Source organism: Drosophila miranda (genome assembly GCF_003369915.1).
Source record: "Drosophila miranda strain MSH22 chromosome Y unlocalized genomic scaffold, D.miranda_PacBio2.1 Contig_Y2_pilon, whole genome shotgun sequence".
In the NCBI taxonomy this organism is placed as follows: Eukaryota; Metazoa; Arthropoda; class Insecta; order Diptera; family Drosophilidae; genus Drosophila; species Drosophila miranda.
In genome coordinates this window covers 31,180,931-31,311,818 of record NW_022881614.1, presented here as the reverse complement: position 1 = coordinate 31,311,818, position 130,888 = coordinate 31,180,931, and the positions used below count along the sequence as shown (strand labels likewise).

General features: G+C 45.8%; 3 protein-coding genes and 8 long non-coding RNA genes across 22 annotated transcripts; 10 read left to right on the top strand and 1 right to left on the bottom strand.

Annotated features, from left to right (window-relative positions):
• The first annotated feature begins 54,852 nt into the window (after positions 1–54,852).
• Positions 54,853–55,673, top strand: LOC117192249 (fas apoptotic inhibitory molecule 1-like). The gene is made up of 3 exons (XM_033396913.1): positions 54,853–55,008; positions 55,073–55,134; positions 55,310–55,673. The coding sequence occupies exons 1-3, from the start codon at positions 54,871–54,873 to the stop codon at positions 55,635–55,637; spliced, it is 528 nt and encodes a 175-aa protein (XP_033252804.1). The 5' UTR covers positions 54,853–54,870; the 3' UTR covers positions 55,638–55,673.
• Positions 55,674–56,933: 1,260 nt separating this feature from the next.
• LOC108159893 (atypical protein kinase C) lies at positions 56,934–78,262 on the bottom strand. Of its 7 annotated transcripts, none has more exons than XM_017293513.2 (11): positions 78,152–78,258; positions 77,082–77,409; positions 76,894–77,014; positions 61,338–61,388; positions 61,193–61,278; positions 60,169–61,125; positions 59,907–60,101; positions 58,835–58,950; positions 58,588–58,714; positions 58,237–58,521; positions 57,390–58,177 (listed from the first exon to the last, which is right to left on the bottom strand). In XM_017293513.2, the coding sequence occupies exons 2-9, from the start codon at positions 77,289–77,291 to the stop codon at positions 58,627–58,629; spliced, it is 1,824 nt and encodes a 607-aa protein (XP_017149002.2). In that variant the 5' UTR covers positions 77,292–77,409; positions 78,152–78,258; the 3' UTR covers positions 57,390–58,177; positions 58,237–58,521; positions 58,588–58,626. The 7 variants fall into 7 exon arrangements, with proteins under 7 accessions (XP_017149000.2, XP_017149003.2, XP_017149002.2 ...); XM_017293512.2 differs by having other exon boundaries at positions 78,011–78,257; XM_017293511.2 differs by lacking the exons at positions 76,894–77,014; positions 77,082–77,409; positions 78,152–78,258 and adding exons at positions 67,628–68,621; positions 68,917–69,474 and having other exon boundaries at positions 56,934–58,177.
• A 7,065-nt stretch (positions 78,263–85,327) lies between these two features.
• Positions 85,328–87,018, top strand: LOC117193786. The gene is made up of 3 exons (XR_004474692.1): positions 85,328–85,372; positions 86,570–86,920; positions 86,992–87,018. It is a non-coding gene; the product is annotated as an uncharacterized LOC117193786 (long non-coding RNA).
• A 6,143-nt stretch (positions 87,019–93,161) lies between these two features.
• LOC117193787 lies at positions 93,162–94,680 on the top strand. The gene is made up of 3 exons (XR_004474693.1): positions 93,162–93,564; positions 93,622–93,768; positions 94,639–94,680. It is a non-coding gene; the product is annotated as an uncharacterized LOC117193787 (long non-coding RNA).
• A 460-nt stretch (positions 94,681–95,140) lies between these two features.
• On the top strand, positions 95,141–96,661 carry LOC117193789. Its single transcript, XR_004474695.1, has 3 exons — positions 95,141–95,543; positions 95,602–95,748; positions 96,620–96,661. It is a non-coding gene; the product is annotated as an uncharacterized LOC117193789 (long non-coding RNA).
• Positions 96,662–97,121: 460 nt separating this feature from the next.
• On the top strand, positions 97,122–98,642 carry LOC117193791. Its single transcript, XR_004474697.1, has 3 exons — positions 97,122–97,524; positions 97,583–97,729; positions 98,601–98,642. It is a non-coding gene; the product is annotated as an uncharacterized LOC117193791 (long non-coding RNA).
• Positions 98,643–99,102: 460 nt separating this feature from the next.
• On the top strand, positions 99,103–100,623 carry LOC117193790. The gene is made up of 3 exons (XR_004474696.1): positions 99,103–99,505; positions 99,564–99,710; positions 100,582–100,623. It is a non-coding gene; the product is annotated as an uncharacterized LOC117193790 (long non-coding RNA).
• Positions 100,624–101,078: 455 nt separating this feature from the next.
• Positions 101,079–102,604, top strand: LOC117193795. Of its 2 annotated transcripts, none has more exons than XR_004474700.1 (3): positions 101,079–101,486; positions 101,545–101,691; positions 102,563–102,604. It is a non-coding gene; the product is annotated as an uncharacterized LOC117193795 (long non-coding RNA). The 2 variants fall into 2 exon arrangements; XR_004474699.1 differs by having other exon boundaries at positions 101,081–101,354; positions 101,463–101,691.
• Positions 102,605–103,064: 460 nt separating this feature from the next.
• Positions 103,065–104,585, top strand: LOC117193793. Its single transcript, XR_004474698.1, has 3 exons — positions 103,065–103,467; positions 103,526–103,672; positions 104,544–104,585. It is a non-coding gene; the product is annotated as an uncharacterized LOC117193793 (long non-coding RNA).
• A 472-nt stretch (positions 104,586–105,057) lies between these two features.
• Positions 105,058–106,566, top strand: LOC117192794. Its single transcript, XR_004474446.1, has 3 exons — positions 105,058–105,448; positions 105,507–105,653; positions 106,525–106,566. It is a non-coding gene; the product is annotated as an uncharacterized LOC117192794 (long non-coding RNA).
• A 489-nt stretch (positions 106,567–107,055) lies between these two features.
• LOC108159982 (caskin-2) lies at positions 107,056–121,144 on the top strand. Of its 5 annotated transcripts, none has more exons than XM_033397553.1 (7): positions 107,056–107,212; positions 107,488–107,634; positions 113,036–114,038; positions 118,674–118,907; positions 119,231–119,491; positions 119,598–120,071; positions 120,142–121,144. In XM_033397553.1, exons 3-7 carry the CDS (start codon positions 113,079–113,081, stop codon positions 120,994–120,996), a joined length of 2,784 nt encoding a protein of 927 aa, XP_033253444.1. In that variant the 5' UTR covers positions 107,056–107,212; positions 107,488–107,634; positions 113,036–113,078; the 3' UTR covers positions 120,997–121,144. The 5 variants fall into 5 exon arrangements, 4 of the variants coding, with proteins under 4 accessions (XP_033253444.1, XP_017149168.2, XP_033253443.1 ...); XM_017293679.2 differs by having other exon boundaries at positions 107,056–107,297; XM_033397552.1 differs by having other exon boundaries at positions 107,056–107,429.
• The last annotated feature ends 9,744 nt before the right edge of the window (positions 121,145–130,888 follow it).

Sequence of the window (130,888 nt, the reverse complement as noted above, 5' to 3'; positions counted from 1 at the left end):
CTTATAGTCTTTGAGCACTAGGCGCTGAAGGGGACGGACGGACGGACGGACGGACGGACGGACGGACGGACGGACGGAGACAGACGGACAGACCAGACAGGGCTCAATCGACTCGGCTATTGATGCTGATCAAGAATATATATACCTTTATGGGGTCGGGAAAACGATTCCTTCTGGACGTTACACACATCCACTTTTACCACAAATCTAATATACCCAATACTCATTTTGAGTATCGGGTATAAAAACGAGGGGGAACGTTGTGAGTTGCTGCGGAGACCGCAACTCTACAGTTATACCCGATACTAAGTCCAGTATGGCTCTCCTCCGGCAGACGCCGCTAATATTAAACGACACGACAAGGAGTGCGTGCGAGAGAGACAGAAAATCAGTCTGAGCGTGACGTCGGGGCTGCGTAGCCAGTGCAAATTGATTTGTTCCTTTTGGCTATAAAAATGATCTGATCTGATCCAGATTCAGCAATCTGATAGATATGGTCATTATCTATGATTCTGCGTTTTTAGTTTTCTCGAATGTGCAATATTGTGGATGCAACAGATTTTCGTCCTTTGTGGGGGCGGAAAAGGGTGGGCGCAATTCTGAGATAAACGTTTTATAGCGAGATCTAACTGAAGTGCGGATACCAAATTTGGTTACTCTAGCCTTAATAGTCTCTGAGATTTGTGGATGCCCCAGATTTTCGTCCTTTGCGGGGGCGGAAGGGGGTGGGCGAATTTTGGACACGAAACGGTCAAGGTCCGATATCACAGGAGTGTGGATACCAAATTTGGTTGCTCTGGCTCTTTTAGGTTCTGAGATCCTTGAACTCATATTTTGCAATTGACAAAACCGACCATGAAACCTGTGTGTTAGAGAGAGACAGAGCGAGAAGAATGAAATTGTTTTCTTGATTCTGGCTATAATCATTATTCGATCTGGTTCAGATTTTGCACTGTAGAAGATATGGTCATCCTCACCGATTCTGCGTTTTTGGTTTTATCGTATCTTTAAAAATGTGGATGCCACAGATTTTCGTCCTTTGTGGGGGCGGAAGTGGGCGGGGCGAAGTTTTGAAATATTTTTGTAGCAGTGACATATCACAGAAGTCTGGATCCAAAACATCGTTGCTCTAGCTCTTATAGTCTTTGAGCACTAGGCGCTGAAGGGGTCGGATGGACGGACGGACGGACGGACGGACGGACGGACAGACGGACAGACAGACAGGGCTCAATCGACTCGGCTATTGATGCTGATCAAGAATATATATACTTTATGGGTCGGAAACGATTCCTTCTGGAAGTTACACACATCCACTTTTACCACAAATCTAATATACCCCAATACTCATTTTGAGTATCGGGTATAAAAACGAGGGGGAACGTTGTGAGTTGCTGCGGAGACCGCAACTCTACAGTTATACCCGATACTAAGTCAGTATGGCTCTCCTCCGCAGACGCCGCTAATATTAAACGACACGACAAGGAGTGCGTGCGAGAGAGACAGAAAATCAGTCTGAGCGTGACGTCGGGGGCTGCGTAGCCAGTGCAAATTGATTTGTTCCTTTTGGCTATAAAAATGATCTGATCTGATCCAGATTCAGCAATCTGATAGATATGGTCATTATCTATGATTCTGCGTTTTTTAGTTTTCTCGAATGTGCAATATTGTGGATGCAACAGATTTTCGTCCTTTGTGGGGCGGAAAAGGGTGGGGCGAAATTCTGAGATATACGTTTTATAGTGAGATCTAACAGAAGTGCGGATACCAAATTTGGTTACTCTAGCCTTAATAGTCTCTGAGATTTGTGGATGCCCCAGATTTTCGTCCTTTGCGGGGGCGGAAGGGGGTGTGGCGAAATTTGGACACGAAACGGTCAAGGTCCGATATCACAGGAGTGTGGATACCAAATTTGGTTGCTCTGGCTCTTTTAGGTTCTGAGATCCTTGAACTCATATTTTGCAATTGACAAAACCGACCATGAAACCTGTGTGTTAGAGAGAGACAGAGCGAGAAAGAATGAAATTGTTTTCTTGATTCTGGCTATAATCATTATTCGATCTGGTTCAGATTTTGCACTCGTAGAAGATATGGTCATCCTCACCGTTTTTTGGTTTTATCGTATCTTTAAAAATGTGGATGCCACAGATTTTCGTCCTTTGTGGGGGCGGAAGTGGGCGGGCAAAGTTTTGAAATATTTTTGTAGCAGTGACATATCACAGAAGTCTGGATCCAAAACATCGTTGCTCTAGCTCTTATAGTCTTTGAGCACTAGGCGCTGAAGGGTCGGATGGACGGACGGACGGACGGACGAGACGGACGGACGACGGAACGGACGGACGGACAGGACGGACGGACGGACGGACGGACAGACGGACAGCGACAGACAGACAGGGCTCAATCGACTCGGCTATTGATGCTGATCAAGAATATATATACTTTATGGGGTCGGAAACGATTCCTTCTGGACGTTACACACATCCACTTTTACCACAAATCTAATATACCCCAATACTCATTTTGAGTATCGGGTATAAAACGAGGGGGAACGTTGTGAGTTGCTGCGGAACCGCAACTCTACAGTTATACCCGATACTAAGTCAGTATGGCTCTCCTCCGGCAGACGCCGCTAATATTAAACGACACGACAAGAGTGCGTGCGAGAGAGACAGAAAATTAGTCTGAGCGTGACGTCGGGCGCTGCGTAGCCACGTGCAAATTGATTTGTTCCTTATTGGCTATAAAAATGATCTGATCTGATCCAGATTCAGCAATTCTTTGTAGTTTAACCCTTAGAAAAGTCAATCTATGATTCTGCGTTTTTAGTTTTCTCGAATGTGCAATATTGTGGATGCAACAGATTTTCGTCCTTTGTGGGGGCGGAAAAGGGTGGGGCGAAATTCTGAGATATACGTTTTATAGTGAGATCTAACAGAAGTGCGGATACCAAATTTGGTTACTCTAGCCTTAATAGTCTCTGAGATTTGTGGATGCCCCAGATTTTCGTCCTTTGCGGGGGCGGAAGGGGGTGTGGCGAAATTTGGACACGAAACGGTCAAGGTCCGATATCACAGGAGTGTGGATACCAAATTTGGTTGCTCTGGCTCTTTTAGGTTCTGAGATCCTTGAACTCATATTTTGCAATTGACAAAACCGACCATGAAACCTGTGTGTTAGAGAGAGACAGAGCGAGAAAGAATGAAATTGTTTTCTTGATTCTGGCTATAATCATTATTCGATCTGGTTCAGATTTTGCACCGTAGAAGATATGGTCATCCTCACCGTTTTTGGTTTTATCGTATCTTTAAAAATGTGGATGCCACAGATTTTCGTCCTTTGTGGGGGCGGAAGTGGGCGGGGCGAAGTTTTGAAATATTTTTGTAGCAGTGACATATCACAGAAGTCTGGATCCAAAACATCGTTGCTCTAGCTATTATAGTCTTTGAGCACTAGGCGCTGAAGGGGTCGGATGGACGACGGACGGACGGACGGACGACGGACGGACGGACGGACGGACGGACGGACGGACGGACGGACGACGGACGGACAGACGGACAGACGGACAGACAGACAGGGCTCAATCGACTCGGCTATTGATGCTGATCAAGAATATATATACTTTATGGGGTCGGAAACGATTCCTTCTGGACGTTACACACATCCACTTTTACCACAAATCTAATATACCCCAATACTCATTTTGAGTATCGGGTATAACGAGGGGGAACGTTGTGAGTTGCTGCGGACACCGCAACTCTACGGTTATACCCGATACTAAGTCAGTATGGCTCTCCTCCGGCAGACGCCGCTAATATTAAACGACACGACAAAGAGTGCGTGCGAGAGAGACAGAAAATTAGTCTGAGCGTGACGTCGGGCGCTGCGTAGCCACGGCAAATTGATTTGTTCCTATTGGCTATAAAAATGATCTGATCTGATCCAGATTCAGCAGATTCTTTGTAGTTTAACCCTTAGAAAACAGTCCAATCTATGATTCTGCGTTTTTAGTTTTCTCGAATGTGCAATATTGTGGATGCAACAGATTTTCGTCCTTTGTGGGGCGGAAAAGGGTGGGGCGAAATTCTGAGATATACGTTTTATAGTGAGATCTAACAGAAGTGCGGATACCAAATTTGGTTACTCTAGCCTTAATAGTCTCTGAGATTTGTGGATGCCCCAGATTTTCGTCCTTTGCGGGGGCGGAAGGGGGTGTGGCGAAATTTGGACACGAAACGGTCAAGGTCCGATATCACAGGAGTGTGGATACCAAATTTGGTTGCTCTGGCTCTTTTAGGTTCTGAGATCCTTGAACTCATATTTTGCAATTGACAAAACCGACCATGAAACCTGTGTGTTAGAGAGAGACAGAGCGAGAAAGAATGAAATTGTTTTCTTGATTCTGGCTATAATCATTATTCGATCTGGTTCAGATTTTGCACCGTAGAAGATATGGTCATCCTCACCGTTTTTGGTTATATCGTATCTTTAAAAATGTGGATGCCACAGATTTTCGTCCTTTGTGGGGGCGGAAGTGGGCGGGGCGAAGTTTTGAAATATTTTTGTAGCTGTGACATATCACAGAAGTCTGGATCCAAAACATCGTTGCTCTAGCTCTTATAGTCTTTGAGCACTAGGCGCTGAAGGGGTCGGATGGACGGACGGACGGACGGACGGACGGACGGACGGACGGACGGACGGACAGACGGACGGACGAACGGACGGACGGACAGACGGACAGACAGACAGGGCTTAATCGACTCGGCTATTGATGCTGATCAAGAATATATATACTTTATGGGGTCGGAAACGATTCCTTCTGGACGTTACACACATCCACTTTTACCACAAATCTAATATACCCCAATACTCATTTTGAGTATCGGGTATAACGAGGGGAACGTTGTGAGTTGCTGCGGACACCGCAACTCTACGGTTATACCCGATACTAAGTCAGTATGGCTCTCCTCCGGCAGACGCCGCTAATATTAAACGACACGACAAAGAGTGCGTGCGAGAGAGACAGAAAATTAGTCTGAGCGTGACGTCGGGCGCTGCGTAGCCACGGCAAATTGATTTGTTCCTATTGGCTATAAAAATGATCTGATCTGATCCAGATTCAGCAGATTCTTTGTAGTTTAACCCTTAGAAAACCGTCCAATCTATGATTCTGCGTTTTTAGTTTTCTCGAATGTGCAATATTGTGGATGCAACAGATTTTCGTCCTTTGTGGGGGCGGAAAAGGGTGGGGCGAAATTTTGAGATACACGTTTTATAGTAAGATCTAACAGGAGTGCGGATACCAAATTTGGTTACTCTAGCCTTAACAGTCTCTGAGATTTTTGAATATCCCCAGATTTTCATCCTTTGCGGGGGCGGAAGGGGGTGTGGCGAAATTTTGAAACAAACTCGTCTCGGTCCGATATATTAGGAGTGTGGATACCAAATTTGGTTGCTCTAGCTTTTGTAGTCTCTGAGATCTAGGCGCTAATGTTTTACTCTAAGCAAAGCCGCCTATGCTACGTGTGTGTTAGAGAGAGACAGGTCGAGAAAAAATGAAATTGTTTTCTTAATGCTGGCTATAATAATGATACGATCCAATTCAGATTCCGCAGTTTTGAAATATTTTTGTAGCAGTGACATATCACAGAAGTCTGGATCCAAAACATCGTTGCTCTAGCTCTTATAGTCTTTGAGCACTAGGCGCTGAAGGGGACGGACGGACGGACGGACGGACGGACAGACGGACAGACAGACAGGGCTCAACCGACTCGGCTATTGATGCTGATCAAGAATATATATACTTTATGGGGTCGGAAACGATTCCTTCTGGACGTTACACACATCCACTTTTACCACAAATCTAATATACCCCAATACTCATTTTGAGTATCGGGTATAAAAACGAGGGGGAACGTTGTGAGTTGCTGCGGAGACCGCAACTCTACAGTTATACCCGATACTAAGTCAGTATGGCTCTCCTCCGGCAGACGCCGCTAATATTAAACGACACGACAAAGAGTGCGTGCGAGAGAGACAGAAAATTAGTCTGAGCGTGACGTCGGGCGCTGCGTAGCCACGGCAAATTGATTTGTTCCTATTGGCTATAAAAATGATCTGATCTGATCCAGATTCAGCAGATTCTTTGTAGTTTAACCCTTAGAAAACCGTCCAATCTATGATTCTGCGTTTTTAGTTTTCTCGAATGTGCAATATTGTGGATGCAACAGATTTTCGTCCTTTGTGTGGGCGGAAGGGGGTGGGGCGAAATTTTGAGATACACGTTTTATAGTAAGATCTAACAGGAGTGCGGATACCAAATTTGGTTACTCTAGCCTTAACAGTCTCTGAGATTTTTGAATATCCCCAGATTTTCATCCTTTGCGGGGGCGGAAGGGGGTGTGGCGAAATTTTGAAACAAACTCGTCTCGGTCCGATATATTAGGAGTGTGGATACCAAATTTGGTTGCTCTAGCTTTTGTAGTCTCTGAGATCTAGGCGCTAATGTTTTACTCTAAGCAAAGCCGCCTATGCTACGTGTGTGTTAGAAAGAGACAGGTCGAGAAAAAATGAAATTGTTTTCTTGATGCTGGCTATAATAATGATACGATCCAATTCAGATTCCGCAGTTTTGAAATATTTTTGTAGCAGTGACATATCACAGAAGTCTGGATCCAAAACATCGTTGCTCTAGCTCTTATAGTCTTTGAGCACTAGGCGCTGAAGGGGACGGACAGACGGACAGACGGACGGACGGACAGACGGACAGACGGACGGACAGACAGACAGACAGGGCTCAATCGACTCGGCTATTGATGCTGATTAAGAATATATATACTTTATGGGGTCGGAAACGATTCCTTCTGGACGTTACACACATCCACTTTTACCACAAATCTAATATACCCCAATACTCATTTTGAGTATCGGGTATAACGAGGGGAACGTTGTGAGTTGCTGCGGACACCGCAACTCTACGGTTATACCCGATACTAAGTCAGTATGGCTCTCCTCCGGCAGACGCCGCTAATATTAAACGACACGACAAAGAGTGCGTGCGAGAGAGACAGAAAATTAGTCTGAGCGTGACGTCGCGCGCTGCGTAGCCACGGCAAATCGATTTGTTCCTATTGGCTATAAAAATGATCTGATCTGATCCAGATTCAGCAGATTCTTTGTAGTTTAACCCTTAGAAAACCGTCCAATCTATGATTCTGCGTTTTTAGTTTTCTCGAATGTGCAATATTGTGGATGCAACAGATTTTCGTCCTTTGTGTGGGCGGAAGGGGGTGGGGCGAAATTTTGAGATACACGTTTTATAGTAAGATCTAACAGGAGTGCGGATACCAAATTTGGTTACTCTAGCCTTAACAGTCTCTGAGATTTTTTAATATCCCCAGATTTTCATCCTTTGCGGGGGCGGAAGGGGGTGTGGCGAAATTTTGAAACAAACTCGTCTCGGTCCGATATATTAGGAGTGTGGATACCAAATTTGGTTGCTCTAGCTTTTGTAGTCTCTGAGATCTAGGCGCTAATGTTTTACTCTAAGCAAAGCCGCCTATGCTACGTGTGTGTTAGAGAGAGACAGGTCGAGAAAAAATGAAATTGTTTTCTTGATGCTGGCTATAATAATGATACGATCCAATTCAGATTCCGCAGTTTTGAAATATTTTTGTAGCAGTGACATATCACAGAAGTCTGGATCCAAAACATCGTTGCTCTAGCTCTTATAGTCTTTGAGCACTAGGCGCTGAAGGGGACGTACGGACGGACGGACGGACGGACGGACGGACGGACGGACGGACAGACGGACAGACAGACAGGGCTCAATCGACTCGGCTATTGATGCTGATCAAGAATATATATACTTTATGGGGTCGGAAACGATTCCTTCTGGACGTTACACACATCCACTTTTACCACAAATCTAATATACCCCAATACTCATTTTGAGTATCGGGTATAAAAACGAGGGGGAACGTTGTGAGTTGCTGCGGAGACCGCAACTCTACAGTTATACCCGATACTAAGTCAGTAGGGCTCTCCTCCGGCAGCCGCCGCTAATATTAAACGACCCGACAAGGAGTGCGTGCGAGAGAGACAGAAAATCAGTCTGAGCGTGACGTCGGGGGCTGCGTAGCCAGTGCAAATTGATTTGTTCCTTTTGGCTATAAAAATGATCTGATCTGATCCAGATTCAGCAATCTGATAGATATGGTCATTATCTATGATTCTGCGTTTTTAGTTTTCTCGAATGTGCAAAATTGTGGATGCAACAGATTTTCGTCCTTTGTGGGGGCGGAAGGGGGTGGGGCGAAATTCTGAGATATACGTTTTATAGTGAGATCTAACAGAAGTGCGGATACCAAATTTGGTTACTCTAGCCTTAATAGTCTCTGAGATTTGTGGATGCCCCAGATTTTCGTCCTTTGCGGGGGCGGAAGGGGGTGTGGCGAAATTTAGACACGAAACGGTCAAGGTCCGATATCACAGGAGTGTGGATACCAAATTTGGTTGCTCTGGCTCTTTTAGGTTCTGAGATCCTTGAACTCATATTTTGCAATTGACAAAACCGACCATGAAACCTGTGTGTTAGAGAGAGACAGAGTGAGAAAGAATGAAATTGTTTTCTTGATTCTGGCTATAATCATTATTCGATCTGGTTCAGATTTTGCACTGTAGAAGATATGGTCATCCTCACCGATTCTGCGTTTTTGGTTTTATCGTATCTTTAAAAATGTGGATGCCACAGATTTTCGTTCTTTGTGGGGGCGGAAGTGGGCGGGGCGAAGTTTTGAAATATTTTTGTAGCAGTGACATATCACAGAAGTCTGTATCCAAAACATCGTTGCTCTAGCTCTTATAGTCTTTGAGCACTAGGCGCTGAAGGGGACGGACGGACGGACGGACGGACGGACGGACGGACGGACGGACGGACGGACGGACGGACGGACGGACAGACGGACAGACAGACAGGGCTCAATCGACTCGGCTATTGATTCTGATCAAGAATATATATACTTTATGGGGTCGGAAACGATTCCTTCTGGACGTTACACACATCCACTTTTACCACAAATCTTATATACCCCAATACTCATTTTGAGTATCGGGTATAACGAGGGGGAACGTTGTGAGTTGCTGCGGACACCGCAACTCTACGGTTATACCCGATACTAAGTCAGTATGGCTCTCCTCCGGCAGACGCCGCTAATATTAAACGACACGACAAAGAGTGCGTGCGAGAGAGACAGAAAATTAGTCTGAGCGTGACGTCGGGCGCTGCGTAGCCACGGCAAATTGATTTGTTCCTATTGGCTATAAAAATGATCTGATCTGATCCAGATTCAGCAGATTCTTTGTAGTTTAACCCTTAGAAAACCGTCCAATCTATGATTCTGCGTTTTTAGTTTTCTCGAATGTGCAATATTGTGGATGCAACAGATTTTCGTCCTTTGTGTGGGCGGAAGGGGGGGGGGCGAAATTTTGAGATACACGTTTTATAGTAAGATCTAACAGGAGTGCGGATACCAAATTTGGTTACTCTAGCCTTAACAGTCTCTGAGATTTTTGAATATCCCCAGATTTTCATCCTTTGCGGGGGCGGAAGGCGGTGTGGCGAAATTTTGAAACAAACTCGTCTCGGTCCGATATATTAGGAGTGTGGATACCAAATTTGGTTGCTCTAGCTTTTGTAGTCTCTGAGATCTAGGCGCTAATGTTTTACTCTAAGCAAAGCCGCCTATGCTACGTGTGTGTTAGAGAGAGACAGGTCGAGAAAAAATGAAATTGTTTTCTTGATGCTGGCTATAATAATGATACGATCCAATTCAGATTCCGCAGTTTTGAAATATTTTTGTAGCAGTGACATATCACAGAAGTCTGGATCCAAAACATCGTTGCTCTAGCTCTTATAGTCTTTGAGCACTAGGCGCTGAAGGGGACGGACAGACGGACAGACGGACGGACGGACAGACGGACAGACGGACGGACAGACAGACAGACAGGACTCAATCGACTCGGCTATTAATGCTGATCAAGAATATATATACTTTATGGGGTCGGAAACGATTCCTTCTGGACGTTACACACATCCACTTTTACCACAAATCCAATATACCCCAATACTCTTTTTGAGTATCGGGTATAAAAAAAAAACGAGGGGGAACGTTGTGCAATATTATGGATGCAACAGATTTTCGTTCTTTGTGTGGGCGGAAGGGGGTGGGCGAAATTTTTAGATACACGTTTTATAGTAAGATCTAACAGGAGTGCGGATACCAAATTTGGTTACTCTAGCCTTAATAGTCTCTGAGATTTTTGAATATCCCCAGATTTTCGTCCTTTGCGGGGGCGGAAGGGGGTGTGGCGAAATTTTGAAACAAACTCGTCTCGGTCCGATATATTAGGAGTGTGGATACCAAATTTGGTTGCTCTAGCTTTTGTAGTCTCTGAGATCTAGGCGCTAATATTTTACTCTAAGCAAAGCCGCCTATGCTACGTGTGTGTTAGAGAGAGACAGGGCGAGAGAAAACGAGGGGGAACGTTGTGAGTTGCTGCGGACACCGCAACTCTACGGTTATAACCGGTAAAAAGTCAGTATGGCTCTCCTCCGGCAGACGCCGCTAATATTAAACGACACGACAAAGAGTGCGTGCGAGAGAGACAGAAAATCAGTCTGAGCGTGACGTCGGGCGCTGCGTAGCCACTGCAAATTGATTTGTTCCTATTGGCTATAAAAATGATCTGATCTGATCCAGATTCAGCAATCTGATAGATATCAGATCATTATCTATGATTCTGCGTTTTTAGTTTTCTCGAATGTGCAATATGGTGGATGCAACAGATTTTCGTCCTTTGTGTGGGCGGAAGGGGATGGGGCGAAATTTTGAGATACACGTTTTATAGTAAGATCTTACAGAAGTGCGGATACCAAATTTGGTTACTCTAGCCTTAATAGTCTCTGAGATTTTTGAATATCCCCAGATTTTCGTCCTTAGCGGGGGCGGAAGGGGGTGTGGCGCAATTTTGAAACAAACTCGTCTCGGTCCGATATATTAGGAGTGTGGATACCAAATTTGGTTGCTCTGGCTCTTATAGGTTCTGAGATCCTTGAACTCATATTTTGCAACTGGCAAAGCCGACCATGAAACCTGTGTGTTAGAGAGAGACAGAGCGAGAAAAAATGAAATTGTTTTCTTGATTCTGGCTATAATAATTATACGATCTGGTTGAGATTTTACACTCTAGAACATATAGTCATCCTCTACGATTCTGCGTTTTTGGTTTTATCGTATCTTTAAAAATGTGGATGCCACAGATTTTCGTCCTTTGTGGGGGCGGAAGTGGACGGGGCGAAGTTTTGAAATATTTTTGTAGCAGTGACATATCACAGAAGTCTGGATCCAAAACATCGTTGCTCTAGATCTTATAGTCTTTGAGCACTAGGCGCTGAAGGGGACGGACGGACGGACGGACGGACGGACGGACGGACGGACAGACGGACAGACAGACAGGGCTCAATCGACTCGGCTATTGATGCTGATCAAGAATATATATACTTTATGGGGTCGGAAACGATTCCTTCTGGACGTTACACACATCCACTTTTACCACAAATCTAATATACCCCAATACTCATTTTGAGTATCGGGTATAATTAAGACGTTGATGCAAACAATTTTTATACCCGATACTCAAAATGAGTATTGGGGTCCGTCTGTCCGTCCCCTTCAGCGCCTAGTGCTCAAAGACGATAAGAGCTAGAGCAACGATGTTTTGGATCCAGACTTCTGTGATATGTCACTGCTACAAAAATATTTCAAAACTTCGCCCCGCCCACTTCCGCCCCCACAAAGGACGAAAATCTGTGGCATTCACAATTTTAAAGATATGAGAAAACCAAAAACGTGGAATTGTAGAGAATGACCATATCTTTAAGACTGCGGAATCTGAATTGGATCGTATTATTATTATAGCCAGCATCAAGAAAACAATTTCATTATACCCGATACTCAAAATGAGTATTGGGGTATATTAGATTTGTGGTAAAAGTGGATGTGTGTAACGTCCAGAAGGAATCGTTTCCGACCCCATAAAGTATATATATTCTTGATCAGCATCAATAGCCGAGTCGATTGGGCCCTGTCTGTCTGTCTGTCTGTCCGTCTGTCCGTCTGTCCGTCTGTCCGTCCGTCCGTCTGTCCGTCCCCTTCAGCGCCTAGTGCTCAAAGACTATAAGAGCTAGAGCAACGATGTTTTGGATCCAGACTTCTGTGATATGTCACTGCTACAAAAATATTTCAAAACTTCGCCCCGCCCACTTCCGCCCCCACAAAGAACGAAAATCTGTGGCATCCACAATTTTAAAGATATGAGAAAACCAAAAACGTAGAATTGTAGAGAATTACCATATCTTTAAGACTGCGGAATCTGAATTGGATCGTATTATTATTATAGCCAGCATCAAGAAAACAATTTCATTTTTTCTCGCCCTGTCTGTCTCTAACACACACGTAGCATAGGCGGCTTTGCTTAGAGTAAAACATTAGCGCCTAGATCTCAGAGACTACAAAAGCTAGAGCAACCAAATTTGGTATCCACACTCCTAATATATCGGACCGAGACGAGTTTGTTTCAAAATTTCGCCACACCCCCTTCCGCCCCGCAAAGGACGAAAATCTGGGGATATTCAAAAATCTCAGAGACTATTAAGGCTAGAGTAACCAAATTTTGTATCCGCACTCCTGTTAGATCTTACTATAAAACGTGTATCTAAAAATTTCGCCCCACCCCCTTCCGCCCACACAAAGAACGAAAATCTGTTGCATCCATAATATTGCACATTCGGGAAAACTAAAAACGCAGAATCATAGATAATGACGATATCTATCAGATTGCTGAATCTGGATCAGATCAGATCATTTTTATAGCCAATAGGAACAAATCAATTTGCAGTTGCTACGCATCGCCCGACGTCACGCTCAGACTGATTTTCTGTCTCTCTCGCACGCACTCTTTGTCGTGTCGTTTAATATTAGCGGCGTCTGCCGGAGGAGAGCCATACTGACTTCATATCGGGTATAACCGTAGAGTTGCGGTGTCCGCAGCAACTCACAACGTTCCCCCTAGTTTTTTCTCGCCCTGTCTCTCTCTAACACACACGTAGCATAGGCGGCTTTGCTTAGAGTAAAACATTAGCGCCTAGATCTCAGAGACTATAAAAGCTAGAGCAACCAAATTTGGTATCCACACTCCTAATATATCGGACCGAGACGAGTTTGTTTCAAAATTTCGCCACACCCCCTTCCGCCCCCGCAAAGGACGAAAATCTGGGGATATTCAAAAATCTCAGAGACTATTAAGGCTAGAGTAACCAAATTTGGTATCCGCACTTCTGTTAGATCTTACTATAAAACGTGTATCTCAAAATTTCGCCCCATCCCCTTCCGCCCACACAAAGGACGAAAATCTGTTGCATCCACAATATTGCACATTCGAGAAAACTAAAAACGCAGAATCATAGATAATGATCTGATATCTATCAGATTGCTGAATCTGGATCAGATCAGATCATTTTTATAGCCAATAGGAACAAATCAATTTGCAGTGGCTACGCAGCGCACTCTCTCGCACGCACTCTTTGTCGTGTCGTTTAATATTAGCGGCGTCTGCCGGAGGAGAGCCATACTGACTTAGTATCGGGTATAACCGTAGAGTTGCGGTGTCCGCAGCAACTCACAACGTTCCCCCTCGCTTCTTTTCGATTTGTCAAAATGACAGTGGGAGGAAGAGGCCGATTAAAACGTCAGCCAAACAAAATAATATGGGCAGCCCACGGTGACGAAGCGCACCCAGTAGATGGCGTGTTAAAAGCTTAGCTTTCTTGGACCCAACAGAAGACTTAGCCTATTCGCGTAGCATAATTTTAGGGAAAACGAGGGAGAACGTTGTGAGTTGCTGCGGAGACCGCAACTCTACAGTTATACCCGATACTAAGTCAGTATGGCTCTCCTCCGGCAGACGCCGCTAATATTAAACGACACGACAAAGAGTGCGTGCGCGAGAGACAGAAAATCAGTCTGAGCGTGACGTCGGGCGCTGCGTAGCCACTGCAAATTGATTTGTTCCTATTGGCTATAAAAATGATCTGATCTGATCCAGATTCAGCAATCTGATAGATATGGTCATTATCTATGATTCTGCGTTTTTAGTTTTCTCGAATGTGCAATATTGTGGATGCAACAGATTTTCGTCCTTTGTGTGGGCGGAAGGGGGTGGGGTGAAATTTTGAGATACACGTTTTATAGTAAGATCTAACAGGAGTGCGGATACCAAATTTGGTTACTCTAGTCATTATTTTCTGTGAGATTTTTGAATATCCCCAGATTTTCGTCCTTTGCGGGGGCGGAAGGGGGTGTGGCGAAATTTTGAAACAAACTCGTCTCGGTCCGATATATAAGGAGTGTGGATACCAAATTTGGTTGCTCTAGCTTTTGTAGTCTCTGAGATCTAGGCGCTAATGTTTTCCTCTAAGAAAAGCCGCCTATGGTACGTGTGTGTTAGAGAGAGACAGGGCGAAAAAAAATGAAATTGTTTTCTTGATGCTGGCTATAATAATAATACGATCCAATTCAGATTCCGCAGTCTTAAAGATATGGTCATTCTCTACAATCCTACGTTTTTGGTTTTCTCATATCTTTAAAATTGTGAATGCCACAGTTTTTCGTCATTTGTGGGGGCGGAAGTGGGCGGGGCGAAGTTTTGAAATATTTTTGTAGCAGTGACATATCACAGAAGTCTGGATCCAAAACATCGTTGCTCCAGCTCTTATAGTCTTTGAGCACTAGGCGCTGAAGGGGACGGACAGACGGACGGAAGGACAGACGGACAGACAGACAGACGGACAGGGCCCAATCGACTCGGCTATTGATGCTGATCAAGAATATATATACTTTATGGGGTCGGAAACGATTCCTTCTGGACGTTACACACATCCACTTTTACCACAAATCTAATATACCCCAATACTCATTTTGAGTATCGGGTATAAAAATTGTTTGCATCGCATCTTAATTTTCCCTAAAATTATGCTACGCGAATAGGCTGTCTTCTGTTGGGTCCAAGAAAGCTAAGCTTTTAACACGCCATCTACTGGGTGCGCTTCGTCACCGTGGGCTGCCCATATTATTTTGTTTGGCTGACGTTTTAATCGGCCTCTTCCTCCCACTGTCATTTTGACAAATCGAAAAGAAACGAGGGGGAACGTTGTGAGTTGCTGCGGACACCGCAACTCTACGGTTATACCCGATACTAAGTCAGTATGGCTCTCCTCCGGCAGACGCCGCTAATATTAAACGACACGACAAAGAGTGCGTGCGAGAGAGACAGAAAATCAGTCTGAGCGTGACGTCGGGCGCTGCGTAGCCTCTGCAAATTGATTTGTTCCTATTGGCTATAAAAATGATCTGATCTGATCCAGATTCAGCAATCCGATAGATATGGTCATAATCTATCATTCTGCGTTTTTAGTTTTCTCGAATGTGCAATATTGTGGATGCAACAGATTTTCGTCCTTTGTGTGGGCGGAAGGTGGTGTGGCGAAATTTTGAGATACACGTTTTATAGTAAAATCTAACAGAAGTGCGGATACCAAATTTGGTTACTCTAGCCTTAATAGTCTCTGAGATTTTTGAATATTCCCAGATTTTCGTCCTTTGCGGAGGCGGAAGGGGGTGTGGCGAAATTTTGAAACAAACTTGTCTCGGTCAGATATATTAGGAGTGTGGATACCAAATTTGGTTGCTCTAGCTTTTATAGTCTCTGAGATCTAGGCGCTAATGTTTTACTCTAAGAAAAGCCGCCTATGCTACATGTGTGTTAGAGAGAGACAGGGCGAGAAAAAATGAAATTGTTTTTTTGATGCTGGCTATAATAATAATACGATCCAATTCAGATTCCGCAGTCTTAAAGATATGGTCATTCTCTACAATTCTACGTTTTTGGTTTTCTCATATCTTTAAAATTGTGAATGCCACAGATTTTCGTCCTTTGTGGGGGCGGAAGTGGGCGGGGCGAAGTTTGGAAATATTTTTGTAGCAGTGACATATCACAGAAGTCTGGATCCAAAACATCGTTGCTCTTATAGTCTTTGAGCACTAGGCGCTGAAGGGGACGGACAGACGGACGGACGGACAGACGGACAGACGGACAGACAGACAGACAGACAGGGCCCAATCGACTCGGCTATTGATGCTGATCAAGAATATATATACTTTATGGGGTCGGAAACGATTCCTTCTGGACGTTACACACATCCACTTTTACCACAAATCTAATATACCCCAATACTCATTTTGAGTATCGGTTTCGATTTGTCAAAATGACAGTGGGAGGAAGAGGCCGATTAAAACGTCAGCCAAACAAAATAATATGGACAGCCCACGGTGACGAAGCGCACCCAGTAGATGGCGTGTTAAAAGCTTAGCTTTCTTGGACCCAACAGAAGACTTAGCCTATTCGCGTAGCATAATTTTAGGGAAAACGAGGGAGAACGTTGTGAGTTGCTGCGGAGACCGCAACTCTACAGTTATACCCGATACTAAGTCAGTATGGCTCTCCTCCGGCAGACGCCGCTAATATTAACCGACACGACAAGGAGTGCGTGCGAGAGAGACAGAAAATCAGTCTGAGCGTGACGTCGGGGGCTGCGTAGCCAGTGCAAATTGATTTGTTCCTTTTGGCTATAAAAATGATCTGATCTGATCCAGATTCAGCAATCTGATAGATATGGTCATTATCTATGATTCTGCGTTTTTAGTTTTCTCGAATGTGCAATATTGTGGATGCAACAGATTTTCGTTTTTTGTGGGGTCGGAAAAGGGTGGGGCGAAATTCTGAGATATACGTTTTATAGTGAGTTCTAACAGAAGTGCGGATACCAAATTTGGTTACTCTAGCCTTAATAGTCTCTGAGATTTGTGGATGCCCCAGATTTTCGTCCTTTGCGGGGGCGGAAGGGGCTGTGGCGAAATTTGGACACGAAACGGTCAAGATCCGATATCACAGGAGTGTGGATACCAAATTTGGTTGCTCTGGCTCTTATAGGTTCTGAGATCCTTGAACTCATATTTTGCAATTGGCAAAGCCGACCATGAAACCTGTGTGTTAGAGAGAGACAGAGCGAGAAAAAATGAAATTGTTTTCTTGATTCTGGCTATAATAATTATACGATCTGGTTGAGATTTTACACTCTAGAACATATGGTCATCTTCTACGATTCTGCGTTTTTGGTTTTATCGTATCTTTAAAAATGTGGATGCCACAGATTTTCGTCCTTTGTGGGGGCGGAAGTGGACGGGGCGAAGTTTTGAAATATTTTTGTAACAGTGACATATCACAGAAGTCTGGATCCAAAACATCGTTGCTCTAGATCTTATAGTCTTTGAGCACTAGGCGCTGAAGGGGACGGACGGACGGACGGACGGACGGACAGACGGACAGACAGACAGGGCTCAATCGACTCGGCTATTGATGCTGATCAAGAATATATATACTTTATGGGGTCGGAAACGATTCCTTCTGGACGTTACACACATCCACTTTTACCACAAATCTAATATACCCCAATACTCATTTTGAGTATCGGGTATAATTAAGACGTCGATGCAAACAATTTTTATACCCGATATTCAAAATGAGTATTGGGGTATATTAGATTTGTGGTAAAAGTGGATGTGTGTAACGTCCAGAAGGAATCGTTTCCGACCCATAAAGTATATATATTCTTGATCAGCATCAATAGCCGAGTCGATTGGGCCCTGTCTGTCTATCTGTCTGTCCGTCTGTCCGTCTGTCCGTCTGTCCGTCCGTCCGTCTGTCCGTCCCTTCAGCGCCTAGTGTTCAAAGACTATAAGAGCTAGATCAACGATGTTTTGGATCCAGACTTCTGTGATATGTCACTGCTACAAAAATATTTCAAAACTTCGCCTCGCCCACTTCCGCCCCCACAAAGGACGAAAATCTGTGGCATTCACAATTTTAAAGATATGAGAAAACCAAAAACGTAGAATTGTAGAGAATGACCATATCTTTAAGACTGCGGAATCTGAATTGGATCGTGTTATTATTATAGCCAGCACCAGGAAAACAATTTCATTTTTCTCGCCCTGTCTCTCTCTAACACACACGTAGCATAGGCGGCTTTGCTTAGAGTAAAACATTAGCGCCTAGATCTCAGAGACTATAAAAGCTAGAGCAACCAAATTTGGTATCCGCACTTCTGTTAGATCTTACTATAAAACGTGTATCTCAAAATTTCGCCCCATCCCCTTCCGCCTACACAAAGGACGAAAATCTGTTGCATCCACAATATTGCACATTCGAGAAAACTAAAAACGCAGAATCATAGATAATGATCTGATATCTATCAGATTGCCGAATCTGGATCAGATCAGATCATTTTTATAGCCAATAGGAACAAATCAATTTGCAGTGGCTACGCAGCGCCCGACGTCACGCTCAGACTGATTTTCTGTCTCTCTCGCACGCCCTCTTTGTCGTGTCGTTTAATATTAGCGGCGTCTGCCGGAGGAGAGCCATACTGACTTAGTATCGGGTATAACCGTAGAGTTGCGGTGTCCGCAGCAACTCACAACGTTCCCCCTCGTTTCTTTTCGATTTGTCAAAATGACAGTGGGAGGAAGAGGCCGATTAAAACGTCAGCCAAACAAAATAATATGGGCAGCCCACGGTGACGAAGCGCACCCAGTAGATGGCGTGTTAAAAGCTTAGCTTTCTTGGACCCAACAGAAGACTTAGCCTATTTGCGTAGCATAATTTTAGGGAAAATTAAGACGTCGATGCAAACAATTTTTATACCCGATACTCAAAATGGGTATATTAGATTTGTGGTAAAAGTGGATGTGTGTAACTTCCAGAAGGAATCGTTTCCGACCCCATAAAGTATATATATTCTTGATCAGCATCAATAGCCGAGTCGATTGGGCCCTGTCTGTCTGTCTGTCTGTCCGTCTGTCCGTCTGTCCGTCTGTCCGTCTGTCCGTCCGTCCGTCTGTCCGTCCCCTTCAGCGCCTAGTGCTCAAAGACTATAAGAGCTAGAGCAACGATGTTTTGGATCCAGACTTCTGTGATGTCACTGCTACAAAAATATTTCAAAACTTCGCCCCGCCCACTTCCGCCCCCACAAAGGACGAAAATCTGTGGCATTCACAATTTTAAAGATATGAAAAAACCAAAAACGTAGAATTGTAGAGAATGACCATATCTTTAAGACTGCGGAATCTGAATTGGATCGTATTATTATTATAGCCAGCATCAAGAAAACAATTTCATTTTTTCTCGCCCTGTCTCTCTCTAACACACACGTAGCATAGGCGGCTTTGCTTAGAGTAAAACATGAGCAGTTCTTTCCATACATTCGTCGAAGACGGACGTGTCGCGCATTGATGTTTCTAAATAATCGCAAAGTGCATTCTGTGTGCTTATCTCGCACGAGAATCTATTTTTAGACACTGCGTAGCGGTGTCGGTAACACGAGAACAACAAAGAACAGTAAGCGAAGTAAGCTGTCGTACAGCGGGCAAGCTTTTGCCCTCGCCCTGCGCGCAGCCGCAAACGAAGGGCAACAAAAGCTCAACTTTTCTTAGCAGCAAGAATTCTTGATGCTAGGCAATCACAAATTTGTAACAAGCAAATTTCGTGAAGTGCCAAAAAATGGACGTAGACTCACCTGATCATTCCCAGCTTAGTGATAAGCTTTCAGCGACTGATAAGATGAGGAAAATAGCTGGTGCACCTGCAGAATTGCGTGCCAGCTTGGCTAAAGACCTATATAAGGCAATTGGAACGCCTAACTACAATAGTAGCGTGATCGCAACGACTACAAGCACTATTACCACGAGCACACTATCTTTTTCAACAGGGAAATGTCCAGCGAATTACTCAATGGCAAATACCGTAACTGGCAGCATATGTTCAGTACCGAGCACCTCGAGAGCTGAGGCGTCTACTTCAAGCTTAGCCAAAAATTATCCCAAGGAAAAGATTGTACCTTTCAGATGCCGATGGTCTCTATTAGTAAAAAGCAAAAAAGAGCTGATAAAGTCTCAAAAACAATTCAAAAAAATACACACCCAGCTATTCCAAAAAATCACTCATTCAAGGGCCGCCAAAATTTTACACCTGTTACTACCCCTTCAGTAGCACTTCTAAATAATCGCTATGCAGCGCTATCTGAAGAAGCTGAATCTGTCATGGAACTGGACGAAGAAGAGCAACATGGGCTAGTAGCAAACGAAGCTAGCAATGAGCAGCAGCCAAGAATAGTGCCTAAGCCTCCAGCTATTTGCGTGCCGCAAGTGAATAAAATGGACAAACTCGAAGACGCCCGTTAATTCTGTAATTCCAGCTGATGAGTATGACATTCGCACATCCAGATTTGGAGTTTCGCGTATATATGCAAAAAATTCCCAAGCTTTTCGAACAGTTATTGATATGCTGACGAAGCAAAACTGTGAATTCTGGCACCATCAGTTGAGAGAGGATACGCCGTACAGATTGATTATTCGAGATATCCATCCAAATGTACCAAAACACTTAATTGAGCACACGTTCACCGACAAGGGTTTCACAGTCATGAACATCTACTGCCCCAGGAAGCCAAACTGGCGTAATATTGAAATAAATGAAGAGGATGATCATGAAATAAATAACTTAAAAACAAGACAGAGTATGTTCTACGTGAACCTAAAGAAAACACCAAATATTGCAGAGGCACTTAAGATTACTCAAATTGGAAGGCACAGAGTAACAGTAATTAAGGCAAAGCACAGTAAAGAATTGGTGCAGTGCTTTAGATGGCAAGATTTTGGACATACGCGAAACTACTGCCTTAAAAAGCCAGTCTGTGGAAAATGCTCTGGCGACCACTATACTGGATCAAAATCGTGCGAACTAAGTCTTAGTAACAAATCCATTCGTGCAAACTGCGGCGAAGATCACCTATCTAGTTATAAAAGTTGTTCAGTCCGAATTGAACTCAGCAAGAAGCTTAAGCCGACAGCCAGACTACCAGAAGATGGAATGCCTGCCAGTAGCAAAAATAAAAATCACCCAGTCGGATCGCAAGTCCTCTCAAATGCCAATGTGAGGAGTGGGTTCTCCTATGCAGACATAACAAGACCGCGTGCAGAGAAAAATATTAACGTGAACACATTACATGACAGCTCCCGGTTGTTTAATGGTGCTGAAGATCAACATTTTAGTAGCAAATTCAAAATATTAGAAAAAGCTATAAACGACCTTAATAGTAGAATGGATCAAATGTTCAAACTAATACAGGATACGATGGAGGCAAACAAAGCCTTCCGCGACCTGGTACAGAAGCTTATTTCAAAATGAACAAGCTTCAATTAAAAATCGGATTATGGAATGCACGAGGGCTAGTCAAGAACATTGAAGAACTTAGACTTTTCCTTAATGCTAATAAAATCGATGTAATGTTGATAACAGAGACACATATGCGCCCTGGTCGGAGAGCATTCGTACCAGGATACGATCAATATTACGCTGATCATCCCAGTGGAACATCGAAAGGTGTCTCTGCTCTGTTCATACGATCGTCCATTCCCCACACTCAGAACGAACCTACGTCCAGGATAAACATACAAGTTGCCAGCGTGAGTGTGCCGACTAATGTTGGATGCATCAAGATCTCCTCAATATACCTGCCACCCAACCAACCTTGGAGGACAACTGATTTTGAGCAACTTTTTCTTAGCCTGGGGAACATATTCATCGCAGGCGGTGACTTTAACGCAAAGCACCCATGGTGGGGTAACGTCAGATCATGCTGTCGAGGGAAGCGATTGCAAGAGGCCATCGTCAGTAGCACATGCGAAATCCTTGCCACTGGCGAGGCAACTTTCTTCTCATACAACACTCGCCTTACACCTTCTGCTATCGACTTTTTCATTGTCAACGGGATTGCGCAAAACAAGCTGTCAGTCGAAACTAAATATGAACTCTCCTCGGATCACCTGCCAATTGTAGCATCAGTGCATCATTCTCCTCAAATCAAAACTATGAAGCAACAAATTCTCCCTCGAGGCTCTTGCGTTGAAGTATTTCAAGCCGAACTAGATAGTAGAATCAACCTCAACACGGAAATAAAAAGTCCCGATGATATAGAAGATGCAATCTCGATATTTATGAGAAACGTAATATTGGCTGCATCTTCTGCTGCGCCTGTAAACCAATGTTCACCAAGCCAACGACGACAAGATACTCTTCCCCAAGTGCCGTAGCACTCCTGCGCCTGAAAAGAAGAGTAAGAAGAGAGTATGCGAGAACGGGTGATACTCGAGTTCATCAAATCTACTTGAGACTATCAAACCGTTTGCAAAAGGTTCTTGCAAAAGTCAAGCAGACGAGCATTGATAACATTTTAGAAAAAGCTGGCCCCGATGCATCTTTCAACTATACTCTCTGGAAGATTACAAGCCAATTTAAAAGAGTAGTCATGCCTAAATCGCCAATTAAAAATCCAGCAGGCGGTTGGTGCTACTCCAGTCAGCAAAAGGCTGATATCTTCGCAGACAGTTTAGAGCAAAGATTTAAGCCATTTAATCTTAAGTCTGCTGTTACACGAAGGGCCGTCGAGCTACAATTGGAAATGCCATTTCAAATGTCCTTGCCAGCAAGCCCAGTCACATTTCAAGAGGTGGTGCAGCAAATTAAGAAGCTGAAGGCCAAAAAATCCCCTTGTGAGGACCTGCTGGACAACAGGACTTTAAAACTACTGCCTAAAAAAGCCCTGCTATTTTTAGTGCTGCTCCTGAACAGCATTCTTAGGATAGGACACTTTCCTACCTGCTGGAAGATGGCGCTAATCTCCATGGTACCTAAGCCAGAAAAACAACACACAGAAGTCGATGGCTACAGACCAATTAGCCTGCTCTCAGCGCTAGGGAAGATGGCGGAAAGAATGATACTGAACCGCATCATGCAGCTTGAACCTGTAAAGCAAAGAATTCCAAAGTGGCAGTTTGGATTTAGACAAGGTCACGGCACGCCAGAACAACTTCATCGAGTGGTCAACTTCGTGCTTGATGCAATGGAGCAAAAAATGTATTCGCTAGCTGTGTTTATGGACATTCAACAAGCGTTTGACAGGGTGTGGCATGATGGCCTCCTCTTTAAGCTGAGAAACATATTGCCGCCGCAGCTATTCCAGCTGGTGAGTAGCTTTCTAATGTTCAGAAGTTTTAGAGTTGTTGTAAATGGAGCAAAATCATCGAAGCGCCCAATCTGTGCAGGCGTCCCACAAGGCAGCGTTCTTGGACCAACGTTATATACCCTATATACAGCCGATATTCCTTCCTCAAGGGTAATAACTGGGTTGGACGAGGACGATGTGTTGATAGCAACCTACGCGGATGACACTGCAGTGCTGACCAGAAGTCCAAGCATAAGTCTAGCTACGGAAGCTCTGCAACAATATGTGAGCAGCTTGGAGGTCTGGGCTCAGAAATGGAACATAGGCATCAACAGCAGCAAATGTGCTAATGTTACTTTTGCTACGAGAACACTTTCTTGCGGAGGCATTAATATGCTGGGCTCCACACTTACGCACAAGAGCTCGTACAAATACCTGGGTGTTGTACTCGACAGGTCACTAAATTTCAAAACCCATACTACCATGGTTCGACAGTCTGTGATGGCGAAAGCGGGAAAGATGGCGTGGCTACTTGCACCAAGAAATAAGCTATCGCTGTACAGCAAAGTCACGATATACAAGTCCATCCTCAGCCCCATATGGAAATACGCACTTCAAGTTAACGGCATCGCGTCAAAAACCAACTTAAATAAAATTAGAGTTGCTCAGTCAAAAATTCTACGACGAATATGCAATGCTCCATGGTACATACGAAACAGCGACATCGAGAGGGACCTAAAGGTTCCCAAAGTGGGCGATGTTATACAATTACATGCAGCAAGGTACTTGCAACGACTTGGTGGTCACCCTAATGCGCTAGCCAGACGTCTAATTAACCCGCCAAGGAAAAGAAGACTCAAAAGGAGTCATCCACTGGATCTCCCTACTAGATCCCTCCTATAACATCTCATTAACTTTTTGTAAATATTCTAAATAATGTATGTACCTACTCCATATATGTAACATTAAGTTTAAGTATGTATCTCCTGTGATCAATTGTTTTTCCCCTTAAATGTAAAACTAGATTAAGTTGCCACGAAAGGTAGCAGTAAACTTGTTTACAATAAAATACAAATTTTCCACATGAAAAAAAAAAAGACATGTGGTATCACCAAAAAAAACATTAGCGCCTAGATCTCAGAGACTACAAAAGCTAGAGCAACCAAAATTGGTATCCACACTCCTAATATATCGGACCGAGACGAGTTTGTTTCAAAATTTCGCCACACCCCCTTCCGCCCCCGCAAAGGACGAAAATCTGGGGATATTCAAAAATCTCAGAGACTATTAAGGCTAGAGTAACCAAATTTGGTATCCGCACTCCTGTTAGATCTTTCTATAAAACGTGTATCTCAAAATTTCGCCACACCACCTTCCGCCCACACAAAGAACGAAAATCTGTTGCATCCACAATATTGCACATTCGAGAAAACTAAAAACGCAGAATCATAGATAATGATCTGATATCTATCAGATTGCTGAATCTGGATCAGATCAGATCATTTTTATAGCCAATAGGAACAAATCAATTTGCAGTGGCTACGCAGCGCCCGACGTCACGCTCAGACTGATTTTCTGTCTCTCTCGCACGCACTCTTTGTCGTGTCGTTTAATATTAGCGGCGTCTGCCGGAGGAGGGCCATACTGACTTAGTATCGGGTATAACCGTAGAGTTGCGGTGTCCGCAGCAACTCACAACGTTCCCCCTCGTTTTTTTTTTTTTTATACCCGATACTCAAAATGAGTATTGGGGTATATTAGATTTGTGGTAAAAGTGGATGTGTGTAACGTCCAGAAGGAATCGTTTCCGACCCCATAAAGTATATATATTCTTGATCAGCATCAATAGCCGAGTCGATTGAGCCATGTCTGTCTGTCCGTCTGTCCGTCCGTCCGTCCGTCCGTCCGTTCGTCCGTCCGTCCGTTCCAGACTTCTGTGATATGTCACTGCTACAAAAATATTTCAAAACTTCGCCCCGCCCTCTTCCGCCCCCACAAAGGACGAAAATCTGTGGCATCCACATTTTTAAAGATACGATAAAACCAAAAATGCAGAATCGGTGAGGATGACCATATCTTCTACAGTGCAAAATCTGAACCAGATCGTATAATGATTATAGCCAGAATCAAGAAAACAATTTCATTCTTTCTCGCTCTGTCTCTCTCTAACACACAGGTTTCATGGTCGGTTTTGTCAATTACAAAATATGAGTTCAAGGATCTCAGAACCTATAAGAGCCAGAGCAACCAAATTTGGTATCCACACTCCTGTGATATCGGACCTTGACCGCTTCGTGTCCAAATTTCGCCACACCCCCTTCCGCCCCCGCAAAGGACGAAAATCTGGGGCATCCACAAATCTCAGAGACTATTAAGGCTAGAGTAACCAAATTTGGTATCTGCACTTCTGTTAGATCTCACTATAAAACGTATATCTCAGAATTTCGCCCCACCCCCTTCCGCCCCCACAAAAGAAGAAAATCTGTTGCATCCACAATATTGCACATTCGAGAAAACTAAAAACGCAGAATCATAGATAATGACCATATCTATCAGATTGCTGAATCTGGATCAGATCGGATCATTTTTGTAGCCAAAAGCAAGAAGTCAATGTTCAGTGGCTACGCAGCGCCCGACGTCACGCTCAGACTGATTTTCTGTCTCTCTCGCACGCACTCTTTGTCGTGTGGTTCAATATTAGCGGCGTCTGCCGCAGGAGAGCCATACTGACTTAGTATCGGGTATAACTGTAGAGTTGCGGTGTCCGCAGCAACTCACAACGTTCCACCTCGTTTGAGCTGGATAAGTACTGTTCGGATACCACGAGGAGAGAGAGAGCTGCTTCTCGCGGAAATCAAGGCCTCTTCCCCTCGTTCTTCCCTTTTTCTTTTCGATTTGTCAAAATGACAGTGGGAGGAAGAGGCCGATTAAAACGTCAGCCAAACAAAATAATATGGGCAGCCCACGGTGACGAAGCGCACCCAGTAGATGGCGTGTTAAAAGCTTAGCTTTCTTGGACCCAACAGAAGACTTAGCCTATTCGCGTAGCATAATTTTAGGGAAAATTAAGACGTCGATGCAAACAATTTTTTTCTTACAACAAGCGCACTACAATTACGCCGACCGAACCCAACGGGCCATCGAATAGTTCAAGGTGAACAGGATGTCTCAGGTGATACGCGCCGACCTAGAGCGCATCCGGGACCTGGTCGCCACCCTGCGGATCCACCATCGGGAAGCCCGAAGCATCAACGTACTCGGAAACGCGCTGAAAGTGGTAGCCGGGACCCCCGACTTCGACGACTGGGAGCAGATGAAATTCAAGCAGACCCAACTGGTAGACGACAACAACAGACAGATCGAGATTAACATTGAGGCCCGCCTAATCGAGATGACCGGACTGATGAACCACATTGTGAAAGCGGACGACGCAGAGGACAGCTTGCTGGCGGAGAGCATGGTAGCCAGAAACCGAATCGTGATCACCGACCTAGAGAACCTCATCCTGGGGCTGACACTAGCCAAAATCAAGATGGTGAGCCCGACCCTCCTCGCCGGCACCGACATCCGAGAGCTGAACGAGCAGCACTTCGCTAACATAAGCCTGGTGGAACTCCTGGAAGTCTCCAACGTCACCGCCTTCCAGGACGCCGACCTACTACGGTTCCTGATAAGGTTCCCCCAGCCCAAGCTCATCTGCAAGAAGCTGCTCATATTCCCGGTCCAACACGGGAACAAAATCTTGGATTTCAGCGACGAAGGAGCAGTGGCCGAGTGCGGGACCCGGGTGCTCAACATCGGCAGCTGCGAACCCAGCGTCGCCGCAACGTTTTGCAAGGAGCGACGAATAACTACCTGCGCGCAACAACTAGTAGCGGGATCCACTGCACACTGCGCCACGCTACCCGGACACCTGGACCCAGTAACAACAGTCGACCACGGCACGATCATCGTAAACGACGCCCACGTGACCGTCCTCGACGACGCAGGAGCCACACTCGACATCTCGGGGACGTACCTCATCTCGTACTCCAGCCGAGTCGCACTGAACGGCACCTGGTTCATCAACCACCTGGGCGAGTCCAAAAGGAAAGCAGTAGTATCAGCTATGGCCCGAGTCAACGTGACGGACCACCACGAGAGGCTCAGCTTACCGTTCTTACGAGAACTAAGCCTGAAGAATCTCAACCTCATCGACAACCTGCGCGACTTACTGACAGTGAAGAGTACGTCATCGTACATACTCACACTCGTCACCGTCGCACCCCTCTGCGTCATCATCGGAATGTTATACCGCCGCCGCAACGTAAAGGCGCCGGAACAGAACGCCGACGCAGCACAGAGCAAAGAAAACGGCCAACAGCCGCCGATCGCGCCGTACCGCGCCCCCCAAGTTACGACGACGTCAGCCAAACCAGGGGCCAGACTCTATCAACCTCCCCCCACGACGAAGCAACTCACGAACACCGTCCCCAGACTGCAAACAACGGTCAACGAAGTCTAAGAAACGACCCGGCGCCAAGCCCAGAAGACGACCCCGGCCACGAACAACGGAAACACGAACCCACGGAAGCATAAAAGGAAGAGAAAACGCACCCGTCAGCGGGAGGGCCCGGGAACACTGTCGAAGCAGCCCGAGGATCCAATTGCACCCCAGAACCGCTGACGAGGACCCTCACCGAAGTACAACGCTGAAAGGGAAAAGCAACACTGCCGATGCGACAAAAGCCATCTCCGCAACATCAGCGTAAATCCTCGTTAAATAGCGCCACCTCCGACTCTAAGGCCACCAGAAGAAATCAGCCAACGCCATGAACGCCGCACCTGAAGACCACGTCGGAGCCAACGAAGTCGTCGACCTCACGGGGGACACCGACTCGGAGAGGTCCGACGTCGACACGGACACGGAGAGCGGAACGTCGTCCGGCAACAGCACGACGACGAAGAAGAGTACACCACGGACTCGGAGGAGGAGAGACCGCCGAGACCCGGAGATACGACCCCCGCCGCCATACTCCCGTCACTGCCCGCCGGGCAGCATCACCTTGCAAGGAGGGCCGTCGGAGCTGCCCTCGTACCAACAAGCACGGAGAGGCACCCCACCACGCGACCCTCGGATCTCGGCCCCTTCGTTTTCCCCCATGGGCGATAGATTCAACGACTACGCTAGGCCCCGCGACGCGACCCCCGATCTCCGCGGATCCCTCAACACCGACGAAGAGGACAGTCTCGACGAGGACACCGGCCGCCATGGGGCCACTACCCCTAACGAGGACCCCAACACCGACGAAGCCATGGAAATTGACGACTACGCGGAGACGTCAACACGACGCACCCCGACGCCCGAGGCGTACGAGCCATCTGCTGCCGAGTACGCCGCCCGGTGGACGGTGGCGACTAGAGCCGCGGGGTCGGACCCTGTTCGACAGTTGGTGGTTCGAGTTTTCGTAACTCTCGTCGGTGAAGAAAGGGGAGGGTGTAACGAACCTAAAAGGTTTCGATACAATCCGTCCACTGACCTATAATGAGCGCATCGCACCGCACCCCACAACCAGCGCCCCCCTCCGCAAGCAACCAACGATCAACACGCGCCAACTCTAGAACGATGACCAAAGACATCAGGTTACACGAGCTTTCCCCCACTCCAAGCCAGGCCATCGGCCGAGTGCGGTTTTCCGGGTTCATCGACGGAGGAAAGTCGGCGCCGCCAAAATCTGCAACGATCAACAAGAACGGCAAAGTGCGCCCCGACGCGGAAGTGCATTTGTCAAACCCGCCGACCCAGCAATACGAGCCTATAAAAAGACGACGACGAAAAACCAAAGAACAACTTACGCAGAGATCCGGCTCACAGTACGGTCGTGGCACCAAAACTTACGCAGAGACCCGGCCCGGAGTACAGACGCGGTACCCGGAACTCACCAGAAGAAATACAATAAAGTGTCAAATTATCAAAGTAAACGAGGGGGAACGTTGTGAGTTGCTGCGGACACCGCAACTCTACAGTTATACCCGATACTTAGTCAGTATGGCTCTCCTCCGGCAGACGCCGCGAATATTAAACGACACGACAAAGAGTGCGTGCGAGAGAGACAGAAAATCAGTCTGAGCGTGACGTCGGGCGCTGCGTAGCCACTGCAAATTGATTTCTTGCTTTTGGCTACAAAAATGATCCGATCTGATCCAGATCATGATTCTGCGTTTTTAGTGTTCTCGTATCCTCAATATTGTGGATGCAACAGATTTTCGTCCTTTGTGGGGGCGGAAGGGGGTGGGGCGAAATTTTGAGATATACGTTTTAATGTGAGATCTAACAGGAGTGCGGATACCAAATTTGGTTACTCTAGCCTTAATAGTCTCTGAGATTTGTAAATATCCCCAGATTTTCATTCTTTGCGTGGGCGGAAGGGGGTGTGGCGAAATTTTGAAACAAACTCGTCTCGGTCCGATATATAAGGAGTGTGGATACCAAATTTGGTTGCTCTAGCTTTTATAGTCTCTGAGATCTAGGCGCTAATGTTTTACTCTAAGCAAAGCCGGCTATGCTACGTGTGTGTTAGAGAGAGACAGGGCGAGAAAAAATGAAATTGTTTTCTTGATGCTGGCTATAATAATAATACGATCTTATTCAAATTCTGCAGTCTAAAAGATATGGTCATTCTCTACGATTCTGCGTTTTTAGTTTTCTCGTATCTTTAAAATTGTGGATGCCACAGATTTTCGTCCTTTGTGGGGGCGGAAGTGGGCGGGGCGAAGTTTTGAAATATTTTTGTAGCAGTGACATATCACAGAAGTCTGGATCCAAAACATCGTTGCTCTAGCTCTTATAGTCTTTGAGCACTAGGCGCTGAAGGGGACGGACAGACGGACAGACGGACGGACGGACAGACGGACAGACAGACATGGCTCAATCGACTTGGCTATTGATGCTGATCAAGCATATATATACTTTATGGGGTCGGAAACGATTCCTTCTGGACGTTACACAGATCCACTTTTACCACAAATCTAATATACCCCAATACTCATTTTGAGTATCGGGTATAAAAACACCCGATTGCGTAAGTTCACCCCAATTAGCCGAGGCACCGACGTCGTTTCGTATACACGACGAGCGACGCCCATTCTAGCCCCGATCCACCTCTCTACGACAGGCCGCCCCCTGACGACGCCCTTAAGGTTCCATCACCATATAATTACCATATAATTCACCGGTAATAGTAGTACCAAAGAAGGAAGTAAATGAGGACGGAACTCCTAAACATAGATTAGTAATAGACTTTAAGAAACTTAATGAAAACACCATACCGGATAGATACCCTATGCAAGATCCTTCAGTAATCCTTGCCAATTTAGGTAAGGCAAAGTATTTCTCGGCCATTGATTTAGATTTCTATCAGATCTTGTATCAGATTTTCTATCAGATTTTAATGAGAGAATCAGATATTGAAAAAACATCTAAGAATGCCTATGGGATTGACGAACGCTCCCAGAATTTTCCAAAGGGCAATGGACAATATACCACTAACCATACAGTATATAGATGTGCCAGTTCATACAACGAAAGCGTCACACACTGGCTAGCGCGTTCAGTACCCCAGAGTGACGTCATCATGAGAGAGAGAGCGCAGAGAGAACATCTTTGCATGTGTGTACACACGCAATATGTTTCGACAAAAATATGTGATTGTATGCTTTTTCAGATTTTTTGAACTCTCTCAGGTCTGGTTCTGTTTTGCCACCAGAATGTTTTAGTGTATGGGTGCACATGCATTCTCACGTACTTTGCGTGAGTGTGTTTAGTATTGCTGGCCGCTAGAACTCAAATTTGAGTTTGGTTCTTTGTTTGGGTCTTTTGATGAGCTGACCTACCGCCACAAAATAAATGAAGAATGGGCAGGGGGTGGGGGTATGGTACACCAGGGCGCGGGAAATAAAATAAAAGCTGTTTGATTTATACCACAAAATATAAAATATTACAATAATATAATTACACATTTATTTCCTTACTTTAAACAGTTTGATTATAAATTATAAAAATTATGTAAACGCCGTCGGTTCTCGACTTTATAAATAGAGGATATACCTTAAGAATGTTCATATATGTAACTACATACAATGTATACGTAAATACATACAGTGCCGCTCAACTGAATAGGTTCAACAATTTTCAAAAGTCAAACCGCTATATCTTTTTAACCAACTTACCGAATTATATGAAATAATTTTTTTTGCATAGATTGATTCATTATTAATATAGCAAGAAAGTTTCCAGAACACGTTTTTAAAGGCTATTTATTAATTTTTTCAAAAACATTACAAACGAGGGGAACGTTGTGAGTTGCTGCGGACACCGCAACTCTACAGTTATACCCGATACTAAGTCAGTATGGCTCTCCTCCGGCAGACGCCGCTAATATTAAACGACACGACAAAGAGTGCGTGCGAGAGAGACAGAAAATCAGTCTGAGCGTGACGTCGCGCGCTGCGTAGCCAGTGCAAATTGATTTGTTCCTTTTGGCTATAAAAATTATATGATCTGATCCAGATTCAGCAATCGGATAGATATGGTCGTTATCTATGATTCTGCGTTTTTGGTTTTCTCGTATCTTTAAAATTGTGGATGCCACAGATTTTCGTCCTTTGTGGGGGCGGAAGTGGGCGGGGCGAAGTTTTGAAATATTCTTGTATATACTGTATATATAAAATATCTTATGTACATACATATGTACATAAATATTAAAGTTTATTACATTCGTATATTGCATGAGGGTTTTCAAAATTACTGTTGTCTTAATGTTGTCTTTATAATTTAATTAGAAAATGTATGGGTATTGTCCATGAGAGTATTCAAGGTGCGACCGGCATCTAAATTTTTGCTTTGCAGATTCCCGTCGGAAAGAGCGCGATTGACAATTGATTTGAAATACATATACAAGTTAACGTACCCAATTCTATTGAGCTCTTATACGAGTTGTAAACAATCTTTGGCTTTCCAAAACGAAAACAATTTCAATCTTGGGCCTCCGCCTAATTGATTTCTAAGATGTACAATCTCAAGGGCTCCCGCCGAAATCCCAATCTTTGACACTCGCCTAAATGGAAAACCAATGTTTGCCCACACCCGGCTTCTCATAAACAATCTCACTCCCGGCTTTCTGCAGATCCTGCACTTTAGGCATTTTACAGTTCTCTCTTTGGATGACGAAATCCAATACTCGGGATGGCGAAATAAATTGAAATGTTTGTAGAAAAACTATTCCCGAAAGGGATCAACGATGCAAAGATCAGAAAGTTCAAGTCAGTCTTGATCCAGGAGCGACACCGCAAAGTCGAGCTAAAAATTAAGATCGCGCAAACCCTTTGCCCGGAATCCTTTGTGACCCTCTACTTAAATCTATATCAGTGAAGTTAGAAGTAAAATAAAAACTTTTTAAAAACACAATCCGCTACCGCAGTTATTTAATTGGCGCCCAACGTGGGGCGACGTTGTATAAAAAGCACCGAATAATAAAAGTGTTGCGTCGTGCCGAAACCCGAAGGACAATTAATTAATGGAATAAATCCTTCAGATATAAAAACGGGGAGTGACTGTGAGATATAAGATAAGAAAAAGTGAGATAAAAAGGAAACAAACCGGAGCTTAGGGTGTGCAAAAATAAATACAATATACCATACAAATACAAATACAAATACAATACAAAATACAAATAAATACAAAAGCTAATCAAGACAATTCAAAAATACAAAAAAACCAAAGTTTTTAAACAAAACCAACCAAACCAAAACACAAAGAAAGTGAAACTATCAGCTAAACCAAAGAAGGAAGACCCCCAGTAGACCCAGTTAAACAAAGAAATTTAAGAAGGAAGTCCCGTTCGAAGACCTGTCAGCCAAATCAAGAAGGAAGACCCGTTCGAAGATCTGTCAGCCAAACTAAGAAGGACGACCCCTACCGGATAGTTCGTGAGCAAAAGTTGTATTAATAAATATATAAGTTCAATTAGGTTATATTAGATTATAAAAACAAACATAAAAGAAAAATTTAAGGTGGATCAACTAACTTTAGATTTTGAAAAACTAAAAATGATTAACTCACAAACAAGGACCGATCTCGCTGCAGATCTGGTCAAACAATTGATAGCACTTCAAATTTCACAAGTACAGGAGCAAATTGTAAATTTAAAACAACAAATAGAAACTAAATCCGATCAGGTATCAGATTATCAGGCAGAAACAATAGACGAGACAATAAAAGATGACACCACATTAAAGGTAATAGAATCCCTACCAATTTTCAATGGTGGATTAAACCAATACGTAGGATGGAGGGAAGCTGCAGAAACTGCAGTGAAGTTATATAAGAAAGGAAGTAAGAAATATTATATTGCCTTACCAATTTTGAGAAACAAAATAACAGGACCAGCACATGACGCACTGCCCAACCACGGGACAGTTTTAAATTTTGATGCCATACTTTCACGACTTGACTTTGTTTACAGTGACAAGAGACCAATTTACATAATAGAACAGGAGTTAAACGTTCTCCGACAAGGGAACCTTTCAATAATAGATTTCTATAACCAGGTTAACAAGAAAATGACCTTGTTAATAAATAAGACAATAATGACTCACGGAAAGGACAGTGAAATCACGAAAGAATCAAATAAGAAAATTAGAGACAATGCCTTACGCATTTTTGTCACTGGCCTAAACGGCGGCATTGCAGAAACCCTATTTTCATTGAATCCCCCAGATTTACCGAATGCCTTGGCAAAGGTACAGGAATTGCAATCAAATAACATTCGGGCCCAATTTGCCTACCAATTCAGTGGCCCCAGAAATTCTGGGAATAATAACTACAATACATTAAGATTCAACCAACGACAACCAAGGACTAATAGTTCACCATTCGACCAAAAAAGGGATCTTCGGAGGAATAACATGTCATGGGGACAACCCTATTTCTTGGGTAATAGACAACAAAATCAGGCCCCAGAACCAATGGATGTAGACGAATCGATACAAATCAAGAACCGACAGAACAGCAATCAATTCAGGGGAAATAATAATAATAGAAATTATCGGGAGAATACTAACGGTTATTATAGGAGAAATAATAACAATTATAACCAAGCTCAGCATTTTAGGGCAAACGTAGTACCGAATAATCAGTCTAACGAAAATCAGGCGCAGAAACGAAAGCCAAACGAAATGTCGGAACAACCGGCTAATAAAGCAATGCGGATAAATAACATTGAGGAGGACCATTTTTTAGATCAGCCCCCGAAGTAGGTCTGTTCTACTTAAAAAGAGTAGATAAAAAATAAACAGAGAATTAAAAGTTTTGATAGATACGGGAGCAACTTCCTGTTATATAAAAAAGGGAATTTACGAAAATAAAAAAGAATTATCAATTTATAAGAAAGTTGCTACAGTGAATAGGTTTTCAATAATTAAATATTTCCATAATATAACTATTTTCAACACAAAACAAGTGTTTTATGAAATAGATGGAACGGAGGCAGATTTACTAATAGGATTTAACCTATTAAAGAAAATCGGAGCTGTTATTGATACAGGAAAGGGGACTTTAAGTTATAAAGACAATGAGGAGAAACTAATATATGACGAGGTCGTTTCTTTTAACAAATTAACCTTTATAGAAGGAAAAACCATCCTTCCGTTGAAGGAATAAATAATAAAAAAATATTTTGAAGAAGAAAAAGAAATGAAAAGTGATTCAGTAAAGGTAGAAGGAAGTTTATATAGCTTGGGATCAAAAAATCCTGAGCACGCCGACGAAGAATTATCCGTCAATAGTTTGGGATTAAAATATCCTGAACCCGCCGTCGTTGAATTATCCGACACTAAAAGTTCGAATAGTTTGGGATTAAAGAATCCTGAACACGCCGTCGTTGAATTTAAAAGTTTGGGATGCAAAAATCCTGAACGCGCCGTCGTAGTGCCGTGCTAGGCCAGCAGCTGGCCATAATGTCTATTATGATAGTGGAAATGGGTCAAAAATGCATTTTCATGCCGCTCCACTTGCTCAATTTCACACACACACACACTGAGATTGTTTTGGCCTGCGTATGTTTTCATCAATTTGCATTTTTCTTTTCCCCCCCTACCTGTGCAGCAGTCCCGAATTGTTGGAATTTGGATGGTGACGCTTTCACCTCCTCGATCAGCTTATTCTTCAGATTGGCAAACATGACGACCCACTTGCTGCACTACTTGTTCACTGCCTGCGCTACCTGGTTTAATCGCAATTTAATTTTTAATTAAAAAACATCTAACATAAATAAATACGTGTCTGCAGAACTAGCGATGTGCGATTTGTCGATAAATATACCGTCCAACCATCAGAAATATACCGAAATATACCGTAAATATAACGATGAAAAAACGGATAGGTGGAGTAGCCCCCCTCTGTTTAAACAGTTTAAATCCAAGAGATAAACCGCTAAAAATAGTATTGTTTGTAAATTCTTCTTGTAAATCCATTCCATCCTATCCTTCCTCTTTACTTACCTGAACTGCGCAAAACTTCTTCAATATTCATAATTTTCGTGGAGTGTATTTTAATACCAACTTGTCGACAATGTGCTAATCGTTCTCTGTCCATAATCGGAAATCATATTCCACGTTTTTGATATTCGGTTTAATATTACTAGCTAGCTAAGGCCCCCAGCCGTAAACACATAATTTTATCCGATTGGTGAATCAGTTACCGTTCAGAACGGATATAAAAGGAGAGATTAAAACTGAACATGATAGACCGGTATATGGCAAGCAGTATCCATACGCTTATTCGGTTAACGATTTTGTTAATAACGAAATAAGTAAAATGTTAGATGAAGGTATAATCAGACCTAGTAAAAACCCATATAATTCTCCGGTAATAGTAGTACCAAAGAAGGGAGTAAATGAGGACGGGACTCCTAAACATAGATTAGTTATAGACTTTAAGAAACTTAATGAAAACACCATACCGGATAGATACCCTATGCAAGATCCTTCAGTAATCCTTGCCAATTTAGGTAAGGCAAAGTATTTCTCGGCCATTGATTTAGAGTCAGGTTTCTATCAGATTTTAATGAGGGATTCAGATATTGAAAAAACATCTTTTTACATAAATAACGGCAAATATGAATTTCTAAGAATGCCTATGGGATTGACGAACGCTCCCAGAATTTTCCAAAGGGCAATGGACGATATACTTACAGAACAAGTTGGGAAACTTGTCACGTCTATATGGACGATATAATAATATTTTCAAAAACTATAGAACAACATTATAAAGATCTAATTCATATAATACAGATATTGCAAAACGCTAACATGAAAATTTCCCTAGAAAAGTCTTAATTCTTTCAATTGGAAACCAAATTTCTGGGATACATTGTTTCCCAAAATATCATTAAAACAGATCCAGACAAAATCTCCACAATACAAAACTATCCAATTCCTAAAAATATCAGAGAGCTACGTAGCTTCTTAGGACTAACAGGGTATTACAGAAAATTTGTCCGAAATTATGCTACAATTGCCAAACCATTAACAAAATATCTGAGTGGAGTAAATGGGAAAGTTTCACGAAGGGCATCCAAGAAAACATTAATAAAGCTGGATGAACCAGCAATGGGAGCATTTAATAATTTAAAAGGACAGTTTAATAGCACATATTGAATTAGTACAACCAGATTACAATAAAAAATTCACATTAACCACAGATGCATCGGACATAGCAATAGGTGCAGTTTTGTCGCAAGATGGGAATCCCATAACATTTATTTCTAAAACTTTAAGTAAAACCGAGCAATTATATGCTACTAATAAAAAGGAATTATTAGCTATTGTATGGGCATTAAAAAATTTGCGAAATTATTTATACGGAGTGAGTGGAATTGAAATACATACAGATCACCAACCTTTGTCCTTTGCAATGTCGCAAAAAAATCCAAATGTTGAAATGAAACGTTGGTATTACTTCATAGAAAGTTTCACACCAAAAATCATTTATAAGCCAGGCTCAACTAACGTAGAAGCGGAAGCTTTATCTCGGATTAAAATAAATCATATGACAGATAGTGATGTCGACCAGACAGAATCAGAATCAGACATAAATACTCAGCATTCAGCAGAGAGTAGTTTTGAAAACGTCATTCAAAAGACTAGCAAGCCTCTAAACCAATTTAAACAGCAGCTACTATTAGCGCAAGGGAGATTCACAGTTCATGAGTTAGTAAGAGTTTATGAAAATACCCCGACATATTATTGAATTTGATACGGTAGACAATCTGCTAATCATTTTAAAAGAATTTATTCAGCCTCACTTAACCACAGGAATACACTGCACTTTAGAAGATTTATACCTTATCCAAAATAAGCTAAAGGAAAACTTCATAAATAAATTTCTCTTCACGAGAAAGTTCCTCCAAGATGTAGTAAATTCAGAAGATAAAGCTATAATTATAGAAGAAACACATTGCAGATACCATAGAGGACTAGACGAAAATTACAAACAAATAACTAAGCTGTATTATTGGCCAAACCTGCACAAAAACTTAAAAGAATATATAAAAAATTGTGAGATCTGTAACAAAAACAAATATCACAGACACCCTGTAAAAATTCCAATTGGGGAAGCTCCCATTCCAGCAAAAGAAGGAGATCAATTACACTTAGACATATACTATGCCCAAAACCTAACATTCATAACTTGTGTAGATTCTTATTTCAAATACTTGGTGGTCAAGGAAATTCAAAGTAAATTAAACATTGAAAATAAGGTAATGGAAATTTTGCAACACTTTCCGTTAGCAACATCTTTAATGACTGACAACGAACCAAGCTTTACTTCAGCACAATTTAGATCATTCATACAAAGAAGTAACTTAACTATTTATTATGCTGATCCCAGACACAGCACCTCAAATGGTCAGGTAGAAAGGGTACATTCCACACTAACAGAAATAGCGCGGTGCATCAAGGATGAACTAAATCTAACAGATTATTCAGAAATAATAATAAGGGCGGCACTGAAATATAACCTGACGATACATTCAACGACCAATCAAATGCCATATGACATATTGTATAACAAAATAGAACACAAGCATAATCCAATATTACTTAAGGAAGCTCAGACCAAAATGCTTAAGCTACATAACAAAGATAGAAGAGAAAAAGATTATAAAATAGGAGAAGTAGTTTATGAAAAGAAATTCGGGGAAAGAAATAAACTTCAATCCCGATACAAAAAGCAGGCAGTTAAGGAAAATCGACCGAATAAAATTATAATCAACAATAGAAACAGAATTATACATAAAGATAACATCAAATTTTAAATATTTTTTTTTCTCCAGAAAATGTATGCGAATATACTAATACTGACTTTTGTTATATTGACGACTTCGGAAGTAATTGACTATACGCATAGTGACTATCTATTGCTCAAAGACGACAGGGACGTTTACACTTATGAAACATACGCTGAACTTTTCCATATTACTAATTTGAGTTTTTATAGAGAGATAATTGATAAAGAATCCAAATATGTCAACAAATCAATTAATTCAGACGATGAGTGGGAAATATCAATGGACTTAAGTCTATTAAAATTAATGATTTCAGAATTAGTTCCAAAACGGAATGAAAGGGGAATAAATGACTTAGGTACCATTTGGAAATGGATAGCAGGCAGCCCTGATCATGACGACTTTTTGAAAATACAAAATAAAGTAAATGAATTAACTGAAAATAATAATAAACAATTTGTAATAAATTCCAAATTTTTCAAAGAAATTGAATTGCTATCAAATTCATTAAAAAATGTCATCTTCAATGAAGAAACGATACTGAGAAAGCATCGTTTAAAATAAATAACTTTTGACCTACTAAATTTAGTTGATACCATAACCCTCTTAAAAGTAAACATTTTCAATACAAAAATTTTAAATAAAAACGAAATAGAGGACATTTATAAGCATGAAAAACATCCTGTTGAACTGTCTGATCTGCTGGACATTGCAACGGCTAAAATAATTCGAAATGCTGATTTAATAATCATTTACATAAAATATCCTCAAATTAAAGATATTTGCAAGTTTTTCCATGCAAGAGCCATCTCACAAAATGATGGAATGTTAGTTATAAGTGAAAAAGTTTGTGAATGTAAGGAGAAATACTATTTAATGAATAATTTTAAAAGTGAAACTTTTAACAATTACGCACAAATAAATTTAAAGAAGACCTGTTTCACCAATTTACTTAATGGCTTTAAAGCTAACTGCACTAAAAAAAGGGGAAAAAACAAAGAAATAGACATCATTCAAGATGGTGCCATATTAGTTTCAGGCAAAAATATCGTAGACAATACTACTTTGTTAGGATCGTATCTCCTTATATTCAACAACACAATTGTAATAAATAATATTACCCACATAAATGATAAGGGTAAAATTCTAAGATATATATCGCATCATAGATATAGCGATTTTGAATTAGTTGATTATATACAATCGAATGATAAGCAATTTTCTTTTGATAATGTTAATATTTTAAATCCCCTTATAACATTAGGTAATACGGCCTTACCATTAACAACATTATTCTTAATCATTTTGATATTGATAATGTTATTTTACTTCGCCTATAAATTAGCCAAATTTGTACTTATTAAATCAATAAGAATACCGTCAGAAGAAATAGTGGAAAGCAACATTCAAATACTGTCAGAAGAAATTAGAGCTCTATCAGAACTTCAAAATGTATCGGGACGAAACATTTAAGAATGGGGGGAGTTAACGTACCCAATTCTATTGAGCTCTTATACGAGTTGTAAACAATCTTTGGCTTTCCAAAACGAAAACAATTTCAATCTTGGGCCTCCGCCTAATTGATTTCTAAGATGTACAATCTCAAGGGCTCCCGCCGCAATCCCAATCTTTGACACTCGCCTAAATGGAAAACCAATGTTTGCCCACACCCGGCTTCTCATAAACAATCTCACTCCCGGCTTTCTGCAGATCCTGCACTTTAGGCATTTTACAGTTCTCTCTTTGGATGACGAAATCCAATACTCGGGATGGCGAAATCAATTGAAATGTTTATAGAAAAACTTTTCCCGAAAGGGATTAACGATGCAAAGATCAGAAAGTTCAAGTCAGTCTTGATCCAGAAGCGACACCGCAAAGTCGAGCTAAAAACGAGGGGGAACGTTGTGAGTTGCTGCGGACACCGCAACTCTACGGTTATACCCGATACTAAGTCAGTATGGCTCTCCTCCGGCAGACGCCGCTAATATTAAACGACACGACAAAGAGTGCGTGCGAGAGAGACAGAAAATCAGTCTGAGCGTGACGTCGGGCGCTGCGTAGCCACTGCAAATTGATTTGTTCCTATTGGCTATTAAAATGATCTGATCTGATCCAGATTCAGCAATCTGATAGATATGGTCATTATCTATGATTCTGCGTTTTTAGTTTTCTCGAATGTGCAATATTGTGGATGCAACAGATTTTCGTCCTTTGTGTGGGCGGAAGGGGGTGGGGCGAACTTTTGAGATACACGTTTTATAGTTAGATCTAACAGGAGTGCGGATACCAAATTTGGTTACTCTAGCCTTAATAGTCTCTGAGATTTTTGAATATCCCCAGATTTTCGTCCTTTGCGGGGGCGGAAGGGGGTGTGGCGAAATTTTGAAACAAACTCGTCTCGGTCCGATATATTAGGAGTGTGGATACCAAATTTGGTTGCTCTAGCTTTTGTAGTCTCTGAGATCTAGGCGCTAATGTTTTACTCTAAGCAAAGCCGCCTATGCTACGTGTGTGTTAGAGAGAGACAGGGCGAGAAAAAATGAAATTGTTTTCTTGATGCTGGCTATAATAATGATACGATCCAATTCAGATTCCGCAGTCTTAAAGATATGGTCATTCTCTACAATTCTACGTTTTTGGTTTTCTCATATCTTTAAAATTGTGGATGCCACAGATTTTCGTCCTTTGTGGGGGCGGAAGTGGGCGGGGCGAAGTTTTGAAATATTTTTGTAGCAGTGACATATCACAGAAGTCTGGATCCAAAACATCGTTGCTCTTATAGTCTTTGAGCACTAGGCGCTGAAGGGGACGGACAGACGGACAGACGGACGGACGGACAGACAGACAGGGCTCAATCGACTCGGCTATTGATGCTGATCAAGAATATATATACCTTAACGGGTCGGAAACGATTCCTTCTGGACGTTACACACATCCACTTTTACCACAAATCTAATATACCCCAATACTCGTTTTGAGTATCGGGTATAAAAATGCGGAGCCAACACGAACTTTGACTGCAACAAATTCAATTCCATGAATGTTATTGAATGGGAATAACTCAGATGAGAAAACAGATTTAACTGCAATCAGAACCCCACCTGCAAGAGATGGGCGGTCCATTCTATAAATAGTGTAACTATCAATGAAAATTTCATGATCATTGATAGAGGAGTTAAGCCAGGTTTCGGTAAACGCGATGGCATCGAAATCAAAGGACGCGCTATTAGTATGAATTTGACGCAATTTTCCCAGCAAACTGCGAACGCTCTGATAGTGCATGGAAAAATAGTACATCAGTTTTTTGGAGCATGTTCGGTAATTCTTGGATTCGAGTTCGAATCTTTGAGAAGGAACTCATGCACAATTGTATGCTCAGGCCATATTGACGGTTCTAGAGAACAGGATAGTAAAGAACCAGGGAGAAGAATTTTAAAGGATGATATGTTGCGCTTATGTTTAAATGTAAATTTAGTCACAACTATATCAACAGGCGAAGTGTTAAGTTTAGCGGCAAGATGTTGTTTAACATCCTCCGTTGTAGCCTCAGGAATAAGACGACAAACAAATATTGCTTTCCGAGGGACCACTGCTCTAAGTTGAAGTCCCGAGCGAGATCGAGATGGTGGAGCCACTCCTAAAAGAGATCTCGGTACAAAGGCAGAGGAATTGGCAGCAATGGCTGTAGCAGGAATTGGAGTAGGAATCGGAGCAGGAATTGGAGCAGGAATTGGAGCAGGAATTGGCAAGACGTCGTCAGCAACCAGCACACCCGCACTAGGAGCACTCACCGCGTCAGAAGTGACGGCCACAGAAACTGCAGGGATGGGATTGATGCTGTTGGGAAGTTGGGTGCTCGAAGGAAGCACATTGCTCGGTGTAAAGAACTCCGGAGCCACCGTTGGCGGATTTACATACAACGGCGTTGCATGACTACACGGAAATGCTTCCGATGGATGAAGGTGGGAGGCAGGCGTACCAATCGGATTAGGTTGCAAGAGATTGGTATCATTATGCGGAATTTTCCGTCTAGGCGATTCGCTCAAGAGTTTGAGCCCAAGAAACTGTGATTCAAGGGCAAGAAATTTCTCGTTGAGAGCCACAAATTGTTTCCGGACATCCAGAAACCCAGTTCGAGTCTGTCTGATAAATGTGCGCATTTCGGCCTCAATCTCCCGACAAGCCAGACATGACCAAGACAGGCCCATGCGTTTCGAGATCAGATCATTCAGCCGGCCAAAATATCCACCACCAGCACTTTTTATGTGGGCAAAATTGTCGCACAGCCAGCAGCTAAGAAATGAATCACCAATGATAACACCACCGAATTCACATTTCTTTGCACTACAAACGATTGCCATTATTGACAGCAGTAGAATCACTGTGCACGAATAATAAAAGAACGGAGTGAGATCGCAGGTAAAGTAGGAGAGCAAACAGCAGAGCGAGCCAAACAATCAGCTGCAGCGGCAATAATTCAAAGCAGATGATCCAACGAAGTGCAGAAAACGAGCAGTAAACTCACCAAAGCAGAGACACAAAAGAAAAGTCCACAGAGAGGGAGAGTATAGGCAATCCAGAGAGAGTGAGAGCAACAATGCGAGCAGCTCACGAGAGAGTGTGGGCGATGCAAACGCTGATGCGCGAGAACAGTGCACACCGAAGAAGCGATAACGAAAAGCAGACTGGGCAAAAAACAATAACAAATTGCCTGCTATGTCAATAGCAGTGACATATCACAGAAGTCTGGGTCCAAAACATCGTTGCTCTAGCTCTTATAGTCTTTGAGCACTAGGCGCTGAAGGGGACGGACAGACGGACGGACGGACAGACGGACAGACAGACATGGCTCAATCGACTCGGCTATTGATGCTGATCAAGAATATATGTATATACTTTATGGGGTCGGAAACGATTCCTTCTGGACGTTACACACATCCACTTTTACCACAAATCTAATATACCCCAATACTCATTTTGAGTATCGGGTATAATTAAGATCGCGCAAACCCTTTGCCCGGAATCCTTTGTGACCCTCTACTTAAATCTATATCAGTGAAGTTAGAAGTAAAATAAAAACTTTTTAAAAACACAATCCGCTACCGCAGTTATTTAATTTACATATGTAAAACCAATTCCATTTATATTTATGCATATTTATTTAAGTATATATATGTATATTTTTTCTTATATTGTATATTTAGATACATCATTGTTTTAGTTATAATAAACAAAAAAGTCGAGAACCGACGGCGTTTGCATAATTTTTATAATTTATAATAAATCTGTTTAACATAAGGAAATAAATGTGTAATTATATTATTGTAATATTTTATATTTTGTGGTATAAATCAAACAAATAACAGCTTTTATTTAATTTCCCGCGCCCTAGTGTACCATACCCCCACCCCCTGCCCATTCTTCACTTATTTTGTGGCGGTAGGTCAGCTCATCAAAAGACCCAAAACAAGAACCAAACTCAAATTTCAGTTCTAGCGGCCAGCAATACTAAACACACTCACGCAAAGTACGTGAGAATGCATGTGCACCCATACACTAAAACATTCTGGTGGCAAAACAGAACCAGACCTGAGAGAGTTCAAAAAATCTGAAAAAGCACACAATCACATATTTTTGTCGAAACATATTGCGTGTGTACTAACACATGCAAAGATGTTCTCTCTGCGCTCTCTCTCTCTCATGATGACGTCACTCTGGGGTACTGAACGCGCTAGCCAGTGTGTGACGCTTTCGTTGTATGAACTGGCACATCTATATACTGTATGGTTAGTGGATATACTTAGAGAACAAGTTGGGAAAACTTGTCACGTCTATATGGACGATATAATAATATTTTCAAAAACTATAGAAGAACATTATAAAGATCTTATTCATATAATACAGATTTTGCAAAATGCTAATATTAAAATTTCCCTAGAGAAGTCTAAATTCTTTCAATTGGAAACCAAACTTCTGGAATACATTGTTTCCCATAATATCATTAAAACAGATCCAGACAAAATCTCTACAATACAAAACTATCAAATTCCTAAAAATATCAGAGAGCTCCGTAGCTTCTTAGGACTAACAGGGTATTACAGAAAATTTGTCCGAAATTATGCTACAATTGCCAAACCATTAACAAAATATCTGAGTGGAGTAAATGGGAAAGTTTCACGAAGGGCATCCAAGAAAACATTAATAAAGCTGGATGAACCAGCAATGGGAGCATTTAATAATTTAAAGGACAGTTTAATAGCACATATTGAATTAGTACAACCAGATTACAATAAAAAATTCACATTAACCACAGATGCATCGGACATAGCAATAGGTGCAGTTTTGTCGCAAGATGGGAATCCCATAACATTTATTTCTAAAACTTTAAGTAAAACCGAGCAATTATATGCTACTAATAAAAAGGAATTATTAGCTATTGTATGGGCATTAAAAAATTTGCGAAATTATTTATACGGAGTGAGTGGAATTGAAATACATACAGATCACCAACCTTTGTCCTTTGCAATGTCGCAAAAAAATCCAAATGTTGAAATGAAACGTTGGTATTACTTCATAGAAAGTTTCACACCAAAAATCATTCATAAGCCAGGCTCAACTAACGTAGAAGCGGACGCTTTATCTCGGATTAAAATAAATCTTATGACAGATAGTGATGTCGACCAGACAGAATCAGAATCAGACATAAATACTCAGCATTCAGCAGAGAGTAGTTTTGAAAACGTCATTCAAGAGACTAGCAAGCCTTTAAACCAATTTAAACAGCAGCTACTATTATCGCAAGGGTGATTCACAGTTCATGAGTTAGTAAGAGTTTATGAAAATACCCGACATATTATTGAATTCGATACGGTAGACAATCTGCTAATCATTTTAAAAGAATTTATTCAGCCTAACTTAACCACAGGAATACACTGCACTTTAAAGGATTTATACCTTATCCAAAATAAGCTAAAGGAAAACTTCATAAATAAATTTTTCTTCACGAGAAAGTTCCTCCAAGATGTAGTAAATTCAGAAGATAAAGCTATAATTATAGAAGAAACACATTGCAGAGCCCATAGAGGACTAGACGAAAATTACAAACAAATAACTAAGTTGTATTATTGGCCAAGGTTAGGTTAGGTTAGGTTCAGGCGTTAGCCTGGGGGAGTGATGAAACGCTCCCAAGCTCACTTGGACCTGTAGAAGGTCCGTTGTGGTGCCGCATGGGCGTGTGCCCCTTCCCAGTGCCTAAAAAACCGTGGAGAAACAGGCTGTTGCAAATTAAGGGCAGTCCCATCCGGAGGCTTGGATGAATCTGGACAAGGTCCCCGGTTTGATTTCGGACAGGTCCGAAATGTCTGTGAGGAAAGCGGCCCCTAGAATACGAAGACGACGATTTCCAAGGGCCGGGCAGTGGCAGAAGAAGTGGGGAACCGATTCCTCCTCTTCCTCGTCGCGACAACTCCTGCAGAAGTCGTTATGAGGGATTGACAGTCTAGAGGCATGAGTGCCAATCTGCCAGTGTCTCGTAATAGCTCGAGTAACTGCAGAGCACTGTGCTCTGCTGAGCCTATACAGCTCGGCTGAGCGCTTCTTCGATCGATATGGCCATATCAATCTTGAGATTTTACAGGAAACGGATTGCTGCCATCTCCTATTGGCATTTTTCTCGAACAATTCGTGCGTGAGGAGCCTGCACGTAGCCAGAGGCCTCGCTACCTGCTCCCTCTCCATAAGGAGAGGAATTTTAGTACCCTGCCTTGCTAGCTCGTCGGCGGCGTCGTTCCCCTCGATGTGCCAGTGGCCTGTGACCCATATAAGGAAAAGGTCTAACTGATCTGCGATCTCGTGCAGAGACCTGCGGCAGTCATTTACAGTCGCTGAGTTCGACGATATTGAGCGACGATATTTAATAGCTGCTTGGCTGTCCGAGAAAACGCACACTAAGTTCGTGTCTAGAAGACGATGGAAATGGCCTCCGTGATGGCTACAACCTCCGCTTGGAACACACTGCAGTGGTCCGGGAGCCTGAAGCAATGACTGATGTTCAGCTCGCTGCAGTAGACTCCGCCTCCCACGCGGCCGTCTAACTTTGAGCCATCAGTGTAGAAATGAACCGCATTTGCGGGTCCTGGTTCGCCCATCTCCCAGTCCTCCCTAAGTGGGATTGATACCTGGAAAGGCGTCGAGAGGTGATCACTAGGGACACAATAATCTGTCCTCTCTGGTAATTGCGGGTGTCTCGTCAGGATTCCCGAGTGCCCAACCGCGGACGCTTTCCACAGTCTGGCTTCTCTCATTCTGAGTGCGGAAAGTGTTGCCACTTTCTTTCCCATGAGATCTATGGGGAGGAGGTCCAGCACAGTATCCAGGGCTTCCCCTGGAGTAGTGCGTAGCCCGCCAGTTATGCATAGCTCTGCCATGCGTTGAACTCTGCTGAGTTTATTGAGGCATGTCCTTTTGTCTAAGGCTGGCCACCATACTACCGCTCCATAGAGCATGATCGGTCGTATGATGGTGGTGTAAAGCCACCGAACTATATAGGTGGTCATTCCCCATCTTAGTCCGATGGCTTTCCTGCAAGTATAGAGGGCTACTGTGGCCTTCTTTACTCTATCCTCTATGCTCAATTTCCAATCGAGCTTTCTATCGAGGATTAGACCAAGATACTTGGCGGTGTTGCTGAAGATTAGCGCTTCCCCACATAGTCTTGGGGGAATCAGTGCCGGAACTTTGTACTTCCTAGTGAAGAGCACCAGTTTTGTTTTAGACGGGTTGACGCCTAGACCGCATTTGTCTGCCCATTTTGACATCTTCATGAGAGTGCTTGTCAGGCACTCACACAGCGTCTGCGGGAATTTACCCGAGAATGCTATAGCAACATCTTCCGCATACGCCACCACTCGGCAGCCACCCCCTCTATCTCCCGCAGCAGTTCGTTCACTGCCACGTTCCATAGGAGGGGCGAGAGGACTCCGCCCTGCGGGGTGCCTCTACTGACAAATCTGGTGGACGTTGACGTCCCCAGTGATGCCTCAACCGTCCTGCATTGTAGCATCTGATCGATCAGGCTCAGCGTCCGGGAGTCAACCCCCAGGTCCGTCAGTGCACCCGTGATGGCGGTCGGGAGGATGTTATTAAAGGCGCCTTCTATGTCGATCACATCGGTGGATCTTCCTTTCCGATAGGCATGCTGGGAGTCTGAGAATAGACTAGGCGGAATATTTATCGTGAGATGCATCCCCAAAAGCCGTTCCATCGTCTTCAGAAGGAAGGACGATAGACTTATGGGTCTGAAATCTTTGGGGGCAGTGTGCGAGGGCTTGCCTGCCTTGGGGATGAAGACGACTTTGGTGTGAAGCCAGGTTTCCGGGATATATCCATGGGAGAAGATTCCCTCGTATATCCTTTTGAGCCAATTAGTGGCTTTTTGTCCAGCGTGAATCAGTTGGGCAGGGATGATGCCATCTGGTCCCGCGGGTTTGTATGGTTTGAAGCTTTTTATTGCCCAGGAAATGTTCTCCTGGCTTAGCAGGTTCATGATAACACTTGAGGCAACGGAGGGAGCCGCGATGTAGTGTGGTCTGTTTTCATCGCAGCCGGGAAAGTGGGTGTTAAGGAGAAGATTTAGCGACTCATTGCTGGACGTTGTCCATGATTGGTCGGCGTTCTTCAGGTAGCCCAGAGTGGGTGTAGTCTTCGAGAGAACTTTGCGCAAGCGCGAGGCTTCCGAGCTATTCTCAATGTCGCTACAGAACTTACGCCATGAGGCGCGTTTGGCTTTTCTCAGTTCTTTATTGTAAACTGACAGACTGGCCTTGTAATCGGCCCAGTTCTGCTCAGCGTTTTCAGCCTTAGCTTTATTGAAGAGTCTTCGGGAGGCTTTCCGGAGTTCCCTCAGTTTCGGATTCCACCATTCAGGTTTCTTCCGGCCTCTGCTCTTGCTAGAGGGGCAGGATTTATCGAGCGCCTCATTGCAGGCGTCGGTAAATAGTTTAACAAGATGAGTCGTGGCTTCCTTGGAGATCTCCTCCTCAGGTGGAGTCTCAGGGAGAACACGACAGAGGTGGTCTGAGTACCGAGCCCAGTTTGTCCGCCTAAGGTTCCGAAATTGAGCTGGTCTCGGTAGTGAAAAAGAGAATACGGTTTCCACGTACCTGTGGTCCGAGAAGGAGTGCTCTTCCAGGACCCTCCAGGATACGATGTTCCCGTGTAACTCATGAGAGGCAAGTGTGAGGTCCACGACCTCCTTGCGGTTTTTAATAATGAAGGTGGGTCAGTAAATAGTTGAAAAGGTACTCACCCTTTTCGTTGGTGTCAGTGCTTCCCCACTGGCAGTGGTGTGCATTGGCCTCGCAGTCTGTGATTAGCGCCCTGAGCGCCTGTGGAGGGGGGTCTGGTTGGGCGTGACCCATGTACGTGGAGCAGATTCTCAGTGAGCACCCCTGGCCTTCGAGGCTCACTGCTGTTTGGTCTTCATTGCTGAAATTTGGGAGCAAAAATAAGTGCAAATCTCTTTTTGCAAGGATGCAGGTGCGAGTTTTACCTGCGAAGTCAGCTACGTATAGCTTATAGTCAGGAGTCCTCAGACCAGAGACCCTGTTTCCGAGGACCCAGGGCTCCTGAATGAGGACTATGTCGGCTCCACCCTTGGCTAGGTGGAGCAGGAGAGCAGCGCATGCTGCCTTACAATGGTGGAGGTTTATCTGCAGGAGTATCAGTGACATTCCTGAGGTTCACCTCCACCATTGTCCTGTCGTGGTCGCTCTCCGAAGAGTCCAGCTCCTCCGCGACCCCGATGTGCTTGAGATCCCTAGTGAGATCGCTCACGTCTGACACGTAACCATCTAGGATGTCATCCGACACCACTGATGCCACGTCTGACACCGCAGGCTTGATCTCCATACTAGGGATCTCCGGGGGCTCCAGGTCTGGCTCGACCGTCGGTTGCATGCCTTTGGAGTCGGACTTGTACGGTACTACGACTACCTTCTTGTAGCCGTAGTCCACAGCGCCCTCCGTGTCGTGGAGAAGTCTGACCGACTCCTCGTTCAGGACGAGGCGGCCACCTTCCAATCGGCTGTGGGAAGGTGGGGGTTGCAGACCTGCAGAATCCGGAGAATCTTATCCGGCTCTGCAGGCTTCGCCGAGACCCACGCTCTGGCCCTTGGCTTGCTGGGGATGTCCTCCCACTTCACGACCTCCAGCTGGGCTCCTGGGTAGACCTCCTTGAGCGACGCTACCGCCTTCGCGTAGAGGGCCGCCGAGCGAGCATCTTGGCAGGCGATGGCTTTCACCCTGCCTTGGTGCCACCCGGCGTCCTCACACTTGGGCGGAGGTCCTCCATTCTCCTCCAACTCCTGGAGGAAACGGTCTTGGAGCTCGTTTTCCACGAGGTGCCACTTGTCCCTAGGGATCTGCCCGTCTTTAGAGCCCCTGTCTAGGACTCCAATCAGGGTTTTTCCCCTCGCCACCTCGGCAAACGAGCGGTTGCTCAGTGTCTTCGTCCTCTTGGCCTGTTAGACTTTTGTGGCGGTGTCCTCCGCCGAGCGTTGCCGCTTGCTTGGGGCCTTGGCTGTGGCCTTGCCAGCTTTGGCTGGCTGGTAGTCGGGCAGGACTGTCTTGGCCCATCGCCGCGATTCGGCGCGATTCCCTGGGCAGACGCCAGGAACACCGGGTCGTCGTTGCCCAGGATGAAGGCCGCACGTCTTTTGTCCTGGAACTTGGGCCTATCTTTCGAGGCAGAGGCGCCGCCTGACGGGGTTGTCAAGGGGTTCCCGGTCCCAAGGGGTCCGCCAGCCGCGATATCGCTCTGCATGGTCGCCCCCCCGGTAACCAGGTCGACCTTGGGGCCCCCCGACGTGGATTGGCCCGATTGGCTTTTCGGTCCTCTCCTCACAGCGCTTGCTGCCTCGAGACGGTGGACCGACTTAGTCTCCTTCCCCGTCTTTTTGGGCACTGGTTTCCCAGATGCGTTTGTAGAGGGATGGTCTTTTCCCTCCGGCACTTTAGGAGGAGTGCCGTGCTCCTTTGCGGTGTTTTTTGTTTTTAGATTTGAATTTGGCATATTGATCCCACGAGTAGGCGGGAAGGGGTTAGTCGCCCGGGGCATAGCCCGCGTGCCCCGGGAAGCCTTATTTAAAACTGGAGGTCGGCAGGTATCCAGAGACCGCATATAAGCGACCGAGCACCCCCTCGGCCATGCATCCCTCGGCATATGACAGTGTCACCTTGGATTGGGGTTATTTCACTGAGAGTTTTCTTCTCTCCGCCCGACTACAATTAGCCAGCATCCTGGCAGAGACATGACCGTACCAGGACCTGTTTCCAGCCGCCCTCACGAGGAGAGTATAGTCGCACTTCCGCCGGTGTGTACAGTTACGGCGGGTGCCGGCTCGCTCGTGCCCACCTGTATCCTATGACGCGGAGCACAGTCGCCTTGGAACCAGGGCAAGCCATGAACCCGAGGCGCCTGTGCCCCGTTCCGAGTCTACAGTTGTGACGAGCCGACCCGACATCCGTTTATCCCCCTGTAGCACCCGACGGCTGACGGCTAAAACCTACACAAAAAACGAGGCGGAACGTTGTGAGTTGCTGCGGACACCGCAACTCTACAGTTATTCCCGATACTTAGTCAGTATGGCTCTCCTCCGGCAGACGCCGCTAATATTAAACGACACGACAAAGAGTGCGTGCGAAAGAGACAGAAAATCAGTCTGAGCGTGACGTCGGGCGCTGCGTAGCCACTGCAAATTGATTTGTTCCTATTGGCTATAAAAATGATCTGATCTGATCCAGATTCAGCAATCTGATAGATATGGTCATTATCTATAATTCTGCGTTTTTAGTTTTCTCGAATGTGCAATATTGTGGATGCCACAGATTTTCGTCCTTTGTGTGGGCGGAAGGGGGTGGGTCGAAATTTTGAGATACACGTTTTATAGTAAGATCTAACAGAAGTGCGGATACCAAATTTGGTTACTCTAGCCTTAATAGTTTCTGAGATTTTTGAATATCCCCAGATTTTCGTCCTTTGCGGGGGCGGAAGGGGGTGTGGCGAAATTTTGAAACAAACTCGTCTCGGTCCGATATATTAGGAGTGTGGATACCAAATTTGGTTGCTCTAGCTTTTATAGTCTCTGAGATCTAGGCGCTAATGTTTTACTCTAAGCAAAGCCGCCTATGCTACGTGTGTGTTAGAGTGAGACAGGGCGAGAAAAAATGAAATTTTTTTCTTGATGCTGGCTATAATAATAATACGATCCAATTCAGATTCCGCAGTCTTAAAGATATGGTCATTCTGTACAATTCTACGTTTTTGGTTTTCTCATATCTTTAAAATTGTGGATGCCACAGATTTTCGTCCTTTGTGGGGGCGGAAGTGGGCGGGGCGAAGTTTTGAAATACTTTTGTAGCAGTAACATATCACAGAAGTCTGGATCCAAAACATCGTTGATCTAGCTCTTATAGTCTTTGAGCACTAGGCGCTGAAGGGGACGGACAGACGGTCGGACGGAAATAATAATAAGGGCGGCACTGAGATATAATCTGACGAAACATTCAACGGCCAATCAAATGCCATATGACATATTGTATAACAAACGAGGGGGAACGTTGTGAGTTGCTGCGGACACCGCAACTCTACGGTTATACCCGATACTAAGTCAGTATGGCTCTCCTCCGGCAGACGCCGCTAATATTAAACGACACGACAAAGAGTGCGTGCGAGAAAGACAGAAAATCAGTCTGAGCGTGACGTCGGGCGCTGCGTAGCCACGCAGAGATTTTTGAATATCCCCAGATTTTCGTCCTTTGCGGGGGCGGAAGGGGGTGTGGCGAAATTTTGAAACAAACTCGTCTCGGTCCGATGTCTTAGGAGTGTGGATACCAAATTTGGTTGCTCTAGCTTTTATAGTCTCTGAGATCTAGGCGCTAATGTTTTACTCCAAGCAAAGCCGCCTATGCTACGTGTGTGTTAGAGAGAGACAGGGCGAGAAAAAATGAAATTGTTTTCTTGATGCTTTCTTGATGCAGTCTAAAAGATATAGTCATTCTCTACGATTCTGCGTTTTTGGTTTTCTCAAATCTTTAAAATTGTGGATGCCACAGATTTTCGTCCTTTGTAGGGGCGAAAGTGGGCGGGGCGAAGTTTTGAAATATTTTTGTAGCAGTGACATATCACAGAAGTCTGGATCCAAAACATCGTTGCTCTAGCTCTTATAGTCTTTGAGCACTAGGCGCTAATAGGGACGGACAGACGGACGGACGGACGGATGGACAGACGGACAGACAGAAAGGGCTCAATCGACTCGGCTATTGATGCTGATCAAGAATATATATTCTTTATGGGGTCGGAAACGATTCCTTCTGGACGTTACACACATCCATTTTCACCACAAATCTAATATACCCCAATACTCATTTTGAGTATCGGGTATAAAAAAAGAAGAGAAAAAGAATATAAAATAGGAGAACAACAATAGAAACAGAATAATACATAAAGATAACATTAAATATTAAGGAAATGCTTTCCATTTTTCCAGAAAATGTATGCGAATATACTTATACTGACTTTTGTTATATTGACGACTTCGGAAGTAATTGACTATACGCATAGTGACTATCTATTGCTCAAAGACGACAGAGACGTTTACACTTATGAAACATACGCCGAACTTTTCCATATTACTAATTTGAGTTTTTATAGAGAGATAATTGATATAGAATCCAAATATGTCAACAAATCAATTAACTCAGACGATGAGTGGGAAATATCAATGGACTTAAGTCTAATAAAATTAATGATTTCAGAATTAGTTCCAAAACGGAATGAAAGGGGAATTAATGAATTAGGTACCATTTGGAAATGGATAGCAGGCAGCCCTGATCATGACGACTTTTTGAAAATACAAAATAAAGTAAATGAATTAACTGAAAATAATAAAAACAAATTTATAATAAATTCCAAATTTTTCAAAGAAATTGAATGCTATCAAATTCGTTAAAAAATGTCATCTTCAATGAAGAAACGATACTGAGAAAGCATCGTTGAAAATTAATAACAATCGAATGATAAACAATTTTCTTTTGATAATGTTAATATTTTAAATCCCCTTATAACATTAGGTAATACGGCCGTACCATTTACAACATTATTTTCAATCATTTTGATATTGATAATGTTATTTTACTTCGGCTATAAATTAACCAAATTTGTACTTATTAAATCAATAAGAATACCGACAGAAGAAATAGTGGAAAGCAGCATTCAAATACTATCAGAAGAAATTAGAGCTCTATCAGAACATCAAAATGTATCGGGACGAAACATTTAAGAATGGGGGGAGTTAACGTACCCAATTCTATTGAGCTCTTATACGAGTTGTAAACAATCTTTGGCTTTCTAAAACGAAAACAATTTCAATCTTGGGCCTCCGCCTAATTGATTTCTAAGATGTACAATCTCAATGGCTCCCGCCGCAATCCCAATCTTTGACACTCGCCTAAATGGAAAAACAATGTTTGCCCACACCCGGCTTCCCATAAACAATCTCACACCCGGCTTTCTGCAGATCCTGCACTTTGGGCATTTTACAGTTCTCTCTTTGGATGACGAAATCCAATACTCGGGATGGCGAAATCAATTGAGATGTTTATAGAAAAACTATTCCCGAAAGGGATCGACGATGCAAAGATCGAAAAGTTCAAGTCAGTCTTGATCCAGAAGCGACACCGAAAAGTCGAGCTAAAAACTAAGATCGCGCAAACCCTTTGTCCGGAGTCCTTTGTGACCCTCAACTTAAATCTATATCTGTAAACTTAGAAGTTAAATAAAAACTTTTTAAAAACGCAATCCGCTACCGCAGTTATTTAATTTCCATGTATATTAGTGCCGTCAAGTCATGGGAACATGCTGACGCTGCACTTGGGTCGCTCGAGGCATTCTTGAGTGAATCGTAATACGATCACCCAGAATGTCTGGGACTTTATTGTTACGTAAACACTGCAACAAAGTGTTACAGTGTGTATTCTTTAAGTACCGTCGGTACAGTGGGTATTCGAAATAATGAATACTTTATGTGAATGTGTATATTATATTTAATTTAATATGAGCATACTACACTAGCTAGATCTAGATTTTGCGTAGCCCAATCCCTTAAAGTTCTTTGAACCTTTGACAAGACAAGGCTCCTGGCGGTTGTATAACCCCAGTTTTTTGGTTTCACTTTAAATGCAATTACTTGAATTTTAATGGGCGCTATTGATTATTTTACGTTCACGTTTACGGTGGGAAAGAGTTGGATCGAGTCAATGTCTTTTCTGTCGCCCACACTGCGCTTGGAGAATCTGGCCACGCAGCCCATCATGACGCAGGATCATGTGCCCGAGGACCAGCGCTACAACAAACAGAATATAGTGGCCCAATGGTGTGTCCCCATCAATGGCAAGGTATCCAACACCTCAACTTAAAACTGTAAAATATATACTCTATAGTGCTTTTTTTGCTACCTAGATGTACCGCAGAGAGCTGGAACATGGCACAACTAGTGGGCGGCGCATGATTTGGGTCAATTCGTCTTTCAACCTCCAGCTGGAAACGGGAGTGGGGTGAAGTATTTGCATAGTGTACGGCTATATAATTACTGTTGTGCTCGCATTCGTAACCCGGAAAATGGAATTAAACTTTTTTTAGTTTTTTTTTTTAAGTGGATTACATTTTATCCCCCACTGAGCACTGTCATAACTCATTGCAGGAGGTCCTGCGACGCGACTGGATGTTCAAGCTGGTCGGTGAGGAGACCTTTCACATCGATCAGTCCCGCTGCATTATACGCGTTGATCCAGCACCAGGCTTCAAGTACGAGTACTCCCTGTACATCGATGGCAAGTCGCATGACCAGTACACAGAGGACGTCACACGTCAGTACCGGCTCTGGCTCAGCACTTGCCACTCTTCGAGCACCTCCGAAACACCCGCCCAGGAGTATCGAATAATGCTCAAGCTGGACACCCTGAGTCTGTACGTAAACGATGACCTGCGCGAGGAGGAGGTAGGTGACAGGTGTGGCAAGAGATGAGAGGTTCCCCTAAGCATTCCCCCATTTCACAGTCTGTTTTCGTTCACGACCATATCTTTTAGACTGCAGAATTTGAATAAGATCGTATAATTATTATAGCCAGCATCAAGAAAACAATTTCATTTTTTCTCGCCCTGTCTCTCTCTAACACACACGTAGCATAGCCGGCTTTGCTTAGAGTAAAACATTAGCGCCTAGATCTCAGAGACTATAAAAGCTAGAGCAACCAAATTTGGTATCCACACTCCTTATATATCGGACCGAGACGAGTTTGTTTCAAAATTTCGCCACACCCCCTTCTGCCCACGCAAAGGATGAAAATCTGGGGATATTCACAAATCTCAGAGACTATTAAGGCTAGAGTAACCAAATTTGGTATCCGCACTCCTGTTAGATCTCACTTTAAAACGTATATCTCAAAATTTCGCCCCACCCCCTTCCGCCCCCACAAAGGACGAAAATCTGTTGCATCCACAATATTGAGGATACGAGAAAACTAAAAACGCGGAATCATGATCTGGATCAGATCAGATCATTTTTATAGCCAATAGGAACAAATCAATTTGCACTGGCTACGCAGCCCCCGACGTCACGCTCAGACTGATTTTCTGTCTCTCTCGCACGCACTCTTTGTCGTGTCGTTCAATATTAGCGGCGTCTGCCGGAGGAGAGCCATACTGACTTAGTATCGGGTATAAGTGTAGAGTTGCGGTGTCCGCTGCAACTCACAACGTTCCCCCTCGTTCTGATTAAGAATAAGGGTATAACAACTGAACAATTAAACAGGTTAAATGCTTAAGAATCAAGACAATTTCTCTTTCTTATACAATACTTTATTCGTTTTTGTTTATATGGATAATTGTTACGCAATTAATGCTTACGTTCTAAATTTCGTTTTGACATTTTGCTAGCATCAATATGGTATGCCAAAAGTGCATCAAGTATGTACGTAAATAACAAAACAGTCGGAAACATCAGTTCAAGAAGATACAATTACATACATATAGTATACGCTCAGTTGAAAACATTTACACCTAGGTCAACGTACTCGTAGATCTTGGATATCAAACACAACAGGGAATTTAGAGGGGAAGGAAGGGCTCTGATCTCCTTTTAACAGGCTTCGTTTTAACATTAAAGTGCAATTCGTAAGTGGTTTAGTGTTTGTCGATTTGTTGCATTCGAGTGGATTGCTTGCTATTATGAATAATTGCTGAAACAAAAACTTGGTTTGATCAATATTATTTGCTTTTGATTGCGTTGTATCTGGAAATAAAACAATATATGTGTAGTATCTTTTGTTTTCCATACATTAACAAGTAACATTGAAATTTATTTAATTTCTTGCAATTCAAAACCCAATCTTTACTCTTGCAACACAATGATATTTTGGTTTTGGATACGTATTAATTTGAATAAAGTTCTCAATATTTATGTGATTAATCAGGCTTAATTTAGGCTTAAGTTTAAAAAACGTACGCAATGATTGACGCAACAGATTGAACAAAAAATATCAGCATTTTGATTATTTTTGCGGCAAATTGTATCGCCACGAAAAAAATTGTACCTCTTAATAGGCTCAAAAAATTAACAAATACATTTATATAGTATATATATATATATATATACTGTTGTTGTTGTAAGTACAGCATTGAAAAAAAACATAATAGAATTTTTTTTTAATACCTAACAAAGAAATATTGCCAGTAGACGGATTTTGTTTTGCTTGTTATAAAAATAAATAATACAAGGAATTTTTTTGTTCGTGTGGTACGAGAATAGTGCCCCCCGACGGGGCATCGGGGGAGACTCTTCTCTGTGCGGACTCAAAATGTTCTTTTTGCTTTCGGTTAACTATTTCTGTTCACAAAACTGGTACATATTTACGAGTTTGTCGCTTTTAAAAACCATGCTCTCTAACGCTAGACACACACACATTTTACATTAGAGTTTTATATTCTTATACGTTGTACATAGATTGATTCATTTGAAGTTTGTCCCCTCTCTGCGCACACTTCTTAGTAAAATTAACATTGAAATGTCTTTTGTTGCTGTTAAACGTTTAAAAATTATACCATATATGTATGTATATATTTGATGTAGCTTAAAAATGGTTTCTTGGGATACGCCTGGGAGTCTCCTCCGCAGGGTTTCTGGCTAAAAAGTCTTGCATTGAGTTATGAAAGTGTTTTTGTTGCATGGAGTCGGGGCTGCCTAAGTGCTTAAGTAGTAAAGTAATCGTTTGTTTTGTGTAATACTCGCAACTTGTGACTTTTTGCTTTGCTTCTTCTTTGTCTCATATATGTAATATAGATTTTTACAAAAAATGGTATCTGCTGTTAAGAAGATTATATAATTTTGTTAGTTGTGACATTTTCGTTTAGTTTCTATTAACTTTAAATTTGTTTTGGTTTTTTTTTTGTTTTGCTTTTTCTTTTTAGTTGCTCTGCTAGTTGTTGTTGCTGTGTTGCTCATTGTTGTTGCATGTTGCTTTATCTAATTCGTTATTTTAATTAGTTCAATGGAAGGCAAAACATGTGCTGCAGTAGACTTTTGTTATTATTTGCTTGCATTTGATTATTACGATTGATATTATTACCATTATGATGATGATGTTGCTGCTGTTGCTGTTGCTGCTGCTGCTGTTGAAGTTGCAAGATCTGCTGTTGCTGCTGCTGTTGTTGCTGTGAGTATACTGAATGAGGATGATATTGCTGTTGTTTCTGTTGCTGTTGCTGGCGATAATGTTGCTGCTGGCTTAGATTGTTATTGTCATTGACCGGCCACCCCCAGTCACCACCACAGTCGCTCCTGCGCTGTTCAAATGCAAGAGACTCAAATCGTCTGCCACAGAATCGTAATCACTGGAGTCCTCGCCATATAGCTGTAGAGCAACATGGAGTAAAATTATTATGCAAATTCAATAAAAAGTTTACCTACAAATACTCACCCTTACATTATACGGATGTAAGTCACACGTTTCGTGGTGTCAGACGCAATCCTCCAGGGACATCAGCAACGGATTCACATACTCAAAGCCCTCGAACTCCGACTGATCAATGTTGTCAATGACATGACTGAGGAATTGGGTTGAAGGGGGAGCATATTAGATATAATCATCGAAAACCATGGTGCAACAAGCTAATGAAGTAACCAAAGGGGACGGGGGAGATAGATAGATAGATCTCTCAACTTACTCATCATCCGGGGTCAGCTGCACGGCCTCGCCAGTGAACTCGGGCGGGAAGTTGGCCAAGTCGCGATCTGAGTCTAAGCGTGGCTTGAATGGTGGCGTGACCTGTTTGCGCTCAAGCTGCATGATGGAGGATGGATCGTCGCATGAGGATAGTAGAAAATCATAATGAATTTTTGTTGGTAAACCATAAAGAAAACTGCCAGCCAATTGACAAACATAAAACCGAGTTTTTCTCTTTCATGTCCGTGTCGTTTGAGCATGATCATGTCGATGATAATATTGTATAACATACTGTCTGTGAAAACGAGGTCTGTTCGGTTAATAGGATTTAATAGACGGGCATGGTCGAAATGTGGCTGATTGATACGCACAATTACCTGCTGGGTTAGTTTTAGTTTGGAGGCTAAAAACGATCTTTCGGTGGCAGTATCTCATGCAAAGGACAAACAAAAACTAACAACAACAAAAACGCTATCCATCTTGTCTTTGGGGGATTCTCGATTTAACTTACGGATCGTCGGGCGTTAGTTCGGGCGGTTCTCGTGTAAATTGAGCATCGAAATTTGTTGTCACATTGGGATCGCCAGGATCCAGGTTCGGTATGTAAGGCGGTTGCACCTCCTTCTGTGCAATCTTCGTACACGTCATTTTATGCGTGCGTAATAATCAAAAAGAAATGCTTTTATATACATCAGCGAACAGAAGGTAAAACAAAACAAGAATAATACTCTATAATGATTTCGTTGCAGTTGCGTTAGTTGGCTATCAGCGAGATTATCTCCGACTAGATTTAATGCCAGGTGGAGGTGGAGTCATAGGTTCGATTGGGTTACGTTTTACTTGGCCTAGACCTATTGCCCAGGGTCAATCGGGAAGGCTATTACAGTTGGGGTTCGTTCCTGAGGTGGGAGATTGCGCTATCTCACGCCTCTAGCCTCTCGCCTGCTGTAAAGCATACCCTATAAATCCGATTCAAACCATTCCCTCGGGACATTATCATCATCACAAACAATTCTATAAGCCCATACACAGACACAGCAGGAAGAAGAAAGGTTGAATCTCGTTGCACTTACCAATTCCCAGTCCATATTCTTGAAGAACGGATGGCTGACGATATCCATGAAGGCGGACTCCCGATGGCAGCCCAAACGATCAGCGGGATTCTTGTTGAGGAAACCTTTCAGGACAGAGGCAGCCCGAACGCTCACGGACCGCGGTATACGAATGGTCTTCTCCAGAATCACTTGGAACAGATAATCCTCCGTGTTCTGGGCAAACACATATCACATTCTTAGTTGCAGTTTCAGTTTAAGTTTGAGTTGGGGAAAAACTCACCTGATCGGGATTCTCAGAGGCACCGGCCAAGTCGAACGGACTGCGTCCGGCCAGCATCTCATAGAGCAAGACTCCCAATGCCCACCAGTCGACGGAGAAGCCGTAGTCCTCGCCTCGCAGGATCTCTGGGGCAATGTAGTTGGGTGTGCCGCAGAACGTGGAGGTTGTGTCGCCCGAGCGAATGCCTTCCTTGCACATGCCGTAGTCGGTAAGTTTGATGTGCCCCTCGTGGTCGAGCAGCACGTTGTCCAGCTTCAGATCGCGATAGATGATTCCCTTTTCGTGGAGGAAGTTCAGGGCCAGACTTATCTCCGCCGCATAGAAGCGGGCGTGCTCCTCGGGCAGCCGCCGCTGGCGCTGCATGTGGTACATCAGGTCGCCGCCCCGCACGAACTCAATGACGAAGAAGAGACGCGACGGCGTCTGGAAGCACGAATGAAGTCCCACCAAGAACGGGTGGTTTGACGCCGTCTCGAACACATGCTTCTCCGTCTGCACCCAGTCGATGTCCTCGTCGTCGGTCACCAGGGCCTTCTTGATCACCTTCATGGCGTAGATGCGACGCGTGCGCCGCAGCTCCACCATTAGCACCTTGGCGTAGCTTCCACGGCCGATGACGCGTATCAGCTCAAAGTCGTTCAGCGAGTACTGGCGCTGGGTGCCCGGCTCCAGGGGATCATCGGGCGGTGGCGGGGCCACGATGTGCGCATGATCGTGCGTCTCGCAGGCGTCCGAGCTGCCGCCCATGGCCTCGTACGGCAGCGGGGGCAATGGCACCGGCATCGGGTCGCTCGACTCCTCGGCCTGCTCCTTGACCAACGGCTCTGGCTGGTCGGTGCAGTGCTTCTGCACCAGCTTGTGGCACTTTTTGTGCACCAGCAGCTTGCATTGTATGCACTTGAAACCCTGTCGTCCCAGGCCCCAGATACGATCCTGGCAATAGGCACAGAAAGCACGCTGCAATCAAGAAGGGAAGGGAAAACCGATTAGAATTTGGGATTTGGGTGGGATGGGGGATACTCACCCGATTGAAACGCTTGGCCTGGAAAATGTGTCCGTTGACGCGATACAGTTTACGCCACCGTCGAGCACCACGTCGATAGATGCTGCCTGTGAAAGGAGATAATGATTGAAAATAATTCTGATCTATGTAATCCGGATATACTCACGATCTTCGCCATCACAGGACAATCCCGGCGCTTGAGGAACATTGGGAAATACTGAAACAACAAAGGAAAAGATTGTTTGTGAGAACTATATATACATATATGTATATAGCAAATTGGGACGGCTGGGCATGCTTACGGAAAGCTAGTTTGCCCATTGGGTCTATTATTACCACTCGCTGCGGTGGTCGCTTATCAATTTAATGTGATTTTATTCAGCGATTTTTACTTATAAACGGATTCCGTCCCAGCCACATGTGTTGCTGTTGTCTGTCGAGCACCCGTTCCACGACTAGCTCCTTATCTCTCTGTGCTACGCACCAAGTGGAGAATACAGACAGCGAGAGAGAGAGATACAGATACAGACACAGATGCAGCTACAGAATGAGCTATGGAGTGGGGGAGTGTGTGCCATAGATAGATAGGAGGGTACTCTCTCTCTCTCCCTCTCTCTCTCCCTATTCCAAGTAATGTTAATTAAGCTTTTCCGGGGGACTAGTCCATCAATTGAGACCACTTGTTCATGCATAATTCAATTAAAGCGTCCCGAGTGTGTTGTCTGCCTGGGTTCAATAATTCTGCCTGTCTACACGGTTATAATAGTGATAGATTCTACATATTGCCCCATGCCTTGCATTGACCTAGAATCTAACACACACACACACACACACACACACACACGAACACTGGCACCCGTGTGGTGAGCGGGCAGTAGAATACCACCACAGCATGTCACAGCTTGTCGTATGAGGCGACTAAGAAGACACGGGGATGTTCTGCTCCCTCTAAAGAGCACTAAAGCAACTCGTAATCGCCGGCACATGCCAGGTATCCCCCGGATAGGTCTAACACACTTGTGAAGCACCTAGCTAATACGAGAAGGCGACTAAGACGGAGACCAGTAAAGTCTTAGGATAGGAACTGGACCCCCCTTTTTTGGATTGATGACCCCAGGGCTGACGGAAGCCAGCATTCTAGCACTTTAGTACGCGGAATGAAACCCCGCCGAAATGGCTGCTAGGTTAATGCTGCTTCTGCCCCCGTCCCGTGAAAAATTGGAAAATCTCTAAGCACGCTCCTTGTTCCGTAGCCATTAAATTGGACGTACAGGCTCAGTTGAGTCACTCCTGACTAGCGCGGATCCGGCTCTGAACTCCCGACCCCATAAGGGCGGGAGTCAACCCTCGCATGGCCTCCCTGCTTGCATAGACAACCATGGGATCATAACGCGACTGTACAACAGACAAGGACAACGGCTTACGAGTTGGGACCCAACAAAATGAGTAAAAGTATCACACCCATAACGACGAACGACTCAGAAGGCTTCAATAAAAGCAAAAAAATGGCGAGAACGCCAACTGGTGAGCGGACCGACGCCCCGCTGCCGGCCCTCCCTGGCCCGGAGCAGCACCAAAAAGCTCAGGGCAGCACAGCGCTGCGCGATCTAGGACGAGAGATCACGCAGCTAGTGGAGATGCTCGAGGATGGCAAGAGGCGATCCATAAACCAACCCATGCGGGACTCGATCGAGAGCATAAGGGTGCTGTATGAGCTGGTTGCTATCCAGCAGCACGACGAAGGAGCTAAGGCGGTGATCAGGACCCACCATTCCTCTCAGACGTCACCGATTTTCAGACCTCTCCCGGAGGTCCAGACCACACCAGGAGTAGCAGTTGAAAAGGACGCCCACGCTGAAAGGGAGAGAAAGGAGCCGGAGGAGACCCCATTTCTGACGGTGACCAACCGGCGCAGAAGAAAGAGGCCGCAAAAGCCGACTGGAGTGCTCGCGGACAAGACGCGACCAGACGCCATCGTCATTGCCACCAAAGGTGAAAAGTCCTATGCAGAGATACTGCGCAAGGTTAGGACGGACGAAACCCTGCGTGGACTCGGTGATGCGGTCGCCAGGATCAGGAGGACCCAAAAAGGAGAGCTACTCCTACAGCTTAACAAGTCGGGAGAGGAGACGGAGACGTTTAAAAGCCTGGTAGCCAATACGCTGAAGGAGCACGCAGAAGTCCGTAGCCTGTCGCACCGGGTGACCGTAGAGTGCAAGGACCTGGACGAAATAACCACCACGGAGGATATATGCGAGGCTCTGAGAAGCCAGGTGGAATTGGCGGAGCTGTCTGCGGATGACATCCAGCTGAGAAAGGCATACGGCGGAACCCAGACGGCCACAATCAGGCTGCCAGCGGAGAGCGCTCAAAAGGCTCTGAAAATAGGAGTCCTAAAAGTAGGCTGGGTAAGATGCAGACTGCGTGAGCGAATCAGCGTCACCAAATGCTTCAGATGTCTCGAGTTTGGGCATATGGCACGACAGTGCAGTAGCAAAGTAGATAGGTCCAAGCTGTGTAGAAGATGTGGAAAGGAGAACCAACTGGCAAATGACTGTAGCCTGGAACCACAGTGCATGCTCTGCAAGGGAACGAGCGCAGACTGGAAGCACGTGGCCGGCAGCGGTAGATGCCCCCAGTTTAGGAACGCCCTGACTAAAAGATCAGCATGAGGTGTACTCAGCTGAACTTAAACCATTGCGAAGCTGCTCAGTCTCTCCTGAGACAAGCAGTCAGGGAGAGGAAGACCGAAGTCGTGCTCATCTGCGAGCCATTCAGGGCGATACCAGGAAGCGGTTGGACCAGCAGCAGTTGCGGCAAGGCGGCCATCTGGGCCGTACAAATCCACCCCCAGGAGATATGCGCAGCCAACGAAGGATTTGTTAGAGCGAGGCTTAGAGAGGTAACCTTCTTTAGCTGCTATGCCCCGCCGAGCTGGGACCAAAGTATGCTAGCGCATATAGCGGAAGACGCGCGCGGAAGAGCCCCCGTAATAATAGCGGGAGACTTTAATGCGTGGTCCGTAGAGTGGGGCAGTAAGGAAACCAACGCCAGAGACACGTGTCTGCTCGAGGAATTTGCGTCCTTGGACGTAATACTCGCAAACGATGGCAGGAAGCTAACCTACTTCCAGGCGGGTCGAGGGTCCATTATCGACCTAACCTTCATGAGCGTCTCACTCCATAGGGGATCTACGTGGAGAGTAAGCGAGGAGTTTACGTTCAGCGACCACCAGGCGATCCACTTCTAATGCGGAGCAGCAACGAAAAGACAGATAGCCAATATTCCCACAGCACCCGTATAGGGAGGAGAGCGTCTCGAGCCAAGACTCCGAGCTGTGGCAACAGATTTCTGTTGAGGAGGTGATAGCGGCTACCAGGAGAATTGGGGATAAAAAGGCACGAGGACCGGACGGTATCCCAAACAAGGCATTGAAGCTTGGAGCAACCACCAGACCAGAAGTATTTGTTGACACGTTCAACAAATGCCTACGAGAAGGAGTGTTTCCAGAGCAGTGGAAAGTGCAGCGGCTAATACTTCTACCCAAAGGAAATAAGTCCCCGGAGGAACCATCAGGATACCGCCCAATATGTTTGCTGGATACGGTCGGCAAAACCCTGGAGAGAACCGTCTACAACCGACTGCAAGTTGTGATCCAGGAGAAGGAGGCCTTATCGGAGTCCCAGTACGGATTCCGGAAGGCCAAATCAACGGTCGACGCCATCAAGGCAGTCACCGACATTGCATCCAGAGCGATCGAGGGAATAAGATGGAGATTTGGCACAAAGGAGTACTGCGCGGTGGTGACCCTGGATATCCGTAACGCGTTTAACTCAGCGAACTGGTCTCGGATAAACGAGGCGCTCGGGAGAATCGGAGTTCCCACCTACCTGCTTCGGATAATAGCAAGCTACCTGTCGGGTAGGGTACTGAGGTACGAGACGGAGGAGGGACCAAAGCTCTACAGGGTGACAGCCGGAGTTCCACAGGGATCAGTCTTAGGACCTCTACTGCGGAACATAATGTACGACGACGTCCTGAGACTCCAGCTCCCGCAGGGATGCACGCTTGTCGGTTTCGCTGACGATCTCGCCCTGGTCGTGGTAGCCAAAGAGCTCCGAGATGTCGAGGCGACGGCCAACGAGGCAATCCGGATCGTATCCAACTGGATGGAAAACGCGGGATTGGACCTGGCTGGCCACAAAACGGAGGCTGTACTCATCACGAGTCGGAAGAAGGTGGAGTACGCGACGTTTCGCGTGGGTAATGCGACTATTAAGTCGCAGGAGTCAATCCGGTACCTAGGCGTGATGCTGGATAACCGATTGAACTACCGGGCCCACACCGAGTACGCGAGTCAAAAAGCCTCCCGGATGCAGGCAGCACTCGCAAGGATGCTCCCCAATATTGGTGGACCCAAGGCAGGTCGTCGCATACTCCTGGCGAGAGTAGTGGCCTCGATCCTACTGTACGCTGCGCCGGTGTGGTCTTCAACCCTATCCGGCAACATGAGTCTAAGAAGAAAGATGTCAGTGCCATATCGGCTCTGCGCTCTTCGAGTAGTGTCTGGATATAGGACGGTGTCGGATAACGCAGCCCTGGTCCTCGCGGCCATGATACCGGTGGATATACTAGCGCTCGAGATGACACATGTATATGAAGCGCGCGCAGGGATGCGAACTAATGCATCGCTAGAGACCATCCGTGCGTCGGAAAGGCGGGCGTCGATAGAAAAATGGCAGGCAAGATGGGACACGGCCACAAATGGACGGTGGACCCATAGACTAATCCCGGACATTGAGTCATGGATAGGGCGGAGAAGCGGAGAGATGAACTACCACCTCACCCAATTCCTGACGGGTCACGGAGGATACAGGAAGTATCTACATAGGTTCAAACACGAGGATACTCCCGAGTGTCCTGAGTGTTCGAATGAGAGCGAGGATCCGGAGCATGTGATCTACCACTGCACGAGGTACCGCTCAAGTGCAGAGTATTTCCCACGACCAGAGGAGCTAATGGCGTTCATGACGGAGTCCGACGAGAACTGGCAGCGCGTTAGCAACACCCTAATAGCCATCCAGAGCGATCTGAGAAGATGCGAAAGGGAGCGACGCGTAGAGGAGAGTGCCTAACGTAGGCAACCCATCCCCGCGAAGTAATACTTTGCGGTGATCCCGCGGGGAATGAGGTGTGCAGCTGTGCGTGGTGGTGAGTTTAGCTGGGAAGCCCCGAAGGTGTAGTCCAGTTCGTTGACTGGTACGGGCCGGTCGCGTCTCTTAGAGATTCTCACCCGCCGTGGCGTATCCATGGAAAAAAAAACAAAAAAACACACGAACACTCGGTATGGCTATCAGTGTTATCAATTCTGATATGAGGGACAAAATTTGTTTGGTCTCTGTTGTTTTTCTTTTTTTTTGCTGTTTCTGCCGGTTTCTGTATTTTTCATACCTCGTAAATGCCTTGCCCCGGGAGATAACAAAGTTTATGACTAGCAGGCCTGGGGAAATACACAAATAGGAGCCCACTTAGTCGCGAAGTGTGGCTAAAAAGGTGCGATTTGCAATCACATTACTCATAACGGACAAGGGACTAATCAGCCACAAGGTCGTAGTCACAAAGGAAAGGCAGTATGTGCTTTCCAAGGAAGATCTATATAGAATCTAGATCGATTTGTAGTCCGGGTCCGGTCCCTCTCCACACACCCAAGAGCACACTTCCAATACTAACACGATGCCCCACCACTCATAAACGTCGCCGTCTGAGTGCTATATATTTGGGCCGCCTCGCAGAAGCCGCTCCAGATGATCATTGCGGTCGGTGGGGGTTCGGGGCTCTCTTTGGGGCTGTGGCCGGTCGCTTGAGCCGAACTCAAAACAATGACCAATTGGCTGATGTTCCAGTTAAGAGACGTTAAGGCTCTTTTGGCACGCGCGGGGCGTCGTCACCGCGCGACTTTCAACAGTAAACTGAGGCTCCACCACGGAACAGACGTAAAGAGAACCAAAAACATAACAAAAGAACAATAAAATCAAGTGCAAAACAGAACAGAACAGAATCAGCCTCAAGTGCTCAAGTGGTCGATTGAATTGTCACAAGAACCGAACGCCCAGGGCCCGTCCTCTAATTGGGAGCAAGTGAGAGCGCAGCAAATGGGGATTCCACGATAGGCTCAGGGCTGGGCAAGTCGAGGGCTACAACTTGTGGGTATCAAAAAAAAAAATAAAAAAAAAACAATTCAATAAAACATAAGTAATCTATACAAAAATGGAAAATAAAATATTTATTGGCAAAGACAATATTTAGTGAATATAATATAAATAAATTAAAGCTAAAATTATGGTTTAGGGCCAGCCTATGCTCTCGAACATATCCATTTAGTGAATATAATATAAATAAATTAAAGCTAAAATTATGGTTTAGGGCCAGCTTATGCTCTCGAACATATCCATTTACCTGTCGCATAGGCCGGCTCGATCTCCTCCTCCGACTGCAGCTGATGCTGCGGCGGCATCTGCTGCTGCTGCTGTGGCAGGGCCACGCCCATGGGCACTGTGGGAATGGGCACGGGAATGGGCAGACGCTCGTAGTGAATGCACTCGTGATGATATTGCTGATGATGATGGCCGTGGCCGTTGTGAATGGTGCCCAGGACACTGCTGCGACCTCCAATGCTTCCGCCGGCGATGCTGCCCGCTCCGCAGCCGTTGAGGCCGCTGCCGGCGCTGCCACTGTGACTGTGGTGGCCATGATGGTAGTCAATCAGCATGCCAGGCATGCCCACGGCAATCGAGGCACTGCCTCCGCCGACGCCTCCACCGCCGCCACCACTGCTGCCGCCGCCCGAGTCATCCGTCGTTGTAGTGTTCGTGTTGTGGCAGCGACTTGAGCACCGTCCGAGGGAGCCGCTGCCCGTGCTGTGGTGTCCCAGGCTGCCCATGTGGCCGGGATGGCCCATGACGAGCATTCCTCCCATGATGGAGCCGCCACAGCCCTGACTCGAATCCGATCCGGAGTCGTGACCGGCACACACGGCTCCCGCCGATCCCGGCCGGCTCAGGCTGCCACGCGGGGGCGTCACCGATGCCGTTGTCTGTATATAGTGGTGCGTGTACGGGTGCGGATGCGGCACATCATAGTCGCCCGTATCGATGTGGCCCGCCGACATCATTCCAATGCTACCGGTGCTTCCGGTACCGACGCCCACGCCAACGCCCACTCCTACGCCCCCCTGGAGGCAGCCCAACGATCCATGGGCACTCCCGTGGTGGCTGTGGCTGTGGTGGCTCCCATGGTGGCTTCCGTGGTGACTCCCATGGGCACTGCCGCTCCGACTGTGCAGCGAGACGCCTCGGGTTAGTGTGTTGTTGGCCGACTGTATGGAGCTGACCACTGCGCCCCGGCACATGATGTCCGACAGCTGATTGGCCTGGATGTCGAAGTACTTGGACTTTAAGGGGAGGGAGAGAGGTAGAGAGATCAGGATCAGAGTGGTATCGGTTTTGACTCGCTTTGTAGAGCTCTGCTTAAAGGTTCAGATTGAGATTTGTATTCCTTTGCATTCCTTTGTGTATCAAATATATCGAATCATCAATGATAAATGGGTGATTGCTCTAGTGGTAAGTGTTTCCTGTAAACCACCCACTAATCATTGACTTCTCTAAGGAATGGAGCAATGACTGATGAACTATCGTAGCCACCCTTCAAGCAGAGCTCTTTGTCAAGGGAATTCTCTCCTGTAGTACCTGCGGACTATCCAGCTGATCCAACGATTGCCTTCTGGCCGCATAGTCCAGGTGTGTCATCAGGTGCTGGGCAGCGGGACAGTTCTTGTTCGAGTGGAGATGCTGCTGCGAGGATGTCAGCATCGGCGGTGGCGGCGGTGTTATGGAGCCGCAGGGGGAGCCCGGACACGGACTCGAGCAGCGGGACCGACACGACGGACTGTAGCAGAGGTTGCCGCTCCCCTGTTGATTGGCTGACGGCGTGCTGGGGCAGGTTTGCGATTGTTGGTGCTGATGCTGATGCGGCTGCTGCTGCTGCTGGGGCATGCACGCTGGCGGCAACGGCTGCTGCTGCTGCTGCTCCTCCTCCTCCTCCTCCTGCTGCACTATGTTCACGGGCAGCGGTGTGCACTGCGTTAGGCGGCGCGGCGCGCGTCCCCGATCCACAGTGGCCGACCAGTATCCCCAGGCCATCTTCTGTTCGTGGGTTAATCCTTTTTCCGACGGGCTTTGATTTGTTTTTGGTATTCGCTTAAATCGCGGTTGGCACTTGACTTGAAATCGCGATTAATTGCCGCAAAATTTGTATAAGCTTGCAACGTTCTCAAAGGACATGCACCGTGGCCTGAAAGGGGCAACAACTTGTTGTAAAATTCGAAAGCTTAAAGCTCAATTCGAAAGATGTTTTTCTGTGTTTGGGGCAGAAGTACTTTCAATTTGAGAATACGAGACTCGTATCTTCAAGCTTTTTGTTTTATTTGTATTTCCGCCTATCCTTTTTCACTATATTCGACTGCCGTTTTTCCCATCAGGGGCCCACTGTGCCACTCCCTATATTCCACAAATGGAGCGCATAACAAAATAACGAAGAACAGGCTGCGGCGACGGCGGCGGAAGAAGAAGTGCCGGAGCAAAGCGGAACAAGGTCCCAGCTGCAATTACAGTTACATGGCAAAAGCTCCACAGGCCGACTAGAAACTATGCAAACTTTGAAAGCCCCCACCCCAGCTCTAGGGTGCCCTCCCCTGGCACTCCGATCAACTACCACAAAAAGGGCAGAGTTTTGTAAAAAATGATTGATTAAAACAAAAGCAAGAAAAACCTCCTTGTGCAAGGATACGACCGACCGACCATAAGCGTGCGCTAAGGGCGTGGTCGGTGTGTGGGCGTCACATGCAGACGCCGTTGCCGCAGAAACCACACCTAAAACAAAAAATATAAATTGTGCAATAATGGGCAAAAGAGCGACAGAGAGAGCGGCTGGGCGAGAGAGAAAGCGAGCGGGGAGCAATGCAAGTGAAACAGCTGACAACTCTGTCAAGGCGCACACACACACACACGCACACTGGCCTGGCACAAACTTTTGCAGACAGTTGCTGCGACGATAATCACAAACAATTTAACCCAAGTCAAACGAGCGCACAAGTTGCTGCAAATTGACAAAGGCGTGAAAGAGGCAGAAGCAGAAGCAGAAGGCGAAGGCGAAACAGAGCAGCAGCCGAAAGACGAAAGAGAGCCGAAGAGAGCAGGAGAGCAAGGTGTATTGAGGGAGGGGGGGGTTGAGGAGTATTGCCAGCATCTACTCTTCCGAAAGTTTTTTCTACTCTCTTTGCCTGCGTTTCAGTTTCTCTGCCCAATACAGGCTGCAACCAAAGACTATACAATACCAAGATGTTGCATGAGGAACAAATGCTTTTTCAATTTTCGTTTGACGCTTCATGGTACGGGCGCGCGGGGCTAGTACTTCAATTCTCTATTACCAAAGACTATACAATACCAAGATGTTGCATGAGCGACCAAAAAGCTGTTCTATGGCGGGCCCTAACATTAGGACCCAAAAGGCACGAGGGAGCGCGCGGGGTTTCAATTCCCTTTTCGCCTGTACTTCGTCTCTACCGCGACCCCGCTGCCCATCGGCTTCGTCTGTTCGGAAATGCCTTCACCGTCGAAGCGGTGGTCGCGGATCGCCGATGTCTTTGGAGCGGCACAGTGGGACCTTTGACCGTCTCAACTTGCTAAATTAGTTAGTTAGTCAATAAATATTTGCTGAGGCGCTGAGGTGCTGAGGCTCGAGAGTCCAGAATTATTTCGTTGCTGGTGAAGGCATTGCCGAACAGACGAAACCGATGGGCAGCGGGGTCGCGGTAGAGACGAAGTAGAGGCGAAAAGGGAATTGAAACCCCGCGCGCTCCCTCGTGCCTTTTGGGTCATAATGTTAGGACCCGCCATAGAACAGCTTTTTGGTCGCTCATGCAACACCTTGGTATTGTATAGTCTTTGCTGCAACGCAATTCAGTGCCCAATAGAGGCGGCTCTTTCGCACTTAAATACCGAATTCGAAGTCTTCGCTACTCTGCTTTGTTCCTAGACAGACGGCAAAAGAGTACCAAGGATGGTCTCTGGCACCTCATAATAAATACACCTTGAACAAAAGCGCCGCTTACTCTTGCTCTCTCTCTCTCTCGCTGGGTCTTCTGCTGGCTTCTCTTCTCTCCCTGTAAGACGCGCGCAGGGAAATTTACTCAGTTGCCCACATAAGTATGCAGTCCGCTGTACCCCCTGCCATCAGCCCACCCACCCACCAATGCAGTCAAGTGTAAATAGAAAATTTTCTTCAAGTGTATTGGTAGGTCACATCGAAATCGCTTGTCGCTGACGTTGTTGTTTAGACAATTGAAATTAAGTACTCCACTTTCATGCATAATTCGCATGATTAACGAGGGTGCAAGTGGATCGAAAGCTGATGCTGGGGACTGCCAAGACCAATACGAAGGCTGGGACCAATTCCAAGGGCTGCTTAGGTGGACGGACAGCCACCACTTGACTCAAGAGCTTTTGTCGTGACAAGGCAAGCAGGTCCTTTTGTTTGGTCCTCATTTCCCATCTCCCTGTTTTCCATCGCCTGCTCTTGGCTTATCTGCTGATGATGCAGTCTCGAGGGGCGGACAAGGCCTCAAAGTGATGCATTTCGGAACTTGGCTTACTCTTCTCTCCCTCCCGCCCGCCCTCTCTTCCACATCGTTTGCTAAATATAAACACTTGTGTCCTGGCCCGGCCGGCATTGTTTTTCCTGTAATTGGAGCATGAATATTGGTTGCTGCTTGTTTGCCCAGGAGGGGGCAAAACATCCCACACAAAACCACTCACAGCAGACCTTATCCGACCTCCGTGCTCGCCACAGCTCTAGAGACCAAGAGAATTGGATGGTTGGCCTGTATCATTGGCAGCTCTAATTACAAACTGGTTACTCAATCTGTTACCAACCTAATATATACGATATATGTTATTCAATTGTAATCTGATTTAGACATTTAATGCAATCGAGTGCTATCAAATTTAATTATGCGTACAACCATATCAATTGCCTATTAACTGCATTACTTATTATGTGAACCATTAATACCGCATTTAAATAAACTGAAACCACCATTAAGCGCAGCTTCTTACATCACTGAGCCGATACAGCTTCATATTTAGCCAGACACGCCCCAATCTATGGCCAGGCCAGTGCAGGCCAGGCCATGCAGCGATAAACATAAGCAGGCAATGGACATCTGGAGAGATGCGAAACAATCTCCTGGATACCAGCTACAAGCCGCGTCGGGCATCAATAGTTAAACATCAATTTGGTTGGACCGAGTGACGTCAAGTCCCAAGCCTGGGCACCTGCTTCCCCTTCAGCTCCCACACGGTTATAAAATTTCAATCTCAACAAACGGAGGATGGAGAGTGGAGGACGGATGCTGTGGCAGTATAAAGTTACCAGCAAAAGCACCGGGCGTTATGGCGTTGCCCAGTCAAAGGGACGTCATGTGCATATTGAATGGAAGACCCCGCAATGCTCGATTCCTCTCCCTACTTTTGCATCAAAGTGGACTTCTTGTTTGCTGAACTAACAATAATTTCATTAAGCCCAATGGCATCATTAAAGTTTGCCAAACAATCATAATGGGGCACAGGCCGGGCCCAAAGGAACCCGAGAATTCTGAAACCAATTCGGGGAAAAGTGAAAATTTGCTGATTTAACTTTTTGCGGAGGAAGCAGAACACCTGGTTTTGGGGGGCGGGGGGTGTGGGCGCCCAACAAAAGCCTTCAGGGACGCAGAAAGAAACGAAAAAGTTGAAATAGCATTGCGACAGCCTGGCCAACAAAATGTCTTGCCAAAAAGGAAAATTCCACTGCCCTGCAGCTTCTGGCGTAAGTATGTATTGTATTTGTATATGCACGCCTATACGATATACGTATATCCATTTATTCTGGTCTGGCACAGACGCAGAGGCAGTGCAAGCATCGCTTGATGAAGTGCAAATGCCTGGGGTCAAGTTTAGGGTGGGGATTCTCGCACACACAAACACACACGCCCGTCTCTGAGTGTGTCTGGTTCAACATGGAAATGGAAATGGTTCGATTTCGCTTACCGCTAGATTTCGAACACTGTCCCGAAAACTTTTACCTCAACACTTAAGATTTAATATGACTTTAGGGAATATATACCTTACAAGTCCAGAACACATTTATAATAAAGGACAGATAGTTTCATCCAGCGGATGGAGCCCTAGAATCTTAATGGATGGTGTTGCAAGAATCCTTTGCCGTCCAACGCCTAAAGGTATGCTAGATACCCCGAGACTGCTCCGAGTTAAAGCTACAAAATTTCCATAAATTCAACTCAACAATTCGTGTTTCCTCTGTCCGCTGGCCTTCTTTCTTACAAATTCCGAAAGTTTCCACTTTATTAGCAGCCCGAAAGTTCCATTCATGAAAATATACATGAATTTATGTTAATCTTTCTCGTTTCAGCCCTTTTCCCTCCGACGCATTTGTTGCCAAAAAAGGAAATTGTATGGCAACTAATCAGAAAAACCGACGACTAACACGCCGGCAGAGCCGTCAAAAAATGTTGCCCAGGGGCAATTGATTTTTTCTGTACGATTTTCAGGATTACCAAAGTATGCGAGAGGGCAGATACGCAGCTACGGGTTGGGGGGGCCTGCAGAAATGCTTATAATTATATAAAATTATGTTGTTTGGCACTTTTTTCGTTACTTTTGACGGCTTCGTCTATGAATTTGTTTCGACTTTACACCGCAAATGCTTTACAGCGTTATATGTGTGCACGAATACGTATACATAAACATAGTTATATGCATATATATAATCATATATATGTATGTGTACTGTGGTGTTCGGGTGTACGCGTGAGTGTGCGAGACGCGAGGTTAAACACGATTTGGGGGCCCGGAGTCGATTCGGAGTCCGCACGGCACTTCCACACAGGCAAACAGCCAACGCGCGAGTGAATGCCGAAGCAGTCCCGTTATGCTGGGGATATTTCTCGCGCTGGCTGAGGAATAAAGTTTGCAGAGAGCCAAAGCCAGAGCCAAAGCTAACGAGAGAGTTCAATGTCAGGTGACGCGGACGGGCTGCTCTCCCGCGCCTGGCTCCTCCGCTGCGGAGTTGTTTTTGCAGCACAAATAAAAGCCGCAGACCGGCGCTTTGGGCCATTGCCAGGCAGCCTGAAACACACCGAGCTGGCAATGCCGGGCCTCAGCTTCAGCTCAGCTGTTTTTTGTTACGCTTGGGGAAATGCTCTCTCTCTCTCTCTCTCTGTCTCTACCTCTCTGTCTTTCTAGCTGTCTCCATCGCATTCTCTCCCGTCTCGCTCTGGTGTAGCGGCATCTTGTGTATCGACCGACCTTATGTGCTCCAAAGTTATTTGGACCTGGATAACGTTTTTCTCTGCCTCGTCGGTTGTCTGTGTCTGTGCGTGTGTGTGTGTCTGTGGCTGGGCCAGCGTGGCCATATTGCAGGCGCATAAATTATAACGGTACTTTCTGTTGCTGGCTTTTTTCTACCGTTGTTATTGTCAGTTCCGTTTTGGGATGGACAGGAGGGCGGTCGCAGCATTGTTGGTACGGGCCGGAGATGAAGCCGGAAGGTAAGCCGGTAACATACAAAAAGAACCTCCCCCCCCACACCCTACTGGAGCCGAAACAACGGCTTATAAACACACACGCACACGTGTTCATACCAACAGTGCCATTTACTAATCAACACTGGCACAGGGACAGTGTAACCACACCAACAACATAACAGGCAGGCAGCGGCAGGGAACACCAGAGGAAGCAGTAACAACAACATCAGCAAGTCTTGTCGTGTAATGCTTTTAGGATACATGTACAGGTACGGGTGCATGTGTGTGTGTGTGTGTGTGTGTGTGCCGGGCCGTTCTAACGCCTGTAACGGTAACATAATACCCCCATACACGCACTGGCAGAATGCTTTTAATCCGCTTTTTTCACACGTGGCCACAAAACAACAAACTACAAGTACGGAAGTCTAACTGCGAAGGCCGAACCTCTTTATACCCTTACAAAGCGATTGTACAGAATCATGGTGATTCTATAGCTACACTCCACTAACCAGGCGCCGTTCTATGCGATTCTCAAGAGTGTCTCATGTATGTGCTGTCTGATTTCTGGTGAATGGTATACAAATATCACCTGGATAGAGTTTATGGTGACGGAAGTGGCCCTCCCTTGGGTTACACACTGTTGGTCAACATCAGAATACCCCCTGCAAGGGTATGACAATGTGGCCCACAATTTCCTTTTTTTTTTGAGGAGGAGAGTGCTGCATCCGTATTGCCACCAAATATAAGGATGCCTGGCCCAACAACACACACAAAAACAAAGCCAGAAAAAGGGGACACAACGACTCTTCTCCAACTTTGTTTAGTACTGCTGGCAGTTATCATATCTGCCGTGCAGTTAGGTCTCCTCTTTCCGGGTACACGCTCACAATACGGGATACGGCCAAAGGTAAGCTGGGTCTCACCAGAAGCTAACACTCTACAGGGAATGCAACATATCGTATATATAATGATGATAAGATGATGCACTCGTTGAGATAGTCTTATAATGTACTTAAATTTGTAATTTTGAGGCAAACTAAATAATATTTTTGAACTGTATTTAAAGAGCATTCCTTCTTCTGTCCATTTTATTTTCATTCTGATCTTTGTTTAGTAATTTATTTTTGTTTTTAGAGAGGGTTCTCTGTTTGCCGTTTGCCAGACCAAGTCCCATCTTTTTGTGGCAACCATTTAACAAAAAATGAGTTCTCATATGTGTTGCAAATTAAAATCCCCCCTCCAAAAAAATTAGCCAAAAACCTAAACCCACACTGAGCAAACAATTTAATTATAATGAATTATAAACGAACCCGACAAGCCAACAGCCAACAGAATTTGTATGGAAAAGTGAAGAGAAAAAGGTTGTATGCTTTAGGCCAAGCCACAAGGCAGGTTCTGTGGCAATTGAGCGTGTGTGTCTGTGTGAGTACAAGTTAATTAATATTTTATGTTATTAAGTCGAGGAGATGCTCTTCGCTTTCGGCAATGTCTGGGGTCAGCGGGGGGCGCTGCATGGCAGCAGGACTAATAAAGCCCTCTGTGCTCTCGTCCTGTTTAATCGAGCTTAAATGTTTTAAAGCAGCTCAAGCACTGCAGGCACTTTGATGCTGTTGCTTATTTGCTTTATTGTAGCCTACTTTTCGGGGATTATTCAATCAAAATTGTAGGATACAACTTGGGGGAAGGTCGAATAATTAGAATGAAAACTTCCATACACCCATGGTCTTTCAACAAATGCAGGAAGAGTTTCAAGATACATGAATATATCTGCCAATTAAATAAAAAGATATATATTTTAAAGATATATAAAACATTTGATAATACCTATAATCAATATTCTACAAGCTTCCACAATTATACGTAAATATATGGAAAAGTCGTAAGGTTTTCTGTTGTACAGCATATAAATATACAGTACTAATGTACATTTAATAATGACTCAAAAGATAAGTAACCTGAATTGATAAGTGATATTGTACCACATCCAACCACAGCTGGATTTATGCGGGCTTATGTACTAAATGTTCATCATGGGAATCTTCAGAGCCTATGAATAGGTATCGTAAATGGCTTAAGAACTCACCATGAATGACCAATTGGGAATCGTAGTTCATCTCATACAATCGTATGGCCTCGTCCAGTTCCATTTTGGTGGATATCGTACATGGATCGTTCTCCTCGTCCACCCACTTGATGGTAAAGGCCTGCAAAAGGAAGTAATCTTTGCCTGTAGATACCTTCTTCCGCACTAAAGTTTATCTGAAAGCTTACCTGATCGATGGGAAATCGGCATATGTTGCGTATTTCATAGCAGAGCTCCTCGTAGGAGACATTCTTGTTGATGGTGGTGATGATTACCTGGCCGTTGTAGGCGGTTTTCACCGTAATGCTGTTGGGAGTGTTGGCCAGCAGGCTGGCGCTGTTCAGACTGCCGGCGCCGCTGCTGCCATCGGTCAAGATTTGCGAGGGCATTTTCTGCATTTGCTTCACCGTTATTTAATTGATTTGTTTTCGCTAAAACACGCACGTACTCAAACACACATAAACACGCAAAAACGCACAGACGCACAAACGAAAACACGAAAAGATAACAGCAAAACTGCAAAAAGAATAAGATAAAAGATTAATCAAGAGAGCGCCCACATGCACACACACTAGTTCGATTCTAGTTTGAACTGGCGCCCAAACAGCTGTTGTCAACTTTGACATTTGGAAGGCATTCCACAGGTAGTTGTTGTTGCTGCTGCACAAAATGCAGACGGATCCAAAACAAACCAAAGTGAATCATGCCCCAAATAAGCGGAACAAACGCCCCTTAAAACCAGCCCCGAAGCAGAGGAAATAGCAGCATAATAGAAGGCATATAAGTTTAGTTGTCTTTTTCTTTTACTGGCCATCTTTTACTTGGGGTATAATTAATGCCGTGCATTGACTTGCCCAAGCGCTCCCTCCCTCTCTCTCTCTCGCGCGCTCTTAGTTGGCAGCAAATGCCGCAACAAATACCAAAGCGAACGATTAGCAGACACAGAGAAAAAGGGAGAGGCAGAGTAGGGGCAGGGAGAGGGACAGAGAAAGAGTCTCGACAACCTGTTTTAATAGATTTGCATTTTTCAATTGTGCCGCTGTCTTTCTGCAATTACTTATTGCCCAATTCGTCCAATACTTAATTCTAAGCGATTTTCTTTAGATCAAATGCTTACACCACACACAGAAAACGCAATTTGTTTAACCAAAAATAAGCGACGAACAAACGCCGCAAAGGAATGACAAATCAAACACAAAAACGAAACACGCACAAACACCCGAGAACAGAAACGAAAGCCAATTATAAGTTCACACACATTTTAATTGAAGGCGCTCGATTGAGTTTAAAGACTTTTCGCTGGCTATGGCTTGAATTTGTTGTTGAATTTGTTTAAATAAATTAAAACTAACCTCGCTATGAGCGAGGACCAGTGTGACCGCGGGGACGGCGATACAAATATACGGCCTGACCCTCAGAAATATACCGAAATATACCGTTTCTCTTAAAAATATACCGTAAAAATACTGACGAACTACTCAAGTTGCACCCATATTACTTAGTGTCTTGTAAATATATATATCTCGATCCTGATATCAATTCTTGGTCATTTTAATAAGACAAAAAACTGCAGAGTATCGTTTAAATAGCTTTAAAACAGAAACTGACTAGTTCCTCGTTTTTGCGCCTTAGGTGAAAAACATTTCCTCAACTGTATAATATCCATTCCCCCATAACGAATGTTGCTCTATCCGCTCCGAGGTTCAATGCAGAAACATAAGAAAACATAAGTAAGTATGGAATGTAAGGAAATTGTTGTGCTGAAAAGGGACGTTGTGGCGAGGGAAAATTAAGAGAGGATATCCCAAAAAAGGATTTATATGCAATCCATTGGAATAAGTGATGCACGGAAGCTAGGTTTGAGATTGCGAAAATTCGGAAAACCCGCGAATGTAAATTTCTATGCTCTTTGTTTTTAAACTTAAAAATCAAATCTAACATAGGGCCAACATAAAATAACAGTATTAAAATACCAAAATCAGTGCTGCAAAACTTATCTACATTGCAAGGTATGATTATATTAGGTAGGGGTCAATAATTTTCGGATCATGTTGCTAGTGCTGTATAAAGAGAGAATATTGAAAACATGAAGATCATGCCACCAACAATACCACCAAAGCAACAAGTGTTCAAATACTTATGAGTTCATGCTCTTGAACGTAAAATCAATTCCGTACACAGTTACGTTTGTACATATGTACATACATATGTAGTTCATATGAACCAATTATTTCAATACCTTTTTTGTTTAAACCTTATTTTATCAAAGAACCAGTAATATGGTATCAGTAATATTTTCCGCCATTTACCACAAATCTTTGAACTGTTTTAATAGAGGGGGGTAGGTGGGCTCAGTTCAATTTCTTATCGATTTACGAAACGCTAAATCGTTGATGAGGCACCAAAATTGAGGCAAAAACAATCGAAGCTAATCGCCGTAGCAGGAAAACAACTCAAGTATGTAAAACAAATCAGTCAAGTAGAGAATAGGTTCATTAATTAGATCAAATTAAATGGGCAGGGATAAATGTTCTATATAGCTAGTAATATTCCACGGAATATCAAAAACGAGGAATATGAATAATTCGTCGGTATATTTTGTAAATAAAACCGTATATTTGAATCGGGTATTGAATCGGTTATAACCGGTAGGCAACCTGAGTCTCATTTCATTATTTTATATTTGTTACACTTGGCTTGTTTCCCAGAGGGCAATGCCGGCTAGCTGTCGACCCCAGGGCTGGGTAGTTCCCCTTGCCCGCCAAATGTAGACAAAAAAGGAGACATACTACTTCTCGGGACATCAAAACTAACAACAACCTAACAACAACAAAGAAAATCATAAGCAGACGGCTATCAAGTGGGTGAAGCTTGGGTGTTATCACTTCGCGCGCCCGCCCTACCTGTGACCAAACACAACGTTCATTTTGGCCACCCTCTGCTGGAACGGTAACGGCTGGCCTAATCCATGGCTTACGCCACGCGTCCTCCCTCTATTTTAAATTTAATGCATCATGCTTCAATATATATCCAAGCTTTAATAATCGTAAATTGACAATTTTATCTTTCTCATTAATAAATAGCTATACTCAAAATTATCACTAACCACTAAGAAACACCAAAACGTTCGACACACAGGCAAACAAGGGAATAACTGCTGAAATTTCGTTCAACCAACAGGGATACCCTCACCCATACGTAATGGAATATGTGTAGATGAGTGAATCCAGTTTTACGGGAGTTAATTTAACTCGGGCCCCTACGGAGACTTAACCTACCAAGAGCTCTTGTTAAGGGTCCCCGGGACATAAACAATAAACAATATTTTTTTCACAAATCGCTCGACCAAATACGGTGGACTGATGGGACCCCCTCGTCACCCACTAAGGGTTAATCTTCTGGCACTGAACAGCTGATCGCAGATTTAGGTTCGTGAAAGGTGTTGGTGTTTTTACATATTTTTTTTCAATGTACGTTAAACGGTTTAAGCTAATACTAATTACTAAATAAAGGACAACACACGGAACAGAATAACATTTAATGTGGAACGGTGTTTGGAGTGCGGATTATGTTTTTTTTCTTTAAATTCAAACGACGTGGGCGATCGCTGGCCGTGGCCGGTCAGCCCTAAATTTATATAGGTCCGAGTATACGTGTGCGCGTGGGTGTGTGTGTGAATAGGGTTTCGGGGTTGTTACCTGGTGAATGAGACCAAACGTGTGGCACGCACTGGAAGGCGATGCAACGATCGTGCGGTGTGGCTAGAATCGCCTTGGCAGCTAAATCGTTCTCTTTCACCCTCCCCCTTCACACGTCCCGCGCTACTTGGCTCACACACGCGCAACTGGAACGAACTCACTCAGGTTCCGTTGGGCAGTCTTCTTCTCTGCAGTCGACTTTCTCGAACTCCAGTGTCCCTCTCCAGGAAACCTTCTGGCCCGGTTCTGGTGGCTATATTCCTTGCCGGCTGTTTGTAAAATTTTCTGCATTACAACCTATTTTATCGCCCGCCTTTTCTGTACTCACTTCAAACTTTCTGTTTTAAGCACAAAATTTCCAATTTCGACGTTACTCCGTCCACGCTCCACGATTTCTATAATCCAATCCACGTTTTCTAATATTTTCACTCCTATTTATCCCTTTTTCCCTTACTAATACATATATCTAATCCTATTCTCTTCCTTATTTCCCCAGTAACGGCTCCAGCTCCCCCCGATGTCACCATACACCATCGAGCCTCCCTGGACTTCCGCTAGATGGCGCGTCGCCCTCAGCCCTGGCCACCTATCGTTCAGGTGGGACTGGAACACCACCACGAGTATGTCGTCAGTCCCAGGAGGGACAACATACGCGTGGGCATGCCCACCGGATTCCGGAACACTATTGAGCACACGCCGGCGTGCCCTGCATTCTTCTGCCGCGCCCAACGTAGGCCACACCCACACCTCACTACATTCTCAGGTCTTTGGCGTGGTACACTCCTATGGGACGGCCGTTAAGGTCCTCCAGAGCGTACGCGTTCTCTCCTACTGGCTTCACTACCCGGCATCGGATGAATTTGCGCGCGAACTTGGCATTAAAGCCTTTTCCAAAGTCACTAAGGACAAAATTTCGGCGGAATACCTCTTGTCCCGGCCTCGCGTAAAACACCCGAGCTCGCTGGTTGTATCTTACCCTACTACGCTCGTATGCCTGATGTAAACTAGCGCGAATCCTCTCTTGGATGAGTTGTCGCTTGTCCTGACCCTCCAGCAGCGATATGTCATGCTCGCCGATCGACCGCAGTCGCTTTGCCAGCTTGTAGCATGACCCATGCAAATACATTTGCTGCCCGAAGACTGCAAAGAATGGTGTTACGCCTGTTGCCTCGTGAACCGAGTTCCTAATAGCCAGTTCTATCTCCGGCAGATGCACATCCCAGTCCCGTTGATCGTCTTCCAGATACGCCCGAATCGCGCTGAGTACTGTGCGATTCATGCGTTCGGCTGCGTTACTCTGCGGAGAATACACTGGCGTCCTCATATGAGTGACTCCGAATGCATCGGTCATCTCCTTAAAAGTTTTCGAGACGAACTGAGCCCCATTGTCCGAGTGAATCATCTCCGGCACTCCAAACTTGTAAAACACCTCGTGAACGAGGAATCTTACAACTTCCTTTGCTGTGGCCTTGGTCATGGTCTTTAGGAATGTGAACTTAGAGAACTGGTCAACTACAATAAATATCCACGCCTGACCGTTCTTTGACCGCGGATATTTGCCCAAAAAATCAATATAAAGTTTTTGGAACGGGTGCTCAGTGACCACTTCTTGCCCCATCCCGACCTGCATCCGATAATTCGGCGCTTTCGACTCCTTGCACACGGTGCACCGTCGGATATAATCCCGCACCTCTATCGCCATGTTCGGCCAGTAAAACTGCCTACGCAATAAGTGCAAGGTTTTCGCGATTCCTCCGTGCGCTGTCTTCTCTTCCGAATGTGCTTTGTCTATCAACGCGGCCGTCAGCGAACTCGGAACCCACAATTTCCAGACGGCGCCCTCCAGTTGATCATCCAATCGTTCAAAGCGCATGCGCTTGAATATCATGCCGTCAACAATCTGGAGATCAGGTAAGCGGTCTTGGTTCTCTGTTATTTCCTTCCTTAACTCCTGATATTCTCCAGATTCAAACTCCACCGTTTCAAAACCCAGGATACTACTCGGATCCACTTCCAGCTCTTCAATACTGCGTGACAATGTATCTGCCACTACATTGTCCGCTCCTTTCCGGTGTTCTATGCCGAAATCGAAGGCCTGCAGTTGAAGGGACCAACGAGCTAAGCGACCATCCAGGTTCTTCATGGTCATGAGCCATTTGAGACTGGCGTGGTCAGTTATGACTGTAAACGGCATAAGCTCTACGTACGGACGGAACTTAAGGATAGCCATGAGGGCTGCCAGACACTCCTTCTCTGTCACCGAGTAGTTTTTTTGGTGGCAATTCAGTTTAGCAGAGAAAAACGCTATGGGCCTCTCGTTCTGCTCGTCATCCCTTTGGAAGAGTACGGCTCCTACTCCATAATGTGAGGCGTAGCACTGTATGTAGAAGTGCCGCTTGAAATCCGCGTGTACCAGGACTGGTGCCGAGGTGAGTGCAGCTTTTAGCTCCCCCATGGCTCGTTTTGCCTCCTCCGTCAATTTAAACTTTCCATTTCCCGACTTTTTCAGGGCGTCTGTGAGCGGACCGGCCATCTCAGCATAGTTTTTCATAAAGCGCCGGTACCAGCCCGCAGTTCCCAGGAAACTACGCAATTCTCGAACAGATCGCGGCTCGGGAATGCGCAAAATGGCCGACACACGATCCGGATCCATCTTCAGCGCTCCTCCTCCCACTATAAATCCCAGGTATTTAATGTTTTTATAGCAAAAATGAGATTTGCTCAGCCCTATCGTTAAATTTGCTTCTCGTAGACGCTCGGCAACCTGTCGCAGAATCTTCACGTGCGTTTGGAAGTCCTCAGCTATAATCAGCAAGTCGTCGAGATACGCATAGACGTTTGAACGCATCTCAACCGGAATCACCTTATCGACCAGTCTACATAGGCGTTGTGCGGCGTTGCAGAGGCCAAAGGGCATCATACGGAACTGGTACAGAGGCCGTCCCGGCACCGTGAACGCCGTATATGGTCGACTCTGCTCGTCCAGCTCGATTTGCCAAAAAGCTAATTTTAAGTCGACGCTGGAGATATATATCGTCTGATCGAGACGCGACAAGATCCCCTCGATGCTAGGAAGTGGGTAAGCGTCCTTGATGGTTACTTTGTTGAGCTTTCGGGCATCGAGGCAGAAACGATTTTTGCCCGGCCTTCGCACCACGGTGGTACGGTTGCTCCACGGACTATCACTGTACTCGATGACTCCCAAAGCCAACATTTTGTCCACCTCACCACACACCACTTCCTGCATCGCTGGCGACAGTGGGTAATGTCGATCCTTCACAGGCTCGGCCTTCTCCACCAACTGAATTTTGTGAGTCTCTCTCGACGTCCTCCCCAGGCCTACGGCTTCGAAAGTCAGAAACTCTGCCTTCACCTGATCCAAGGCTGCCCTTTGCTCTTCTGACAACTCCCATTCTTCCTGCACTATCTCCTTCTCCGGGCCTTCCACATAGTGAGCGACTTGATCAGCCAGCACTTCTTCCACTAATCTGTGAGATGCCCCTACTGGACCTTCTCCCATCACCTCAGGAGCCAATGAGAATACCCGCCAAAAGTCTACCCCCAAGTAAATTTCCTGTTCCAAGAAAGGGCATACGAAAAACGTTAATCTTTTTACCTCTCCCTTGTATTTCACCGGTAATTCTACTCGGCCAACGATTGCGCGATCTTCCCCATTCGCTACCTTCACTATAGAAGAATATCGACGAGCCTCCACGCCCAGCTTCTCCAGGAATTCCTGACCATTACACCCTAGCATGCTGTGTGTAGCGCCTGAATCCAACAGGCCTCGCACGGACTCGCCCATTATCGAGATTTCTGCGAAAACTCTCGGGTCTTTCTTGCACCAACGCTTTACTGAAGCAATCACCTGCCTCCTCATAGCTCGCCTTTGCTTAAAACGGGATCTCGCCTTTCTTACCCGCACCGACAGTGCTCGCATACCATCCACTCGTAGTTCAGAAAATATTCTATTTCTGGTTTCTAAATAATTTCTTAAGCGCTCTTCATATGATAAGTTCCTTAACCTAGCATGCAATTTACGTCTATCTAATTCATTTTTATTTTCTTCTACTTTCTCTGCGCAGGCCCCTTCTGTGAGCGTGATTCGCCTGCTTGGATCGCACCCCTCTTCACGTTTCCCGCGCAATTCGGACAGGTTGGACAATATGCATCGGGCTTTCCACACCGGTAGCAGAAAATTCGCCTCTCCGATGCCATACAGTCCCTAAAGCCATGATCGGTCTGCCCGCAGTTCCAGCAAATCAACTTCTGTGGAACACGCTGTGTCACTTGCGCTTCCTCAATGACCTCTGCCTCTTCATCGCCAATCGACCGATCCTGCGCGACCTCGCTGACGTTCGCATTCGGCCCGCGACCATAGTTTGTGGCTTGGGTGCTCCTCGCCACGAAGATCGAGCCTTCCTCTTCAGATGTGCCTCTATTTCCACGCACTCATCCCGCAGTTGGTCTAAGGAATAAACCCGTAAGCCGTAGACGAAACTCGCTATCTCATCTGTGAGTGCCTTTTTGACGATTTTTACCATCTCCTTTTCAGGTGGTGGCATCTCCAACCTCGACGCGAGCTTTCTCATGACATGGAAAAAGTCTTCCACACTCTCGTTTGACCGCTGCATTCTTTCTCGCAGTTCTCTCATGCGGTCGAACTCGGACGCCGTGCCTCGGAAACGAGCAATTAAGTCGCCCCTTAGTTCCTGCCAAACACCACCGCCATGATCACGGATGTACTGCCAGTACCATTCCCGCGCGTTTCCTGTAACCAGGTGATGAAATCCCTTTAGAACTTCATCCCACGGACAGCGGCATTGGGCTTGTAGGAATTCAATTCGGAACACAAAATCCTCGACTGTCATTTTGTTGCTGTCTCCGTCGAACGTCACGTCCCATTTTTCGACTCGTCCCCACCGTGGCCAAGGTCTATAACCCGGGGGATTTGGATGCGGATCTTCTCGAGGAATCCCACCAGCTCTCCTACCCTCTCCACGACCCTGACCCGAGTGTCTGAGTGCTATCGGGTTTCGCCAATTTCGCGCTTGATGCCCACCCCGTTGATGCTGCTCACTGGATGCGGTCGGTCCTACTCCTGAAGACGGTTCCGGACCAATACCACCTCGCCCCGAGCGAGCCAAAAATGGTTTTGGTGGCGGAATCGGCGCATCAGTCGTGCTAGACGGCTTCCTTTTCGGGATTGGTCCTCGATACTCCTGCTCGTTGTGAACCTCCTCCCGCTGCGGTTCCTTCTGCTGCTGCAGCTGTCTAACCGGCTGGAGTACCTCGTTGAGTTGGTGCATCATCTCGATAAACCCCTTACGCAACTCCTCCTGCAACACCCGACTAATCGAGTCAGTGTTCGCTGCCCTGTGTGTCGCATGAGCCTGAGCCAACGATACGTCGACTGCTGATGCCAGTTCGGAAGCAAGCGTGGGTGTAGGATCGGACATTGGCCATTCTTCTGACCTGGCCTGGACCGGTGTTCTTGGCAACCCACCCACAGCTCCAAGTTCCTCCCGATCTTGATCAAACATCGCCCCCATCGCACAAAACAGTGGACCAGATAGGAGAAGTGTCTATCTGGTCCACTGTTTTGTTTACGCGTGATCGCGTATGATACTGTCGACTACCCCCTTCTTGTGGCATCTGCACCGAGCAACACCAATATTACAAAAAAAAAAGGGAAACTCCTAAACTAAGATAATATATATAAATAAAGAAATAAATACCCAAAGAAATAACTAGTAAGAATAAATAACACCACGCTTCGGACCAATAAATACTCCGATAAATAAATAAATAAATACCGATATAAATATTGCGCCAACCAGCGCGATATAACGAGATATATGCAATTAAATATTTGAATATATTCGATCGACACCTAAGACACTCAAACTTCAAACACATTCAACACAACACAAAACCTAACAACAAAAATTCCTAACAGTTCTTCTTCTTCTTACCAGATTCATTAAGAGGGGGACACGTGACTAGCCGGGACCAGCAACCGCTCCAGTTTCTGCGCTCCACTTGACAGTCGCCCTACGAATATCCTACAATTACGAACACCACCTTTGTGTGGCCTGTCATCTACTCTAGTCATCGCGCTAAGCGATGGCCGATAAACGAGAAGCCTCACGGTGCATGAGCTCACTTTGCTTGTGATTTGTTCCTGTCATCCATCATACCGATCTGCCATGACAACAGATGCATCGCGGGTTGCCATTAAGACTCCCGGGCCACCTACTCCTCACCACCTCTCGGCAGACAGACAACAGGTCCAAAAACACGAAAGCGGCTTTGTTTTAAACAAACAGGTGCGAAACTACAATGAACATTTACCTACATGACTTACTCTAACTTATTCCAATATCACATTCCATCACAGATTTATTCGATATCACAGTCCACCAGGCAATGTGTCCGTCGCAAACTCCCTGTCCATTTTTTTGTTGAACGGCAGTGACTTACGTTCACTTGCGACATCGAATAGCGACAAAATGTTCAACTGTAATTCGTAAGTCCCTATCACATATTTTATACATCCGTTAACTGCCTCCGTCTATCCATCCCTAGCATCAATCACCCCGCGCCATTAAGGACCAGCTTTACGCTCACCTTAAGCCTGCAGCAGCGACTTCTGCCGGGACAGCTAAACTGCACTTCGCGAGCTGTCGTCTTCTCCACAACATTTATTTTTTTTTTCATTCCCCGCATCTGCCTTTACCAGCCCGAGTGACATTTGTTGTAATACCACCCGAACCTGCGTCAGTCCAGATGCATGCGAATTCGAAAATAAGTTGGGCGCCATTTGTTACACTTGGCTTGTTTCCCAGAGGGCAATGCCGGCTAGCTGTCGACCCCAGGGCTGGGTAGTTCCCCTTGCCCGCCAAATGTAGACAAAAAAGAAGACATACTACTTCTCGGGACATCAAAACTAACAACAACCTAACAACAACAAAGAAAATCATAAACAGACGGCTATCAAGTGGGTGAAGCTTGGGTGTTATCACTTCGCGCGCGCGCCCTACCTGTGACCAAACACAACGTTCATTTTGGCCACCCTCTGCTGGAACGGTAACGGCTGGCCTAATCCATGGCTTACGCCACGCGTCCTCCCTCTATTTTAAATTTAATGCATCATGCTTCAATATATATCCAAGCTTTAATAATCGTAAATTGACAATTTTATCTTTCTCATTAATAAATAGCTATACTCAAAATTATCACTAACCACTAAGAAACACCAAAACGTTCGACACACAGGCAAACAAGGGAATAACTGCTGAAATTTCGTTCAACCAACAGGGATACCCTCACCCATACGTAATGGAATATGTGTAGATGAGTGGATCCAGTTTTACGGGAGTTAATTTAACTCGGGCCCCTACGGAGACTTAACCTACCAAGAGCTCTTGTTAAGGGTCCCCGGGACATAAACAATAAACAATATTTTTTTCACAAATCGCTCGACCAAATACGGTGGACTGATGGGACCCCCGCGTCACCCACTAAGGGTTAATCTTCTGGCACTGAACAGCTGATCGCAGATTTAGGTTCGTGAAAGGTGTTGGTGTGTGAATAGGGTTTCGGGGTTGTTACCTGGTGAATGAGACCAAACGTGTGGCACGCACTGGAAGGCGATGCAACGATCGTGCGGTGTGGCTAGAATCGCCCTGGCAGCTAAATCGTTCTCTTTCACCCTCCCCCTTCACACGTCCCGCGCTACTTGGCTCCCACACGCGCAACTGGAACGAACTCACTCAGGTTCCGTTGGGCAGTCTTCTTCTCTGCAGTCGACTTTCTCGAACTCCAGTGTCCCTCTCCAGGAAACCTTCTGGCCCGGTTCTGGTGGCTATATTCCTTGCCGGCTGTTTGTAAAATTTTCTGCATTACAACCAATTTTATCGCCCGCCTTTTCTGTACTCACTTCAAACTTTCTGTTTTAAGCACAAAATTTCCAATTTCGACGCTACTCCGTCCACGCTCCACGATTTCTATAATCCAATCCACGTTTTCTAATATTTTCACTCCTATTTATCCCTTTTTCCCTTACTAATACATATATCTAATCCTATTCTCTTCCTTATATCCCCAGTAACGGCTCCAGCTCCCCCCGATGTCACCATACACCATCGAGCCTCCCTGGACTTCCGCTAGATGGCGCGTCGCCCTCAGCCCTGGCCACCTATCGTTCAGGTGGGACTGGAACATATTGTGCTACTTCTATGTATATGTATTTGATATACACCACATATAATATATCCATACAAGCTTAGTTTTTCATATACCGCCAAACTACGAACCGCTTAAAACGCAACGACGCGATTTTTGCTTTCGGCTGTAAGCCCTGTTTTATTCAAAATACAATACATACAAGTAATTAAAAGTAGTTAGTCTTGTAGAAAATGCTTTCGTCAATGGGATCAAATTATGTGGGCATGGCTAAATGTTCTGTATAGCTAGTAATTTTCCACGGAATGTAAAAATCGAGGAATATGTATAATATAACTTGAATTCGTCAGTATATTTACGGTATATTTTTCAAATTAGACGGTATATTTTGGTATATTTCTGAGGGTCGGTATACCGTATATTTTAAAGATAAATCCGCGGTCACACTGGTCATATTGTTTTTGTTTTTGCGCGGAGTGGTCGACGTCGCTCCGTTGCTGCGCCGTCTTTGAAATGCGATTGAAATTTGAAGTTAGAAAAAACGCGTATCACCAAAATTGTCTGAAAGTTATTAAGACTACAGCATTACTACGTTTAAGTGTTAAGTGATGGTAAACCTCTTGCAAAGCCAAGAAAAGTGAAGCGCAAGTGCCGAGAAAGAAAATGGCGGAGTGAACAACTACAAAAGCTACACACGTAAGCAGCACAGCTTAAAACCGAAAAGAAACATTTTCGTCAGCTCGAAATTAATCTGGTTTTTATGTTTTACTTTGTACCGCGCGCGTCGCTGACATAAAATAAAAGACGGCGGACCGTATCTGTGTATGTGTACGTGTTTGTGTGTGTGAGCCCCCCTATTCCTATCTCACCCGGTTTGTGTTTGTAGAAACTGCCATAAAAACGTGAAATTCATTAGGCGACAAGCAACAGCGACAACAATTGTTTAAATTTTCGTTGCGCCTCTAATTTATGACAAAAGAGAGAGATAATTAAAAGCTGGAAAACAGTCTACTCTACGATCGTTTTGTTAAAAGTAAGTACTAGCATTTTAAGGTCCCATTTCCAGGACTGTGCGTCGGCAACTTTGGCGGTGTTTACTTTTTGAAGCAGGACCGACACCGCGTCCTTCGCTGCCAGCGTCCGCGTCCGCGTCGACGTCGCCATCTGTCATTTCCAGTTTTAGGGGTTGCCAGCTGTTCTCACCGTTTGATTGTGCGGCATCTTCCAGCATCTTCCGAGACATAAACAATAAACAATATTTTTTTCACAAATCGCTCGACCAAATACGGTGGACTGATGGGACCCCCGCGTCACCCACTAAGGGTTAATCTTCTGGCACTGAACAGCTGATCGCAGATTTAGGTTCGTGAAAGGTGTTGGTGTGTGAATAGGGTTTCGGGGTTGTTACCTGGTGAATGAGACCAAACGTGTGGCACGCACTGGAAGGCGATGCAACGATCGTGCGGTGTGGCTAGAATCGCCCTGGCAGATAAATCGTTCTCTTTCACCCTCCCCCTTCACACGTCCCGCGCTACTTGGCTCCCACACGCGCAACTGGAACGAACTCACTCAGGTTCCGTTGGGCAGTCTTCTTCTCTGCAGTCGACTTTCTCGAACTCCAGTGTCCCTCTCCAGGAAACCTTCTGGCCCGGTTCTGGTGGCTATATTCCTTGCCGGCTGTTTGTAAAATTTTCTGCATTACAACCTATTTTATCGCCCGCCTTTTCTGTACTCACTTCAAACTTTCTGTTTTAAGCACAAAATTTCCAATTTCGACGTTACTCCGTCCACGCTCCACGATTTCTATAATCCAATCCACGTTTTCTAATATTTTCACTCCTATTTATCCCTTTTTCCCTTACTAATACATATATCTAATCCTATTCTCTTCCTTATATCCCCAGTAACGGCTCCAGCTCCCCCGATGTCACCATACACCATCGAGCCTCCCTGGACTTCCGCTAGATGGCGCGTCGCCCTCAGCCCTGGCCACCTATCGTTCAGGTGGGACTGGAACATATTGTGCTACTTCTATGTATATGTATTTGATATACACCACATATAATATATCCATACAAGCTTAGTTTTTCATATACCGCCAAACTACGAACCGCTTAAAACGGAACGACGCGATTTTTGCTTTCGGCTGTAAGCCCTGTTTTATTCAAAATACAATACATACAAGTAATTAAAAGTAGTTAGTCTTGTAGAAAATGCTTTCGTCAATGGGATCAAATTATGTGGGCATGGCTAAATGTTCTGTATAGCTAGTAATTTTCCACGGAATATAAAAATCGAGGAATATGTATAATATAACTTGAATTCGTCAGTATATTTACGGTCTATTTTTCAAATTAGACGGTATATTTTGGTATATTTCTGAGGGTCGGTATACCGTATATTTTAAAGATAAATCCGCGGTCACACTGGTCATATTGTTTTTGTTTTTGCGCGGAGTGGTCGACGTCGCTCCGTTGCTGCGCCGTCTTTGAAATGCGATTGAAATTTGAAGTTAGAAAAAACGCGTATCACCAAAATTGTCTGAAAGTTATTAAGACTACAGCATTACTACGTTTAAGTGTTAAGTGATGGTAAACCTCTTGCAAAGCCAAGAAAAGTGAAGCGCAAGTGCCGAGAAAGAAAATGGCGGAGTGAACAACTACAAAAGCTACACACGTAAGCAGCACAGCTTAAAACCGAAAAGAAACATTTTCGTCAGCTCGAAATTAATCTGGTTTTTATGTTTTACTTTGTACCGCGCGCGTCGCTGACATAAAATAAAAGACGGCGGACCGTATCTGTGTATGTGTACGTGTTTGTGTGTGTGAGCCCCCCTATTCCTATCTCACCCGGTTTGTGTTTGTAGAAACTGCCATAAAAACGTGAAATTCATTAGGCGACAAGCAACAGCGACAACAATTGTTTAAATTTTCGTTGCGCCTCTAATTTATGACAAAAGAGAGAGATAATTAAAAGCTGGAAAACAGTCTACTCTACGATCGTTTTGTTAAAAGTAAGTACTAGCATTTTAAGGTCCCATTTCCAGGACTGTGCGTCGGCAACTCTGGCGGTGTTTACTTTTTGAAGCAGGACCGACACCGCGTCCTTCGCTGCCAGCGTCCGCGTCCGCGTCGACGTCGCCATCTGTCATTTCCAGTTTTAGGGGTTGCCAGCTGTTCTCACCGTTTGATTGTGCGGCATCTTCCAGCATCTTCCGGGACATAAACAATAAACAATATTTTTTCACAAATCGCTCGACCAAATACGGTGGACTGATGGGACCCCCGCGTCACCCACTAAGGGTTAATCTTCTGGCACTGAACAGCTGATCGCAGATTTAGGTTCGTGAAAGGTGTTGGTGTGTGAATAGGGTTTCGGGGTTGTTACCTGGTGAATGAGACCAAACGTGTGGCACGCACTGGAAGGCGATGCAACGATCGTGCGGTGTGGCTAGAATCGCCCTGGCAGCTAAATCGTTCTCTTTCACCCTCCCCTTCACACGTCCCGCGCTACTTGGCTCCCACACGCGCAACTGGAACGAACTCACTCAGGTTCCGTTGGGCAGTCTTCTTCTCTGCAGTCGACTTTCTCGAACTCCAGTGTCCCTCTCCAGGAAACCTTCTGGCCCGGTTCTGGTGGCTATATTCCTTGCCGGCTGTTTGTAAAATTTTCTGCATTACAACCTATTTTATCGCCCGCCTTTTCTGTACTCACTTCAAACTTTCTGTTTTAAGCACAAAATTTCCAATTTCGACGTTACTCCGTCCACGCTCCACGATTTCTATAATCCAATCCACGTTTTCTAATATTTTCACTCCTATTTATCCCTTTTTCCCTTACTAATACATATATCTAATCCTATTCTCTTCCTTATATCCCCAGTAACGGCTCCAGCTCCCCCGATGTCACCATACACCATCGAGCCTCCCTGGACTTCCGCTAGATGGCGCGTCGCCCTCAGCCCTGGCCACCTATCGTTCAGGTGGGACTGGAACATATTGTGCTACTTCTATGTATATGTATTTGATATACACCACATATAATATATCCATACAAGCTTAGTTTTTCATATACCGCCAAACTACGAACCGCTTAAAACGGAACGACGCGATTTTTGCTTTCGGCTGTAAGCCCTGTTTTATTCAAAATACAATACATACAAGTAATTAAAAGTAGTTAGGCTTGTAGAAAATGCTTTCGTCAATGGGATCAAATTATGTGGGCATGGCTAAATGTTCTGTATAGCTAGTAATTTTCCACGGAATATAAAAATCGAGGAATATGTATAATATAACTTGAATTCGTCAGTATATTTACGGTATATTTTTCAAATTAGACGGTATATTTTGGTATATTTCTGAGGGTCGGTATACCGTATATTTTAAAGATAAATCCGCGGTCACACTGGTCATATTGTTTTTGTTTTTGCGCGGAGTGGTCGACGTCGCTCCGTTGCTGCGCCGTCTTTGAAATGCGATTGAAATTTGAAGTTAGAAAAAACGCGTATCACCAAAATTGTCTGAAAGTTATTAAGACTACAGCATTACTACGTTTAAGTGTTAAGTGATGGTAAACCTCTTGCAAAGCCAAGAAAAGTGAAGCGCAAGTGCCGAGAAAGAAAATGGCGGAGTGAACAACTACAAAAGCTACACACGTAAGCAGCACAGCTTAAAACCGAAAAGAAACATTTTCGTCAGCTCGAAATTAATCTGGTTTTTATGTTTTACTTTGTACCGCGCGCGTCGCTGACATAAAATAAAAGACGGCGGACCGTATCTGTGTATGTGTACGTGTTTGTGTGTGTGAGCCCCCTATTCCTATCTCACCCGGTTTGTGTTTGTAGAAACTGCCATAAAAACGTGAAATTCATTAGGCGACAAGCAACAGCGACAACAATTGTTTAAATTTTCGTTGCGCCTCTAATTTATGACAAAAGAGAGAGATAATTAAAAGCTGGAAAACAGTCTACTCTACGATCGTTTTGTTAAAAGTAAGTACTAGCATTTTAAGGTCCCATTTCCAGGACTGTGCGTCGGCAACTCTGGCGGTGTTTACTTTTTGAAGCAGGACCGACACCGCGTCCTTCGCTGCCAGCGTCCGCGTCCGCGTCGACGTCGCCATCTGTCATTTCCAGTTTTAGGGGTTGCCAGCTGTTCTCACCGTTTGATTGTGCGGCATCTTCCAGCATCTTCCGGGACATAAACAATAAACAATATTTTTTTCACAAATCGCTCGACCAAATACGGTGGACTGATGGGACCCCCGCGTCACCCACTAAGGGTTAATCTTCTGGCACTGAACAGCTGATCGCAGATTTAGGTTCGTGAAAGGTGTTGGTGTGTGAATAGGGTTTCGGGGTTGTTACCTGGTGAATGAGACCAAACGTGTGGCACGCACTGGAAGGCGATGCAACGATCGTGCGGTGTGGCTAGAATCGCCCTGGCAGCTAAATCGTTCTCTTTCACCATCCCCCTTCACACGTCCCGCGCTACTTGGCTCCCACACGCGCAACTGGAACGAACTCACTCAGGTTCCGTTGGGCAGTCTTCTTCTCTGCAGTCGACTTTCTCGAACTCCAGTGTCCCTCTCCAGGAAACCTTCTGGCCCGGTTCTGGTGGCTATATTCCTTGCCGGCTGTTTGTAAAATTTTCTGCATTACAACCTATTTTATCGCCCGCCTTTTCTGTACTCACTTCAAACTTTCTGTTTTAAGCACAAAATTTCCAATTTCGACGTTACTCCGTCCACGCTCCACGATTTCTATAATCCAATCCACGTTTTCTAATATTTTCACTCCTATTTATCCCTTTTTCCCTTACTAATACATATATCTAATCCTATTCTCTTCCTTATATCCCAGTAACGGCTCCAGCTCCCCCCGATGTCACCATACACCATCGAGCCTCCCTGGACTTCCGCTAGATGGCGCGTCGCCCTCAGCCCTGGCCACCTATCGTTCAGGTGGGACTGGAACATATTGTGCTACTTCTATGTATATGTATTTGATATACACCACATATAATATATCCATACAAGCTTAGTTTTTCATATACCGCCAAACTACGAACCGCTTAAAACGGAACGACGCGATTTTTGCTTTCGGCTGTAAGCCCTGTTTTATTCAAAATACAATACATACAAGTAATTAAAAGTAGTTAGTCTTGTAGAAAATGCTTTCGTCAATGGGATCAAATTATGTGGGCATGGCTAAATGTTCTGTATAGCTAGTAATTTTCCACGGAATATAAAAATCGAGGAATATGTATAATATAACTTGAATTCGTCAGTATATTTACGGTATATTTTTCAAATTAGACGGTATATTTTGGTATATTTCTGAGGGTCGGTATACCGTATATTTTAAAGATAAATCCGCGGTCACACTGGTCATATTGTTTTTGTTTTTGCGCGGAGTGGTCGACGTCGCTCCGTTGCTGCGCCGTCTTTGAAATGCGATTGAAATTTGAAGTTAGAAAAAACGCGTATCACCAAAATTGTCTGAAAGTTATTAAGACTACAGCATTACTACGTTTAAGTGTTAAGTGATGGTAAACCTCTTGCAAAGCCAAGAAAAGTGAAGCGCAAGTGCCGAGAAAGAAAATGGCGGAGTGAACAACTACAAAAGCTACACACGTAAGCAGCACAGCTTAAAACCGAAAAGAAACATTTTCGTCAGCTCGAAATTAATCTGGTTTTTATGTTTTACTTTGTACCGCGCGCGTCGCTGACATAAAATAAAAGACGGCGGACCGTATCTGTGTATGTGTACGTGTTTGTGTGTGTGAGCCCCCCTATTCCTATCTCACCCGGTTTGTGTTTGTAGAAACTGCCATAAAAACGTGAAATTCATTAGGCGACAAGCAACAGCGACAACAATTGTTTAAATTTTCGTTGCGCCTCTAATTTATGACAAAAGAGAGAGATAATTAAAAGCTGGAAAACAGTCTACTCTACGATCGTTTTGTTAAAAGTAAGTACTAGCATTTTAAGGTCCCATTTCCAGGACTGTGCGTCGGCAACTCTGGCGGTGTTTACTTTTTGAAGCAGGACCGACACCGCGTCCTTCGCTGCCAGCGTCCGCGTCCGCGTCGACGTCGCCATCTGTCATTTCCAGTTTTAGGGGTTGCCAGCTGTTCTCACCGTTTGATTGTGCGGCATCTTCCAGCATCTTCCGGGACATAAACAATAAACAATATTTTTTTCACAAATCGCTCGACCAAATACGGTGGACTGATGGGACCCCCGCGTCACCCACTAAGGGTTAATCTTCTGGCACTGAACAGCTGATCGCAGATTTAGGTTCGTGAAAGGTGTTGGTGTGTGAATAGGGTTTCGGGGTTGTTACCTGGTGAATGAGACCAAACGTGTGGCACGCACTGGAAGGCGATGCAACGATCGTGCGGTGTGGCTAGAATCGCCCTGGCAGCTAAATCGTTCTCTTTCACCCTCCCCCTTCACACGTCCCGCGCTACTTGGCTCCCACACGCGCAACTGGAACGAACTCACTCAGGTTCCGTTGGGCAGTCTTCTTCTCTGCAGTCGACTTTCTCGAACTCCAGTGTCCCTCTCCAGGAAACCTTCTGGCCCGGTTCTGGTGGCTATATTCCTTGCCGGCTGTTTGTAAAATTTTCTGCATTACAACCTATTTTATCGCCCGCCTTTTCTGTACTCACTTCAAACTTTCTGTTTTAAGCACAAAATTTCCAATTTCGACGTTACTCCGTCCACGCTCCACGATTTCTATAATCCAATCCACGTTTTCTAATATTTTCACTCCTATTTATCCCTTTTTCCCTTACTAATACATATATCTAATCCTATTCTCTTCCTTATATCCCCAGTAACGGCTCCAGCTCCCCCCGATGTCACCATACACCATCGAGCCTCCCTGGACTTCCGCTAGATGGCGCGTCGCCCTCAGCCCTGGCCACCTATCGTTCAGGTGGGACTGGAACATATTGTGCTACTTCTATGTATATGTATTTGATATACACCACATATAATATATCCATACAAGCTTAGTTTTTCATATACCGCCAAACTACGAACCGCTTAAAACGGAACGACGCGATTTTTGCTTTCGGCTGTAAGCCCTGTTTTATTCAAAATACAATACATACAAGTAATTAAAAGTAGTTAGTCTTGTAGAAAATGCTTTCGTCAATGGGATCAAATTATGTGGGCATGGCTAAATGTTCTGTATAGCTAGTAATTTTCCACGGAATATAAAAATCGAGGAATATGTATAATATAACTTGAATTCGTCAGTATATTTACGGTATATTTTTCAAATTAGACGGTATATTTTGGTATATTTCTGAGGGTCGGTATACCGTATATTTTAAAGATAAATCCGCGGTCACACTGGTCATATTGTTTTTGTTTTTGCGCGGAGTGGTCGACGTCGCTCCGTTGCTGCGCCGTCTTTGAAATGCGATTGAAATTTGAAGTTAGAAAAAACGCGTATCACCAAAATTGTCTGAAAGTTATTAAGACTACAGCATTACTACGTTTAAGTGTTAAGTGATGGTAAACCTCTTGCAAAGCCAAGAAAAGTGAAGCGCAAGTGCCGAGAAAGAAAATGGCGGAGTGAACAACTACAAAAGCTACACACGTAAGCAGCACAGCTTAAAACCGAAAAGAAACATTTTCGTCAGCTCGAAATTAATCTGGTTTTTATGTTTTACTTTGTACCGCGCGCGTCGCTGACATAAAATAAAAGACGGCGGACCGTATCTGTGTATGTGTACGTGTTTGTGTGTGTGAGCCCCCCTATTCCTATCTCACCCGGTTTGTGTTTGTAGAAACTGCCATAAAAACGTGAAATTCATTAGGCGACAAGCAACAGCGACAACAATTGTTTAAATTTTCGTTGCGCCTCTAATTTATGACAAAAGAGAGAGATAATTAAAAGCTGGAAAACAGTCTACTCTACGATCGTTTTGTTAAAAGTAAGTACTAGCATTTTAAGGTCCCATTTCCAGGACTGTGCGTCGGCAACTCTGGCGGTGTTTACTTTTTGAAGCAGGACCGACACCGCGTCCTTCGCTGCCAGCGTCCGCGTCCGCGTCGACGTCGCCATCTGTCATTTCCAGTTTTAGGGGTTGCCAGCTGTTCTCACCGTTTGATTGTGCGGCATCTTCCAGCATCTTCCGGGACATAAACAATAAACAATATTTTTTTCACAAATCGCTCGACCAAATACGGTGGACTGATGGGACCCCCGCGTCACCCACTAAGGGTTAATCTTCTGGCACTGAACAGCTGATCGCAGATTTAGGTTCGTGAAAGGTGTTGGTGTGTGAATAGGGTTTCGGGGTTGTTACCTGGTGAATGAGACCAAACGTGTGGCACGCACTGGAAGGCGATGCAACGATCGTGCGGTGTGGCTAGAATCGCCCTGGCAGCTAAATCGTTCTCTTTCACCCTCCCCCTTCACACGTCCCGCGCTACTTGGCTCCCACACGCGCAACTGGAACGAACTCACTCAGGTTCCGTTGGGCAGTCTTCTTCTCTGCAGTCGACTTTCTCGAACTCCAGTGTCCCTCTCCAGGAAACCTTCTGGCCCGGTTCTGGTGGCTATATTCCTTGCCGGCTGTTTGTAAAATTTTCTGCATTACAACCTATTTTATCGCCCGCCTTTTCTGTACTCACTTCAAACTTTCTGTTTTAAGCACAAAATTTCCAATTTCGACGTTACTCCGTCCACGCTCCACGATTTCTATAATCCAATCCACGTTTTCTAATATTTTCACTCCTATTTATCCCTTTTTCCCTTACTAATACATATATCTAATCCTATTCTCTTCCTTATATCCCCAGTAACGGCTCCAGCTCCCCCCGATGTCACCATACACCATCGAGCCTCCCTGGACTTCCGCTAGATGGCGCGTCGCCCTCAGCCCTGGCCACCTATCGTTCAGGTGGGACTGGAACATATTGTGCTACTTCTATGTATATGTATTTGATATACACCACATATAATATATCCATACAAGCTTAGTTTTTCATATACCGCCAAACTACGAACCGCTTAAAACGGAACGACGCGATTTTTGCTTTCGGCTGTAAGCCCTGTTTTATTCAAAATACAATACATACAAGTAATTAAAAGTAGTTAGTCTTGTAGAAAATGCTTTCGTCAATGGGATCAAATTATGTAGGCATGGCTAAATGTTCTGTATAGCTAGTAATTTTCCACGGAATATAAAAATCGAGGAATATGTATAATATAACTTGAATTCGTCAGTATATTTACGGTATATTTTTCAAATTAGACGGTATATTTTGGTATATTTCTGAGGGTCGGTATACCGTATATTTTAAAGATAAATCCGCGGTCACACTGGTCATATTGTTTTTGTTTTTGCGCGGAGTGGTCGACGTCGCTCCGTTGCTGCGCCGTCTTTGAAATGCGATTGAAATTTGAAGTTAGAAAAAACGCGTATCACCAAAATTGTCTGAAAGTTATTAAGACTACAGCATTACTACGTTTAAGTGTTAAGTGATGGTAAACCTCTTGCAAAGCCAAGAAAAGTGAAGCGCAAGTGCCGAGAAAGAAAATGGCGGAGTGAACAACTACAAAAGCTACACACGTAAGCAGCACAGCTTAAAACCGAAAAGAAACATTTTCGTCAGCTCGAAATTAATCTGGTTTTTATGTTTTACTTTGTACCGCGCGCGTCGCTGACATAAAATAAAAGACGGCGGACCGTATCTGTGTATGTGTACGTGTTTGTGTGTGTGAGCCCCCCTATTCCTATCTCACCCGGTTTGTGTTTGTAGAAACTGCCATAAAAACGTGAAATTCATTAGGCGACAAGCAACAGCGACAACAATTGTTTAAATTTTCGTTGCGCCTCTAATTTATGACAAAAGAGAGAGATAATTAAAAGCTGGAAAACAGTCTACTCTACGATCGTTTTGTTAAAAGTAAGTACTAGCATTTTAAGGTCCCATTTCCAGGACTGTGCGTCGGCAACTCTGGCGGTGTTTACTTTTTGAAGCAGGACCGACACCGCGTCCTTCGCTGCCAGCGTCCGCGTCCGCGTCGACGTCGCCATCTGTCATTTCCAGTTTTAGGGGTTGCCAGCTGTTCTCACCGTTTGATTGTGCGGCATCTTCCAGCATCTTCCGGGACATAAACAATAAACAATATTTTTTTCACAAATCGCTCGACCAAATACGGTGGACTGATGGGACCCCCGCGTCACCCACTAAGGGTTAATCTTCTGGCACTGAACAGCTGATCGCAGATTTAGGTTCGTGAAAGGGGTTGGTGTGTGAATAGGGTTTCGGGGTTGTTACCTGGTGAATGAGACCAAACGTATGGCACGCACTGGAAGGCGATGCAACGATCGTGCGGTGTGGCTAGAATCGCCCTGGCAGCTAAATCGTTCTCTTTCACCCTCCCCCTTCACACGTCCCGCGCTACTTGGCTCCCACACGCGCAACTGGAACGAACTCACTCAGGTTCCGTTGGGCAGTCTTCTTCTCTGCAGTCGACTTTCTCGAACTCCAGTGTCCCTCTCCAGGAAACCTTCTGGCCCGGTTCTGGTGGCTATATTCCTTGCCGGCTGTTTGTAAAATTTTCTGCATTACAACCTATTTTATCGCCCGCCTTTTCTGTACTCACTTCAAACTTTCTGTTTTAAGCACAAAATTTCCAATTTCGACGTTACTCCGTCCACGCTCCACGATTTCTATAATCCAATCCACGTTTTCTAATATTTTCACTCCTATTTATCCCTTTTTCCCTTACTAATACATATATCTAATCCTATTCTCTTCCTTATATCCCCAGTAACGGCTCCAGCTCCCCCCGATGTCACCATACACCATCGAGCCTCCCTGGACTTCCGCTAGATGGCGCGTCGCCCTCAGCCCTGGCCACCTATCGTTCAGGTGGGACTGGAACATATTGTGCTACTTCTATGTATATGTATTTGATATACACCACATATAATATATCCATACAAGCTTAGTTTTTCATATACCGCCAAACTACGAACCGCTTAAAACGGAACGACGCGATTTTTGCTTTCGGCTGTAAGCCCTGTTTTATTCAAAATACAATACATACAAGTAATTAAAAGTAGTTAGTCTTGTAGAAAATGCTTTCGTCAATGGGATCAAATTATGTGGGCATGGCTAAATGTTCTGTATAGCTAGTAATTTTCCACGGAATATAAAAATCGAGGAATATGTATAATATAACTTGAATTCGTCAGTATATTTACGGTATATTTTTCAAATTAGACAGTATATTTTGGTATATTTCTGAGGGTCGGTATACCGTATATTTTAAAGATAAATCCGCGGTCACACTGGTCATATTGTTTTTGTTTTTGCGCGGAGTGGTCGACGTCGCTCCGTTGCTGCGCCGTCTTTGAAATGCGATTGAAATTTGAAGTTAGAAAAAACGCGTATCACCAAAATTGTCTGAAAGTTATTAAGACTACAGCATTACTACGTTTAAGTGTTAAGTGATGGTAAACCTCTTGCAAAGCCAAGAAAAGTGAAGCGCAAGTGCCGAGAAAGAAAATGGCGGAGTGAACAACTACAAAAGCTACACACGTAAGCAGCACAGCTTAAAACCGAAAAGAAACATTTTCTTCAGCTCGAAATTAATCTGGTTTTTATGTTTTACTTTGTACCGCGCGCGTCGCTGACATAAAATAAAAGACGGCGGACCGTATCTGTGTATGTGTACGTGTTTGTGTGTGTGAGCCCCCCTATTCCTATCTCACCCGGTTTGTGTTTGTAGAAACTGCCATAAAAACGTGAAATTCATTAGGCGACAAGCAACAGCGACAACAATTGTTTAAATTTTCGTTGCGCCTCTAATTTATGACAAAAGAGAGAGATAATTAAAAGCTGGAAAACAGTCTACTCTACGATCGTTTTGTTAAAAGTAAGTACTAGCATTTTAAGGTCCCATTTCCAGGACTGTGCGTCGGCAACTCTGGCGGTGTTTACTTTTTGAAGCAGGACCGACACCGCGTCCTTCGCTGCCAGCGTCCGCGTCCGCGTCGACGTCGCCATCTGTCATTTCCAGTTTTAGGGGTTGCCAGCTGTTCTCACCGTTTGATAGTGCGGCATCTTCCAGCATCTTCCGGGACATAAACAATAAACAATATTTTTTTCACAAATCGCTCGACCAAATACGGTGGACTGATGGGACCCCCGCGTCACCCACTAAGGGTTAATCTTCTGGCACTGAACAGCTGATCGCAGATTTAGGTTCGTGAAAGGTGTTGGTGTGTGAATAGGGTTTCGGGGTTGTTACCTGGTGAATGAGACCAAACGTGTGGCACGCACTGGAAGGCGATGCAACGATCGTGCGGTGTGGCTAGAATCGCCCTGGCAGCTAAATCGTTCTCTTTCACCCTCCCCCTTCACACGTCCCGCGCTACTTGGCTCCCACACGCGCAACTGGAACGAACTCACTCAGGTTCCGTTGGGCAGTCTTCTTCTCTGCAGTCGACTTTCTCGAACTCCAGTGTCCCTCTCCAGGAAACCTTCTGGCCCGGTTCTGGTGGCTATATTCCTTGCCGGCTGTTTGTAAAATTTTCTGCATTACAACCTATTTTATCGCCCGCCTTTTCTGTACTCACTTCAAACTTTCTGTTTTAAGCACAAAATTTCCAATTTCGACGTTACTCCGTCCACGCTCCACGATTTCTATAATCCAATCCACGTTTTCTAATATTTTCACTCCTATTTATCCCTTTTTCCCTTACTAATACATATATCTAATCCTATTCTCTTCCTTATATCCCCAGTAACGGCTCCAGCTCCCCCCGATGTCACCATACACCATCGAGCCTCCCTGGACTTCCGCTAGATGGCGCGTCGCCCTCAGCCCTGGCCACCTATCGTTCAGGTGGGACTGGAACATATTGTGCTACTTCTATGTATATGTATTTGATATACACCACATATAATATATCCATACAAGCTTAGTTTTTCATATACCGCCAAACTACGAACCGCTTAAAACGGAACGACGCGATTTTTGCTTTCGGCTGTAAGCCCTGTTTTATTCAAAATACAATACATACAAGTAATTAAAAGTAGTTAGTCTTGTAGAAAATGCTTTCGTCAATGGGATCAAATTATGTGGGCATGGCTAAATGTTCTGTATAGCTAGTAATTTTCCACGGAATATAAAAATCGAGGAATATGTATAATATAATTTGAATTCGTCAGTATATTTACGGTATATTTTTCAAATTAGACGGTATATTTTGGTATATTTCTGAGGGTCGGTATACCGTATATTTTAAAGATAAATCCGCGGTCACACTGGTCATATTGTTTTTGTTTTTGCGCGGAGTGGTCGACGTCGCTCCGTTGCTGCGCCGTCTTTGAAATGCGATTGAAATTTGAAGTTAGAAAAAACGCGTATCACCAAAATTGTCTGAAAGTTATTAAGACTACAGCATTACTACGTTTAAGTGTTAAGTGATGGTAAACCTCTTGCAAAGCCAAGAAAAGTGAAGCGCAAGTGCCGAGAAAGAAAATGGCGGAGTGAACAACTACAAAAGCTACACACGTAAGCAGCACAGCTTAAAACCGAAAAGAAACATTTTCGTCAGCTCGAAATTAATCTGGTTTTTATGTTTTACTTTGTACCGCGCGCGTCGCTGACATAAAATAAAAGACGGCGGACCGTATCTGTGTATGTGTACGTGTTTGTGTGTGTGAGCCCCCCTATTCCTATCTCACCCGGTTTGTGTTTGTAGAAACTGCCATAAAAACGTGAAATTCATTAGGCGACAAGCAACAGCGACAACAATTGTTTAAATTTTCGTTGCGCCTCTAATTTATGACAAAAGAGAGAGATAATTAAAAGCTGGAAAACAGTCTACTCTACGATCGTTTTGTTAAAAGTAAGTACTAGCATTTTAAGGTCCCATTTCCAGGACTGTGCGTCGGCAACTCTGGCGGTGTTTACTTTTTGAAGCAGGACCGACACCGCGTCCTTCGCTGCCAGCGTCCGCGTCCGCGTCGACGTCGCCATCTGTCATTTCCAGTTTTAGGGGTTGCCAGCTGTTCTCACCGTTTGATAGTGCGGCATCTTCCAGCATCTTCCGGGACATAAACAATAAACAATATTTTTTTCACAAATCGCTCGACCAAATACGGTGGACTGATGGGACCCCCGCGTCACCCACTAAGGGTTAATCTTCTGGCACTGAACAGCTGATCGCAGATTTAGGTTCGTGAAAGGTGTTGGTGTGTGAATAGGGTTTCGGGGTTGTTACCTGGTGAATGAGACCAAACGTGTGGCACGCACTGGAAGGCGATGCAACGATCGTGCGGTGTGGCTAGAATCGCCCTGGCAGCTAAATCGTTCTCTTTCACCCTCCCCCTTCACACGTCCCGCGCTACTTGGCTCCCACACGCGCAACTGGAACGAACTCACTCAGGTTCCGTTGGGCAGTCTTCTTCTCTGCAGTCGACTTTCTCGAACTCCAGTGTCCTTCTCCAGGAAACCTTCTGGCCCGGTTCTGGTGGCTAAATTCCTTGCCGGCTGTTTGTAAAATTTTCTGCATTACAACCTATTTTATCGCCCGCCTTTTCTGTACTCACTTCAAACTTTCTGTTTTAAGCACAAAATTTCCAATTTCGACGTTACTCCGTCCACGCTCCACGATTTCTATAATCCAATCCACGTTTTCTAATATTTTCACTCCTATTTATCCCTTTTTCCCTTACTAATACATATATCTAATCCTATTCTCTTCCTTATATCCCCAGTAACGGCTCCAGCTCCCCCCGATGTCACCATACACCATCGAGCCTCCCTGGACTTCCGCTAGATGGCGCGTCGCCCTCAGCCCTGGCCACCTATCGTTCAGGTGGGACTGGAACATATTGTGCTACTTCTATGTATATGTATTTGATATACACCACATATAATATATCCATACAAGCTTAGTTTTTCATATACCGCCAAACTACGAACCGCTTAAAACGGAACGACGCGATTTTTGCTTTCGGCTGTAAGCCCTGTTTTATTCAAAATACAATACATACAAGTAATTAAAAGTAGTTAGTCTTGTAGAAAATGCTTTCGTCAATGGGATCAAATTATGTGGGCATGGCTAAATGTTCTGTATAGCTAGTAATTTTCCACGGAATATAAAAATCGAGGAATATGTATAATATAACTTGAATTCGTCAGTATATTTACGGTATATTTTTCAAATTAGACGGTATATTTTGGTATATTTCTGAGGGTCGGTATACCGTATATTTTACAGATAAATCCGCGGTCACACTGGTCATATTGTTTTTGTTTTTGCGCGGAGTGGTCGACGTCGCTCCGTTGCTGCGCCGTCTTTGAAATGCGATTGAAATTTGAAGTTAGAAAAAACGCGTATCACCAAAATTGTCTGAAAGTTATTAAGACTACAGCATTACTACGTTTAAGTGTTAAGTGATGGTAAACCTCTTGCAAAGCCAAGAAAAGTGAAGCGCAAGTGCCGAGAAAGAAAATGGCGGAGTGAACAACTACAAAAGCTACACACGTAAGCAGCACAGCTTAAAACCGAAAAGAAACATTTTCGTCAGCTCGAAATTAATCTGGTTTTTATGTTTTACTTTGTACCGCGCGCGTCGCTGACATAAAATAAAAGACGGCGGACCGTATCTGTGTATGTGTACGTGTTTGTGTGTGTGAGCCCCCCTATTCCTATCTCACCCGGTTTGTGTTTGTAGAAACTGCCATAAAAACGTGAAATTCATTAGGCGACAAGCAACAGCGACAACAATTGTTTAAATTTTCGTTGCGCCTCTAATTTATGACAAAAGAGAGAGATAATTAAAAGCTGGAAAACAGTCTACTCTACGATCGTTTTGTTAAAAGTAAGTACTAGCATTTTAAGGTCCCATTTCCAGGACTGTGCGTCGGCAACTCTGGCGGTGTTTACTTTTTGAAGCAGGACCGACACCGCGTCCTTCGCTGCCAGCGTCCGCGTCCGCGTCGACGTCGCCATCTGTCATTTCCAGTTTTAGGGGTTGCCAGCTGTTCTCACCGTTTGATTGTGCGGCATCTTCCAGCATCTTCCGGGACATAAACAATAAACAATATTTTTTTCACAAATCGCTCGACCAAATACGGTGGACTGATGGGACCCCCGCGTCACCCACTAAGGGTTAATCTTCTGGCACTGAACAGCTGATCGCAGATTTAGGTTCGTGAAAGGTGTTGGTGTGTGAATAGGGTTTCGGGGTTGTTACCTGGTGAATGAGACCAAACGTGTGGCACGCACTGGAAGGCGATGCAACGATCGTGCGGTGTGGCTAGAATCGCCCTGGCAGGTAAATCGTTCTCTTTCACCCTCCCCCTTCACACGTCCCGCGCTACTTGGCTCCCACACGCGCAACTGGAACGAACTCACTCAGGTTCCGTTGGGCAGTCTTCTTCTCTGCAGTCGACTTTCTCGAACTCCAGTGTCCCTCTCCAGGAAACCTTCTGGCCCGGTTCTGGTGGCTATATTCCTTGCCGGCTGTTTGTAAAATTTTCTGCATTACAACCTATTTTATCGCCCGCCTTTTCTGTACTCACTTCAAACTTTCTGTTTTAAGCACAAAATTTCCAATTTCGACGTTACTCCGTCCACGCTCCACGATTTCTATAATCCAATCCACGTTTTCTAATATTTTCACTCCTATTTATCCCTTTTTCCCTTACTAATACATATATCTAATCCTATTCTCTTCCTTATATCCCCAGTAACGGCTCCAGCTCCCCCCGATGTCACCATACACCATCGAGCCTCCCTGGACTTCCGCTAGATGGCGCGTCGCCCTCAGCCCTGGCCACCTATCGTTCAGGTGGGACTGGAACATATTGTGCTACTTCTATGTATATGTATTTGATATACACCACATATAATATATCCATACAAGCTTAGTTTTTCATATACCGCCAAACTACGAACCGCTTAAAACGGAACGACGCGATTTTTGCTTTCGGCTGTAAGCCCTGTTTTATTCAAAATACAATACATACAAGTAATTAACAGTAGTTAGTCTTGTAGAAAATGCTTTCGTCAATGGGATCAAATTATGTGGGCATGGCTAAATGTTCTGTATAGCTAGTAATTTTCCACGGAATATAAAAATCGAGGAATATGTATAATATAACTTGAATTCGTCAGTATATTTACGGTATATTTTTCAAATTAGACGGTATATTTTGGTATATTTCTGAGGGTCGGTATACCGTATATTTTACAGATAAATCCGCGGTCACACTGGTCATATTGTTTTTGTTTTTGCCCGGAGTGGTCGACGTCGCTCCGTTGCTGCGCCGTCTTTGAAATGCGATTGAAATTTGAAGTTAGAAAAAACGCGTATCACCAAAATTGTCTGAAAGTTATTAAGACTACAGCATTACTACGTTTAAGTGTTAAGTGATGGTAAACCTCTTGCAAAGCCAAGAAAAGTGAAGCGCAAGTGCCGAGAAAGAAAATGGCGGAGTGAACAACTACAAAAGCTACACACGTAAGCAGCACAGCTTAAAACCGAAAAGAAACATTTTCGTCAGCTCGAAATTAATCTGGTTTTTATGTTTTACTTTGTACCGCGCGCGTCGCTGACATAAAATAAAAGACGGCGGACCGTATCTGTGTATGTGTACGTGTTTGTGTGTGTGAGCCCCCCTATTCCTATCTCACCCGGTTTGTGTTTGTAGAAACTGCCATAAAAACGTGAAATTCATTAGGCGACAAGCAACAGCGACAACAATTGTTTAAATTTTCGTTGCGCCTCTAATTTATGACAAAAGAGAAAGATAATTAAAAGCTGGAAAACAGTCTACTCTACGATCGTTTTGTTAAAAGTAAGTACTAGCATTTTAAGGTCCCATTTCCAGGACTGTGCGTCGGCAACTCTGGCGGTGTTTACTTTTTGAAGCAGGACCGACACCGCGTCTTTCGCTGCCAGCGTCCGCGTCCGCGTCGACGTCGCCATCTGTCATTTCCAGTTTTAGAGGTTGCCAGCTGTTCTCACCGTTTGATTGTGCGGCATCTTCCAGCATCTGCAGGAAATTGGGTTTCCGAAAAGAAGGAATAAATAAAACTCAAAAACTGCAGCTGCAGCTGGTGTGCGGCTTATGTAATTAATAAACCAACACGTGTCTGTAGGGTGGGTGGGGTAGAGCTCTTCAGCGTCATGCTCGAGCGGGCCACCGTCGTCTGGCGCGTGACAACTCTGCTTAACAATGGAAGCGGAGGAAGGAGTAGAACTTGACTGTTTTGTAAAGTTTTCATTAAAATTTGCATATTTTTTATGTTAGTTGTTGAAGAAAGCGCAATTAGATGTAAAATGCAGAGCGCGTTTTCGATGTCTTCTGAGCGGTCGTCGCACTTGCAGTCTTTTCGTGTGGCTCAGATTGCGCCATAAAACTCATAGAAATCAATAGAAAGCGCAGTCCAGTCTCACACACACGCATATGTACAGACCAGATCCCGTAACCCACTTGCTATAATGAAGAGAGAGAGAGAGAGAGAGAGAGAGAGAGAGAGAGAGAGAGAGAGAGAGAGAGAGAGAGAGAGAGAGAGAGAGAGAGAGAGAGAGAGAGAGAAAGAATTTCTCTCTTTCTTTCTTGTGTGTTGCTGTTTCTTTCATGCCCAAACAGCCATAGCACGGTTATCAAGGGTATATTGGATATGTGTGGAATGTATAATATGATATGATTACTGGAGACAGGTGACAGTTTCTATTAAGAGATAGAGATAAACCCCTACTGGTTGGATATATTTGGATTCCATTTTTGTACTCAATTTCTTTTATTTCGTTAACAAATGGCGTGGAGCAGCTTTCACTCCCTTAATACTCCAATACACCATGTATTGTTGCTGTTGTTGCAGTTGCAAGATCAACATCTCTCGAGAGCTATCGACAGGCTTTGGCACTAATGGGCACAGGGACAGGACAGGGGAAGGGAACAGAAAGGGGCAAGTAAGCAGCATCATCGACACAGATCATTCCCACAGACTGGGTCGTGGTAGACACGAAAAAAAGACTTTGTCCATTGCATTTTGGGACAAAATAAGGAAAATGAAGGGGAGGAATGAGGGAAACAGAGATAGGGATAGACAGAGAGAAAGAGAACATGTCATATGCAAAGCACCCGCAGCAAATGATAAAGAAGAAGAGGCACAGAGCTCAAACCAGCTTTTGTTGTCGATAATGAAGTGTTGGCCCAAAGGGTGGGGGATGTGTGGGGCTGTGTACGATGAAAGAGCCCTTCCTTATCTAACTGGCTGAATGACACCAGCAACCACCCACACACACACATGCCTGTATCTGCCACAGTATCTACTGTTGAGCACCGTTAATAAACATGAGATTGAGATGCGCCTCATTTAATTCCAGCCTGTGTCCCATCCTGTGGCACGATAGAGGGTGGTCGTTGACTGTCCAACGAAACCAAGTCGATGATGGTATGGTGTGGTGGTGCACCCCCTCTCTGGTGGTGGCCGTGTTACCGTTTGCCATTTTATTGCGCTCCATTTGGCCGATTACTCATGCCAGTAAACCTTAACGGTTCTCCTCGATACAATAGTGGGAAAAAAGAGGGGAAACTGAGCATCTAAATGGGAAAATAAACGAAGATTAAATACGCTTTCGTAGCAGTTACTTTTAGTGTGTTTGGGTGATGTATTGATGAGTGTATGAATGTTGTCTTGATGCGTAGATACACACATACATATATACCTCCCTGTTTTGCTATTTAGTTGGTAAGATAAACTGTTGAGAGAGTACAGAGTAGCTGGAATACTCAAATTATAGTTTTATAGAGAAAGAAAGCTGTACTCTGCATTATCTCGTTCAGAATAAAAACAAATAGCGCTTTTCCAATCACTGCTTACATACGACCGACACTGCTTTAATGTGAGTGTATACAGAATGCTGTCACTCGTCTCTATCAATTTATCTGTGGCTTTCACCACCACCCCCGTTCGCTATCTCTCTCTCTCTCTCTGTCTCTTTCTTTCAGTGGAGAGTATTGTCAGGCATAATTATTTTTAGTTCCTCAGCGTTTTTTGCTCCCAACTTCAAAACCGCAACTCCGCTTCATTGTACATTTATCAATACATGTGATGTGTATGTATGCATGTATGTGTGTGACGACAACGACAATCAATAAATCTTTCAGCCGCTGCCCAATCCTCTACCAGCTCTCTCCTCCCCCCGTTCACTTACTATTTCCCTTTCCGTACGAGCATTTATGTGTGGTACATATATCCCAACACCCAAAAGGGTCCCAAGCCTCCAATTGCACTTCCAATCAGTTTTTATGCTGTACACAGAAATACGAGGGGCATTCGCTAAAGGGAATCTGTCCAAATGGAATCGATTTCAATAGCGACCCTTCACTGTGGTATTCGTGAGCAAGTGTTATGCTCATTAGAGGATTACTCAGCCCCCCACAAGAATGGCAGCGTGTACAGTGGGGCATGTTCGCAATTAAACTTACAATCCAACAGCACAACAATGGAAACTCATAAAAATGTGGTAACCGGAGGGGGCAAAAGACAACATTTGAAAGAAAAATGCAGCAAAGCCGGCCGCATGAAACGGCGGTTCAACAACATCTGGCCGGGGAGTGTGGAACGAGTGGAGTGTGGGTGGTAACAACTGAAACCGCATGCAACCCACATTCGTTGATATACTACCCTACTACGCCAACAACAGCAACAACAAGCAGTCCAATGCAAGCGGTACTCTGCTCTGCATTGCCACTGCCTCTCTCTCTGCTGTGCGCACTCTCACTTGCTCCCTTCGCGTATCCTCGCTTCGGATTCGGCTCTACTCTAACTGCAGTTTTTTTTCGGCACGTCGCATACATAAAAATTCATTAAAAGGCGGTGGCACCGGCGGAGCAGCGGTAAAGCTTGTAAATGAGATTTACTACTGCCACTATGTGTTTTACCCGCTACGTTTTCTTCCTGCATTTCGCCGCCCACACAAAAAGAGCGGATTATGACACCTGCTCTTGTGCACTGCTTTCCGGTCCAAGCAGGGCCGGGCCGCGCCGGTTCGTTCATCGGGCGGCACTTGATCGAACAGGTGGCTGCTGCTCTTATCGGCTCGGCTCGGAATGTGTTTTCGAGTGAACTTCTGATTACTTTGTAGTTGTTGCATTGTTTCGCAGGGAACTGCTGCTACAGGAAAGCTTGTGTGCTGTTTGTTGTTTATTATTTCCAAGTATTGGAACTATTGTGGCTTTCTGTCTCGCTTCTGCTGTTAATGACATGCTGAGGAGGAGAGATTGTTCGTGACTTTTTGCCAGATTTTGCTGCTGGACGAGGCCCGTGCCCGTGCTTTTTTCAAGTGTTTTATGACGTTGCCGACTAGACAAGCACCTGCCATGTCTGCACCATACCCCGCCCTGCCCCAAACCGCAGAGCGCAGTCAACGAACTTTGACACAGCTCGTGCCGGCCTGCCGCGAGCCCTTACCATGCCATCAGCCTCTCTCTTTCTCTGTCTCCCCAGGTACATTTCTCTCTCAGTCTCTCTCTCCCTCTTCATCTGTTCTGCTTATTCTCTCAGTTATGTGTGTGTGTGTGTGTGTTTGTTTTTGGTGGACTCAAGGGCGTATTAGGCTGCTTGCATGAGGAGAAGAGATTATACCGCAAGACAGCAAGCAGTGCAGTGCTCTAGCATCCCGAGAGAAGAGAGTCCATTAAGCAGTGCTAGAACACCGTCTCAAACTACTAAGCAGTGCTAGAACACCGTCTCAAACTACCTTATTTACAGTTCCACCGAATTAATTGGTAAACATCCGCCCCAGATAGGGTACTCTGCTGTCGAATACCTAGTTTGTTGACATTTTTTTGTGAATGAAACTGGTAATACGATGCTGCGACGTCTGCTACTTTGCTTCGTGGGGCGCAGAGTCTATAAATGTGGCGGGGGACTAGAAACTGGAGACTGCCCCAGTCTCATCTCCATCCCCATCCCCATCGCCATTCCGGCGAGCAGTTTATTGACTTGTGCTGCATCGCGTAAACACAGTGTGAGCCCTATTTTTAGAGCTGCTGCAAGCACATCAAAATTTCTATGACCAATTATGCAGATTTCCCCGTTTCTGGCATACACATCTGGCGGACACATTTTTATACCCGATACTCAAAATGAGTATTGGGGTATATTAGATTTGTGGTAAAAGTGGATGTGTGTAACGTCCAGAAGGAATCGTTTCCGACCCCATAAAGTATATATATTCTTGATCAGCATCAATAGCCGAGTCGATTGAGCCCTGTCTGTCTGTCCGTCTGTCCGTCCGTCCGTCCGTCCGTCCCCTTCAGCGCCTAGTGCTCAAAGACTATAAGAGCTAGAGCAACGATGTTTCTGTGATATGTCACTGCTACAAAAATATTTCAAAACTTCGCCCCGCCCACTTCCGCCCCCACAAAGGACGAAAATCTGTGGCATCCACATTTTTAAAGATACGATAAAACCAAAAACGCAGAATCGGTGAGGATGACCATATCTTCTACAGATCTGAACCAGATCGTATAATGATTATAGCCAGAATCAAGAAAACAATTTCATTCTTTCTCGCTCTGTCTCTCTCTAACACACAGGTTTCATGGTCGGTTTTGTCAATTGCAAAATATGAGTTCAAGGATCTCAGAACCTATAAGAGCCAGAGCAACCAAATTTGGTATCCACACTCCTGTGATATCGGACCTTGACCGTTTCGTGTCCAAATTTCGCCACACCCCCTTCCGCCCCCCCAAAGGACGAAAATCTGGGGCATCCACAAATCTCAGAGACTATTAAGGCTAGAGTAACCAAATTTGGTATCCGCACTTCTGTTAGATCTCACTATAAAACGTATATCTCAGAATTTCGCCCCACCCCCTTCCGCCCCCACAAAAGATGAAAATCTGTTGCATCCACAATATTGCACATTCGAGAAAACTAAAAACGCAGAATCATAGATAATGACCATATCTATTAGATTGCTGAATCTGGATCAGATCGGATCATTTTTGTAGCCAAGAAATCAATTTTCAGTGGCTACGCAGCGCCCGACGTCACGCTCAGACTGATTTTCTGTCTCTCTCGCACGCACTCTTTGTCGTGTGGTTCAATATTAGCTGCGTCTGCCGCAGGAGAGCCATACTGACTTAGTATCGGGTATAACTGTAGAGTTGCGGTGTCCGCAGCAACTCACAACGTTCCACCTCGTTCTAACTGCACTTTCCATCTTTTTTGCAACAGGAGTCGGACAAAGTACGGCCCCGGGGGCCAGTAAAGGCCCATCATGCATCGTTCGCTCAAGCCGCATACGTCGACGGCACAAGCTAAGAAGGTTCAACCGCCAACGATTCCGGGGGATCCTCTGCAGCAGCAGCTGCAGCAGCATCACCAGCACTACCACCCACTCCAGCAGTTGCCTGCATCGCCCAGTGGAGGCCACCACCAGCCGTCGATACCGCTGTACCGGCTCAGCGGCCCACTGCGCCACCACCATCAACAGCAGCAGCAGACGGACGATGGGATCAGCATGAGTGGCAGCAGCATTGTCTCGTCGCCCTCGCTGGAAGAGGGCGGCTTCAACCTGCCGCGCGAGACGAGCGTGGCCCTGCGCATGAAGGACGAGGCGGGTGGTGGGCCCCCAATGGCCGTGACCGGAGGTCCGGTTCCTCCGGCCGCCGCGAAGACCTCCGCTCCGCTGCCCAGCATATTGCCATGCCCGTCGCCCGTGTTCTGTGCCACGCTGCGCGAGCCGCTGACCCACAAGGCGGCGGTCTACTACCACCAGCAGCTGGCCCTGCAGGAGGACCAGGGCATCGATCTGACCCAGTCGCCGGGACGCGACTCGCCCGGCTCCTCCTCGGGATCGGCCGGCTCGGGCTCGCGACACAGCACCGCCAGCCTGGACTCTGGTCGTGCCTCTTCCTACTTGACGGGAGTCTCCTCGTCGGGCGCCTCCGTCCGGGCCCCGCTTTCCTCGCCCCGTTGCAGCTCCGTCAGCTCCTGCTCGATCGGCAGCGTGGACCGACAGCGCAACGACGAGCTGATCATCGACTGGCTGCTGGAGATGAAGCACGAGGAGTACGCCCAGCTGTTCATCGCCGCCGGCTACGACTTGCCCACGATCGCCCGCATGACCCCGGAGGATCTCACCGCCATTGGTATCAAGAATCCGCATCATCGCGAGCGCATCAAGCAGCGCATCGACAAGCTGCAAGTTCTCGACAATCTGCCCCACTTTGTGCCGGTGAGTAGCAGGGGAAAATCCCCTCTAATCGGAGAGAGCAGAGCTATTCCCTAAGAAGAAACGAGAGAGAGAACTGTCAGAGAGAACTTTTAACAGATTTGGTTCTGATCTCGGCTCTTACCAATCACCTGCTGAAGTTCCCCCCAGAGCCGAGCAGCTCTCTTAGTCATATGGTAATTTGCCGGATTGGCACTAATTGCAGATAGCTACGCCCTGCCCTGTCATGCCCTGTTCTGGCCTTATCTGGAATATTTCATTAAAAAAGCATTTGCAAAAAAGAAACTTGTTTCCCACATGGCCAGCCACAAAACAGACGGCGGCGATAAAGAGAGGGAGCGAAAAAGAGAGATGAAAAAGCACCGTCAGCGTTTATTTTATAATTTTATTGTTAATGAAAGAATTTCATTTATTATGCGCACGTTAATTCCCATCAACAATTCATTAAAAACACGGCGAACGGAATAGATAAATATACTATGTATGTATATAAGTTGGTGCCCCATCCGGTCGTGTGGAATCTGGCGCCCCGATCGGAGTGACATTTTGTTGAACTTGAGGCCGCAGCAGGTTGTGGATCGAAGCGGATCATTAGCCAATCGATCTGACAGATCAAGGTTCCATTCGAGCGACTACAATAATTGCCCGCGCAGCCCATTTCCATTCAAAGTTGAATCTGGCTCTGAGATATAGAAATGCCAATGCCAGGGGTTAACACACTTTCAAGTGTAGCAGAGTGTCGGATAAAACGATTTTGCATAGAATTTAGATGGTTATTTGTAGCTTATACGGTGGTTAGGGGGATACTCTCGTTCCACACAAAAATAACATCCACTGCAGTCTCTATAATGTTTGTACTAAAAAGTTGGGACGTGACTTGAGTTGAGGCAAGCCATGAAGTCTTATCAGTATGCATTCCACATATTAGACCCGAACAGCACTTTCAAGACTATTTGCCAGCCCTAAATGCACACATATATAGTATCCAGATCAGATCCAAGTCAATGCTAGGTCTCTGGCGATTGCTTGCCAGTCCCCCCACAGATGCAATCCACTTTACACATGCAACTCTACCTGAGCTCCACATTCACACATCGCCGCATTCCAAGCGTGATTAACACCCATCGGCCATCGGCCATATTCTTCAACTTCACCAACTGCATTTCGTTGAGCCTCGAGCCCACTTGCTGCGCGTTGCAGCAGCCCACCTGCAACCGAAAAAACTGTTGCAAATACCATTTATCGCGTTTATCGAACATTTATCGGGGGCTCAAACTTGAGCCGCATTCCATTCGACTCCGACTAATTACTAACCTCCAGCATGGGTTTTCATTATCGCAGCCGCAGCGCCTCCAATCTCTGACCCCCGCCGCCACATGATGAAATTTTCAAATCGAAATGACCTCAGCTTTTGTTTTCTTCCCTCGCTGTTTGTGTTTCTTTTTTATGGCGGTTTTTGTATTTCAGTTGCAAAATGCTCCATGCCATAATATTTTACTATCCATGTAGAATTTTGCTTGTTTTTTTGTTGTTGCTCTGGCTCTCGCTCTGGCTCTGGCACGGCTGTTTATATAACGCGCCGTGACTATTTCGCAAGTTTGCCAAGTTTCTGGTCGAGTTACCAAGTGGCGTCGTCTGCGTCTCCGTCTCCGTCTGCGTCTGCGTCCTCCTGTGGACGTTGTTGTAGATACTTTATCGCCCCATTCCGATATTCGTTATTTGCTGATCTCGAGGCTCGGAGCTCGACTCTCTTTGTCTTTGGGGTGTGGTTGGGCTGGGCTGTGGTGTGTGGGCTGTTGCCTGTACTTACATCATCCTATAACGACGGCTCACTGGAAATAGCAAAAAGTCACCACTCACGACCCGCGGCCCTCGAGAAGTGCCCCGCCGCTCATTAGCCGACATTCTACCAGCCTCTCTGCTTTCTTTTCACACACACATACGCGCATTTATCTCTTGTCGAAAAAGGAAATACAACGGAATACCTGAGAGATAGAGCGGAAAGGAACAAAGTTATTAAACGTCGCCCCAATCTCCATTTTATTCAGAGAACAGAAAAAACAGAAACGGCAATCAACGAACGACCTTGAGGGTCGTAGAGGGGCTCTCTCGTTTCGTCTTTGGGGTCCGTTATTAGACACTCAAAATGGTATTTAGTTTTTGGCCTGACGTACTCGCCTTATCTTTGCTTTTTTTCGACCCGGTACAAACACTGTTGTTGTTGCTGGAAAACCTGTTTTTTGCCTGCGCTAATGATGGCCGACAGTCGGTCGCTGGTGACGCTACGGTGCTGCGGGTCTCTGTGTCTGTATTTAGTGTCATACCATATGCTACCTGCTAATGGATTTCGAAGAAGCCCCGCCGAACCGAACCAACCGAAAAAAACAGAAAAATCCCAAAAACAAAAATTTTAATTTAGATAAATATTTTGTTAAAGTCTTATGAAAATATTTGTTGGTCGCTGTTTGGAAGATCTTCACTCAATTGGAATTGGTATTGGATTTGGAATGGAGATAGGGGATTTCGATTAGCATATGAATAAACATGCATACCATATTGTACATATTTCTGGTCTTACAGGGTTTTCTATGGTTTCTCTATGGCTACAGAGAGTACAGTAAAATTCCACAGGGTACTTGAAAGCTTTAAAGTTCCCTTACATTTCCCCTCCTGAACTGTAGTTGATAAAATATCCTTTTGGCAAACTTTAGGGAATTTTATCTATGGGAAAGCTTTATCGATTAATCGTTCCCGCATCGCCTCTTCTGAGGCACTGAGAAAATATCCCTTCGCCAACAGTTAGATTTCTAGGCAAATTTCCCTTACCCGAACTGCGACTCGGAGAATGCTCTCGATGGAAACTTCCCCGAACTCGAGTCACACGACAGACGGCAGGCAGCATCACAGAAACAAACGAGGGGGAACGTTGTGAGTTGCTGCGGACACTGCAACTCTACAGTTATACCCGATACTTAGTCAGTATGGCTCTCCTCCGGCAGACGCCGCTAATATTGAACGACACGACAAAGAGTGCGTGCGAGAGAGACAGAAAATCAGTCTGAGCGTGACGTCGGGCGCTGCGTAGCCACTGCAAATTGATTTGTTCCTATTGGCTATAAAAATGATCTGATCTGATCCAGATTCAGCAATCTGATAGATATGGTCATTATCTATGATTCTGCGTTTTTAGTTTTCTCAAATGTGCAATATTGTGAATGCAACAGATTTTCGTCCTTTGTGTGGGCGGAAGAGGGTGGGGCGAAATTTTGAGATACACGTTTTATAGTAAGATCTAACAGAAGTGCGGATACCAAATTTGGTTACTCTAGCCTTAATAGTCTCTGAGATTTTTGAATATCCCCAGATTTTCGTCCTTTGCGGGGGCGGAAGGGGGTGTGGCGAAATTTTGAAACAAACTCGTCTCGGTCCGATATATTAGGAGTGTGGATACCAAATTTGGTTGCTCTAGCTTTTATAGTCTCTGAGATCTAGGCGCTAATGTTTTACTCTAAGCAAAGCCGCCTATGCTCCGTGTGTGTTAGAGAGAGACAGGGCGAGAAAAAATGAAATTGTTTTCTTGATGCTGGCTATAATAATAATACGATCCAATTCAGCTTCCGCAGTCTTAAAGATATGGTCATTCTCTACAATTCTACGTTTTTTGTTTTCTCATATCTTTAAAATTGTGGATGCCACAGATTTTCGTCCTTTGTGGTGCCGGAAGTGGGCGGGGCGAAGTTTTGAAATATTTTTGTAGCAGTGACATATCACAGAAGTCTGGATCCAAAACATCGTTGCTCTAGCTCTTATAGTCTTTGAGCACTAGGCGCTGAAGGGGACGGACAGACAGACAGACAGGGCCCAATCGACTCGGCTATTGATGCTGATCAAGAATATATATACTTTATGGGGTCGGAAACGATTCCTTCTGGACGTTACACACATCCACTTTTACCACAAATCTAATATACCCCAATACTCATTTTGAGTATCGGGTATAAAAACATTTAATTAAATCGAAATCAACAGCAATTTAGCCGAAAGACCAAAAGAGCAGAGAGCTTGAAAAATTTATTAACACATCGTTCGTGTGTGTACATATCGTATGGAGGAGCAAAAAAAAAAATATCATTGCTTTCCACGCTTCAATGTTGATGATTTTCGACTGCATATCTTGTCTGTGTGCGTATTAGGTTACGAGTCGTGCCCCATACCCCGCACCCCGTACCCCGTCTCGTCCATTGGAGCTAGCAGCCCCACTCGCTTGACTACCGTTTAATGACGACAGCAACGAGTTTTGGCTTTTATTCATTTTTTTATGCCTGTGCTTTGACGCGATTTATGTCATATCTTATCAATTACAACTGATTAGAGCTGGAACGACGACGCCGACGCGGCCGCCAGTGAGGAACATCATGGGAGACATCAGCGCATATCCCATCCAACCCAACGTCCAATCCCCTCCGTATCAGTGCGGGGTCTGAACTAGTTCATGGACAATTTGTAGACGGGCTGATCTGTGTTCCCTTTTCTGACATGAATCAAATGTGATTAGCTCTCCGACAGAGGCGCGTTTGATTCGGAAAATTCATAAACCATTAACCATAAACCATAATGATTATGACCCTTCCATTCCAGGGCTCTATTGAGGAATGGCTGCAGCTGTTGCGGCTGGAGGAGTACATACAGCCCCTGCTGGAGCAGAACTACAAGACGGTGCGGGATGTGACCCAAGTGACTTGGGAGGATCTCGAAGATATTGGCATCGTCAAGCTGGGGCACCAGAAGAAGATCCTGCTGGCCATCAAGCGGGTCAAGGACATCATTAGCGGCAAATGGAATCCAGGCGGTGCCAGTGCATATCAACAGCAGGTGAGAGCCGTAAACCACGGATAGATATACGGGAGGGTTCCGTTCCGTCTTATTTATTCAAATCAGGGCCTTGGAAAGTTCTTTATTTCAAATTATCTTTACCCAAAGTTATAAAAGCGTGTAAACACTACAATCTAGTCAAAGTGTGTACACACTGGCAGTGAAGTACCGCAGGCAGAAGCAGAGTTGTCACGTTCTTTTAAGTTTATTGATTGCAAATTGAATTATTGTTTTATAATTTTATAATTTAATTGGATTTTCCTTTCTTTTTTGTGTTTTTTTGTTTGTTTTTGTATGGTTTTGCTCTTGGTATCGACGATCAGGAGTACCAGCGGGAGCCGTGGCAATTCAATGTGCCCATACCAAGTACGCCATCTTATGTTCCAACCACTCGCGTCTCCTGGGACGACACGAAAATCTATGCCACAAGCAACGTGCTGAATAACACCGCCCCCACGGGCAGCCTGTGCCTGGGGCAGGGGAGCAGCAGCAGCAGCAGTTGCAGTAGCAGCAACGGAGACGCCTACTACTGCACGGGCAGCAATCACGAGTGTTGCTCGGGCAACGATGTGGTGCTCATTAAGGTGGGACCGGGGTCTATTTTGCCGAGCGCCTGGCCTTGACCTCTCGAGTGCACCGTGGAACTAAGAACTAACCTCTCTTCCATCTCTTTCCTTTCTGTCCGTGCAGGTACGTCAGCCACGTGGCAAGAGCCTGGAATCGCTGGAGGATATACACGACAACAGCACTCGCAGCCATTTGACCTTTAGCCATTACACGACCACGGACTACGGCCTTTTTGGGCCACCCACAACGGCAGCAGCTGCCGCAGCCATGGCCGCTGCCGCCACGCTCCAGCAGCAGCACCAGCACCACCACCAGCAGCTGTTGCAGCAGCAGCAGGCGGCGCCAGCCCGTCTACTGGGGAGCAATGCGGCAGCCATGGCCTGGCGGCGCTCCTACGACGACGGCGACATTACACCCACCAATGATGCCACGCGGGAGCTGCTCTACGAGGAGGGTGGTGGCACATTGCCGCGCCAGCAGCGTGGAATCCTGCAGAGAGCCGTGCTGAACACGATGCCACCTTTAAAGCATCATCACTACATGAATGCGGCGGCGGCCGCCGAGTACGGGGCAGCCAGCGGTGGCGAGGGAGGAGCGGTAAGTGGGCATTACAGGCAATGGCCTTTAGAATCCCCATAAGCTTATTGTTCCATCTTGTTTCCTGCAGAACTATCTAAGCGGCAGCCCGTTGAGTGGGAAGAAGATTGCACCAGAGCCGCCCCGACGGCACTGCAGCATACGCAACTCCCGCACGCTGAGCGGAGAGGGAGGTGCCACCGGCTCAGTCCAACAACCCCAGCAGCAGGCAGTGGGCTCCCAGCAGCAGCAACAGCAGCATGCGCATCAAATGTTCTACCGGCAGCAACAGCAGGCGGCGGCCGCAGCAGCCGCGGCAGCGGGCAGCCAACAGCCGATCTATGCGAACTATGCCACCATACAGCAGACCACGGCGGAGATACACTGCGAGAAATACCACGACAATAAGTCCACTTCCAGCATCGATTCGATTGACGCGATACCGTTTGCCAACGAGAACACGGGCACGATCAAGCAGCGGCTGCTGAATCGGCAGGAACTGGGACAGGCCAGTGCTGGGGCCACTACCATTCCCGGCAGCCATCCCCCCCACCTGTACTCCTCCAGCTCCAGTTCCAGCTCCTCCTCCACCAACACGATCGCCAACATAGGGCACTCGTTCCACTCGCTGAAGTCTTCGAGTTCGCTCCACGACGCGACTCTGGCGCGGAGCGAGAGCATGGGCAGCACGGCCAGCGGAGGCAGCGCCCTGCATCTGCGCTCCCCCACCCTGGACGCAGGCATTGGGGGATCGTCGGCGTCAATGCCAGCGAGCGGCGAAGCAATGGCATCGCCCGAGACAGCTGCCCCAGTGACGAGTGTGCCCCCGAAAGTGTCGGTGAATGTGCTGAACGATATTGGCAACATGCTGGCCAATCTCACGGACGAGCTGGACGCCATGCTCGAGGAGGAGAAGCGCGTGGGCCTCAACATTGACAGTGAATGAGCGGATAAATATAACTAAAAGTTTCCTTATGATTCAACACCGATAACACTCCAATCAAACAACAAATCGTAGTGTAGCTGAATTTTGTGTTGAACTTGTGACGTGTTGTGTGTGTCACCCTTGAAGTGTTTTATGTATTTTAAGTTTACAATGTTTTATGTGTTTTTCTTTTTTTTTGAAACTGCGTATGAAAAGCGGGCGATGAGCCGGGCGGTGCGAAACTCACCAGGGACGCTTGCCAAGGTCGAGGTGAGCCGCGGTTCCGGTGAGGAGGAGGAAAGGGAGAGAACGCATACCGCTTCTCACTCCAGCAGGGTAAAACCCTGTTGCCAGGGCGCACCCGCCGAAACGCGTACCACTTCTCACTCCAGCAGGGTAAAACCCTGTTGCCAGAGTCAGAGCGGGAGCGTAGGGACCGAAAACAGCCAGGAAAACGGAAGGGGAAGGGGGAGAGATGACTGCAGCCGGTGGTCCGACCGGGGAAATCAAATGGAAGCAGTAGAATTCTTAGTCATATGATCGAAGTTTTATTGGCATGGTTTCTCTCGCACTCCCTGCTACTTCTACTACTACCTGGGCCATCGGCCAGCTCACCCGCGGATCCGGCGTCTGTGCTCCTGCAGCTCGTCCATTCATCTCCAATTCTTGGGCGCCCGGCCGTTCAACACTTTTTCTTGCTTTTCTAGTCACTCCGCGGCGTTCCGTCTTTGCTCGCTTCCGAAAATCGACTCTCGCTCTCGCCACGGTCGCTCGACGCTCTCACCACGCCTGGCGCTCGTTTTCGGGCCAACGGGACTTTCTCGAAAGAGATCTGCTCTGTTGCCGGCTGAGCGTGGCTCTCTCTCTTCGCTGTTCTCTTTGCGGCTATTCTGTGTGAGCTGGCCGTTTGGCGGGATTTCGGCTATGCAAAAATTAACTAGCTTATTTACTAACATAGAAGATGATTTTTACTGATACAAATCTCGCTACATTGCGATGTCTTATATTTTCAGCTTGTCTTTTTAATCAATTAACTCTCGTTACTATGTGAGGCTCCCAGTATGGGTCCTCACACCCTCTCCTTGCTTCGGGGGGCCCGTGAGCGAATGGTTACTTTGCTCGTCTTGCTGATGTGGACCTGGAAGAAGGTGTTGTCCCCCTCTGCCAAGAATCGGACATCTTTACGCCGCGGGTTGACGAGTTGTGCCAGGAGCCGGGCCTTCAGGGTGTCTGGCAGCCGGCCGTCGGGCGTACGTACTCTCCAATCCGCCTCTCCAGTCACACAACGAACAGCTGGGGTGGGGGTCGACGTTTCTGGTATGCCGCCTTCGGGATGTAGGATGGCATCCAGATCGCTGTCGTCTGGTAGCTCTGTGTCTTCGGTGGCGATGTCTTCGGGACGCAGAATGGCGTCAACGTCGCCGACGGCCGGTGGTCCTGCATCTTCGGGGGCGATGTCTTCGGGACGCGAGATGGCGTCAAAGTCGCTGACGGCCGGTAGTCCTGCATCTTCGGGGCGATGTCTAACCCGTCTATCCGTTCGAGAAGGTTGGGCATATCAAGGGCCTCGAAGAGTGCCGGAAGCGGTGGCTCTTCCCAGCGGAGCACCTCTTTTTCGAACTCCGTCGGCTCGAATTGCTGGTGGTATCCGCGTGCGGTGGCACCTGGCAGCCCGTCAGGAATAGTGATGGCCTCTGCCCCCTCGTCGGGGCTCGGACCCGGAGCGGTGAAGTCGGCTGCTTCTCCTACGGTGGCGTGTCCAGGGCCCTGCGCGTGCTCTTCGACGACCTGGTCGGGTTTGACTTGGCTGGTGCCCTGAGCGTGGGTGAACGTGGCTTTGACGACGTTGCCAGGGCTTGGGTCCCGGGCGTTGGCGGTCCATGCGTGGCCAGCTTACGACGTCGCCGCATAGATTTTCCCAGCTGAGGACCTCTGGGTGGACTTGGCATTCTCGCGGAGTGGGGCGAAGAATCAGTTCCTCGATGATCTCCCAATCTACTGGGGGCTCGGACTTGGCTTTTGTCGTGGTTCTCCGTCGGTGGGGGTCTCTAGCATTCGATGGGCTGTGAATAGGAATAGACTTGTTGACTACAGGCAAGAAATACTTTGATACCCTACGAGTGCGGCGGAGTGGTTATAGACTTAATGTGAATCTCCAAAATGTCGGCCTTGGTTGGTCCCTTCGGGATAATCACGGTTGCGGTTTGCCCTTGAAGGAACAGCCACGCCCGCTTCTTCGTAGGATATCCTGACCACCCTGAAGCGGATGTGTCCAGGAGGAGCAGCCACGCACGCCTCGTTCGGTGCGTCGTTCCTTGCAAGATATCCGGGTTCCTGAAGCGGATGTGTCCAGGAGGAGCAGCCACGCACGCCTCGTTCGGTGCGTCGTTCCTCGCAAGATATCCGGGTTCCTGAAGCGGATGTGTCCAGGAGGAGCAGCCACGCACGCCTCGTTCGGTGCGTCGTTTCTCGCAAGATATCCGGGTTCCTGATTGGTTTCGTCTCTGTGTATCCGGGGGGTCAGCATCGTTGTGGCGATTTGAGTAGATCCGCGTTGTAATCAAGATTGTTGTATATTGGTTCGGTCCGGGTCGCCTGCACTGTCCGTCCTGCTCTGGTCGGTCTTTTCGTCATCCTTGTCGATGGTCGGGTAGAATGCCTTCAGGTCTTTCAAACTGGCTGACCGCTGCTTACGTCCGTTTAGAATCTGTAATCGGACGAGATTCGGAGAGAGAAACTTGGTCACCCGGTATGGTCCCTCGAATTTCGAGGCCAACTTGGAGGCGAAGCCTTCGGATGCTTTGGACAGAGTGTGGCGACGTAGCATCACTTGGGATCCGATAGCCGGCTTCCATTCCCTACGGCGGAGGTTGTAATGTCGTTTTTGCTCCTCTGATGCTTTGTCGGCTTTGTCGCAGTTTGTTTTTACGATTTCGAACACCTCTCTCATCTGTCGGGCTCTGGTCTCCGGGTCGGTGATGCTGGTTCCCGTTCCTGGCGTAACCTCATCATACAAGGCGCCTGGCAGTCTTGGCTCGCGACCTTGGATCAAAAACGCGGGGCTGAATCGCGTTGAATCGGACACGCTAGAGTTAATCGCGAGCGTGATTTCTGGCAAGAGTTCATCCCAAGTGTTCTGTTTTTCGTCGATGTATTGCGCCAGCATCGTTTTAATTGTTCTGTTCGCGCGTTCCGTTGGATTTTGTTGGGGAGTGTACGGGGCAGTGTGCTGAAGTTCCATCCCTAGTCTTTTGCAGAACCCTTTGAACGATCGGCTGGTAAACTGTGCCCCATTGTCGCAAACGAAGGTACGAGGGGTACCAAAGCGGCTGAGGATTCGGAAGGATTCGGAACGATCTTTCCAGGTGGGGCGTAGTTGCCTTGCGTAGAGGCACCAGTTCGACCCACTTACTAAATGCGTCGAAGAAGACAAGGAGGACGGTGTTTTCATGTTTGGAGCGAAGCAACGGCCCAACAAAGTCTGCGCATAGCACGCTGAAGGGTTCGTCAACTTGTCTGGTGAACATTTTCCCCGCCGGTTTGAACTGGCTCACCTCTTATTTTTGGCACACGGCGGAACAGGCCTGGCCAGTAGTACTTTTGGGCGACTCGTGTGCTTGTTTTTCGGATTCCCAGATGTCCGGCCGTCGGGTGGTCATGGCATTCTTTTAGTACGCGTCGTCTATGGTCTGCAGCAACGCAGAGTTTCCATGGGGTGGAGTCTTCCTCTTCGGGCACGGTGTGCAGTCGCCGATACAGTTGTCCACTCTCGCTTCGATAGTTTTCGTATTTGCCCGGCTGCTGCCTGATTCTCGCCAACATTTTCCTGATGCACTTGCACTGTGACTCTTCTTCCAGAGCTTGATGTAGTAACTCCAATGGTTGGCGGGAAAGTGCATCTGCTACCACGTTTTGCTTCCCTCGGCGATAGTGGATATCGAATTGATACTGCTGCAGCTCTAAAGCCCAACGTGCTATCCGTCCAGTGGGGCTGTCGATCGAGTTGATCCATTTCAGGGCGAGATGGTCCGTGATCACGTCGAATCGGTATCCTTCCAAGTAACAGCGCAGCTTACGGATTGCCCACACTATTGCCAAGCATTCCTTCTCAGTAACGGAGTAGTTCTCCTCGGCTTTGGACAAGCGTCGACTCGCGTAAGCTATTACTCGTTCCTCGTCCCTTATCTTTTGCGTAAGAACGGCTCCTAATCCTTGTTCGCTAGCGTCGGTTTGCAATGAGAATTTTTCATGAAAATCAGGGCAGGCCAGAACCGGCACTTCAGTTAACCTGATCTTCAACTTCTCGAAGGCTTTTTCCTGTTCTTCCGACCATTCCCATTGCCAATCTTTCCTTAACAACGCAGTCATGGGTTCTACTATTTCGGAAAAGTTGGGTACAAATCGCCGGTACCAGGAGGCCATACCGATGCACCGGCGAAGTTCCTTGACACCTGCAGGGGGTTTCAGGTTGCGCACTGCGGCGATCTTGTCAGGATCCGTGTGTATGCCGTTCCCGCTGATGACGTGCCCTAAATATTTCAGTCTGCGTTTGAAGAAGCTGCATTTGTCCTGGCTGAGTCGAAGATTAGCCTTGCGCAGCCGCTGTAGAACTGTCCCGAGATGCCGCATGTGGGCCTCCACTGTGTGCCCGATAACGATAATATCGTCAAGATAGGCGCATGCGTGTGGTTCCATGTCAGGGCCAATCACGCTATCCAGTGCTCGCTGGAAGGTCGCGCCGGCGGAGTGAAGGCCAAAAGGCATCACTTTCCAGTGAAACAATCCGCGGCCCGGCACGGTGAACGCCGTGCACTCGCGGCTGGCTGGGGCAAGCGGAATTTACCAGTAGCCGCTCTTCAGATCCAGGGTCGATATGTACCTGGCATCTCTCAGCTTTTCCAATATATGTTGAATCCTGGGGAGGGGGTACGCGTCGGGGATTGATCGCGCGTTCAACTGTCGGAAGTCTATGCACTCTTGTGGACTCTTCGAAGGTTTAATTTTCCCTTCCTTAAGCAGCTCGTCGACCTGTTTATTAATGACGGCTTGCATAGCGGGGTTTTTTGGATAATAACGTTGTTTTATAGGCTTGTTATCGCGCATCACGATGGTGTGTTCTGCAATGGGGGACACTCCGCTGAGGCCGTCGAATTGTTTCAGTTCTTGTTGCAACCATTCGGCGATCCAGGGTTCCAGGGGTTCGTCGTCTTTGGGCCCGGATACAGGGGTCAAAACGTCGGACAATTGGGATCCCTCTGGGGTCGAGGCCGGGGAGCGCCGATGTCCATCCTGGTTGGTATCCTGCCGGGGTCGAAACCTCGTCCGAATTCCTAGAATCCCTTGAAGGGACAGCCACGAACGTCTCGTTTGGTACGTCGTCCCTCGCAAGTTTTTCCCACCTCACCATCATGGATCCCAGGGGATCGGCCACGCACTCCTCGTCGTTCCTCGTCGGGTCCCGATGCTGGGTGATCGGGTCTCGGCTGAGATTCGTAGGTTGATCCAGGCTGGATGTGGATCCTATGTCTTGAGTCCTGGTATCATGGCTGTGTTTAAATTTCAGGCGCAAGGGGACTCCTCCACACTGCAGGGTCGCGTCTATTCCGCATAGAAAATCCATGCCGAGGAGGACGTCATCCAGCACGTCTTTCATTACCAGCACCGGCATCTTTACTTGTTGATCTCCTAATCGTATGTCTGCCATCAGCGCCTGAGTCAATTCCCGGAGGGACCCATCCGCCAATCTGATCGTCGTTCGTACCATCGCTATACTCTGTCCGTCCAGCTCCAGAGCTTTGCGTTCGCTAACGAAGCTCCGTGTGGCGCCTGTGTCCAGAGTAGCGAGCAGGTCCTCTCCTTCCATGGTTACTTGCGCGCGAATTCGTCCTCTTTCCAGCCGCAGGGTTCCCTTTACTGCCTCGGGGTGGGAGTGGCGGTCTTCGCCCGGTCCCCTGCCGAGTGAAGCGCCTGTCCGTTTTCCGACGAATTCCTGCGACAGCATTCGATGGTGCGTAGCCCGCGACGGCCACAGTCCCAGCAGTATAAGACTTGGGGCCATTCACACTCCCTGGAGAAGTGTCCGGACCCGCCGCAGTTCCTACAAGCATGGTGCACGTCGATTATGGTGTCGGCGTCTTGGATGATGGTTCCATTCCTGGCATCCGGCTGCTGCGAGTCCGTCGACCAATCCCTCACCTGGGTTCTATCGAGCCGGAGATCCTGTGTCCTCGCAGCCGCGTGATTCCTTGGTCCTCGTTGGCCGGCCGTTGGCCCTGAAGTTTCCCGGGGATGGGTGTCTCGTGCTTGGTTCGCGTAGCCCGTGAGTTCCGACGGGCCCTTGTTACGCGTCACCTCGAAGTTCACAACCAGTTGCGTTAGTTCGGTGAGAGAATCAAAATCTTTTCGCCTCGTAAACAACTGGTATTCCGGGAGCATGTTATCGTATATCCTTTCCAATTCCTGAGCCTCGGTGTATCCCGCGCGCGTTTTAAACGCTTCTTTTGGTCGTTGAAAATGGGTTCGGATCTCGTCCTCTAGCCGTTGAAAGTACCGAGGAGGCAAAAAAAAACTCTGAAAACTCTTTGCGGAAGGTCTCCCATGGTTCTCCACTGAGGCGGCTCGTTCGAAACCAACTCTCGGCCCGAGCGGTCAACAACACGAGGATTCCTTGTGATAAGTGTCGTAGATCTATCCTATAAGTGGCTGCCCTCTCTTGCACGTGCTCAAGGAAACTTAACGGATCGCCGGACCCATCAAACACGATTCCCCAGCGGACCATTTTCTCGGTGATCGCAGCGTTAAAATGCTCCTCGTTCCAGGTGGGCCCCTTCGTTGATGGGTCCTTGCTACCGTGCAGGTTTCTCTGCGCGGCACCGACGTCGATGCCGTGGAGCAGGCTCTCTACCGGCACAGCGGATCCCGACGCCACGATACTACGGCTACTGGTGGGTACCACATCATACGCAGCCGGGGGATGGGGTTGTAGGCTAAGAGGCGCGAGTGTAGAAGGGCGGGGAGAAAGTGGTTTAACCTCTGGAGTCACGGCGACTCCGTACTGGGCCTCCAGTCCCTCCAACCGAGAGCGCACCGTACTTGGTAAATCGGCCGAGTTTGCGAAGGTCGCGAGTCGACGTCTCAACTCTTCGACAGTTCCAGCACTGTCTAACCCAATCTCCGCGGTAATCGTCTCCAACTCGTTTTTGCGACTAACCGAAATCCACTTGACTCCCATGCTGAGTTGGTCCGGGTCACTGCTGCTGCACGTGGTCCACGATCGAATGTCTGGGGCGTCGCCCGAAGAATCGAAAAACGTAGCTAATGATGCGGCGAAAGACGGGGCTCTGAATCCTTAAACGGCGAGGACGCGTGCGAGACTATTCGGTGGTGAATTACCGGTGGGCCGTCCTGGTCGGGGACCTGGAGACGGGGCTGGCAACCCAATTAACACGCGCTTGTTCAGGGGTACTTTAGTCGTTGGTTTCTGCAGGATCGTTACGATGAGAATCCGTTGGTTCGTGTTCAGCTACGGAGGGAGCGCGAGTTGGACAGAAGACGCGGGATCGCTGTCTTTCGCACGTTGTATGCTGACCGCTGTATTGCCCGTTGTGTTCCGATCGAAGGCAGGGGATCACTCTGTTTCACACGTTGTATATTGGCCGAAGGCTGAGGACTACTGTCTTTTCGCGCGTTGTATACTGATCGAAGGCTGAGGACTACTGGGTTTCACACGTTGTATGTTGACCGAAGGCTAAGGACTACTGGTTTTTCGCGCGTTGTATACTGATCGAAGGCTGAGGACTACTGCTACTACTACTACCACGCGAGAGAGCCGCGGGCGAATGGTTAGGTAAATAGTCGAAGATCGGGGGGTGCGGGTAGTATGAGGAATGGATAATTGCATGTATTATACTCGTGGGTCGTTCGGCACATCCCCGCCGCCGACGCCCAGAACTGTTCTCCGGTCTTCACCCCCTCTCTCCCCACTGAAATGTAACGGAGGGCTGGCTGCCCTTGGCTCTTTCCCCACTGTACCGGGCGCTATGATCCCGCATGGTTTTGCCCGAGTATAACGGGGACCACGGAATTTTCGTTCTGCTTTGCGTGCTGCTTCGTCGCTGGTGCTTCACTTGGATTTTTATACCCGATACTCAAAATGAGTATTGGGGTATATTAGATTTGTGGTAAAAGTGGATGTGTGTAACGTCCAGAAGGAATCGTTTCCGACCCCATAAAGTATATATATTCTTGATCAGCATCAATAGCCGAGTCGATTGAGCCCTGTCTGTCTGTCCGTCTGTCCGTCCGTCCGTCCGTCCGTCCGTCCCCTTCAGCGCCTAGTGCTCAAAGACTATAAGAGCTAGAGCAACGATGTTTTGGATCCAGACTTCTGTGATATGTCACTGCTACAAAAATATTTCAAAACTTCGCCCCGCCCACTTCCGCCCCCACAAAGGACGAAAATCTGTGGCATCCACATTTTTAAAGATACGATAAAACCAAAAACGCAGAATCGGTGAGGATGACCATATCTTCTACAGTACAAAATCTGAACCAGATCGTATAATGATTATAGCCAGAATCAAGAAAACAATTTCATCCTTTCTCGCTCTGTCTCTCTCTAACACACAGGTTTCATGGTCGGTTTTGTCAATTGCAAAATATGAGTTCAAGGATCTCAGAACCTATAAGAGCCAGAGCAACCAAATTTGGTATCCACACTCCTGTGATATCGGACCTTGACCGTTTCGTGTCCAAATTTCGCCACACCCCCTTCCGCCCACGCAAAGGACGAAAATCTGGGGCATACACAAATCTCATACGCATACCGCTTCTTACACTTCAGGGTAAAACCCTGTTGCCAGAGTCAGGGCGGGAGCGTAGGGACCAAGCATGGCTAGAAAATAGGAAGGAGGGCGCACCCGCCGAAACGCGTACCACTTCTCACTCCAGCAGGGTAAAACCCTGTTGCCAGAGTCAGAGCGGGAGCGTAGGGACCGAAAACAGCCAGGAAAACGGAAGGGGAAGGGGGAGAGATGACTGCAGCCGGTGGTCCGACCGGGGAAAGCAAATGGAAGCAGTAGAATTCTTAGTCATATGATCGAAGTTTTATTGGCATGGTTTCCCTCGCACTCCCTGCTACTTCTACTACTACCTGGGCCATCGGCCAGCTCACCCGCGGATCCGGCGTCTGTGCTCCTGCAGCTCGTCCATTCTTCTCCACTTCTTGGGCGCCCGGCCGTTCAACACTTTTTCTTGCTTTTCTAGTCACTCCGCGGCGTTCCGTCTTGCTCGCTTCCGAAAATCGACTCCCGCTCTCGCCACGGTCGCTCGACGCTCTCACCACGCCTGGCGCTCGTTTTCGGGCCAACGGGACTTTCTCGAAAGAGATCTGCTCTGTTGCCGGCTGAGCGTGGCTCTCTCTGTTCGCTGTTCTCTTTGCGGCTATTCTGTGTGAGCTGGCCGTTTGTCGGGATTTCGGCTATGCAAAAATTAACTAGCTTATTTACTAACATAGAAGATGATTTTTACTGATACAAATCTCGCTACATTGCGATGTCTTATATTTTCAGGTTGTCTTTTTAATCAATTAACTCTCGTTACTATGTGAGGCTCCCAGTATGGGTCCTCACAATATAAATAAATATTTAAACGACAACATTTATACGGGCAAGTATTTAGTGGTTTGATACTATACTACGTACAACAAAGGCAACCAATGAACCACGAGGCACACACTTAAACACACACAAGACATAGGAAGGAAAAGAAGGAACTACTACTCTATTGCGAAATCCCTTTCAGACAATTACAAATTGCATTTATGTCAGTCATTTTATTTTTTCGACTTTTTTGAGTATGTTCAATATTTTGAATTTTTTGAAAACAGCAGCCCGCACAGACATTCTTCTGTTTC

Coding starts and splice junctions, on each gene's coding strand:
- LOC108159893 (XM_017293511.2), bottom strand. CDS start 69,369: ATGGCCTGGGGATACTGGTCGGCCACTGTGGATCGGGGACGCGCGCCG. Junction 61,389..67,627: donor CGAGCCGGCCTATGCGACAG/GTAAATGGATAT, acceptor TTGTTGTTTCAG/TATTTCCCAATGTTCCTCAA. Junction 60,102..60,168: donor CCTCTGAGAATCCCGATCAG/GTGAGTTTTTCC, acceptor GTGTTTGCCCAG/AACACGGAGGATTATCTGTT.
- LOC117192249 (XM_033396913.1), top strand. CDS start 54,871: ATGTCTTTTCTGTCGCCCACACTGCGCTTGGAGAATCTGGCCACGCAG. Junction 55,009..55,072: donor GTGTCCCCATCAATGGCAAG/GTATCCAACACC, acceptor TTTGCTACCTAG/ATGTACCGCAGAGAGCTGGA. Junction 55,135..55,309: donor CGCATGATTTGGGTCAATTC/GTCTTTCAACCT, acceptor TCATAACTCATT/GCAGGAGGTCCTGCGACGCG.
- LOC108159982 (XM_033397553.1), top strand. CDS start 113,079: ATGCATCGTTCGCTCAAGCCGCATACGTCGACGGCACAAGCTAAGAAG. Junction 114,039..118,673: donor ATCTGCCCCACTTTGTGCCG/GTGAGTAGCAGG, acceptor CTTCCATTCCAG/GGCTCTATTGAGGAATGGCT. Junction 120,072..120,141: donor GCGGTGGCGAGGGAGGAGCG/GTAAGTGGGCAT, acceptor TGTTTCCTGCAG/AACTATCTAAGCGGCAGCCC.